Genomic DNA, 142,155 nt, shown 5'->3' with positions numbered 1-142,155 from the left:
TGTGGTGATTTTTATTCAAATTCACATAGCGCATGAGGGACCAGACACCGTAGCAATCCCAGCAGATGAGCTTTCTCTTGTCACTTAGGTGATTACCTAAAATCTCTTCAGCTTGAAGCTCCAAGCTTGGAGAGGTTAGTGCTGGGTATCACAAGAGCTGTTGACTCCTGGCATACCCAAAATATGCTCAATCTTTAATTATACTGCTCCTGAGTTTTAGCATCATCAAGAACCATTGGATGTATGCACTGAGCTGAAGGGTCTCTCTCTCCCTGTCCCTGAATTTGCTAGGGATGGGCACACTGGTTAAGAAAACCTGCTCACCCTGAAACACTTACCTATTTCTAGAGCTGAATCTAAACTGAACTTTTTAGCAATGTCCAGATACTGAGACTAGGAAGAGGAAGCATCAAAATACCACAGGAATACTTGCTCTCATGATGTTCCCAGATTAAAGGCCTGACCTAAAGCCTGTTAAAGTAAAAGGCAAGATTCTCCTTGACTTCAGTAGGCTTTGAATCAGGCCCTAATTCTGCCAGTGCTTTGAATAAGCTTTATTTTAACTACCCAAACTGTTGGGAAGGCCAGTGTGTGAATATAGCTCCCACTAGAGCTGGCAGGAGCTCTTGGTCATGTGAGCTGAGGGTGGCTAATACCCAAAAATAGCCTGAGCATGTAATATAGAATGCAGCATTACTCCCATGCAGTGGTACCAAGGATTTTAGGGTAATAGAAAACACAGCACTGGCTCAGTAAATGGTACCTGGTAATAGACAGGACAGCGCAGGAGGGCCTGTAGGGTAATAGAGAACACAGAGGTGGCTTTGGGCAGCAACCCCAAGAAATTCACAAGCTTAAATTCAGCGTGCAGATTCCCAAAAGGTCAGTGCACATTTTAAAATATTATCACCTTGCAAACCTGCGTCACTGCATCTTGAGAGGGTTACTTGTGGTTATGAATCAAAGCCAGGAAAGGCTTGTAAATTTCCTTATATGTCACCTCCTTGGAAAAAGGAAGGAAAACAAAGGTGATGCCTGTGTTATGCAACCCTTATGGCTGGGTGTGTGAGTGGGTTCTGGAGGAGGAGGGACAGAGATAGGGTTGACAGCGATGACGGATATTAATAATCCTTCTGCCTGGAGGCACTTGCCATTAAATTAAGTTGCTGCTCTTCTACGTGTAGATGAACGTTATTTCCTGAGTTCCTGCTTCTGTTGTGTTCTGCTACCTGCTCCAAGAGTCCATTGCTCTGAATTCCACACACAGAGGGAAGGAGGAGAGAGGATGTCAGGAGGAGAGGTGTGACGGCCCCTTGCCTCACAACCTCACTGCTACCCCGGGCTGGAAGCACAGAAAGGCTGTTCTGCGCACCACTCAGACAGGGGAAACTTCTTCATAAAGGAATACGTGAGAATAGTCAGTTCTGGAGGCTTTGCCAGCACTTTAACATTCCCCCAGGCACTTACAGCGCTGTCTGGGCCTCCGAACGGAACATGGTTCCAAACATCTCCTAAAGGGACAACAAGATGGGTTTGGTTAGAATGGTACCAATGACTTTCACATGTTGGTGTCCAACCGCATAGCCACTGCACTTGATCTCCATTTCTGTATCCAGCTTTACACCTTCTTCATTTCCTCTTGAGCTTTACACCGCAAGAGGGAAGGTTATTGGCATTGTGGCTACCTGGTTCATAGGGTTTCCTTTGCATTGTTCCTTAATAGGCTGAAAGGGTCAATTTTTCAATGACTGTCTTTCTCAGGCTAGGCCCTGAATGGATGCAAACAGTGCAGCCCCATAAAAGTCAATGGAGCTATGCTGATCTACACCAGCTGAGTACTTGGACCGAGATCTAGTGATAGGCCTCATGCTCCACACTCTCCAAACTTTGGAGGCCTTCAGGATCTGAACTTTGTACCACAGGCCCATCTCCAGTATGAACCCAGGAGTCCCTGTACTGGAATCGATCAACAGCCCATCTAACCGAGTATCCTGTGACACTGGCCAGTGCGCGATGTTTCAGAGGAAGACATAAACCATCCACCACAGTGTGTAATACCATACCATGCAGAGTGAGGGTTTCTTCCTGTCCTCCCCAGCCCTCAAGCTTCTGCATTTAAGCCTGAGGACTGATAGCCCACCAGCCTCCAGGCACACGACAGATAAAAAGCAGCAGATGCAGCAGCAAAAGTCAAATGAGTCTCTCTTCAGAGGAAGGACAGTCTTGTAGTTAAGCACTAGACTGGGAGTCAGGAGATCCGGGCTCAGTTCCTGCTGCTGCCACAGTCTGACCTCCCTGTGTGACCTTAGGCCTCTCACTTCATCATTCTGTGCCTCAGCCTCCCATCTGCAAACTGCATAACACCGCTCCCTCTCACCCACCCTTGGTCTGTCTCATCTATAGTGTTCTAAGCTCTATGGGGCAGGGGCTTATTATGTATATGTACAGCTCCCAGCATAATGGGGCATCAGTCTTAGTTGGGGCAGCTGGGTGCTACCACAATACAAAGTGATTCCTGGTCCTATTCCTCACCTCCTCCAAGTTCTTGAATTCTGCACTGCTTTCATCCACAGATTCATCATAGATGGAGAGCTCTGTCTGACTTGGTCTCTGCATGGGAAGAAGTCAAAATCAATGATTAGCAGGCACAGGACTGAAAAGGATAAAACTGTAGCTAACCCAAGAACAGCCTGTGAAGTTGCCCTGTACAATTTGGAAGCACGAATTGTTATTGGATATGGGTCTGGACCAAAACATCAGACCCAAAACCAGTAAAGTGGATATAGAAAATGATTGGGCAAGTGTATTGGTCCTGATTTGCATTTACACAAGGGCTGAACTACACCACTTTGGCATTACATTTACATTCACAGCCTCTTTGTGGCCCCTTTTGGCTGTGAAAGTGGTATAAAGAGGTATTAATGTAAATGAGAATCAGACCTATTGCCTTTTGGCTCTTCTTTAAAAAAAAACACCCACATTTGTTCCAGTGTGAAACTACCTCTTTAAAGTAAAGTACCTGGAATCTGGGGCCCAACTGTGTTAACCGGGACCCTGTAAGACACCCCCCTGCCCGCCCCGACATTTAGATTCAAAAAACAAAACTGAAAAAGAGTCAGTTGTTTCCTTGTCCTCAATCTCAGTGGGATCCAGGCGGTTTCACCTTCAGCAAATCTCTTAAAAAGCAAATAATTGCTGTGCAGCCGTGATAAGCGCTTGCCTAGTGTCAGCCCAAGGTTGGGGCTGCAGAAGTCTTATCAGGTGTAGCAATGCAAATAAGTGGGCAGGGAGCAGCCCAGGGCTGTGAGCAGCTAGTTACAGTGTAGGCAAGGGAGAGGTCAGACCCCAGTTCCCTTGTTCAGGGAACAGTGAACTGCAAGACTGGTGTTTGGAAGCGGTCACTTAAAGCTGTGTGCGCCACTCTGCCTGTGTGGTTCATACACAAGCATTCATCACTGTGGTGTCTGATGATTGCACAGCTCAGTGTCTATCCATGAGTGCGGCTGATGCCCTCACCAGCACCGCAGATGCTATACTTAAAATTCCAACTGCCCCGCGGTTCCCTGGGACATCGCTGAGTAGCCAGAAAAAAAGACACATTCCCTTCCTGCAAGCATCACGGGATGTCAGGGAGCAGAAATAGAGGAATAAAGTATGAGCCAGATCCTCAGCTGGTGTGAACTGGCATTGCTCAACTGACTTCAGTGCTAATTTACACCAGCTGAGGATTTGGCCCTTTCAATATGGCTATTGCTAACAGATATCGAGCACACTTTCCCCGATCAGACAGGCCTTGCACCTTTCCCCAGGCCAGTGCTCGGGTGACCATATTTCCCAAAGTAAAATGGGACACTGTGCAGGGCTGGCATCGCCCCTTCACCCCCCACATTCCTTCGCACCCCAGTTTGTTGACAAAGTGGGCCTTTGTCCTGTTTGCTCTTGCCAACGGATCAAGTCAGCAAGAGCAAACAGGACAAATTCCGCCTTTTGGAAAAGAAAGTCAGGACGACTGGGACAGGGCTTAAAAAAGGAACTGTCCCGGCCAAAACGGGATGTATGGTCACCCTAAAAGACTCTCCAGCACCCCGCCCCTCCCCGAACATACCCCATCCTATCGGTTGCTTTGCTTGCTACTTCCCTTGGGGTGTAAGGTGCACTTATTGTGCGCACCCACTGAATGCCTCATTACTGCACGATCCATGATTCAGTGGCGTACATTGTTTTAGGAAGGTTTTGCCCTTGTGCTGGGAGCTAAAAAAGCACATAATTTTTGTGTTTTTCAGGAGACAGCATAAGCTAGTGGATAGTGCACTAGACTGGGATTCAGGAGGCCTGAGTTCTCTTTCTGCCACTGTTGCCGTGCCCATAACACTTCATCTCTCTGTGCCTTTGTTTCCTCTCCAACCCCGTGTCTGACTGTCTATTTAGGTTGCTAACTCTTTGGGGGCAGGGACTGTCTTTTAGTATGTGCGTATACGGCACCTAGCACATTGGGGACCCGATTTCTAACAGCTACTGCAATGTAAATAATAACGTGGATGACCAGAAAGGGAGTCTGTGGTGACTGACAGTGAGGGGAAGAAGAGTTCCCAGGGTCATCATATTAATTCTTCTTCTTCCTTCCAGGCTCCCATGGAGTCCTGCAGTCCCTTTGCGGCTCTTTAGAATGCTGCCTCACCCACTCCCACCCAACCCTCGGGTGGCAGTAGAAATACACTGGGAGAAAGGACCCAAAGGGAAGCAGGGTTTCCAAAGGGGAATGTCTCTCGATAGCGTATTTCCCCTGGCTGAGCTGCTGTTTGCACACACGCATAGTGGCAAGTCTGGATGTTTTAACATGTTATCATGAGATAAACTCGGCAGCCTGGCCATTGTTTCCATTCGAGTTACTATGCAATAACCAGCTGGTATCTTACTAAATAACCTATGTCACCCCTGTATTTACAGCACGTGCCACACTGCTGCATGTCACTTTCCTTGTCCCTCCCACTGGTAGTCACTTCCTGGGGAGGTGGACATGTTCTGCCTCTAGTTTCTATGGGCTGATCTCTGCCCTTGTTTGAATCTATGCCTCCCCGTTGGTAATCAAATGTTGAGCAAAATCCTGCTCCCAGTTACACCTGTGCAATGCTTTTGACTTCAACAGGGTTGGACAGTGACCCCCATATGGGTGTCTGGTCTATACGCTTGGGTCTCTGCCACTTGAGCTAATGGAATAACGGTAGTAGGCTCTTATCCTCTCATGTGTATGCATGTGTGTAGCTGAGGGCAGAATGCAGCCCTGCGGTTCTGCAACCTGGTGGAAAACCCAAGGCGTACCTCTTCTAAACCAGGAGGACGGAAGACTCCTTTGGCATTTGCCAGCGCAAACAGAACAGCATCGTGGATGGTCAAGAAGATGTGACTTGGGTCCAGGCCCTCTTCTTCGAAGACTCCGCCTGTGCTAATGTCATGGTACACCTGGGCTGCAGAAGGAGAAAAGACGCTATGAGCAAAGAGAAATGGACTGAAGGAGGAGTTGTTTGAAAGTAAATGGGGCTGACGGAGAGTTCCTGAACCTGTAGCAATTCCGGTGGGCAGACGCCGACCAGATCAGAAAGGAAATGGTTGGGAATTCACCCCTACACAGAGCAGAGTGCCTGCCAAAGCCTGTGCATTACTGGCATCCCATTTAAAGCCGGAGGGCCCACTGCTGCTGATGCGCTTGCAGATGTGTAAATGAGGGCAGAATTTTGTGCTATGGTTGGTTTCTGAGGTTGTGACTGAAATAAGATGGTTTGCTGGGCTGAGCAGGAGGAAGGTGATTGTGCTGGCATCCCAGGGAGGGTTTTCAGTGGGTCATGGGGGCAGCAGTGGAGAAGGGTCTGACTTGGACAGGCAGTTTTCCATGATTTTGGGATGGGAGGATTCTGGCAGAATTTTTGTCCTGGGGTGAGGCAGGTCAGTAGTCCAATGGACAGGGTGGTTGGAAGAGAGCAAGGAAGGGAGAAGAGAGACAGATTTACTGCATATATATGTATTCTTAGGTGCAAACTATGGAGGTACGATGTCTATATCCAATCCCAGATAAAATGCCTACATTTATACACACCAAACGCAGACCTTTTCCAGTCTATATTCCCCCCCTTTTTTCTGTCCCATCTGTTCTGATTTGCTCTGACATGTCAATTACACATTATTACAGAGAACAATGAAGCCCAGGAAAGTCTAAGTATAATCCTGTCCTATTGTGGGACGATAAACTTGCATGTTTATAACCATTAGCCACAGCCATTAAGCTCCAAAGAGAACACAATGGGGCCTGAAATAAATGTTTCCAAGTGGAAAACATCCAAAAGCCTCAATCACAAAGAAAACCATCCCCTTTTTCATTTTGCCTTTGTGGAATGAAATAGCTCTGTAAACCCTTTCTTCTTGCTACACGCTTGCTTTATTCTCAACGGCCCTGAGCTACGAAATCCCGCTTCCTAAAATAATCAGTGTGGAGTGGCATGTGCCAGAAACCTCATCACTTAGGAGATTTCATAGTAGCACTGGGGAATATATTGTAGGGAAAAATCCTGTACTAGTCACAGGAGAGGACTAGATAACTGAAAACTTCTTTGGTTCTCTGCAGTTTCATCCCACCCTTTCCATTGATTCAATATAAAAACTATATCACCACTACGCCTGTGTCTGAGAAACTGGGGAAAGAGCACAAAGAAATGTGCTATGCTTGGATGCTTACCATGTACGTTTGCCAGGAAGACTTTAATCCCAATCTTCTGATAGCTGGAACACAGCTGGATGGGAAGAAGGAGAGAGAGGATAATAAGAAACAATAATATTTAGAGATGCTTTGGACTTATATAAGGCCTTTAATCTAAGGCTCTGCATCCACTTTGCAGATGCTAATTCATACACCCTCACAAGCTGTAAGTGAGGAAGATAATAATAAGTGAGGAAGATAATAATAAGTGAGGCCCTGTAACGGGAGGTTTTCAGTATGTGTGGTCTATATCTGTAGTCCACTGTATTCCTTCTCTCTGGCTCCGGGCACATGGTGCAAACACGGTAGGGTGACCACATGTCCCATTTTTAAAGGGACAGTCCCATTTTTTGGGACTTTTTCTTATATAGGTGCCTATTACGCTCCACCCTCTGTCCCATTTTTTCACAGTTGCTATCTGGTAACCCTAACACACATGAACCCACAATGGACTACAATACGGACCATCACTTGAAAAAGAAGCATCTTTATCCCCATTGCATGGCAGGGAAACAGAGTTGCAAAGAAGTGACTTGCCCAAGGATTCACATGCTGAATTAGTGGCAGAGAACTAACCTTCCCCAGAGCTTTTGTGCCCATCAGATCCACAAAGCACACTCCACTCATGTCCAAGATAACGGTGTGGAAGCTGACGTAGGGCGGTGCTGTGATCATCGGGTCGATGTTTGCAACTGGGCTGACGCTGCAAGTGCTGCCTCGATGGCTCGAGATGCTGCCCAGCTCACTTGAGGTATTGACCTGCCTGGCATTGTTTGTGGGGGGGTGGAATGGGATGTAGGAGATGCTGGTGCCATTGGCAGTCGTTTGGTTGTTGTTGGTGTCCGTCGGAGAGGTGCTTTCAAAATCTTTCTGGAGCTCTTGCACTGACAAGGTCTGCAGCCAAACAAAGGCAACCAGGTCAGGATGCGATTATCAGTGCTCTCAACCTACCTCCTGAGGCCAGCATCCAGCCCAAATTTTGCGTTTGAGCTACAGCATGTATTTTAGAAAGACGTCCATCAGGCTAGTTTCAGTGGAGTTACAGCAGGCGTGAGCTTCTTTTTGACTGCGCCCAAAGGATCAACCAGTTTGTCAAACATTGTCAATGTCTCAAACTGCAGGCTGCATTCCAGCCACCAAGCCACCCCCACTCCCACTTGGCCCATTCGTACCTAGCAGGCAACAGGACATTTGACAGCTTCCCTGACCATGAAAAGAGCAGCCATGGGGTGAGATGGAGAAAGCCCTCAGGATCCAGTCAGTAGAAGAACAATGTGGAGGCGCAGCCAGGGCTGATACAGCCTCTCCTTCCTGGATCCTCTAAGTTGTCATCCCAGGTACTAATTACCTCGACCAGCTGTGTTCAAACAGGGGAGGCCACTTCGGCAGCTTGCCAAATAATTCCTAAGGGCTATATCTACTTTGCATATATATTCACATACATTTTAATAATCAAGACTGGACACACTGTGCCCATATTCACCCCCTTCCATCATGGATGTCATTTTGGATTCACTAGCCACAACATGAAGAGGAGACCAGATCACTAACGGGTGATCTTTCCCTACAGTTACAAGCCATGGGCTCCCAGGCTGGTCATTCCCGATCTAGTCACTCTGGGCAAATTGAGCTGAATTCTGTTTCTACTGAACTCAGTGGGACTTTTGCCCCTAAGTTTGGTGTGAGCATGGTTTGGCCCTTTGTGTAGGTCACTGTAGCACGCGCTATAGGAAAGAGAGGGATGGGGGAAGTGCCCCGGAGAGATTGGACACAAGGACGTACATGAGGCCATACAGCAATCAAAGGAACCCAGAGTGAGTTACCTTCTTGTTCCTGAAGAACAATTTTTGCAGCTTCGTTGTTTTTTGTGATGCCGCCTTCTTCTCCTGGTGTTTCACGTATTTTTTTCTGGCTAAGTACACTTTGCCAGGGTCTACCCCAGTCTGTGGAGAAGGAGAGATAGTGAGTTGGGTTTGCTTATGTAGCTCATCTGTCAGTGTCGTGAGCTCAAGAGCCTTGTATCCATATATGAAAAACGGAAGGGGAAACTGACCACTGCCCATGCTAGCACATGGTCCAACAACACTTCCCTTCTCAGGAGCACAGAATATGAAGGCAGCAGGAATAGAGGGGCTGAAATGGAACCTATTGTGCCCCCAGCTTACACACTCTCTGTTTCAAGGTGAATCTCTGCCTCAGCTGCTATGTTCACACTGCTACTTTTAGCATGCTAGCTTGAGTCCTGCTAGTGTGAGTCTGTCCAGCTGGGCTGGAAGGCTGCAGTGTAGACATACCCATAGCGGCTAAAGTCCCAAGCTCTTATAGCAACCTGCACAAAACTTGGATGGAGGAGCACAGGTTGCAGGAGGAGGGAAGAGTTTGGAGGAGGCAGCGGGAAGTCAGTCTGTGTGCACAGGGCTAGAATGCTAGTGGCCATTGCAGCACCTCTGGAAATAGTTCTTTTAATAAAGAGCCGGTTTAGTTTCACAAGCATGGAACCGTCTCATGTTGTTACCCAGCATGTAGTATATGAGATGTGATAGTAACAGTGGAATTCCATTGCAGCTGGCACACACCAAAAGTCACATGACAGCAGCCAGGCGGGTGCATCAGAGGAGGGCTGTAGAGAGACTCACTGACCAGGGAAGAAAAGGACTATGCCCTGGAAGGGTAGAAGGGATTATTTATGAAACCCTGCTGATTGGGAAAGGAACTGCTGGTACCTGAGAGGGCAAATGAATTGCTTATGTTATGGAACCTGAAGGACTTAATAAAGCAGGCCCCTGCAGGGGAAACATTAATTAAAACTCCTGAGTGTTTGTGACATGACTGGACAGCTAAGCCAGGGAAATGGAGATCATGTTGCTATGCTGGGAGGTAGTCTGCTGTTGACCACACCCTGCAATGCTTCTTATCTGCAGAGGCCTCAGCTGAGCTCCCTTCCTAGCTGAGTGTCATGGTCTCTGCTCTCAGAAACTGAACACACAATCCCCCATGGGGCTCCCAGGCCGTGCTGGCTTTGGGCAGTCAGATCAGAGGCTGAAAGCCACATATTTTTGGAACCAATTAGTGCTTTCTATCATCTCTGCAAACAGAAGCTGGCTAGGGTTTTCTTACCTTCGCTATAACCTTCTCCCTGAATATCTCTGAGTTGGCAAAGTACAGTGGGGAGCAGTAGGTCACAATTTTAATCCCATCAAGTTCATGGACCTGCAACAGACATCAGAGTTCAGACTATGCACAACAACTCAAGCCTTTGCACGGGCTTGTTGGTTTTTGCAACAAGAGAAAATAGAGGTGCGGTGAATAGATCTGGCAAAGAAACCTCAGGTAACCTTCGATAAATGCTTATCTGTGGGGAACACAATTAGAGCTGGCTGAAAATTTTTGCCTGAGTCTTTTTTTGGTGATAAATCCAGATTTGGCGACACCAAAACATTTCACAAATCCATGTCCATTTCGCCAAATTGTTTTGGCTGGACAAAAACAAACAAATACTTAGAACAAAAAATTCAGAAAAAAAATCAAAACATTTCATGTTGACATTTTCAAAACAAAACCTTTCAATTTTTTTGACTCCAAATGACTTTTTGTTTCAAAATTTCTTTACGTTTTTATTAAAAATCAAAAATGCTTAAAAATGGACAAAATGGAAAGGAAACCTTTTGCTCGACCCAAAGCAATTATTTCCGGGAATTGCCAGTGAACTGAAAAATCAGTTATTTGCACAACTCTAGACACAACTGCCAGCCCCCTCTACTTTACCATGGAGTAATAATATAACCAAAGAACCAGCCCTGCAGGTGAGGCAGATGGGTGGCAAATATGGGGGCCTTCTGCTTAAAATGAGACAGGCAGGTAGTAAATGATCACAAAGGCCTCCACCAGAAAGAGCAGATCTACTGTTATGGCTCCTGAAAATAAGAAGCAAATAACCCCACTGAGCTGAATCAGGAGAGAGTGTAACAGAGCCTACAGCCCCTTTGAATCACTTATTCGTCGAGTGATGCAGGAATGAGAAACGGGGGGCGGGGGGGGGCTTGCATTTTTGGTTGGGGGATTTTAGCTTCCACACTTACCTTATTGTAGGTTTTGGGGTTCTTGTAAATGTCAGTGGAAGTTACCTGACCCAGGGCAGAGCCATTACGACTAGGGGAAAAAAATACAACAGATAGATTAAATTTAAGACGGGAAAGAAAAATGCTGCATCTCTTGCTGCCATGCAAGTGTGCAGCACGCTAGGATTATTGTTTATTTATATTATGGAAACAGCTAGAGGCTCATGCAAGACTGGGTGCCTCATTGTGTTCAGTACTGGTGAGAGCAAGGTTAATTCACAAGACTGCTCTGTTCTTTGGCTGAAATTCACTTCTGTGCGGAGGGTCAGCTGTAGGCCGATGCACAAGTTCAGGCCTATGCTGAGGGGAGTAAGTAGTGCATAGGCTTTGTGCCAGGCTCTGCACGGGGTGGATTTCACCCTTTATGAGCAGTGGATTCCTTAAGGAAGGGCACATGGAGCTGGTGTTTTTCTGGGCAGGGTAAATAGCAGCGGGTAAATACACCCGCTTTGGAGTAGGCACCTGAGTTACTGTGATCAGAAATAGAAACCAGGCAGTAATTAACAACTGACATTCCTGCTTGCACATTGAGATTTGGAGCCTGCATTTGGGGTTTGGAGCCTGCATTTTCCCAGGGCCCCCTCTCAGATCCTCCTTTGAAAATCTAGCTCGAGGGCCATTGATACAAAGAACCCCCAGGTTGTTTTGTAACTGGAAAATGTTCTGCAGTTGCACTGCCATATTGCAGCTTTTCACCGAGATGCTACTTACAACTGAGTGTGGAAAACCACCACCAGCACAGAAAATCCCACGCCGACAGCGAGTCCGAACGGCAGGCCCAAGAAGAAAGCTGACAGGAAACTCACCACCCAGACCAACTGTGAGAAGACGAGAATGGCAGGTCATTGCTCTGTGCCACAGGCAGTGGGCACTCTGATGAAGTGTTTGCAAGGACAGCTGGACCAGAACCAAAATACCTATGGCCTGGGGATTAAAAAACCTAAATCTAAATTTTGCAGCTTAGACCCTTTTCTAGTTATAAATTGCTGTTTGGTGCACGAGAAAAGTTTTCATGTGCAGTGTCTGTTCTTGGGACACTGAGGCACAAATGCCATAAACTCAAGTTCCTCAGCTTTAGAAAGGTGTCAGAACATTTGTACAGTACTTCAGATACCCCTCAATACCCAGACTAGCTCACTCAGTTTCACTCACTACCTTTCTGACTAGTCAAGACAGGACTTTTGCTGCTTAGGCCCTTTTCTAATGTATAACTTATTCACGCCTTTCTGAAAGCCCCTGCTGCTGATAGTCTTTTAGTAGAGATGTGAATCTACTTGAAAACATTTTTTCACAGCTGGTATAAAAGACCTAGATATGTAACTGATGCCGAAGCAATGTCCTTTGAGACGCATTTTAGAATCCTCATCCCACCCACAACAGGAATAATAGGCCTGATTCTGATTTCATTCACACCAGGGTAACGCCACTGAATTCAAATCCCAGATTTACTCTGGTATAAGAGAGAGAAGAAAGAAGCAGAACCCAAACCTTTCACTTTATCAGTGACTTCCCCTCCTCATAAGCCCTTTATAAACTATGTGATACCTGAACAGTGATCCATGTGGCCTGCTCTGAGGTGAAGCATGACAGCTATCTGGTATCACATAGCAACGTTGTGACAACAGTTTAGGACAGGAAGTGGAGAAGGTCACTGAAGCCAATTGAAATTCCAAGGAAAATTTAGGTCAGCAGAATGCAATTAACCTAACTGAAATTTGGCTAGGATACTGGGATCAACACTCCTTGTGTTACAAAAAAGAGGAGTGCAACCTTTCTTGACCACAGGAGACCAGAGCCCTGCTTTATTATCTGATCCAGAAGATATCACATCTTGGACCTATGTCAGTAAGATGGATCTGAACTCAAAAATTGGATCCAAGCCTCTTGAACTTTATGGAAGATCACAGATGGATCCAACCTTTGGGTCTGTATGGACTAAGGTGAAAACAGGTGTTTTAAAAACCGGGTTAGGTAATATGACTCGAATTTGTCTTGACTAGGAAAAATGGTCTGGTTTAAATTGAGTTTAGTGAACAGGTTGGCTAAGGCCAACCGAAACTCAAATACTTTTCATAGTCAAGACAAATCTTTGGGTTCTCCTCTAGGCTACAATAAAACTAGCTGGCACCATTTTAAAAGAGTTAAATTGTGTCTAAACTAGCTGCTAAAGTGGTGTTTCAAGTCAAGTGAGCTCACTCAATTTAGAAACGTACCTTTTTGACTAGTCAAGACAGAGAGTTTGGGCTTGCCTGTGCTTAAAGGTTTTGCTGTTTTAACTATGCCATAGTGTGGGTGCAATTATACCAGTATAAAAAAGTGCTTATACTGGTATAGCTTATTTCAGTTCAGGCATTTAAATAAGCTATACAGGTGTAAGTCACCTTTATGCCAATAGAACTGCATCCACACTAGAGCTTTTACTGGAATAACTATGAATATGTCTACCCTATAAGTGCCACAGCGGCACAGATGCACCATAGGGTAGACAGTTGCTACCATGATGGAAGGGGTTTTTCCATCACTGCAGTAAATCCACTCGACAGGTGGTAGCTATGTTGACAAAAGAATTAAAATTGTTATTAAAGTTAATGTTTAAAATCAAATTTACACAAGTTAAGAGGGAAGGTTCTGTACGTCTGGGGTCGGGCTTGGGTTACGGGGGATTGCAAGTATCAGCTACAAGGTTCACGAGGTACATACATACCACATAACCAGCATAGATCCAGATTGGGGTGTGGGAGTTTTAAAAGTGTCAGTGGATAAGTGGGCTCGGGTACGCCACCCATGGAATGTATGAAGAGTCCAAGTCAGGACTGGTGTAGAGAATGAGTACATTCTACAGCTGCATCTACATTGCACAAGGTGCAATGTGTTTCACAGGCCTGAGCCATGTGGTTCGGTCGAACCAACTTTTAGGCATAGACCAGGCCTTAGTATGCAAAACCAAATCACACTCCTAACCCAGAGGTCTTCTGGGACTGCTTTGAAATATAGATCAGCCCGTTGTAGCTCAGACACTTTGTTAATGCATTGTTATGTGGTGCATTCATGTAATGGATTGAACTATTCACACTGCTTTAAAAGGCCCTGCCTGGAATCATCACCCATCTCCTCTCCAGCACCTGTTTGAACAGTATTTTAGGAAAGCTGTCTGATGACTCAAGTCAGTCCTTTTGGATTCCTTGTTTCTCTGATAAAGCAGCTTCCTTGGGATTTGGCAGGCTATTTTGGCCCAGTTTGCACAGATACCACCCACCAGCATAAGTCCTGTTCAAACAAAATCTTTAATTGTCAGACATTTCCAAATTCCTTTCTGTCTCCCCCATGCTCTCAGATTGGGTTTATATGTCAACCAGTGCCTGGGATTCTTATCTTTCATGATGGCCTCTCCTTCCCCTGGAGGGCTATTGGCTGAGTTTTTAAGTCATGACTCGGAGATATTGAGTAGGGCCGGTTTGGCTTGTTCTTGACAAACAGGCTCTTAAGGTTGATTGGCATTTAACTAGAGCAGGTAATAGTTCATATCTCTGCATTACATGCGTCAAGTGCGACCATGCTTGACTAGACCAGACACATTCTACATTGCACCTTACTTGGGATCATCAAGCTAAATGCTGACTAGCACTGAGTTGGAGGCATTATTGTGCTTATAGGGTGAAACTCACCCTTCTGCATGGGGCCAGCGTGAGGCCTATGCGCTTCTTAAATCCTATTTAAGCCCTGCTTTGAGCGCTCAAGTGGTGGTGCCTATGTCTTGGGCTGCCCCCACCACGCGGGGGTGAGTTTCACCCCCATTGAAAAACGTAATCAGATTCTGCTCCTTCTCCCCCAGGTCTCTCGCAGTGGGGTACTCACACAGTCCAGCTTGCTTTTCTTCCACAGGTAGAAGGGGTCAGCCAGCTGCTTGAGGGAGTTTTTCAGGTTGACTGCTATCAGGGCTCCCAGCACAGCCTGCCAAGGAGACAGTATCCAAGACAGGACACATGAAAGTGTTATTGCTCAAGGGGAAACTGCTTGTTGCAAATATCTCCTGCTCTCAGGTCTGGCTGCCAGTTTCCGAGGGGGCAGGGATGAGGGTTTAGCAATCGGTGGTGAAGCTAACAAAGATCATGGTTGAATCTGGATCCAAAATAATTTATTTTATCCCCACCAGTTCCCTTTCTCCTGCTGAGAATCAGTGTGGATGTGGCGCCTTCACACTATGAAACTATGCTATGGGATGGCTCAGTTTACCTGGGCTTTATGCAGAGGACAGGGACCATCTTTTTGTTCTGTGTTTGTACAGCGCCGAGCACAGGGGAATCCCAGTACATGATTAGGGCTGGTAGGTGCTATTGTAGTACCAATAATCATAAATAATTAATACCAACAAAATGTCATTATTATTAGAGACAGTCCTGATCCAAATACCTTGTTCTGAACACACCCAACACTGGAGCAGCTTGGCTTCAGTCTAAATAAATGGACCAAACCAACACTCTGAATCCAAAACCCCAGAGGCCTGGGGAACTTTGGGCCAGATTTCACAGCCCATACTTAGTTACTAAATAATCACAATGTTACAATAGTAAATAATTTATTCATAGGGCATCCCCCATCTGGACATACATAACTGAAGTCAAAATGACAGGAAGAAAAAGGCAGCATTGTCTAATACTTCCCTGAACTCAGTGCTTAATTTGTAATGAAAGAGGTGCCAGGGCTCAAACAATTTTTTTACATTCATAACTAATGCAGCAAGCCCAGAGGTGCTGGGGCTATGAACTGCCCAGCCTAGAGGTGCCGGGGCTCAACCCTGGCAAGCTCTGGCACAAATTAAGCACTGTCCCAATCCCATCACTTTGCTCCCTCTGGGTTTCAAGTTTTAATAAACCTAATTTCTAAACTCCAAGTTCACTCCAAGCCTTTCACTCGTATTTGTGCTGAAACCAGGAATTAGCTCAGATTCTCTTGACACTTGATCCAGATTCACTCAGTGGACCTGATTTTGAGAAAACCCCAGATCAAGTGAGTTTCATGGGATGGGGAGGAGGAGTGGGGAGGGGAGTGTTGTTTATTAGAGCTACATGCAGCTTCATGTGACTGCTCTTTGATTTACAAACAGCAAGGAAGGCTGACCTGGTTTGACTGGACATAGATGACACAGGAAATGGAGCAGTCCAGAACAGAGGGGTGACCGATTCCCCAGTGTCCCTACTTACATGCCCCCCACCCTCCATGACCCTCCTGGTTGCTTGTGGTTTTACCTTTGGAAGGGGGTCGAGGTAGATTCCCAAAGCCAGCATGGTTATCATAACCACCAGTGCTACAAAGAAACTTGCCATCTGAGGAAACAAAAAGAATAATTACAGAGGTAACCTGGCATTTTAAACCTTATGTGATTCCTTAAACTGGGGACCAATTAAGTGGAGCAATTACAGATCTAATGGCTTGAGCAGCGGGATGGAGCTCAGGATTCTGGGGTATTATCTTAGTCCTGCCACTGATTCGCAGTGAGGGCTGGGGCATGATACCTAATCTCTCTGCCCCTCAGTTCACTTGAGCTCTATGCTTTTGCCCATGACTTGTCCCTGTGACAGGCCCCCATTAAAAGTTACTGTTGTTGGCGCCAGATGAAACAAAAACAGCTAAATAGTGAAACTGCTGGCATGGAGAAGAAGAGCTTTCAAACTGAATGCATTTAGTATGAGTGAAATCTCATGGATTAGCAGCACTGGAAACAAAGTGCTTCCCTTCTGCCCGATCCTGGGAGGTGCTGAGCACCCACAATGCCCAGTGCAGTCCCAGGGAGCTGCCTACACTGAACAACCTTCAAGATCAACAGGTGCTTGCTACACAGCATGGGCAGCAAAAGTGCCAGCACTAATGTGCCCCAACCCTGACCAGGAGGGACACCCCTCTGTGGGAGAGAGAGAAGTTCCGTCTCGGTGGCCCATGTGTCCTTGACCTCTCTGCTGAGTCTGTCATCACGGCAGCCAATCAGGAGTGTAGTTTTAGTGATGTAGACCCTTGCTCACTGGAAAATGGGTTGAGATTCACCAAACTCATCCCATACAGAGGCCATTGGAGACATCCATCAGATGGTAACAACTTCCCGTGAGGTAGAGACCCAGTCTGGATTCCAGCTGGCACTCTGGGGAGTAACAGCTCTATGATTATCATTAATCATGTGAGCCAGCTAGGCCCTCAGAAAAACAGCTGTCAGGTTCAAATTCTGCTCTCAGTGTCAATCTGGAGTGACTTTGCTAAAGTCAGTGGAATTACTCTGGATTAGCAACAGTGAAGTCTGAATCTCTGGCTCTGAATTTTAGCAGAGAATGGCTCCACCCAACACATTCAGGTGCCCCCTCTGTGGGGGTCTATAGGTTAATCGTGGAGGTGTCATCAGGGTTGATAGTGCGAAATTTGGCACCAGGAAGAAGAAAGTAATAACCTGAGATTTTCCTCCAGCCCCGTCCACAGCTAGGGTTACAGACAGAGCACAGCAGATCACATGGATTTTGAAAAAGGATCCAAAGAAGTTACTGCAGCCCAGGGCAAGCATTTCCTGTGGAGAGAAGAGGAAGGTGTTTGTCAGAGGAGGAAGGAAGCATCACTCTTGTGCCAGCTCCCTTAGTTTCTTCTAGCCACAATTAAAGGAAGGTGAGAGAAGTAGGTCACAGGGATTCTCCTCCTCTTAGCTCCGCCCTGCACACAGCTTCATTCCTGCCCCTCCTCCCCACCCACCATCCTCACCCAGAGGATTGCTCCTTCTCATCCCAGAGGCATCGCTGGATTCCCTAAGTTATGCCCATGATGACAAATCAACTCCAGCCAGTGCCTGGCAACAAGAGACCAGCTGGATTTCTCTTTAAAAACTATGTCTTTAGGAAGTTTTAACAAGTTGGCAAATCCTTGCCAAGCAAACATCAGAAACAAAACGATCATCATAGCCAGTAGCTTTTGTTGAAAGAGACATTATACAGGGATATAGTCATCAGATTTTTCTGTTTCACAGGGTATTACCATATTACAGAGTGAGCATCATTACAACACCTATAACATGTCGTCTCTAGCGATTTTATTAATACTCAAAAAACTGGACAGGTGCTAGTATTTTTTTGCAGGTGGATGTACTTTGAATATTGAATAAAAGGTAACCAAATATCTAAGTATCTATCGGTCCTCTGTCTATTTCCTACGTACGTAATTGAAGTGTTTCCATAACCACAACCTCCCATAGTTTTTGAACCATTCCTCTACGGTTCCAAGGCAGGCCTCAGCAGCCACGCAGCTATTAGCAGATGAGAGATTAATTCTTCATTTCCTCTCATTTAACCATTTGTGCTGGGAAGCCCTAGGAGAATTACCAAAGGTTCATTTGGTAACAGAGAGCCAGCTTGCATCCCAGTACTCTCTAACGACTGGACATGTGCACCGTATATATATAACATCTCCTCTTTCACTGAAGTTTCCCCAACATTTATCCCTGTTCAATCTATATGTATTTTTTAGCCTGATGGGTTTGAGGTACCACTAAAACAGTATCTTAAAGACATTTTCTTTTATTGTGCTACAGACTGAGGTTGCTGGTCCTCCTTTCCAGATCAAACCCCATTCCTCTGGTGTCATTGGTCTGCCTAGGTCCCTTTCCCAGCTGTTTCACCACTTCTGGATGATTCAGTCCTGCACTGAGGCTGATAGCTGGACCCAGTTCCCAAAGATCCTGCCTTAATTTGTGTCTCCGACCAGCTGCGGAGGCATTTTAAAAAGGAGGGAAAACGAGGAATAAAAAAAAGTTTGGAATCCCAAATGCCCTAAAATCTTTACAAGGGTGCCTTCTGCATGAGTCAGACAGGCATAATCTTCCCCTCCTTCGCACTCTGCCTGAAACGCACAGCTGGAACAGAGAGCCGTGTGCTGATCAGGGGTCTGCCTTCGGTAGCATGTGCAACTGTTTCCTTGCATGGGTCTCGAGCAGAGCAGGGAGCACAGATGTTAGAGTGCCTGGGAAAGGAGGCCTCCCAATGCGGTCAGTTGGGCAGAAGGAAAGAAAGAGGTGGGGCTGCTGTGGAGAGAAAGCAAAGCAGGGGATCACACCCAAAACTCCCCCCAGTCCTGTACAATCTCCCTCTAGCACACAGATAATCTACCGACAACAACAAACCAGGTCCCTGAGGTCCCTTCCAACCCTGATATTCTATGAAACCAGGATACTGAGCCCCAGACTCAAGTTGCAGTGGGGGAGGTTTAGATTGGATATTAGGAAAAACTTTTTCACTAAGAGGGTGGTGAAACACTGGAATGCGTTACCTAGGGAGGTGGTAGAATCTCCTTCCTTAGAGGTTTTTAAGGTCAGGCTTGACAAAGCCCTGGCTGGGATGATTTAACTGGGAATTGGTCCTGCTTTGAGCAGGGGGTTGGACTAGATGACCTTCTGGGGTCCCTTCCAACCCTGATATTCTATGATTCTATGATTCTATGAGCACCCCTACCACTAGGCAAGTTTGAGCGCAGGAGAGAAAGACACAAATTTCAAAGAAACAGAGTGTGTTTTAAAGCTCCCAACTTATTAAATAGGCTTCCACTTTCACATCCATTATACCCAGCAGCATCTTGACTATATCCTTTTAAATAAAGGTTACCTGGTTGGGGTCCACGTCATAGCCATGTTTGGTTCCCAGGGTCCGTCCCATGGCCAGGTTGATCACATAGCCCACAATGGCAAGTGAGAAAGCAGTGCCAATCATATCTTTCCACTTGCTCACCAGTGGGAGTGTGGGGACTGGGAAGCTGCAGCCAAAGAATAGAGGAGAAAGCTGTCAGGACACAGGTGTTTAGAGATGGAGCCTGTGGACCAGGATTTGGCTTTATATATACAGGATTCACTTCACCCACTACTAAAATGCAGCCACCTCTGGGAGGAACACAGCAGCTGTTTAATGGTGCACAGCAGCACTGCACAGCTGTTCAGGAAGACGAGTGAAGAATGACATATCCAAATGAAACTGCGGGGGAAATTTAGGTCAGTGGACTTCAGCATGGATTTGGTCAGGTTGCTGGGCTTTTGCAAAAAGTGCCAGAGGATTTTAAATGACCCCAAGTGGGAGGGATAGCTCAGTGGCTTGAACATTGGCCTGCTAAACCCTGGGTTGTGAGTTCAATCCTTGAGGGGGCCATTTAGAAATCTGGGGCAAAAATTGGGGATTGGTCCTGCTTTGAGCAGGGGGTTGGACTAGATGACCTCCTGAGGTCCCTTCCAACCCTGATATTCTATGACCACATCTTTTGCTCTATCTATAATCTGAAAAATTGCACCTCCAAGCCACACAGCCCCCTCTAGTGCCGAGCAGAGCCATTGGCTCAGAACCGACAGAGGGAGGAGTGCCAGGAACTGCATCACCAACACCAAAGAATTAGAGCTCATCAAAAATTTTCCAGTGGAAGAGTCAGAAAATTTGACTAAATCAAAACATTTCACAGAAATGAGGCAATTTCGATGAAATTTCATTTTGAAAAAAGATCAGAACGATTTGTTTTGATAAGGTTGAAACAATGTTTTGACTTTCGCATTTTGAAACAACTTTTCCATTTTTACTTTTATTTTATATGATATAGTACAATATGCAGTGTTGTTGTAGCTGTGTTGGTCCCAGGATATTAGAGAGACAAGGTGGGTGAGGTCATATTTTTTCTTGGTCCAACTTCTGTTGGAGAGAGAGAGACAAGCCTTTAAGGTTACACAGAGCTCTGTTTCAGGACGGAAGAAAAAGGAGCGGTGTGCCTCAAAAATTGTCTCTCTCACCAACAGAAGTTGGTCCAAGAAAAGATATTACCTCCCACCTTGTCTCTCTGATATAATAATTGAAACACAACATTTCAGTTGAACCTAAATGGCATATATGTCGACAAAGAACACTAGTGCCAGTGTGATCCCCAGGCTTACAGAATTTACTGTGCTTTGCACGTGCTGAATAATATCCTAGATACCATCCCGGCTCTAGCCTTGTTTATTATTTTGACACAGGATTGGTGCTGTGTGTCCCTTGTAATTATAAGATTGTGCAGCGCAGTATTTTATGCTTTACACAATTATAGCTTGGTAATTATATGCTGCTCTTTATAATCCACTTAAGCATTGACTCAGGTAAAGAAAGAAGGATTAGGAGACATTTTCCACTCCAACCTGCCCTAGATTCTGTTCTATTTTCGTTCTTATGCCTCACCCAGCACAATGGTATCTGAGTGCAGCGCTGCAGGACAATTGCTACAGCCTGGGGTTAGTCCTTATCCTAGGATATTGTAAGAGTATTGACAATTGCTCTGGCAAATTAGTGCCCTCTTTGGATACCAGTTGCTCCCTGCTGTCGTTGTTATGACTTGTTACAAGTAACTTTTATTATGGTAACGCCTAGTGGCCCCAGCAGAAGCTGTGTCTCCATTGTGTTGGGCGCTGTACAGACACAAAGTATCAGACGAACAAAGGAAGGGACGATTTTACATTTCACAGATGGGAAACCAAGGCCTGGAAAGATCAAATGATTTGCCCAAGCTCACTCAGGGAGGCTGGGTAGAGCTGGGAAGCGAACCCAAGTTTCGTGCGGTCACTGTACATACCCCACTGGAGACATTCAGCTCCTGCCTTGTGCAGAACCTGAGCCACAGTGGAACCCCTCTCTACCCTCTTGTAGTGCCCAGTGGTGCCCTTCTGCATGCGGCTGTTTGTTAGGGGCATAGGTTTTGCTGGGGACAAGGCAATCGCTCAGGGAGAGCTACGGAGGAACCTCAATAAACGGGGCGAGGGTCAGATTTGGGGAGAGGAAGAGATGAAGGCAGTAATAAAATGGTGTCCCTTTCACTGAGTTCTCCATTTCGGCAGTCAGTGTCCTTCATTATCCCTCACTCCTGTGGGGGTTGTTTCCCAGATTGCAGCATGGGTGGGTAGGGGACTATCACTGGTCCAGAGAGAATCAGCACTTGGAAATGGAATCAGGCCTGCACGCGCACTTACCCCATCTTAATCTTCCCAACGATTGGCATGTTGTATTTCTCAGGCATGTTCAAGCAGCCGGACACCGCAGTAGCTACTATGACCTGAAATCACAGAGAGTGAAGGAGCCGTAAGTGGAAGCAGCATTGTCAGACCCATACGCAGCGTTGCACTGACCTAGCTGTGCAGGATGGTGAGATAGTGGCTAATGCCTACTACAGCTGAGAACAAGTCCTGTAAAACCAAATTCAGCCCTGGATCAAGTGGGAGAAACGTCCATCTGCTTCAGTGGGAGTTATGTCCATTTATGTCACAGATCAGTTTCCACCCATAGACATTAAAAGGAATGCACTGACAGTCCAATATACGAGGAAGAAACAAAGGTTTGGGGGGTTCTCCTCCTCTTGAGGATATAAAAATACTTGGGCTTCCCTACCCCCTTTCATCACAGGTTATCCAAGCCCTTGATGCGTATTACTGGAGTCACACAGGACAAGGTTGATCAGTCACGTCATCCCCATTTTGGAGAACTGAGACAGAGCCCTGTAATAGCAGTGAGCTGGGATAGTGTGAGGAATAGAACCCAAGGTTCCTGACCCCTAGTTTCCTGTCCTAAAATCTCACTAACACTCGCTCCCTCATGGAAGCTTGTGGCCATTCTACACATGGTCTGTGGGGAGACTTAGCCCGTATATAGTTTAGAGAGAGCTCACAGCAGGAATACATCTGGCAAGGCCTCTGCAAATATGAACCTAGCCCGCTGTGGCTCTGTGTGGGCTGGGGAGATGTATAGTTTGTCATGGTTTCATTTAGAGGTGAACCACAACTGGATAACTAAATCCATCACACACACACCTGGGATTTGGGGGTCCCTGAGCCAAATGTTCTGTCTCAGGCCCAACCCTCATTCTGACATGAAATTCAGTGGGGTCAGCAGCTTCTCTCTGAGGTTTGGGAGCTGCTGCATTTCTGAAACTGAAGCCAAACCCAGGAGCCCTGATTTCCCGTTGCCCTTGAATTGTGCAGCTGGGCAAAGTGAGCGCAGGGTGGGTGTAAAATGCAGGCAAATCAGAAGTGTAGTGCTCTACACCCACTTTGTCCTGGTGTAAACGACCATGTGAAGCAGGCATTGGGCTCAGTGGTATGAGCCCCACCTGAACCAAAACCAAAAACTCTAATTAGAGTGACGCTGCCAGTGCCTCCTGCTTCCCCAAGCATCCAAGCCAGGCAGGTGTCCTGAGTCCGACATCATGCCTCACCAGGTGTCAAAGCAAGGGTGCTTTGGAATCTAGGCCCTTCCCCTGCCTGTCCTAAAGATGCACCTTCCTGCAAAGGCTGGGAAGAGATGAGGGGAAAAGGCTCTTTCAGGGAATGATTGTTTCCTCTCTAATGGACAGAGGACGACGGAACTCGGGTGTCACTTACTATGACGATCTCCATGGGGATGGGCACCCGGATCTTCTTCATGTATTTCATATTGAGCTCTTTCACAATAATCAGGAGCACAGTGCTGATCAGGGCGAAGATCAAGGAGGCCACATTGGTCTTGGGGAGATTTTTGCAAATATCAATAAATGTCTAGAGGGGGGAGAAGGGACAGCAGTCGGCAAAATGTTGAGAAGGGCTACTTGGAATTCCAGTGGGCAAAGCAGAGAACACCCCGCCCCCCCCAGCCCACTCTGGCCTCCCCATGGACATCTCTGAGCCACAGGTGCTGGAACTAGCGGTGCCGGGGGGATGCTGCTGCACCCTCTGGTTTGAAGTGGTTTCCATCATAGTTTGGTTCAATGGCTCTCTGGACCCACACTGTACAAATTGTTCCAGCACCCCTGCTCTGAGCATATGAAACAGGCACTGGGAAATGAAACAAGCACCAGAAATCCCAAGACAGCCTGCTTCTGTGTCTGGCTACTTCAGTTAAGCAGTCAAACTTCCAGGTGCATAGGACCCACTGAAGTCAATGGAAAGGACTATGGATCAGCTCCATAGAGGGGCAGGGCCATCTCCTCAGTTTGCGAAAAGAAGCACATCTCCACTGATTTCAATGCAGCTACCCCATTCATAGCCGTTGAGGATCTGGCCCTATATATTTAAAAACATTCAGTGCCCTTCCCTATACCCCTAATTACATCTTTGATTATTGAAACTCAAAGCAATCGAAAAAACGCTCATTTGTTTTTCATTGTTAGTGCCGATTGCATCCTTTTTTGTGTTGTTTTGCTCATCTGGGACAGCAAAAATAGGCTCACCAGGGCTGGATTCCCCTCTCTTAGCAGTCTTATGCCATTGTCACTCCATTGCCTTAATCAGAGGGAGATGAAATGTGGATCAAGCCCTATGGGTCTCTTTTTTTTTTTCTAGTCCCTAATTCTTATCCACTTCCTCAGTACTGCAGTGCCTGACTTGCAAAGAATGCTGGGAAATGTTTAAACCCAAACAGAATACCTGTCTTCATTGGAATACTAAAAATCAAGCAGCGTCTCTAGGGATTGCAGGTTTGGATTTTCCTGCATTGGCCCCAGGGACGCTCTGACATGCCCGACTCTCTGCTGACTAAGCTGATTCTGTGTTTCCAAACCTAAACAGGTTAAGGTCAATCCAGCAGTGTTGCCTTCAATGAACCGAACCTTGTCTCAGAAGAACTGCCAGACTGGACCAGACCAGGGGACCATCTAGTTCAGTGTCCGATCTCTGACAGTGGCCAATACCAGATAGATCAAAGGCACAAGAGGTCATATTTATGGGATAACCTGCACCCACAGGTAGTTTCCCCCTGACCTCTAACAGCTAGAGACTGGCTCATGCCCTGAAGCAGGAGGGCTAATATTCCTTCCAAAACTCCCTCAAGACCCATCAATGGTAATAATTAAAAACTATCAGGGCTCAGGTTTGATTGTGGCTTTATTTATTACAGTAGCGGCACAAGGCACCCTGGGTACAAGCTGAGAGTGCTGGAAATGGAGCAGACTGCCATGTGCTTACACTCTCTCAGCCCTCTGCTCATTTGATTTAGGATTCATTAAGTAATGTCCCCATGTATTTGCTGACGCAGTGTCTGCAGCATGCTAGCCCCTGGGCCAAGGTGTGGAGAGAAGGCCCCTACCCCAGCGAGCTCACTTACATAAACGATGGCCAAGGGCCCAGTGTAGGCTGTGATCGTCAAGCCAAAGACATATTTGAGCACCGAGATGAGGATCTGGAGCCCTGCTGCAGTCATGAAGCCCCGGATGAAGGATTCCGAGAGGTAGATGGCAACAAAGCCAAACTGCACAAATCCCAGACAGATCTAAGGATGGATGGACACACACATCACAGTGTAAACGTACTAGAAACAGCCTAGACCCCGTCTGCAGGGGCCATCACACAGATCATTAATGGAGAACTGCTGCACGTGCCAGGCTGGCCCCTTGGCAGGGCAGCCACTTGGCACGGGGCACTGGGGCGGTCTGGACACAGAGCCAGTCTAACTAGCCCAGGGAGAGTCATGCCAGGCTGGGAGCATTCTCTGGTGGCAAAGAGCCAACATAGAGGCTGGGGAAGTGTGGCTGGGATGCCATTGTGTTCCCTTGGGTCCGCTAGTGTCACCTAGCGAGTGCTCTAACCAGTGACTAGCTCTGCACACAGGATTGGGAGAGTGCACAGGGTGAGCTTTGCACCACGCTGGCAACTGCGTCCTCCCCCCAGCCCTGCACCATGAGCAAGACGCCCTCTCTGAACATAGGCAGTGGAAATACAGACCATGTGTCTAGCACACACCATGCCTCCTATGGGCATTGCCACGTGCTTAATTTTCTACTACCCCATGTGCTCCCATGAAAGTGTCTTTGGAGTAAAAACACACCTGCAATTGCTATGAGCTGCTGATCATGGAAAAAGAACAGAGACCTCAATGTGTCTCTTTCTTGTTCAGAAACTTTAATATAGGATGGGTCCATCTATCCAGATCCCTATTATAGTGTAGGAATCACTATAGTGTCTGAGGTCCAGTGTTTCTGAAGTGGGAGCCAGGACCACAGGACGCTTTCAAACCTTTTGTTTCCAGGTATCATCTACTTGGAAACAGTCCCAATTGTTGCACTTGCTGGCACTGCCATCCCCTTCCTTGAGGGTGTACAAATGACAAAATCCAACCTCATACAAGGGGGAGGGTTAGGCTTAGCTCAGACAGTGGACACTGCAGTGTTAGTGCCAAGATGTCCTTACTTGTATGATGGCTGTCAGACAAGCTAATGTGGCGGAAATCTCCAGTCTGGCTGCCTCCATGGCTGTGTTGTTGATGTTTATCTCATTGGTGGTATGGTTAAAGTATTCGAAATCGGACTCAGGAGCCAGATCATGGCAGACGCTCCCAACGATAATGCTGATGACAGCAAAGGTGCCTACAGGACAAAAGAGTAACAGGTGACTTACATGTATACAAGCATCCCATCCTGAAAAGCGTTAACGTAAATTGGGAATCACCCACCACTGCAATGCAGTCAGTTCTGTAGCAGAACACGGCAGTGGTTTATCAGCGCATGGCGCAATGCTATACAGCAGGCACCAGGGATCCAGGACATTGACTAATGCACCAGAGAGGAGGCTTGGTAAAACAGCGCCCTGTCAGGAGATATGGTACAGCTGGAGGATGTGCCCTTGGGCAATGAACGTAGTTGGAATGTACAGACATTCAAATTTCAGAACTAAAAAGGGGAACTTACCTGGGACCATCTGGTGGACGCCACCTAAGATGAAGTAGGGTATCAAAGGGAAGAAGGAGGAGTAGAGTCCATTGATGGGAGGCAGATTGGCAAGCAGTGCAAAGGCCATCCCTGAAAAATGCAAGTGAAATTGACTTCAGATCTTCCATCTCAGTTACAGCTGCGGGCCCTGGGAATTCCCCTCCTGGCACAGAACAGTGGCCCAGCTAGTTCGGCAGCCTGTCTTTGGCAATGTACTAAATGCTCCAGGGGAAGATGCAAGAAAACCCAGACGGGACATTTATGGAGTGGGCTACTGCACCAAGGCAGCAGGGTCTATGAGCCTTCATAGGGGTGCAGGACTCTTCGAGTAGCGACTCATCCTGTTAGCAGAAGCTAAAAATCTGCACAAAGCTGCTGTGTCAGTGCTGCGGGGTCTTTGTGGTAAATGCAGCGTGTTAACTCTCCCAGGATACGAGATGTGACCCTCTGGCGAGAGGCAACTAGGGGCAGAGCCAGGGGGGCTCTGCAGGGAAAACCAGGACGAGCCAGCTTTGAGGAGAAAGCTTTGGCTGAGGGTTTATGTTCTTTTGTTACTAATAAAGCCAAACCCCAGGAAGGGGATAAAATCAGCCATCGACAGCGTGTCCGAACTTTAATTGGAGCAAGGTGGGAATGTTCTCTCCTCCCAGCTGCTCATGGGGGGAAGTTACTTCCTAACCCCCACTGGAGAAAGGAAACCTGGTCTCACCTTGTGGCACTTGAATGGTCCCCGCACTGATTCCCCCAAGGACATCGGGCACAATGTAGTCTTTAATTTTATATTTAGGGAGCCAAACGAGTATTGGAAACAGACTGTAGATGATGACTTTGAACCTGGATGATGAACATCTAGAGAGGAAATGAACACAAGTAAGGAAGGAGGGTCCCGATAAGAAGCATTTCCCCTCACTACGAGGTTTCCTATGCTAAGGACAATGGTCCTGATTTTCATTGCCTCTTGCCTTGGGAAGCCATTTACACTAGTGTGGAGCAGATACAAAGCCAATCTGGGTGTGAGAAGCATCACCAGTCTGATGTGGCAACATTCTGTGTATGTTTCACACGAAAAGAAAAGGAGTACTTGTGACACCTTCGAGACCAACAAATTTATTTGAGCATAAGCTTTCGTGAGCTACAGCTCACTTCATTGGATGCATTCAGTGGACAACCATGCCACTGGTTATTAGCATAGGCTGAACATCACACATGTTGGAAAAGGGAAGTGGATCTCTAGGATCTGTATATTACCCTAGAATGCATGGTTGGACAGGGTTTCTACTTTAGAAAGAGCAGGTGAAGTTTCCAAAGCAATCACAGGGATTTAGACACATATCCGCTATTGAAATTAAAGTAAGATCTTATATCTACATCCCCTGAACTGTTCAGGGATCTCAGGCAGTATCTTTCTTCAGTGGTTAGAACATAGGACTTTCAGGGTTTCTCTACACAGGGTTTCTCTAGGTTCTGTTCTCCTTTCTGCCACTGACTCATTATAAGGCTTTAAGCATGTCAGTGAAGCTCAGCTTACCTATCAGTCCTATGGATCTAACAACACATGCACAGGCTTCCTCAGTTAATGTCTGCAAAGCCCTTTGAGATACTTGGGTGAAAGATGCTTTCTATATAAATGCAAAGCAAAAGCATTCTTCTGAGCACAGCCAGGCTGCCTTCATTTCTGACTGTAGACTGATTCATTTGAAGTGAAAACCATAAACTCCATTTACCTTTCAATTACAGTGCAAACCCAATCAAATATATATTCATTACTCAGCGCTGGTTATCTCAGATGTATTAATCTCCAGCGGCTGTGATTGCATTTTCTCCCTGGGGTGGTGCTGTTCTGTACTTCGGCGAAGTGAGAGAGAGAGAGAGCAGTTATTCCTGGGGCTTATTGAAAAGCTCTCTCCACTTAAAAAGCACCTGGATGCCACCCAAAACTAAAGTCAACATGGGAACAGCCACAGCCTCACAGGCATCAATGTGTCGAGTTTAACAAAGGCTCTCTAGCCTATGGCTTTGCCTATCCAAAGCCCAGAGAGCACCTCAAACAGCCGCCCATCTTGATTTCAGAGTACAGAAATCTTTCCACTCCAAATATCTGTGCTCAGTTAGCTATTAGCTTGCTGGGCCTGACTCTCAGTTAGTCCATTGCTGTCCTGGGGGCAGGGCCAGGACTCTATACATGTTGGAAGAGTGTTAAAGTGGCTTTAAGCCAATTTTGCACTCCCCATATTCTGAGGCAGGGCCCTGCACCCAATGTAAGTGAAAGCAGCCTTAAGGCTGGCCTACACTAGACCCCGGGAAGCAAGGACTAGCCATAATGCCTTGCACTCCAGCCTTGCTTCTGATTCACTCCCTATGCTGGGAGCTGATAACAGGGCGGGGCAGAGCCCTTACACTAGGTCTATGCCAGCTGAGGAGCCCCCATACACGTGGGGGTATTTTCAAGGGGCCATTTCTGATTATTTCCAGGTCCTTTTATGCAGCCAGAGCTGAATGATAGAGCCTTTGTGTGTGTGTGAATCAAACCTCCATAGTCGTGGGCTGCTTCAGGGGCAGCTGGTTGCCTACTGCCCTTCATGCTTTTGAAAAAAATCTCTCTACTAATTATGAAATTGACTAGAAAATTGCTAACAGCTTGTCATTGCTTCCCCCATGCTACAATGCCCGGGTTGTAAAATGCCACAGGAGACCATTTATTTGCTTAAAAACATGTTTCCCCTGGAATTTTTTTTAATGGAAATGTTGCATTGATCTCAGGGTTCGCATTCGCTCCTTCCCCTGTCTCCACCCCCTCAAACACCGCACTGCTGAGCCAAATCTGACCTGGCAACAGGCTCCGAAGGCGACTCAGTAGCATTCCACATTACCTGAAAAGGTTCTTGACTTTTTCCCCAAGTGGATAACTTCTCTTTTTCTTCTCAAACTCTTCATCGAAGAAGTTGACAGAATACGCAGCCCGGTCGACAACATAGCGAGGTCGGGCTTGGTTCATCTCGGTGTCCTTCAAATCCTTCCGAGATAAGACAAAGGAGAAGAAAGGAATCAGCGTGAGCAGATCTGGCCACCAAGTGAAGTTTTAGGAGAAGAAGAAGAGAGACTTGGTCTAGCCTCCTTCATCCAGACATTTAGGATTTCCTCTGAGTATTCTGTCTCCTAAATGTCTTCTTTCCACTTCACAAGCAGGCTTCTGCAGCAAGAGATTGTCTGTTTCCAGGCTGGGTCACCACCTCTTGGACTAAATGGATTTTTTGTCACCTGTTTTATAGTGAAACTCATAAGCGAGGCAATGTGATCTAAAGGAATGTGCACCGGATTGGGTGTCAGGAAGTACAGTTCTAATCTTGGCTCTGCCAATGACTTACTGTTTGGGCTTGGGAAAGTCACCTGATCTTTCCATGCCTCAGTTTCACCATGCATAAAATGGGGTTAGTGATACATCATAGCACTGCTGGGAGGATTAATTAGCATGTCTGTGAAGCATTGTGCAGTGGGAAATATTAACATTACCGGTACGGAGCAGCTTTCATCCAAGAGGTTCCAGCTACAGCGCCTCATTAATTCATCTACAAACATAACACCCTTGGTGTTTCATATTTGCATTTAGAGTTGCTATTCTGTCCTGCTCAGAGCTGTGGGGTAATACTTGATTCCTGCCAGAAGCTGGGAACAATTTTCTCTCACACAGAGATGTAACAGTTGTTGACCTATTTGTATGAAAATGATGCCGAACAGTCCTGTTTGACCAGCCCTATGCAATATCTAGGTGTCGCCCGGGGAAGATAATAAACTCCCCATGGCTCACTTTAGTGTAAACAAAGCCACCAGAGGAAAGGGGAGAACCATTATGAGCTGATGAGTCTGAGGGTGAGGAGGGGGAATGCATACATTTGAAACAAGGATGTGGATAATTATTTTTGTCTGACATTTATTTAAGAAAGTCATTGCCCATCACACACGTCGGGGATGGGAAAGCAACTGGGATTTCAGGGAATAGTTATCAAGAAATTAACTGCACATCGCTGAAAGGTGTGAATTCTGCAGAATCTCGGCTATAGCTCCATTGACGTCAATGTAGCCACGTAGATTTACACCCGGATCTTTGTTTCAAGAGATTGGGCACAAGAGGGTCAGGTTTTGATTGTGCAAAACCTTGACAGTGGATATTTTGGCCTTATGGAACCAAAACCAGAGTAGGTTTTTATCCAGATCCTGTTTTACCAGAACTCTAAATTTTAGAGGAAATCAAGTAGAAGGTTCTGGAGTTGACCCATCTGTGTATCAGCTAAATCCAAACTGGTTTTGGATAGTGCATTGGCTGCATTTTAGTTTAGAACCAAGTGCCATTTTACATCCAAAATTCTGGGAGTACTTGAATAACAAATTCTCCTTATGTCTGTCTCAAAATTGTTTTCTACTGGGCCCAGGAATATCCAGAGCTTCCAGTGTAAACTAGGATGAAGGCCTTGTTTGCATGGGGAAATTGAACAGAATATTAATAGCTGAAAAAACTATTCCAGACTAGCTCCCGATAAGAATACGCGGTTCCAGAATAAAAATCACTCAATTCCAGAATAGTGCAATGATAGAAATATCTCAGGGGTTCTCGTACGATGGGTCGTGACACCTCGGAGGGTCATGCAATTCAACGGATGCAGTTGCGACTATCCTGAGTGCGTGGAGGACACCATTTTGCTCTGCTCAGCATAACCTCACACGTGCAGTGTGTGCAAGGTCACGCTGCCTGGAGGATGCCATTTTTTGCTCCAAAGTGGCATCTTCCATGTTGTCTGGGGTGACAGGAAGCAAAACGTCTGAAAATAGGGCCATGCAGGCAATAAGGAACTGCTACAATAGCTCTTCCAGTCAATTTCCCTGTGTAGACAAAGGCCGACATGACATTGAGCCCATCCTCGGAGAAAGCCTGAGGGAAGGGGGTGGTCAGAGAGAAGGAATAAAGGTTTCCAGAGGAAAAGCTATGTGCTGGCTGCATTGAGTATATTGTCAGCACTGCAATCTGAGGCGTGATCGCAGCTTGGTTAGACATACCTGCTTGCCTCTCACAGTTTGTATGGCAACTTCCACCTTCTCTGTATGTATATATATATCTTCTTACTGTATGTTCCATTCTATGCATCCGATGAAGTGAGCTGTAGCCCACGAAAGCTCATGCTCTAATAAATTTGTTCATCTTTAAGGTGCCACAAGTCCTCCTGTTCTTTTTGTGGCTACAGACTAACACGGCTGCTGCTCTGAAACCTGACATACCTGCTCTAGCTTTCACTAAATTAGCAGTGGAGACATGGCAGCATGGGCTGTACAAATACACCGGGGAACTTGGGCACGTGATCGCCTTGCGAGCCTGCTCTGAATCTCATGCCGCCGCATCTACACTGCTAATTTTCAGCCACGCCAGCGCCGATACCGCTAGCCCCATCACAGCTTGAATTGCAGTGTAGACATACCCTCGGTCTGGGAGTGATGCAGTTAATGTTAAATGTTTTGGGCCCAATTCATCCCCGGGGTAGCCCACTGAAGTCAGTGGATGAATCTGGCTATTTGTACTTTCTGTGTATTTTCTGCATTGTAGCCCAGTCTGGGTTCAGAACAGAACTAGATTATCTCATGTGACTGCCAAAAGGGAGCAATCTGGGTGAATCAGGGTGGTAGGACTGGGATTGCTGTCTGATAGGCCAGGAGAAAAATCTTTCTGTCTGGGCATGTCTTGAGGTGGATTAAAACAATGTGATATCCGGGCCACAGATCTGGAGAGACACTGTTCCTAAAATACCTGAACACAAGGGCACATGGCCTGGGGCAAAAGCTAGTCAGGAAAAGGGAATCATTAGAGTCTGCGAGGTGCTTTAGAGGCTGTATATGAGGATTGCTACATGGACCACTGAAATGCAGGGCAGAAGATGGCAGCAGTTCAGCAGAGCACATCAGCACTACACACCAGTCTGGGATGGGAAGCGGAGGCTACTATATCCAGCTGAAGACATGGGGTGATTTTAGGGAGACAGAATGTTAATTACCACCCTCAAAATGTGGTCAGAGCACAACCAGCAACACCCCATCTCTTGTGAACAGCCCCAAGGGATCTTCAGGGACGAGGGCCTTGTCTACACTAGAAAGGGTTTGCTGGTACAGCTGTATCAGTATGGCTATCCTGTCAAAGCTTTCTAGTGTAGACGCAGTTTATACCAGAAAAAGAGCTCTTCTGCCTGTATAACTTATAACAGTTGTGCAAATGAAATCAGCTATACTGGCAAAAGGACTTTTTTCTGCCTGTCCAACTGCATCTACACCAGGGCGTTTGCTGGTAGCAGAATGTCATAAAAGAAATCATGCCCCATCTGCCATTACTACTAGCAAACGTGTCTAGCGTAGACCGGGCCTATGTGAGGCGAGGACTGTGGTCTTCCATTATTTGAAAGATGGAATCCCAGTGGTATAGCCCCATTCCCAGGCCCTGGCTCAGTTGTGACTCAGGGGAAAGAGTGGTTTCCCTTTAGTGCATGTCTACCCTGTAATCAGAGGCGAGGTTGCAGCATGTGGACACGTACCCAAGAAAGCTTTGATCTAGCTAGCTGGAATAACAATAGTAGTAAAGCCATGGCAACGTGGGAGTGAAGCCCTCCCAGTTTAGGCTAGGAGAGCCTGCATATGTGGTACCTAAACGAGCTGGATTAAAGCTAGCTGAGTGTACGACTCCACAGATCCAGAACCCAGGCCCTGTAGGACTACTAGGCACCCAGTAGCAGCTGTAACTAGCTTGCACACTGATGCTCATGACCTGCTGTGGACATAGCCCATGGAAAGTCCTGTGTCAAGGGGTCTGACAGGCAGGAGCCCCAAGGCTCATCACTGGCTCCCCACTCGATATAAACCCAAAGGTCATTTGTGGCTGCCATGACCATCCTTGCTCCCTGTGCAAATCCTGGCTTTGATCTTGGTTTGATTTTCATTTTGCCTTCTGACCTGCACCCTGACTTGGACTCTGATCCTTGGTATCTGCCCTAGCCTGGAACCTGACTACGCAAGTCCTCTGCTACTCCCAGCCTCGGGTTTGACCCTACTCTGACCCTTGGCCTGACTGCCCTTGTTGGGATCCTGACACTCAGGTATGTCTCCATGTGCTGCAATCGCATCTCTGATTGCAGCGTAGATATATCTTTAGAGGTCTCCAGGTCCAGCCCTGAGAGCTGATGAGATCTGAGCCCAAGGTCATATGGCTGCAGGCTCTAGCTTTGTACAGAGCAGTTACACACTCCTATGGGAGTTTGCTGTCCCAGCCTCCTAAACTGTGCTTTCCCTCCAGGCTTTCTCCAGAGACAAAGGTTCACGCTCATAAGAACAGAGCTGGAGGTGTAGATGGGACTAGACAATCTCAGTCAGACAGCATCTTCCAGGCAGCCCAGCTTTCTTTGAAATATTTCACCCCAGGCAGGACGATTATTGAGTACAGTTGGGGGTTTTTGCAATCATTTAACTTTTTCTTTCTCTGGACACTTCTGGCCCAACCTATACTGACTATTGTGGAACACGCATCTGATAAAACCAGGAGCCTAACAGATTGCCTGGAATGAGTATCGACCATGGCTTGCTCCCATCTATACTAGACCCCAAAGCATTTTCCATTCTGATAGAGAGGGACCAGTGACTAATGGAGACCAGTGACTGACACCACAGCAACAGGGCTAGTTTGTGCAGATGCGCCTTCTACATACCTGGCAATGGTGTCACCTGCCTAGTCAAACCCGAAAATATCATCCCAAGTGTGTTACACACCAGAGGACTAAGCCGGAGAGGTGCCAAACACGCTCAACTCCTATAGCCTTCGCCCCTCAGGCTCAGCACTGCTCAGGATCAGGTCCTAAACATACTGGGTGAAATCCTGGCCCTGTTGGAGCCAGGATTTCACCCATAAGTGTATGCCCAGAGGAATGATGTCACTGTTAGCTGAGAGGTAGCCACCTCTGGGGTGGAGTCTGGAAGATTTTAACAATGTGCAGTAACATAGCACAGAGGTCCGGGGCAGGAATCGAAGGATAATGCAGGCAGCTGAAATGGCTGTGGGAATATAGGTCAGCAGTATGATGGTGCGAATGGAAATTTTGCCAAGAACCTGAGGTTGACAACCCTCATATGGTGACATGTGCCACAAAAATTCTAATGATCACATGGAGCCAGACCTAGATTGCACCCATCATCCAAAATGCAGCACCTCCAACAGCGCTGGGCTCTCTAATACCAGGCTTGGCCGTGGGTCAGTGCTGACTCAGAAGAGTGTCACTTTCTGCATAACCAAGACCATTTCTCCCAGACACTAGGTAGGTCTCTATCCAAACTGACCCTGCCTGGCTTACATGACAGGGCAAGGAGTGGGGCTGCAGTGGTGTGACCACGTGCAAGGAGACCTTCCCTTCTGGTATCATTGGTCACTGGGTTCAGAACCCTGCAGGTGTCAGCACTTTGACTGGCATCCCCTTTCTTGTTTTTTCCATTATGAAGACAGGGTCATTTGAGACTTGGCTCAGGCTCACCCTAAACACAGCCCCAGACTGGACCCAAATTTCAAGTTCATTCCCTCCACGCTCATTCTAGATTTTTAATCCCTGCACCCTTGGACTTGCTCCAGATTCCCAGCTTCCTATAGCTCATTCTGGAAGCCCAGTCACTCCAGACTCACTCGAGATTCCCAGTCACTCCCTGCTGGGCTTGTTCCAGATTGCCAGCTCATCTAGGCTCACCCCAGAAGCCCTGTCCCTCCAGATTTCCAGTTCTCCCTCCCACCCCAGGTTCACTCCAAGTTCTCAGTCCCCTACAGCTTGTTCTGGATACAGAGTTACTCCTGGCTTGACTCCAGATTCTGTAAGTCACCCCCACCCGGGCTCACTCCAGATTCTCAATCCCCTATGCCTTATTAGAAAACCCAAATCAAGTTGCAGCAAAAGATCATAAACTCCAGTGACCCTGGCCTAAGTTTCAGGTATGTGAAACTTTATTTCTCAATCTGGTTGGTTTCTGAGCAGTGTGCCTGCCATGCCATCAGAGGGACCGAATCTGCTGACTATACCACAGCTCTTTAGTGAAGTCCTCCTGCTGAGCGAAAGTGCTGGCAAACGTGAAAAAAATAATATTCTCATGATTAAATTCATCTTGAACAAACAGGCCGATGATGTCAGCATCTCAGAGAGAGTCAAGTTCTTGAGTTGGCTTATCAATGGCCTTGCCCTAGATCAAACAACAGGCTAAACCTTTGAGATTTCAGAAGTAAAGAGCAGGAGTCACTTGATTGTGCAGTGAACGAAAGAGTAAGCCAGCTGTCGTGGTGGAGAAGGAGTAACACGGAGGTGGGCATGTGGAGACATACCCAAGATAGCGTTTTGCCTTCGTCACAGTGGCAAAACGCTGGCCAGAGACAATGCAAGTAATCTACAGGGATGGGATCCCAAAGCCAGTGAAATGCTGTGCTGCCAATGATCATTTTCTTAACTAGAGGCCAGATTCTCCAAAGAACTCCATTTCTGTTTAGGCACCAAAACAAGTGGCCAGTTTCTCAGGAGCCTCCGCATGGTGGAAACACCTTGAGTGCAGAGCTCTTTTGAGAAGCCAGGCCCATCAGTGTTTCAGAGGGCACTGCTGGGTGCTAAGTGCAGTGCAGTGGGAAATACGGCCTTGATTACTAGTGACGAGCACTTGGTAATCTGGGCCTACAGAGTGAAAAGTAAAGGCACGCTCCGAATCCTTAAGCCAGGGCATAGAATTCTGAGCACACACAGAATTGGGGCAGAACTGTTTCACAGCAAGGGCATGGAACAGGCAAAATAAATTGTTCCATAAGGTCAGACAAGCACAAAGTATCAGCTGAGTTGCAATGTTGCATGGTGCCCTGTGAGCTCCTGATTGGTTAACTCGTGTCCTGCCAGTTTCAAACCACTCCAGGTGTGCCAAGCACAAACTTTTCTCCTAGCGCCTGCCTCACTGCCAGGAATCCCAGCTCCTTATCTCTTGTCCCGGCACTGCTGATAGCTGTGTCTGGGGAGAGAAAGTCACATTGAAGTTTCCGCTCAGTGTGGATAGGATCCAACAGCACGAAACAACTGTTTGGTGCTGACAGAGTTGGAGCAAGAGGGAAACTTCAGATCCAGGGCGCATGAGTCAAAACTAGCAAAACTGGGTGGGAAATTCACTTTCTCTGAGAGCAGTTGGGTTGTATCTTGTTTAAAATCGGGCCAAATTCACTCCTGGAGTAAGTGAAGGGTCTTCAGTGGAACTCCACAAGGGAGGAATTTGGCCAGTTATGTTTAGGGAGAAAATGCAAATCATTTACAGATGACTTTTTTACACATGATGTGTCTCACTGCCTCCTCCCGTGGTTTTCTCCCTGATTCCTTAACATCTCAATAAGTTCAGGGTCTCCAAACCTTAGATTAAGCTTCATTAAAAATGTCTTTTGCCTCTGAGTCTACACTAGATGAGGAAGTTTTACAACAAACCATTGCATATTCAAGGCTGTTCAAGCAATGTCTGCAAAACCTCATGTACCCATAAATGCCCATCACAGGTGTAAAGCTTTGGGTGCAATACCCAAGATTAAGTCTATTGGTTTAGTCCACGTGAACCAGTGCTGTCTTCTAACCATGTTGGTTCCCAGTGCACATGGGAAACCACAAGCATTGCAACTGCACTAGCTCATTGGACCCTTCTCCATCCCACCTTGCAGTGCTGCCTGCAGCCGTTCTGGTCACTCCTATATAGATACCTTAAGAGGCCCAGCAAGCAATGCTACAAACGCAGCTGCAAGTGGAGTATGGAAGTGGATGAGCCTCAATGCCTCTGTCAGAGCCAGCAGCACTGTAGGGATGCCCTGGAGGCCACAAGGATGGACAAGGGAACCAAGCATGTCATGCAGTTGAGATCCCTGTGATGTTTTCTCAATGTGCTTTGGGAGTGACTCTGGAGAAGGGAATGTGACGGAGCTGAAGAAACTTTAAACAAACCAAACCTGCTAAAATCATGTCGGGTCACGTCCTGCTTTTCCCCTGTGGGAATTAAACAGAAACCATTGAAATGGCAGGGAATTTTTTGTGAAGACTAAGCGCCAGATCCTCAGCTGGTGTAAATTAGTGCAACTCCATGGAAGTCAACAGGGTTATGTAGGTTTACCCCAACTGAGAATCCAGTGCTAAGTGTATTTCTATGACACTCCCATAGTGGCAAGTTCTCTTTCCCAAATTAAACATAATCTCACCCCTCTTAACACCCAGCTGTTAGGTTCATGGCATGCACACAGAAAGTTAGATACTCTTTCTGAAAGGTTGCAACATAACATTATTTTATTTCTTAGAATTCAGAAATCTAACACACAAACAATCAAATGCAGAGACCAAGCAGACTGCTCCCTAAGGTAGAGAGGCACCTCTCACCCCACCTTGCTCTACACTGGCTTTTTTGCAGATTGGACTTTCTGCAGAAGGCCCAGACTGCACACTTCCCTACAGAGGTCCCTGAGCCTGCAACCAGGATCAGGAAACTCCTTACATTTAAAGGGATAGCTTGTTATTTAAACACAGTTTTCAACATACCACACTACTCATCCTTTATTTCCCCTTCACTTCATTTAGCCTCTCCTCTGGTGAGCCGATCACACAGGATCCAGGGGAAAGAGGAGTCTGTTCTAAACCAATGCAAGTTGTTTCAGAATGTTGTGTAATTCACTCACTCCAAGGAATGCTGATCAAACTCACTCCACCTTCCTGCTCCTGCTGGTATTCACTATTTGCATTCTAGTACCACCTAGAGGACTCAGTCAGGATGAGGGCCCCATGATGCTAGGGGCTGTACGTACATAGTAAAAAGTCCCTGCCTCAAAAAACTTAGTCTTTTTCTATTTCTACTGCACTCACCTTTGTATCCCAGTATCCCCTACCACGACCACTTCCCCAGCCTCTCCTAATCATGTCCTCCTGACCCCAATGAGTTTACCTAGGAAATTTTCTAAAATCCACAGGTTTGTTCACTTCCATCTCCAGTCCTTTTGAAACCCAGAGATTTCAGTGCTTAGGCACTTAAAAGTTTTGCTGCTTTTATTATGCCAGCGTAGTCAAAGCAGAACCTCAACCCCCATCTCCACCCCCCGAGTGCAGACATAGTTTTACCTGTATAAAAGTGCTTTTAACAGTAGAGTTGATTTTTATTTGGTCATGCCAAATCAATCATACCAATACACAGCACCTTATACTGGTAAAACTGTGCCTATGCTCGGACTTTTACTGGAATAGCTGTACAGGTAAAAATCCACCCCCCAACTAACATAATTCTGCTGGGAAAACGTCTTACATTTAGACCAGAACGGAGACATGAGTGGCCACATTTTAAAGTGCCCAGTGGGAGTGATTGGGAGCTGTTAGACATCCTGGAATTAGGGGCTTTGTCTCATGGGATACTATTAGCCCTACACACATACACACACACACACTCATCTCCCTGTCCTGATTTTTCACACTTGCTATCTGGTCACCCTAGGGGCTGCGCACTTTGAAAAACTGGCCATATAATAAGTGCCATAAGGAGGAGTGAAGATAGATCAGCTACAGATAAAAAGCTTGATCCCAAGCAGTGGTTTGACCCCAAAAAAGGAAGAGGTGCCAAACACTCCCTGAAGTCCCTGGGTTTCATTTTCTGTAGGAGGTGCTCAGATACCACGGTGGTGGGTACAAAACCCTACAGGGTTAGGTCACAGTGGCAGAGGTGGAACATCTATATGCCCTGCTCCACACCTCAACCCTCAATAGCCCGTATTTTCTCACATGTTCACTCTCAGTCCCTACAGCCCAAAGGAAGGAGTCCAGTGGCCATCGTCTGGCCCCTTTGCTACACAGCAGCTAGGTTTTGAAACAATGGTTTCTTTTGGTTTAAATATTTGGGCGTGTTAATTGATGATTTCCATAGGCAGATGGTCCTTCGGAGCGGGGGTGGGGGGGCGGGGGGTGGAGGGAACAAACCCGAGCAAGCACTGGGCAGGAGCTCAGGCTCAGCACTCTCGCTGCTACCCTTGGGCCAGTGCCAATATTTGTTGCACCACTTCACAGGCGTTTCAAACCACACTAGCTGTGCACTTGGTAACCATGATAATGAGAGCTGCAGACATCTGCCAGTTACTGCAGGTGAAGCCAAAGCATTTGGTTGACAAGGGGGGTTATGAAAGAAAATGCTTTCACTTCCTTGGCCACATTCTGGTCTCTGGTGTAAATCCGGAGTAACTCCTTTCGAGTCCTTGGAGTTACTCTGGATTGACTATCTTACAAATGAGACCAGAATTTAGCCGAGTCTTTCTCTGATTTGTTTAAATAACCCACTTGCTCTCAGCCCTGCCCCAACTTTTCAGCTGCTTCTCGTCCGAGTTTAATTATGGGAAGAAGGGGAAGCTGGTAGGCATGTTAGGAAGGAACAGCTTTGGGGTGCAAGGAATAAAAAATGAGCAGCTCTGCCGGCTCCAATGCAGCGCTGCTCCAGTGCAGAAGAACAATACACTTATTGCGTCAGAACAATTCAGTGCAGGTGCCAGGGTGCCAGCACTGGAGACTGACACCCTCTGTCCGTGGCCACCACACAGATACAGCAGAGTGCTGCTTTCCCCATCCCACGGGGCCTCCGTCCTGACCCCCCAGGAGGCATCTCTAGGGCTTGGAGAGGAGTGGAGTCTCCAGGTCCTCTACGATCCTTAGCCTCTCTGCTGAGACAGCCAGCTAGGGGGCCAGTAACAGTGGTGAGGCTGATACGTCTCCAGTGGGAAGCCCATGCACTCATTCCCCCAGACCACCAAAAATAACATCTCCACCACCAGCATCAGCCTGGCTTCCAAGGGCCAGGCCAGCCCCTTGACTTAGTGCAGTCAGAGCTGATCTGGAGCAAGGTCAGCAGCCCCTCAGCAGGCTACAGGGTTGAAATGCTATAAGAACCCCTGGGGGCCTCTCTTTTCTCAAGAGCTGTCAGGTGGGTGGCTGCTAGATTCTACAAAATCACCCAGTTTAGGAACGCTTTTAGGGGCAAATCCCGATGTGGCTGGAGTCAATGGGAGTCTTGCCACTGATCTCAACAACATCAGCGTTTGGCCCTTGGAAAGTTTTCCATCACAGCTCCCCATCCCCGTATGGAGGCAGCATCTCCATAGCTCTGCGGGAAAGGACTGAGAAATGACTTGAAAAGAATAGAGAGGTAAGGGGGAAAGTCTGCTCCCCAATAGCCCCCTCTGGCTATATGTTCCCAGAGCACCGAGACTACTATTGTCCTTTGAAGAGCACACGGGCAAAGGAAAGTCTCAGGAATTAGGAAGTTTGCAGACTGCAGCATTCCTGCAGCACCTGAGAACACTCTTATCCAAGTTGCCTGCTTAGCGCTCTCTCATGTACACAGACACATTCCCTCCCCCCGGGAATCTGATATGAGAGAAGGGAAAACACCTTATGGGTCACCTAGTCCATCGTTCCCAACAGTAAGGGCAGAGGAGGGCATTTCTCTCCATCCAGGGTTTGAACCTAGGCAAAAATCCATCTCCGCCCATACCAGCAAGCTCTTGAAAGCACTTTCTGCTGACCAGTAAATAACAGTGGAGGTAAGAGCCTCTTCAGGGACCATGCCAGGGGAGAACCTGTCCCAAGGTTCTCAGCCGATGCACAAGTCAGAAGTGGATGGATTTTAGCGGCACACAGAGGCAGAATCAGCACAAGAGTTCCACTGATCAGAGTATTGAGAATTGGTACCGCAATTAGGGCCCATGCAGGGCAGGACTATTGCTTATCACACAGATCCTAAGGCTTGGTCCAGTCTAGATTTAAAACTCCCAAGCCATGGAAATCCCACTGCTTCCATTTGGACACTATCCCTCAATCTAACACATCTCTGGTAGGAAGCACCTTCAGATTTCTAGCCTAAAATTTCTTCTTAATTTCATCCCACCTTAAATAATTGCCCCTTCCTCCTTGGTATATTAGGCCGGGACAGACTTTTATATGCCCTCTCCCACATGCTCCTGCTATTTATTCCTTAGCCAAGCTATGCAAACTCCACCTTACAAACTGAGGGGGCGGCGGGAGGGGGGCATCACAAAGTATGATTTAGGTTGCAAACTCCTTGGGGCAGGGACTTGCCTGCAAAGCACCATAGACTGAATGGGTGCAACACAAACACCAGTAACAGACCAGACCCACAGGCTCTGTAGTTACTAGTAACTCTCCATGCTCAGGCAAATTGCCACCGATCTCAGCAGGAGTTCGTCTGAGTAAGGACTGCAGGGTTTGATCTCATAATAATTAATTCCCAGATTTGGCTCTTGTAGCCTTTCTTCATAACTCAAGCCCCTTGATCTTTGCTGTTGCTAATTCCTTGGCATATCTGCTGTGGTAAATACCTTTGGGGGGGAAAAAATCATTCAACAACCAGGTCTCCAAATATTGAAATTCACACCCCGTGGCTGTGCAACCACAGTGCGAATCCCCCACGCCCACCCAGACAAAGAGCGCTATTGTTGGGAGCAGGGACTTACCTTCACCTTTGCTGGAGGGAAGAAAGGGCTAATTCTGCTAGGTGAGCTGCAAATGTGTCAAGAAAGCCCCGGCAGAGAGTTGCTCCCCAGGTAGAGGTGTGCAGAGGACTGTGCTCAAATATAAACCAGTGAGTCATTTATAACTCACCTCAGTCAAGGGGACTGAGGGCTGTGCTTGGCTTCTGATTGGCTTGCTGGGCTTGTTACGAAGTGACTGCAAGCAAGTACACCCAGGCTAAGCCCAGGAGATAGCAAGGGAGATAAGGAGAGATCTGAAGAAGGACAGCTTTTTTAGCCTCCCCAGTTCAGAATTAGGCTGTTTGATCCCATTGTACAATTCCCTCAATACACCTGGGCCCTCGGAGACAATAGAACATATTGAGTGTCCCCCCGGGTCCCCCCAGCATTCAGACTCCCATTGTGGGGAGAAGATGCTTTTGTTGACCGAGGCTACAGTTTCCTGGCGCACTGGACAGTGACTCCAGCCTGTCTTTGTGTTCTGGCTGCCTCTCAGCATCGGACAAGGACAATGGAGTACATTGTGCCAGGTCCTGGACTCCCAGAGGTTGGGCTTTGAACTAAGGATTGGCAGGGGAAAGCGGTTGCTTTCTTATTTCCATGTTCAAAGGGATGAGAGGGGTGGAGAGGACAGAGTAAGCTGCGGCTGGTCTGTTAGGCGGTGAGCACTGAGCTTCCCCACACTGTTGGGGCTCTGCCTGGAGAAGAGATTGAGAGACTGTCGTGTGAGTAAGAATCACATCGGAGTGATGTTATTGTGACAGTAAAGCTGTCCAGGGTCATCAATCCTCATTGCTTCAGGGCATGATCACCATGGAGGGTCAGGAGGGAATGTTCATCCACTCTCCCATTGTACAGAACTGCACACGCAAGTGCAAAAGGAGAGTTTTACAACATCCTCAAGTGCACCCACCATGGGATACTGATGGAGAGTGGCGATCAAGCTGTAATCCATTGGTCTGTTTCCATATGGTCCAGAGGTTGGGTCCAATCTTGTAAGGTGCTAAGCTCCCATGTCTCTTTGAAGGTGACCAGCACCTCAGAGGATCCAACCCTTAAGATTTTAAAAATATTTATAAAAATTATTTATTACTTATTTATATTATTGTAGCCCAGGAGCCCATTGTGCTAGCCGCTGTAGAAACACCGAACAGCCTGCCTCCAGGAACATAAAATCTAAGTATCAGACAACAGGCAACACACGGACATCGTCAGGTGGGGGAGCACCAGGAAACAACAGTCAGCATGAGAGGCAGCAGTCACTGTACACCTGCAGCCGAGCTGTTGTCAAGTTTGAAAAGCCAGAAGAAAGATACCAGTGTGGAGAGTGTGTTGGTGGGGAGGACTCCAGCTGGGATTGGGGCATGTTCATGGAGTTCTCTTCTCCAGAGGAGAAACGTGGTTGCAATTCCCTTGCCTTCCAGCCTCTGCACTCCCTCAGGATGGGTTGTGGGATGAGTGGATGAGGAGCATTATTATTTCTTTGTATTATGGTAGCCCCTAGCAACACCCAGTCCAGGCTCCGGGCCCCATTGTGTGAGGCACTGTCCAGACAAGTACCAGATCCTCCCCCAGCAGCAAGGGGAGCGGAGATTGTGCTGGCCCCAGCCCTGCTCGGCCTAAGGGATACCAGCCTCTGCAGATCAAGGGAGCAACAGGAGGTGCCTTTGTGGGGACATCTCAGTGTCTCTGAGGCTAAAGGAATCGATATACTTGTTCCAGTGGAGATGGGGTGATGTGCACCCTACTCTTGATGGCAAATGGAGATTCTCCAGGGCTGAGGGGAGGGAGGAGCAATAGTGGTTGTTGGCATAGAAATGAGGCCAGGTAGGCTCAGGCATTTGGGCATTGAGAGGAGAGACATTCCCTCCCCTGCCCTTTCGTGGATTATTTATTCAAAATGAACATCTGAGACACGGCTGCTGGTGGGGGGCGTCACAGGGAAGTGTTTGGTGGTAAAACGAATGAGGGACATCAGAAGGAAAAGCAGCCCCTTCTCCCTTTGTGAATGAAAAGCTGGGACAGTCCACAGTCCACAGGTCAGGGTGGGAGGATGTTTAAAATCCAGACAGGATGTTTTTCTAAATACTCTGCTCTAGAAATTATTGTGGGGCAGGTCTCTGCCCTGTGCTACACAGGAGGTTGGGCTAGATGATCACAATGGTCCCTTCTGGCACTGGAATCTATGAAGATAGTGCCTGCCTCACGGGGCTGGCAGTCCAGGTGCCAGGCAGGACGTGACAGGTGGACGAAAGAGACAGATGGGCTGGGGAGGGTTGGAGGGTGAGGTAACCAAACGAACAGAATTAAGCAGGAAAATAGACGTTCTGGCTGGCCAGCTGCCTCACCAATGCCCACGGCCTGTAGGCATCATGGCTGAGGAAGGTTTCAAAGTGGAGTTCAGCCTTACGAGTGTTCTTAAAGCCCACTCTCAGGATGAGAGCTTGAGAGGCTTTTCAAGAAATGACTCTGGCGCAGTCAATGCCCAGCTCTTTGGTGCTCGGCCACACCCAGCCCTCTGCAAGCGTGACCCACAGAGCCTGGACGCTCGGTGCCGGGAGATAAGGAGGGACCCAACATGGATGGCCATTCTGATATGTGCTGCCCACCTGTGAGCTCAATAGCGTGCAAGACTCATGTTTCCCCAGGTGCACGCAGAGAACGGGTAAGAGGACAAACTGAGTGAGATGAAAGAAAGGGAGGTGCAGGGGGCAAGGAGGATGGGGAGGGATGGAGAGAGCCGGGCTGGGGTGACAGAGAGCAGAGAGAGGGATGAGGATGAGGACCGGTAGAAAGGGAAGAGATATGACACTTTATGCCAAGTTCCCAGCAATTAACTTGCCCTGAGATTCCCTGGGGAAAGAATTCTGATGCCTTGTTTATTCCAAATCACAGGCCCCATAGACAACATCAGTTTCTCACCATTAGCCATCATTAATTCAGGAAGCTAATCACAGTGTCCAAAGTGAGCTAAAGAAACATCCTGCCAGTCCAGCCGATAAGTGGAAGCCAGGGGTGATTCATTGCCTTCTGAGAGACAGAGGCAATCATTGCCCAATTGTTCTGTAAATATCATTAATTACCTCTATCACTTTCTTTTAAAAGGGCAGCTTGATATTAATGAGCATAGGGAGCCCTCAGAAACAGGAACCCCGTGGGGGCCGTGGGCAAAACCATTCCAGGCTCAACAGCTCAATGTGGTTCTAGCCCTGCTCCCTTCAGCAGCAGGGATGATGATTTGCCCCCTGAAATCCATGAGTAGTATCATTTGCGTGATGGTGGCACCTAAAGATCTCCACCAAGATCCTGCTCGCCATCTAGACAGACAAAAGAGTGGGAGGAGAACCGGAGGCTCAGAGGGGGGCGATGACTTGCCCAAGGTCAGTGGCCAAGTCGGAAATAGGACCCAGGAGTCCTGGCCATCCCATGCCTCCCTTCTAATCATGATCCCACTCGATTTGTAAACCTTTTGGGCCCAGTGTTCGCAGAGTAGGTCTATTAGAGGTGTGACTGCAGCATGTGGAGACCTACCCAAGCAAGCTTTGATCTAGCCAGCTCCCAGAAGAATGGCGGTGAAGCCACCCACAGCAGCAGGGGCCAGCCACTCAGGTGTATACCCCAGGCAGGTCTGCACAACCCCTGCTGCTGTGCTGCTGGGACTTCATTGCGATTGTCACTGGAGTAGCGCGCTTGGCGCGCGCTCAGATACATCAACATGTGACGCAGTGCAGATGCCATTAATCTTTAATTCTGGCACCGTAGAGACGAACCAATTTATCTGAGCATAAGCTTTCGTGAGCTACAGCTCACTTCATGAGATGCATCTGATGAAAGCTTATGCTCAGATAAATTGGTTCGTCTCTAAGGGGCCACAAGTCCTCCTGTTCTTTTTGCGAATACAGACTAACACGGCTGCTACTCTGAAACCTGTCTTTAATTCTGGAGACTCCCGGACAATCCTGGAGGGTTGGCAACCCTGATGCATCCAGTGTTGCCAACTGTTGGTATGCCGACATGTGATGCAATGGAGGCATACCAACAGTTGGCAAAACTGGATGCATTAGGCTTGCCAACCCTCCAGGATTGTCCGGGAGTCTCCAGAATTAAAGATTAATCTTTAATTAAAGAGTATGTCATGGGCTGACACCTCCAGGGATACATCCAACCAAAGCTGGCAATCCTAGGATGCTCTCTCTGCCCTGTAAAGCCCCTGCTTTACAGGGAATGGAGCGCCATGGATCCTCCTGAATGCACTGAGCGGAGTATAGGCGGCATGCGTGGGGCCAACCCGGACACTGAGGAGGAGCCCCTGCGCTGGGTTTAGACGTGGCAAAAAATCCAGCTGGTTTGCAACGTACCCAGAAAGTGGAACCCGATAGCCAGGGTTGGCTCATTGCAAAGTGGAGGGCACCACTGCACCACTAAAGCAATGGCAGCAGCACGTGAAGCCTAATCGATTCCAGCCAAGGAACCTGCCATCGTTTCTGCCCCTTTGCACGGTGCGCTTTTTGTGTCAGGCCATGCTGCTGTGTGAGCTCGTACGGGCTCCCGGCGGGCATAGCAGGAAGTGGACGGCGGGCCCAGAGGCCTCTTTGCTGAGCTTTGGCAGATGGAATAAGACTTTTTAAAGATTAATTATATTCAGATTCAAAATCTGAACAGTTTTAGTGACCCGGCAGCAAAGCTAGCGGGCTCTGAGCAATTGGCACATGTGCCAATCCAACCAAGGGCCCCTCCAGCCGCCTGTTATCCTGCCTCCAACGATGACCAGTCCTACGTACCTTGGAGAAAGATGTAAGGAACCTTGTAGCAGACAAGTATGGAATAACCTGCCCTAGGGGAAGTTTTCCAGTGGCACCCTCAGCCCTTTTCTACCTGTGTAACTTCCTAGAGACCCACTAGTTCAGGGGTCATATATGCACAGAGCCACAATCCGCTCGGCCTTGTTCTGGGTATGGAACAATCTGAATGAGGACAGCACACAGGATACAGGAAGCAAAACCCTGTAAAACCTACCCATGGCTGCTCTTGGTGCTAGGTGCTTTGCAGGACATCTGCTTTGAGGGCAATCTCAGATGTGCTCTGTAGATGGAACATTTGCTTCTTCCAAGATCTCCCCAGCAGGGTGTGCAATAGAGCAGCCTTTCTAAACAGAAACAAGTCACTGGTCTTTGTGGCATGAGGGTGGTGGTGTCAAGGACAAAACCCAGGTTATTGAGAGCATCAGTAGAAAGCTGCAAACTGGGGCTTAGTCTCCACAGAAAGAACCCAGGAAGCAATAGCTAGTGGAGATCCAAACTCAAAGGGAGGAAGCAACAGGCAGAGGCAATCCTCCAAGCGATTGGAACTTCTGTTCCGGAAGTATGGCTGTTTCCCCCTGCACGAGGCATTACATCGAAGTCCTGGTGGGCGTGATCCTGTGAGGTGCTCAGTCCCCTACAGGATCAGGCCCCATATGGCTACTGAAGATCTTTTGCCACTTCTTGCAAGAGTAGGTGCCACACTGCCGACCTCTGGCTCAAGTAGCTATGATTCTGCCTTCAGTTCCCCCTCTCCCCAGCCCCAGCTGGATACTGCTTTTGCCTGTACTTCCTGTCCTACACTGCAGTGCTGTGAAACAGCTGCCAGATTCCACTCCATTCAGAGCTGGCTGGGATGGAGAGAGAGAGAGAGAGAGTGTGCACACGTTCACGTGTGTGTGCATATGAGAGACAGAGAGAGCAATCCGTGTGCAGGAAGCTTTGCAAGATGTCAGTGAACACTGAAAAGATGGGAAAGAGGAAATGGGGCTGCTCTGGCTTGAACCTCACGACCCTGATTGTGCATGTTTTGCAGCTCTTTATCACCTGCCGTGATAACAACACCAAGCAGGGGCTATGTGGGTTTGTTTACAAGTGATTAATATTAGTGGATGGATTGCACTCTTTGTGGTAATAATTCAGTACTAATTTATTGCTAAGAACCATGGGAAACCTGCCCTGGAGTTCATGGCTATGACTTACAGAAGGGAGGGAGAACGGCTGCCTTGGGATGGAGGGGACAGGAGCACATGGGGATGCATGGTGGGCTTATTCGTATGGAGTTGCTGATCCTGGCAGGTGTCCTGCAGCCTCCAGGGATCCTAGATGCTTCCCCTTTCTGCAGCTCTAGTTTTGCTTCTGGGGTTTCATTTTGGTTTGTTGTGCAGAGATGATTCCTCCAGGCAAAATGAACATCTGGATTCCAAACATGCCAAAGCTCATGAGCGTTGACATTTGGGTGTGGGTTAGACCCATTACAAACCAAAATTCGATCCATGCCTGGAGGGAGTTGTTGACACCCCAAATAGCAAGGGTGCTCTGATCAAAAGTTATAATAATCCATTCCATTATAAAGAGAAGGGGGCAAAATGAGTTCCATACTGGGTTTCTGAAACTTGCATGGCGAGGGGTCTGATCCTGGGGATCAGTTCAGACCCAATTCTTGTCCTGTATTATAAGAAGAGGTTCTGCGCTTCTAGAGGTCTCTGCCCTCATCATCCTCCAGCAGGACATTAAGGGACCAGTCAATAAATTAGGAGCATCCTCAGGACAAGCTGTCATAGGCTCATCATTGATTGTGACTGGAAGCTAATTAGCTTCTCCTAGCCACTGCCCACCTAATGTTCGGAGCCACCCTGCAGTGATCCACCTGCTTACCGTAGTCTCCTTTTAGCCCAAGAATTATACTTCTTGGACAGGAACCAGGAAAGCAAAGTGACCCAAAGTGTTTGTGAAAACTCCTTTTCTTTCTTAGCAGAGCTGCTCCCTTTCAAAGTATCTGCTATTATCTCATTCATGCAGCAGGGGCTCTGGGATCTGACACGCTATGCACAAACACACAGAGGCATTTTGATGCTTCAGCATTAACATTTGTAAGTCTGAAGATGGGGTGATTTAATGCCGGTGATTAGGAGACATTCCAGTCAGAGCCCCACACCCTGGACATTGATGGGTTGGAGAGGAGGGGGTAAATTTGAGCATTGGTTGTATACACTGCCGCAGATGTAACTGGGTGGGTGAATTTTCAGCTCCTGGTCACATTGCATGTGCCCGTGCAGACCTTTGCAGAGAAAAGAAAAGAGGGATGAACCTGCCAATGAAGACCTTTGTGAAACAGGACTCAACACATTGGGCCAGAACCTCAGCATCACTCCGTAGGCTTCAGTGGAACTCCGCTGTTGACACCGGCTGAGGATGTTGCCCATTTAGGCCTTGCGTCCAGTTGCAAACAAACCACATTTGACCCTCCTGTAGCTACATTTGTTGCTGACGCCCGTGGACAATTTGTATATTCCATCTTCTAGTGCAGAGAAGAGTTAAGCAGCTAGCACTATATTCTCCCTCCCCACACAGACTTCCTGCAGGGCAGGGGTATGTGGCCATACTCTGCCTCCTGTAAAACGACTGGCCTGTCTGTGACTTGGTTACATGAGACTTCCCAAGAGCGTGGCTGAAGGTTCCAGCTCTCCACAGAAGACCCATTGTTTCAGGGAAAGTCCTTCCTTATCCTTTTATTTCATCTAATCTTTCATGATGCTCTAGCCATTTCCTGCTTTGATCATCTCAGTTTGAAAAACAACAGCCAAATACCCCTACCCACCATGCCACATCCCTCACCTTGGGACCCATCCTGCACCTTTGCATGTAATTGCCAGGGCAACAAGATGGCAAGGTTGGCTGCTGTATTGCTGCCATTCTGATCTGGTAGCTTTGATGTGCATTGGCCATTCACTTCGCAGTGGGGTAAATGATGGCACAATGATGGAGGGAACTGGAGAATCAAACCCCTTCTCTCTTCCCCAGCAGACAAAGAACCCCAAATCTTTAAGCTGAAGGTGTCCTAGATAACCTTGTTTTCACTGCAGTGCCGCGTGGTCTGATCTCGCAAGCTGGCACAAGGGTCAAAAGCTTTACCCGTGTAGGAATGAGGAACAGAAAGTCCTGGGAGAAAACAGTTGGATTATTTACAGCACCAGAATAAAAGACAGCATGCAAAGAGAACAGGAGGACTTGTGGCACGTTAGAGACTAACAAATTTATTTGAGCATAAGCTTTCGTGGGCTACAGCTCACTTCATCGGATGCATAGAATGAAACATATAGTAAGAAGATATATTTATCTTTGCAAAGCATGCAAAGAGGCTCCCAGCTCTCCAGTTTCATGCAGCTCCAGCAGGACGCTTGAAGCAAATTATTTAAGGGACTGGATTTTAGTGCTGGTGAAAGGCATTCACTTGACAGTCCTTGTACAGGGAGCCCTCTGTTTATCTACAGGGCAGGTTTCCCAGTTCCCACACACACACTGTCAGCAGGGCTCAGCCCTGATCCATAGGGGCACTTCCTCTGTTGTTGACAAGGGCAGTTCCTGGCCTGTCCACTGAGTCTGTCAATTAATGCAAAGCGTGGTGGTGAGACCTATCAAACTCATCTCATCAGTGCCACCAAACATTTAGTAGATGGGAACAACTTTTAAGCCCTAGTGAGCTAGGCTGGATTCATACAGGTGCGAGGGTCTGCTGCTCCTTAACAATGTCCCGAGGCATCTAGCTTTACCAGTGATACCCTTTTGAGAATGAGCCTTGCTTTCTGGAAAGGTATGTTTATTAAATCAAGCTCTGACCTCTTTGGAGCTTACAGGCAGGGTCTGCCACTCTCTGCACACACAGGCAAAATTTCCCACACTTCTCCTTCAGACAAACCCTATAATTACTGGTGCTCCACCCTATTCTTTAAAGGGACAACTCCCCAAAATAAAACACTAAAAATACAACAGACTGCTATGAACACATCCTCCACATGTGACTCCAAATATGTTTTGCAATATAAAATAATTTCATCCATTATAGCAGGGTGGTCACATTATCCTATGTATACATCTCTCACATGGGTCAGCAGCAGCATTTGAATGCAGGGCTTTGGTCCCGGAGGATAGTCCTCATCTACTTCAGCTCGGGGGGCAATTGGTGGGAATGCACACCATTATGCTCCATGAGGGTCGATCCATACAGGGAGACAGGACACCCAGGCTTCCAGTGTCTTACACAACTATTTGAAAACTCACACTAGCATTCTGGGGCTCAAGGTTCCTGGGTTCTTTTTCTGGGTCTGGGAGCAGAGAGTGGGTTTGCAGTTAGAGACACCATTGCCAAATACAGTTTGATCCTTGTGGGGAATGTCTGCAGGGAGAGGACGTGGGATGTCTGGATCTAAAACCATCCATCTCTATGGCTATGTCTACACTACAGCCTATGTCGGCAAAACTTATGTCGCTCGGGGGCGTGAATATTCCACCTCCCTGAGCAACATAAATGACACCGACATAAGGGTTCGTGTGCTCAGCGCTATGTCGGCAGGAGAAGCTGATGCTGATTATGCTTACGCTGCTCGCGGAGGTAGGTTTTTTATGCCAAGGAGAGAGCTCTCTCCCATCCGCATAGATAGTCTTCACCAGACACGCCGCAGTGGCGCAACTGGATTGGTACAGCTGCGGTACATAGAGACATGGTCTAACACTTCAGCTAAAGGACCATGCCCATTATTACAGGATTCAACCCTGTCGCAGGGTCCCAGAGCTCGGGCTGCAGCCCAAGCCCAAATGTCTCCACAGTTTACAGCCCCGCAGCCCAAGCCTCGTGAGCCTGAGCCAGCTGACCCCTACCAGCCCCGGCTGTTTAACTGCAGTATGGACGTCCTCAAAGATCCTCACCGTATTAGCATGTGTTATACAAGTGCAAAATTTGGGCTGTCTGTTCCAAAGTGGACGCGACTTGAATTTGTTGTATTCGTGATCAATGCTCTATTCCCAGCTGCACCTGAATTGACCTTGTGCATTCTCTCAGTTATCTTATACGTAAGATAGGTGCATGATAATTGCCTCCCCTAAGGTAGCAGTGTGCGAATGCTGAATAAGGTTTGTGAAGGGCACAGAAATATTAACAGCACTAAGCAGAAGAGGTGGGATTAGAAGTCATGCGAGCCAGGCTTGTAGCTTAGTACCTGGTCCTTGAGGGGGCTAGGTTACAGTGTGGGGTAAGGCTGCTGTCTCTCTCAAAGAAAATGCATTACGTTTAATAAGTTCGTCGGCAGGAATGATAGCTCAGAAGAATAGATGAGTGTCACGTGGCCGGTCTGGAGGTTGCAGCGGTTTGGGAAAAGGGGCTTACCTGGAATCTTTGCTTTGCAGCTGAGCCCATTTCAGATTTTCCTTGATTTTCCTGAAGTTTCACCATTGTTCATTTCTCTTCCCTTGGAGATCTCTTTCCATCCCTTTCCCCTCCTACTTTCCTAACTGCGAAAGGCTGACAGGCCTAAGAACTCTGGACCTGAAAATACCCTCACCTGACAGTGACCATAAACAGAGAGACGATCACTGAAGCCAACAGAGGTGGAACTTTCAGTGAACCAACACACATTGCATTGCTGTGGACGTTGGGCAAGAAACACTGAGAGAATCTCAGCAGCTCGCTAAGCTCAGTCTAGTCCTGTCAATGGGTCTGAGCCATAGCATAGCCTGACATACTTGAATGTGGGGGAGAGAGAAAGAGAGAAGGCTTTGGAATAAGGAAAGAAGAACTTGCAGCCTGGGTAGACCAATAACTGAGTGTGGCTATAGCAGCGCAGCATGAGTCTGGCTTTTTGTATTCTACTCCTGACGACTGCCCTGCTGCTTGGGGAGCTCATTAAAGCCAAAATGTTCAAACCTGAGTGACTGATGTTAGTCACCTAACTAAACGGTCTGAGCTCTCTCCACGCCAGACGTATCCTGGAGCAACCGAGAGCGGAATCCAGCCCACTATCACTCACAAATAAAGAACTGAGAGCCTGATTCTCTTCTCACTTATGCCAGTTTTATGCAGGCTCTGATTCCATTGTAGTGAATGGCGTTACTTCTCATTTACACCAATGTAAGCATGAGCAGAATCAGGCCTTGAGTATATGTCATTGTGAGCTGTAGCTCACGAAAGCTCATGCTCAAATAAATTGGTTAGTCTCTAAGGTGCCACAAGTACTCTTTTTCTTTTCACCCGAGAAAGAGTTTTCAGGCAACATGAATTTAGAGCTCAGTAAAGCCCACGAGACAAACACAGGATATTTTCTAGCTGAAATCTGGCCCTATTGTCACTCTAGCGCTTACAGATCTTGAACGGCTGCACTCCTGTGCCTCATCTGCAGCTCTAAAGAAAATATTGGCGAGTTTAGGGCTTGCCCTATGCACAATTTTGGTACCAATATAACTATATCAGTTTAGTTAAATTGGTGTAACCCACTACTCTAGTGTGGACACAGCTACACTGATATAAAGCTGTAAGTAAAGTTACACTGGCATGAACACTTTTATATGGGTGTAAATGCATGGACATCAGGTGATATAATTATGGGTACAAAGACGTGTGTAGATCAACCCTTAAAAGGCCTGTTGGCACTTAACACAGAAGTTAAGAGAGGGATTTTCATACCTATTTTTCAGCAACGGTGCAGCTGACCTGGTACTGCCAACAGGCTATGAGACATTAGACTTTAACTTTGTGATCGTTTTATCTGTAGAAAAGCTGTCCCTGGTGCAGGACTGAATCTTGTCTGTCCTGAGCCAAAGGCAGGAGAATCTGGGGGAGTAAAAGTCTACATTTTGAAAATAATTCTGCATTTGAAAGTCGATACACTCCCATGGCTAGGAGAAGCTGCTCATAGGGTTGGAATGTCAGAATAAGATCCACAGGAGGTGGGTTGGTGGGTAGAGGGCGGGTGAATTGGTTAAAAGTGCACAATAAATTCATTCATAATACAGCACGGCAGCTTATCACATGGTTCTGCAACTGATCGCATGGCTCTCACCTCCACATCTACATATATAGGCATATACATGAGTTGTGTTATGTGTATATACGTGTATCTGTGTGCATATCTAAGCAGGCCCAGATAACTTGCATCCAAAATTTTAAAAGAGCTGGCTAAGGAGCTCACTGGACCATTAATGTTGATTTTCAATAAGTCTTAGAACACAGAGGACGTTCCAGAAGACTGGAACAAATCTAATAGTGGGCCAATTTTTAAAAAAGATAAAGGGACGACCCAAGTAGTTATAGGCCAGTCAGCCAGACATCGATCCCAGGCAAGAGAATGAAGTGGCTGATATCAGACTCGATCAATAAAGAATTAAAGGAGTGTAAAGGAATTAATGCAAATCAGCATGGCTTAATGGAAAATACATCCTGCCACACAAACTCGATATTTTTTTTTGATGAGATTACAAATTTGGTTGGTAAAGGTAATTGTGTTGATATAATATGCTTAGACTTCTGTAAAGCATTTGACTGGATATGCATGCCATTTTGATTAAAAAAATTAGAACAATATAAAATTAACATGGCACACATTAAATGGATTAAAAACTTGCTAACTGATAGGTCTCCAAATGTAACTGTAAATGGGCAGGTGTTTCCAGTGGGGTCCCGCAGGGATTGGTTCTTGGCCCTAGCACTATTTTTATCAATGACCTGGAAGAGAATACAGAAACATCACTGAATAAGTTTGCAGATGACACAAAAATTGGGGAGTAGTAAATAATGAAGAAAACAGGTCACTGATACAGAGGCACCTGGATTCCTTGGCAAGATGGGCGCGACCAAACTATATGCGTTTTAATATTGCTAAATATAAAGATCAAAGAACGTAGGCCATACTTATAGGATGTGGGAATCTATTATGGGAACCAGTGACTGAAAAAGATTTGGGGGTTGTGGTGGATAATCACCTGAACATGAGCTCCCACTATTATGCTGTGGCCAAAAGAGCTAATGTGATTCTGGGATGCATAAACGGGGGAATCTAGAGTAAGAGAAGTGCAGTTATTTTACCTCACTATTTGCACTGGTGCAACTGCTGCTGGAAGACTGTGTCCAGTTCTGGTGCCCACAATTCAAGAGGGTGATTGATAAATTGGAGAGGGTTCAAAAAAGAGCTATGAGCATGTTAAAGGATTAGATAACATGCCTTATAGTAATAGACTTAAAGGGATCAATCTATTTAGTTTACCAATGAGAGGGTTTCAGAGGTGACTGGATTACAGCCTGTAAGTGTCTATATGGGGAATAAATATTTGACAATGGGCTCTTCAATCTAGCAGAGAAAGATAGAACATAATCCTATGGCTGGAAGTTGAAGCTAGCCAAATTCAGACTGGAAATGAGGCGCAAATGTTTAACAGTGGTGAGAATGATTAACCATTGGAACACTTTACCGAAGCTCATGGTGAATTTTCCATCATTGACTATTTTAAAGTCAAAATTGGATATTTTCCGAACAGTTCTGCACTAGGAATTACTGTGAGGAAGTTCTATAGCCTGGGTTCTACAGGAGGTCGGACTAGATGATCCCTTCTGGCCTTGAAATCTATGAATCTATTTCATCCACTACTGAAATGCAACCATCTGGGGTGCTAACTCTCAGTATGGATGCTTGTTTGATTCAGTTGGTAACATACGGTAACAGGATTGTTGGAGTTATAATATTTGAGTTGCACATTTTAGACTCTGAATTTAAAGTATTCTCTCCAGGAAGTGAGTGCAACTGGTGAGGGGGTTAGTGAGGTGGTGGGCGTGGAGGTGGAGGTGGGGGGGCTTAGTCCTAACACTGAAGTGTGAACTTACTAGAGGACAGGTTTCAGAGTAACAGCCGTGTTAGTCTGTATTCGCAAAAAGAAAAGGAGTACTTGTGGCACCTTAGAGACTAACCAATTTATTTGAACATAAGCTTTTGTGTAGCTCACGAAAGCTTATGCTCAAATAAATTGGTTAGTCTCTAAGGTGCCACAAGTACTCCTTTTCTTTTTACTAGAGGACAGTTCTCAGGGCTTTCGTTCACAATTATTTGTAGCAGAGTTCGTGAAGTGAGTTTCTCTGGTTTATTTTGGTCCTAGGATATTTAATGATATAATTATATAGCACAGGAGATATTTTATGATGTCATTTTTACAAGCTATTGCTAGCTACCTTTTTTGTAGGGTGTAGATTAAAATGCACTCAAGATAAGATAAGGATTATTTGAATGAAAACAGACCCGATACTGCAGAGGTGACAAAGTCTCCTGATACTGGGTAGTGGAGCAGGTAGTTGCAGAAATCCTTTTCTCACACATGGCTATTATATTACAGGATAAAACCTTTCTTACATATGGCCCAGTACCAAAAGACAGGCCCGGAGAAAGAATGCAACAGTGAGGTTCAAATGCAATAATAATTGGGGAACTGAAGTCCTTTCTGAGGCAAAGCTCCGTGGGTGAAATTCCCCTCTGTGCCAAGGACCAGCATAATTTGAGTGTGCAACACGTCCCCATCTGTGACTGATCCAGCCCGTGCCAGTTACAGCCACATCTAGGGAGCTACAGTGTGGTAGCAGCTCATGCTTTTAACTCTGGACGACCCTGTTCAATCCCTGGTGGGTTGACGAAGCTGGCAACCATCACATATGCACAAGGGTGAATTTCACCCTAGCTGAAGCTAGTCCTGCCTCTGTTCTGCCTTGGGGCTTGTCTGCACAGAGCAGCAAAGCATGCCGAAGGGGTATTGATGTATCCTTAGGACGAAGCTAACACAAACTAGGTACCTTTTAGAGTGGGCCAGCAGGGTCTACACAGGACACTTAGAGCACAACACATTAGAGTGCCGTACAAATCACACGCCTCTAGTGCACTTTGCCAGTGCTGTGCGGACGAGCCCCCAGACTGCCTGGATATGTCTATGCAGCATTAAAAACCCGTGGCTGGCCCCTTGCCAGCTGACTCAGGCTCGTGGGGCTCGGGCTCAGGGGCTGTTTAACTGCAGTATAGACATTCAGTACTCAGGCTAGAGCCCGGGCTATAGGACCCTGCAAGGTGGGAGGGTCCCAGAGATAGATGGAGGTGTATGTTCAGCCTGAGCCCGAATGTCTACACTGCAATTAAACAGCCCTGTAGCCCAAGCCCCGCAAGCCCCAGTCATCTGGCACAGGCCAGCTGCGGGCATCTAATTGCAATGTAGACCTATCCACTGAGCACTCCTATGACTCAGCCTGAGTTCTGAGTTCAAAACACTCCAGGATTCAGCCCTACAATAGTACTTAGCATTTAGATAGGCTTTGCAAATGGGAGTTGACTAGAGAAGGGTAGACGACACTCACACCCACACATGTAGGGCTGCAAGGGGGAGCAGAGACACTGCCCAATTCATCTTGTGCAGAAGACTCTGTCTGACCACAACCTGGTTCCAGGAGAGCAGGTAGGCAACTAGCTGAAGAGAGCACTTTGCTGCTTCTCTGAGCAGTAGGGAAGGGTGCCTGAGGCTAGCACTTACTGCTGACTTCAGCATATACTTTAGCTGGCTAGGGGGACTGCCCACAGCCCCTAATCCTCAATACGTGCTGGCTTGCAGATGTGGTGTGCAAAGTGCTGTGTAAGCGCAGTCCAGCTTTTTGTACTTTCCTTGGCTACAGAGAGGTCAAGCCCTATTGCTTGGGTAGAGAGAGGAAGAGCCCTCTGCCCTCTTGTCTCTCAGCGCACCACCCGAGCAAAGCTGTGCACAGATATCTCCTTTCTCCCACCTCCACAGGGGAGAGGGCTCTGTCTGCTCAACGTGCCAGGGGATTGAGCGCATTGTTGAAAGGAACAGTCAGGCTACAGGTGCTTCCTACTCAAACAGCTGTAGTATCTTCACTCCACCAAAGGGAAAAAGAAAACCCCACGAAATAAACAGATAAGCCAACAGGCATGTAGGCAAGTGCCCTTTGGGGAACATAGTTAAGCCAAAATGATTTAGGTTTCTCCTGGAGGAGGGGGGACACATCTCCAGCCCTTGAAGTTTGGCAAACAGTCTGAGTAATTTTTTAGCCCATCTTTTCCTGCGCATGAATTATCTACCTGTTTGGGTCAGGAACTACCCTTGCTGTGTGTTTGGGCAAGGCCAAGCACAACCAAGTGGTTCCCAGATCTGAGCTGACACCTCGAGCTGGTCAGGAATTTTCCAACTCAACGTTTTTTCTTGGGAAAATGCTGATTTGTCGAAACCAAACCTGTTTGAGGGAATGGGTCAGTTCTGACAAATCTCCTGATTTGGGGGGGAACCTGTGAAAAAAGAAGTTTGGGGATTGTCAAACTGTCCTATTTCAACATCCTCTAAATGAAAACTTTCATTTTTCAGTTCAAAATGAATTCTTGTTTTAAAAGTTTTAATTTATACTAAAAAAGGTCAAACCCATTAAAAAGATCAAAATCAAATCAAAATGTCTCAAAGTTACCAAACCCAAAACAAAAAAATGGTTTGATTGACCCAATCCAAAATTGTTTTCAGATGATCAGGTCCCCCAGATTTTCAAGATTTCAACTTTTCATCACAATTTGAGATTGGAACATTTTTTGGAAGTCTCAAAAATTCTCCTGGGACAGGAAAACTATTTCCTACCCAGCTCTCTGCTAGGTACCACGACTACGGTACTGATACCAATGCTAATTCAATTACTAATACTAAACTGTAGTATTCTTAAATATATTTGTTATCACAATTATTTGTGCATTTCAATATGACGTAGAGCCAGCACTGGGAGAAATATCTATCCTTCCATCCATCCCCTATTCATCCATCCCGTACTCATCTATTCCCATACACCTCTATCTGCTTCTCTAGGGCATCCATCATCATAGAGTCTGAGTTGCCACACAGGGGGTCTGATCCTCCTCTCATTCACACTGTGGTAAATCCAGAGCGATTCCTTTAAAATGAATGATTTGAAAGGCAAGTCAGGCCCATTGTTTTTGCATAGGCCCTCTAGGTAAACATTGCCATCCCTGTTTTAAAAGAAAACCAGAAGCCATCCCGTTTCACCATGACTCTCAAATACAGACCCTAATGCTGAGACCTTTGTGCTCGCCCCATCTCTTTGTTGTAGCCACCTCTTGGCTCTCATCATCATATATAATTGTCAGCAATCTGGGGACAGGACTGTCCTTTCATTGACTGTGTATCACACCGAGGACAATGAAACCCAATCCCTGACTGGGGCCTCTAGGACAGTGCTACTCAAAGTGGTGGTCCGCGGACCAGTGCCAGTCCGCGAGCCATCAGCTGCCGGTCTGCACGCACATTGGAAAAAAAAATTGCCAGTCCCCCACTTCAGATAGCTTGAGAAGCACTGGCCTAGGGGACGTAATAATAATAATAATAATAATAAAATAATTAATAGAATTCCTGAGGCTTCCCACAAAAACACAACCCTCTCAGAAGCCAAGATGGATTTTCTGGTGCGGTGAAAGGTAAGACATGCCTCTGAAATATTTTCTCTTCATGCTTAGCTCCCTCTGCTTATTCAAAATCAATGACCTGCTGGGCCCTGGTAATTTACAGTACATGGGCTGTAACCCATTCATTCTCCATTAATCTTCCAGGTGGTGAGATCATTACCCTCAAGCTAAGGACAAGCCAGGCCTAATAAGGCAGGATAGTTGTCATGTCAGCTGAGTGCTCAGATAGAAAATAATATAAAAGTCATTGCGGTGAATGGTGAAGAGGGAACATAAATAGTTACTGTAAATAGGAGGACAATAAAGTCGAGGACCCGTGTGTAGACTTGGCTGTGCTCTCAATTGTATTCCAAAGAAAGGCTAATTCTGTGTATCTCCAGACAGTCTCTAGGGAGGATGTTGGACTGGAGTGACACAAACTCCCATTAATGTCCTGGGCAACCAACTTTATTGATGGCCAGTTGGGGTGGAATAATAGAGCAGTGGCTGAGTAAAGAACAGTAACACAAACAATAATACCAACAATCCTGACTGTGACACTCCATCTGGTGAAGCGGGAGCACCTGTTTGGAGATGCAGATAAGCAGCAGGACCCCCTCTGAAACTCATCCTCCTTCTGCTCAGACACTTCACAGCCAAATCAAACAGCCCTAATTAAAGACCTCATTGTGTCCATGCCCTACACAATTGTGTTTCTATTGTGGCTCCCTGATACTGCCCAGAAGCATCTGTTTGAGTGTGTTTGCTGTGTATATTGTAATGATGCCATCCCTGAATTGGGCAAAAGGATGAACTAATCTCTCTATAAATATCACTTTTATCTAATCTGGGAGCTATGGACACTCAAATGCTTAACTCCTAATTTTATGGCTATTGCTTGGTGTCACTAGAGGGCAGAGTTGAAGTGGTTTGGGGGCCACAGCTGTATATTTCCATATCTGAACAGGTTTGGATTTCTTCAAAGTTTAAACTTAATGTTGAATTCCCTGGGTTTAGACTGTTTGTTTTCAGGTTAATGGCAACATTTGTTTAATGTTTTATACCATGGATAAACTGATATGTGCTCTCAACCCTAAATTCAGATTAACACAGCTGCCCTGGAATATAAATCATGAAAATGGGTTTTTTTTTAAACCTATACCTTGGGTTTAGGCTACCAGATGGGGTTCCTTTACCTTATCATATGTAAGTTAATTTAGTGCCAGTAGTACAATGTATATTAAATCAAACCTAAAACCCTACCAAGACAAGAGACTTCACTGCAGACACGTCTCTCCCTGAGGAGAGGACAAAAGACCAAACAACACATGACAGATATTAATCATATTGCTTAATGGAAAGACAAGGTTGGGGATGGAATATCTTTTATTGGACCAAAAAGAAAAGGAGGACTTGTGGCACCTTAGAGACTAACCAATTTATTTGAGCATGAGCTTTCGTGAGCTACAGCTCAATTGGTTAGTCTCCAAGGTGCCACAAGTCCTCCTTTTCTTTTTGCGAATACAGACTAACACGGCTGCTACTCTGAAACCTTTTATTGGACCAACTTCTGTTGGTGAGAGAGACGAGCTTTCGAGTTTGCACACAGCCCTGCTTCAGGTCATGAACAGAAGTTGGTCCAAAATAAAAGATATTATCTCACCCATCTTGTCTCTCTAATATCCTGGGACCAGCATGACTATAACAACACTGCATATTCCTTAATGGACTGCTGGAAGGCGCTCAGATACTCCGGTGATAAGTACCCTGAGTGCCAGGTTTGAATGACATTCCCATGGCTGTACATTAAACTCCTAAAGGATTCTTGGGATTGTTTGAAGGACGTGTTTACAGCCAAACAATTAAAGATAAACCACAATCTGTGTGACATTCAAAAAGGCAATTTGCAATGCAAAGCAGTGGCACCATCTAGACTGATAAACCTGGAACTGGTCAAATCTGAACCAGTCCAGTAAGATGGGTGCATCTTTGTGAGATAAGCTTGATGCACTTTGCATGAGAGTGCTTTGAGTTATGAGAGGGAAAGAGGGGTGTTAAGGAATTAAGACTCAGGTGCATTGGAAGAAGATTGCAGCAGTGAGTTAATTTTTTTCTTTTCAGTGTCAGGATTACAGACATTAAACAGCATGTCTAGAGTTGGCCCTGAGCCACAAATTTTGGCCATGAATCTACATTTAGGCCTGAACATCCCCAATTATTATCATAATATGGTAGAACACAGAGGCCCCAAATGAGACCCCATGGGGCTAGATGCTGTACACACGCGTAACAGGAAACACTCCCTGCCCCAAAATGCTTACAGTCTGTACTGAGAGGGTGACTATCCCAAGGTCACACAGCAAGGCGGTCTCCTGATCGCCACTCTAGTGCCCCAGTGATCTGCCGAACCCAACGGCTTCCCAGGCTCACCCAACATTCTCAGGTGTTTGTTCAGGGTCCATTGCTAAAAGACTCCTGTCCCAAATGGCCTCTATTTCTGCAAGTACCGGAGGGTGTATTTAAGAGGTCTTGCTAGTTTCAGCAATGTAGCAAGGAACAAACTAATATTTCCTGGGACTTTATTTCACCTAAACTGCTAAACCAAGATCCAAGAAAGAAAGAAAGAAACTCTCCTAATATTGATTGAAATGTTTTCACGGACTTGGTGTTATGTGGTGTTCAGGTAATGTGTTTGTTTGTTTGTTTTTTGTAACTTTAATTCATATGATTTTGTATTTAGATGTAAACATCCCCCTGCCATTTTTGCAGCCCAAACAATGCAGCAGGCATTAGCTAGTGAACAACAACCTGGTGTTGATCTGATCAGGCTAATTCCACTGTCCAAGCTGAAGGCAAAGAAGTAACATCACTGGAAAGCACGTTAGAATTTTAAAACATAACAATCTCGGGGGATAACACAGGGAGTGGATTGTTTATTTTGTTCTTAAATATCTAGATGGGACAGATCTTCAGCCATGTGAAGCAGCATAGATCCACTGATTTCAAGGGAGCGGCACTGATTTACACCCGCTGAGCAACTTTCCATGATTTTCAACCCACGAGTATCCTTTCAATGGATGGAACCTACAGCTGCCTGTGTTACTCTTATCTGCAGTGATGCTGTAGCTGTGGATATTAGAGAAACAAGGTGTGTGATGTTACCTCACCCACTCGTCACTCTTGTTAATCTTGGGCATTTCAAGACTCTTGCCTTGTCCTCTAGTACATTTCAGTTTAGGACCCTCTTGGCCTGATATGCCAGCATCCTACCTGGCACACCGTCTGCCTAGCTTAGAGTCCGTGTCTTCTTGGAGAGACCCTTTCCTGGGGTGATTGTGGCTGACACATAGCATTGACCAAGCCAGAACAGAGTTACTAAACCACACAGACGTTTGTTTTTTGTTTGAAAATACATGAATAAGGCCAAGAAGAAAGGAAAAAAAATGTCAGAGATGGTCTGAGTATCCAAAGCAGGAGCTGGAGGAGTGAGGGAGTGTGGATATCTAGAGAGAGACCTGGGCACCGGCCTAGCAATGTTACCAGCAAACATACATTCCAGTGTGCAATATAGTAGGGCCAGATCCCCAGCTGGTGTAAACCACTGCAGCACCATTGACTTCAGTTAGCCCACGTGGTGGAAGCTTGTGTTTTGAGAGCAGTGGGCTGCTGTGTGAGACTGGTTGAGTTGAGCTGGAGACTGGAGCAATGCAGGCCAATGTTAGTGTTCGAGTGAACCCTTGCTGTAAAGAACCAAATGAGAGGAAGAGTGTGCCTGCCCCTGGACAGAGGCACAGGAGACAGAGGTGTGGCACAGGAGACAGAGGTGTGGGGAAAGACTATAGTGGTGAGGAAGACTTGGTCTGCCCAGCTGCAGCTGAAGACTCAGTTGTCTTACGTATTTCTGTTGGGCTTTGACAAAGGACTCTATGGTTCTGGAAGGGGCGGGGCTCTGCATATTGGTCTGGCTGAAGGGCCAGGACACTCTCAGGGCCACAGCTAGCCAGGCATGGGGTGGTACGGGGGGTGCTGAGGCAGCAACTTTGCCATACCGTGGTTTCACATGAAACCCACAGCACATGGGGACAAGCCAGTCGGGGAATGTGTACTGTGTCCCACACAGATATTCGTCTGGGCCTGGTGCATAGACTAAAGCTGCTTTAATGCTAATTCTGCATTGCCCTGCACCAGGCCTAGTCACTTACTCCAGGGAAAAGTGGGTATAAAACACTCCCGTTCTGCTCTGGCAGCGTTTTACACGTGCTTTGCGTAAGGGCTGGTGCAATGGAGAGTCTGATCCATTGGGCCTGACTCTCATTCACACTAGCCCCACTTTATACCAGCGCTGTGGCAGCATAAACGAGCCTTGAAGGGGACATAAACACTCCAAGGCCTGTTACACTGCTGAAGTGATTTAAAATGGTCTTGCTCTAAAAGAGTATCAGGCCCGTTGTTTATTAATTGAAGGCTCCCACTTAGGTAGGACACAATAGTGTGAACTCGTGGAAAGCCGTGCTTTTCACTGTGCTTTGCCACTTAACAGTGCACATAGCTACAGCAGCGTACTTGGGCCTGGAGCCCCTTCATGAAATTCGTAGTGCACTTGAAAAGAACGGAGTTTCATATGGACAAACACTCTCAGAGAGTCCTGTTAACAACAGCTCACCTAGCTGGGCAAATAGTGCCACAGCTCAGAGCGGTCGCGAAGCTCTGGCTCAACAAATTCTGCCACACAGTCCAATACTTCTCTTTAAGATCTGCTTTGCTGGCCAAACAGTGACTAAGCAAGTTTATGATAAACATCTTCAGCTATTGGAAGGGAAAAGTAAGCAGCAAGGAAGGTGGTCCAAGGGGATGGAACTAGGGGTGATGGGATGAAATTAAAGAAAGGGGAATCCGGGCTGAATAGCAGGGAAGTGTGTATGAAGGGGAAGAGCAGTTAGACGAGGGCATAGTTTTCCAAGGGAAGAGGTAGAAGGCCTGTCACTTGAGTCATTTGAAATTGGACTGGACAGAACTCTGCAGAATTAACATAGGAACACGGGACATGTCAGGTTGGATCATGGCGGGGGTGCATTTATTCCTGGCTCCAGTGGTGAAACTGGCTGGGGAATGGACTAGATTTGACTCTGCAGATCACCTTTGACTCTAATGTCATGATTCTGTATTCGGCCATCCTGAATTGTTTGGAGTTATTTTGTGTTTACTCCCCTCCCACACACACACTGGCCTCCAATATCTTTCTGCAGATCAAGCACCAGGTCACTAAAAGCCAATTCCTGCTCCTGTCAAACTAATTCAGGCATTTGCCCATTGTGGGACCAGAAGTTGGCCCTGGGACTCTCTGTGGGCCAGATCCTCATTTGGCGTTAGTTGGCCTAGCTTCACTCAAGCCAATGGACCTGCCCCAGGTTACTCTAGCTGCGGATCTGCCCCATTGTCATTTCATTTAACAGCAGCAACAGCAAAGCATTGCTTCTGTCTGCCTGTCGCCCTGCGTCAGCGATTTGTTTGCAGCAGTTTTTCCCTCCTTCTAGGTGCATGACTCTAGAGGAGATCCCTCCAGGGCATGGGTGAGGCACTCTGGCAGGATGGGGCAGTGTGGAGGAAAATCTTGCCCGTGCCATATCCATCGTGTACAGAAACAGAGGACTTCAGTCTCCAGGGGCGTTAGGCTGGTGCCTACCACCAGAATGAAATTCACATGGAATAAAGCAAAGGAAGAACAACACCAAAGAAACAACTAACCCAGGTCCTCTCCTTCTTGGGAAATCCAGAGTTCCTCTCCTCATTCCCATCTCCTGCTCCTCTGGGGCTCAGGAGCCCGGCTGGGATGAGGGCAGGGAGGGAGAAGAATTTTAAACACAAAACAAAGAACATCAGGGAGACAGCTAGAAAGCCTCTGTGGATTTAAATGAGAAAATGGTCATTCAGAACCTCCTCCCAAAAACCAAGGTGGGCTCAAGTCCAACCCCCCACTGGAAGATTTGCCATGGAAAAGCTGGTGTGATCTGCCCAGCCCTAGTGTTAACGTGATAAGATGCTACTTATATTTCTCCAGTCTGAGAACTTACTAGGAGAGTCAGATTCATCCCTGGCATAAACCCATTGATTTAAAAGGACCTACATCATGGATGGATTTGGACCATTATGTGTACACTAGCCTTTGCGTCTCACAGGAACTGGAGATCAGAGGTCAGTCTAGTACAGTATCCTCTCTGCCAGTGGCCAGCACTAACTGCTTCAGAGGAAGGGCAAGAAATCCTACATTTATAGAATTTTTTTCTTTCTTTCTTTCTTTCTTTCTTTCTTTCTTTCTTTCTTTCTTTCTTTCTTTCTTTCTTTCTTTCTTTCTTTCTTTCTTCCTGAGTCAGTTACTAATTGGCAACAAATGCATTCTGCACACACAGATTAGTCCTTATCAGCACACAGGGGCTCAAGATTCTATATGCTCTGTTCTGTTTTGATTCTGGCTGCTTCAGTCAGTCTGGCTGAGAAAGCAGCAACTGCTGAGGGCCATCAGGTGACATGACACGTTCCTCAGAATGCCCGTTGGGGAAGGATTGATCCAGATTCTGAGCCAGAGCCAAGTTTACAACTCGGGCTGGTCTCTGATCATGGCATCTAATCGGGGTTTGTTCTCTTGTGAGATCTGGGTGTGGGCCAGCTGGTTTCTCTGAAGCACAAAAGGAAGCAAGGAGTGGCCATTTCATTCATTTGATTTGGTACGACTTTTAGTGTCCAGATGACAGCTAGTCATCACAAACCAGACTGGGCTCCCATCCACTGCCTGCATTAGGAGCAGCCAGCGCAGTGGTTTAGTTAGACACAATATTGACACTCGCAGCAGCACTTAACCTCCATATTGTAAACTTGCCAACCCTAATGCACTGGCGTGATATCTTTAGAAACACTGTGACGTGGCTGTATCATGCCATGCAGGCTATCGCAGGGCTATTATAAGGAGGAGATAACTGGCCCAGGTGCAAGTTGCAATGAACTAAGGGAGAGATTGCAGCCTCTGGCCCCATTACGTGAAGCCCTGCCTCCCGTTAGCCATGCAGGGCTGCGATGACACACACGCTGCTTGGAAATAGCTGGACAGGTGCCACTGTCCCTGTGGTTTGAGGACAGAGGGAAAAGGTAAAATCAGAGCTCAGAGGAGAAATATTAGCCAAAATGGGCTTCCCCTCTCATCTGCCTGCGCTGCATGTGAAAGGACAACTCCTCTCGCTGGCTCAGCCCCCTTGTAAATAGGCTGAGTTCAAGCACAGTTGGGAATCCTCCCCACACAAGCCAGGATGTGACAGCTGCTATGTCCCTCTATAGAACCATGGACACACTGTCCACACTCACCCCCACACTCCTGCTGCCTAGGGGTCAGTATGCACTTAGCCCACTGCTTGTATTACACCTTGTATCCCACCTGATCTCAGGGTACCCAGCAGCCCTGGGGGCAGAATCCCCAAGATGATCTGCAGGAAGCAAGTCCCTGCCCCCTTCGCTATTCTGGGGGAAGCTCCAGGCCCCCCTGTGAGTTCTCCCATAGTAGAAGGCAATTCCCACCCTCCGTCGATTTGGCTTGTAAGCTGAGCACATAAAATCTGCCGTTGTCACAGCGAGAGGCCAACCATGGATCCCACCAGGGAATTTTTGCAGAGTTGTGACTGTCACTGCCCTATAAGCCAGAGCTCTGGCAACACCAGAGCATTTCTGAGCATTTCTCAGCCAGGGTAACAATACGAAAGTGCTAGTGGACACTGCCAGGCAGCATACCATTGCCTGGGGGAAATTGCTTGGAAGCGATGCCTCCGGGGGAACTGTCTGAGAAGCCATGAGGCCGAAAAAGCCATGTTGTAGGCAGCCACACCAAAGCTGGAATTTGTTAATTAACCCTGTGTCAGAGTGAGATGTTATATGTCAGAATATTCAGACACAATGGAGCATAAAATGGGGTAATAATCAAGTCCTAGAGAGCAGGAGAGACCATTCAGAGCTGCACTGCAGCGGGCAGAATGCATCTGTGACTGCACAGTTTGTTTGCAAGACAAGGCTGATAATAGAAAAACGGAGGGGCTGAAGCCTTCAGGGACATTAAACCTGAAAGCTAAGAATTTAGTTCAGGCCTAGAAGAGCTGAAAGAAGAATTTAACCTCTGTGTAGAACAGCTATGGCAGATAAAGAGGATGCTGTGAAAATAAACCTCCTTTGTTACCTGATTGGAGAAAGGAGGAGAGAGATAAATGAGACCCTGTGCGCAGAAATTCCCCAAGCTCAATGCACTTTAGAAGCAATAATGGGCTGTTTGGATGCTCACTGTAAACCCAGGAAGAAAGAAATGGTGGAACGATATCATTTCTTTACTTGAGATCAAGCAGCCGGGGAGGATGTAGATGAGTATGGCACTGATTTAAAAGTGCTACCAGCCAGTTGCAATTTTGGAAATATTAAAGATTCATTGATAAAAGACCGCATAGCGTGTGGGATATGAGACTCGCAAGTGGGAGCAGTTGCTGAAGGAAGCTGACTTAACTTTGGGGAAAAGCTTGGTGATATTGAGGGCTTCGGAGCTACCCAAATGGAGGATCAGACCCCTGGCAGGGCAGTCAGCAGACTGTAAGAAAGCGAAATAAAAACCAGATACAACATCAGTAGATGGTTCAGACACATGCAAGTACTGTGGGAGAAAACATGTAAGTCAGAAAGAAAAGTGTCTGGCTTATGGAAAAAATTCCAGATCTGTGACAAATGTAATCATTTTGCAGCCAAGTGTTTGTCCAGAGAGAAGAAAAACAAATCCAAGGTACACACAGTAACTGAAGAGAGGAACAGTGGGTAGAAGGACTTTATACAAGTGACCAAACAGGTGGTAAACCCAGCGCAAGGAGACCCTAGTAAGCACTAGAAACAGTTGTGTGCAGCCATATTACTTGGGAAGAAAGTGGTATGATTTCAATTAGATGGTGGCACAAGTTGTAACATTATCTCAGTCAGCCTGTGAACCCTGACGTATTGTTGGAAGAGACCAATGTGAAGCCAGTTAAACTGCCAAAAAGAAAAGTACCAGTTGCATTCATACAGCCATAGGCGCCAACACAGGAAAAAGGTGGCAGGTGCTTAGCACTCACTGGCAGCCAGCTCCCCGCCACCCACCCAGCGCCTCCAGCCTGCCGGCGGCCACCTCCCGCCCACTGCGGTCAACTCCTCCCCGGAAGGAGGAAGTAGGGACAAGGTGCTCTTGTGGGAGGGGGTGGAACTAGGCGGGAAGAGGCGGGGTGGGGTGGAGTGGGGGTGTGAAGAAGCGAGGTGGGGGCAGGGCCTGGGGCAGAGCGGGGGGCTGAGCACCCCTGGGGCCCGGAGGAAGCCAGCGCCTGTGACTACAGCCACTGAAAGGTGAACTACAGAATCATGGAATTATACAACCTGTAGAGAAGAGCACAGCCTGAATGAACCATCTTGTGGGAGTAAAAAAGCTGTCCGGAAACTGAGACTATGCATAGACTCAAAGCCTTTAGACAAAGCTTTGAAATGGAACCATTTCCCTCTGCCTACAATTGAGGACATATTACCAGATCTGTCTAAAGCAAGAATTTTTGCAGTGTGCAATGTAAAGTATTAATTCTGGCTTGTCGGATTGGATGAAGATTCCAGTTACTTGACAACCATCTTGTCTCCACTTGGGAGATACTGATGGTTAAGGATGCAGTGGGAATCAGTCTGGCATCAGAGGTATTCCAGAGGCGATTGACCAAGCATTGGAGGGCCTGACGGGAATGCGGACAATAGCAGATGATGTGCTGATAGTGTGAGAGAGTGATAAAACAGAACAAGCACAACAAGATTGTGTCTACAAATTACTACATTTTTTTCAGAGATGCAGACAGAAGAATATTAAATTGAACTTAGACACGCTTAGACCTCCCAAGGACTGAAAGTAGATCCAGAGAAAGTGAGGACAGAGAAATGCCAAGACCCAGTGACGTTAAAGGAGTCCAGATATTCATGGGAATGGTTAATTATTTAGCAAGGTGTTGCAACTATCTGTCTGAGAAATGAGAGATCCTGAGACAGCTGATACATCGAGACATCTTATGGGCGTGGAAGGACCAACATGAGCAAGCATTCAGGAAAGTGAAAGAGATGACTGGGAGGGCTCCAATTTTGAAAGACTGCAACACAGAGGAGCTCCTAATACTGCAGTATGATATAGCTGATTAGGGTCTGGGGGCTACCATGTTGCAAGGGGGATAACCTGTTTCATCTGCAAGCAAAGCATTGTCCGTGACAGAGAAGGGCCATGTTCAAACTGAAAAGAGGTAATGAGCAATACTCTTTGGAATGGAAAAAAATTCACCAGTCCAGCTATGGTTGCATCATGGACATACAATCTGACCCTAAACCTCTCAAAGGCATTTTGAGAAAGCCATTACTCAGTGCATCAAAGCACTTACAGCAGATGATGATCTGACTGCAGAGGTACACCGTATAGATCAAGTATTGCCCAGGCAAAGATTAGGTGTTGGTGGACACCTTGAGCCGTGCATACCTGCCAGAACCCAACAAAGAAGGACCAGAGGTGGAGACAATAAATATGGTACAGGACTTACCTATCTCAGAAGAAAGGCTGCGAGAAATATAGAGAGGTACAGAGCAAGACAGAATGCTGTCAACATTGAAACTCAGAATCCTACAACAATGGCCAGCAACAAAAGACCAATTACCTAAAGAGATAACACCATTCTTTCAGAAAAGAGACAGTTTGTGTATGCAGAATGGCACTATATTTCAGGGAGAAAGAGCAGTTATTCTGGCAGGTTTTAGGAATGAGATTATGCACAGAGTTCCTTTGTCACAATTCTGGGAATTGAAGGTTTCTTAAGGTGAGCCAAAGAGACTATGTATTGGGTAGGAATGAATTTGCAATTACAGATGTTCCTGAAAAAGGTATAAGGTATGAAAATCCTAGGAAGTTGTGGAATCTCTGTCATTAGAAGTTTTTAAGAATAGGTTACACAAACACATCTGGGACAGTCTAGAGAATACCTAGTCCTGCCTCAATGCAGGACACTGGGCTAGATGACCTATCGAGGTCCCTTCCAGTCCTACATTTCTGTGATTCTACGAAGCTGGTATGGAGGCTATACAACAGACATTTTCTTCACACTGTACTGACGACCTCCTGTGCCCAAAGGCAGAATGACAGGCCCATATACAGATCTTTCATTCATTTTAAGACTTCAAGCTATAGAGATTCCATCATTTACTCCAGTTCAAACTAGCAAGTGACCCATGCCCCAGGCTGTAGATGATGGGGCAGGGGGGGAGGGGAGAAGGGGAACCCTGGATCTCTGGTTGCCAATCTGACCTGAGGGAAAATTCCTTTCCCCCCTCACTAATATGGCGATCAGTTAGACCCTTACAGCCATTCCACACTCCTTCCATCCCCATTTCTTGTTGTTGTTGTTGTCTGTGCTTTGCAAAACTGGTGTTTGGTCAAAGAAATTTCTGCTGGGGAAACAGTAATGGTCCTGGAGAACAACCCTGGAATTTCTTGGGAATGTCATTGTGATCTGCAGGAAAGGCTTGGAACTCATTTAGATCATAAGCTTTCTGGTGCAGGGACTCTGTTAGATGTTTGTACAGCACCTGGCGCAGTGCCTTCTGGGACCTAGTCTCTAGGGGCAGCTGGAATACAAATAATAATAACAACAGGATTGTGTGTCAGGGTGGCCTGAGATAGCCTGAGACTGGACTCCAGGATCTAGGAGGTTCTTCCAGTCCTATGGCTTATGTGACTGCCGGCTCAGAGAGAGAGAGGCAGGAGCTAGACATGCTTGAAATGTGAAATCAAAAGAAGTCCTGCAGCAAAGATTGAGGGGCTTCAGAAACAGACCCATGCAGCTCCTTGGGGAGGGATGTGTGTGTAAGAAGGGGATTCCCCACACCTCCATCAGGATCTACTTCTCCACCAACACTGACACGTCAGAGCTGGACTAAACGCTCCAAGGAAGTGCCAGTCCAGTTTGCCTTATTCCCTGCACAGGACCACTGTGGAATTTGCTTCTCCCAGGGAATCCCCGACCCAGGGCATCCTCTCATTTAGAGCCACACAAAAAGAAGATACACATGCCCAGCATTTCAGAGTAAACTTTTTACTTTTGTTGGGAATGATTTTAAATTAATAGGAGTTTTGTGGTCATCTCTGAACCTAGACACATTTCTCTAAGGTAGCTTTGAGCACACTGGGCCAAAGACCTTCAGCAGCACAACCCAAGTCAGGGTGTTTGCAAAGGGATCGCAGCCCATGTCAGGGTGTATGCGAAGGGATCCTGGCCCATGGCTCAGCCCATGTAGGGGTGTATGTGAAGAGATCACGGCCCACGGCAGGGTGTAGGTGAAGGGGTCCACCACTCCTCTGGGCTTCATGGCTGGATGAGATTTCCACAGTCAAAGCCAAACTGCATGGAAACAGCACTGATATACAGCAGTGCCCTCTGGCCCCAGCCTGCGGCTTGGCTTCTGGTGAACCTCACTGCTGTGTTAAACCAGGTTTCACCAATTGCACAAGCATTGGCCAAGTTCCACATGGCAGTTGCTTCTGCTGCTCACAGCCACCAACTGAAAGTGCCATGAACCACCCTCAAGAGGTAGGAATGTGCTGCTTTCCCTCCCGTGGCTCCTGGGATCACTGAAAATCTTAAATTCATGTGTCAGCTTCACATTATGGGCACAGCTTAGTCCAGCCCTTGTATCTTTAACACCCAAAGATGAATCCGAACCCCACTGGGCAATAAAAGCAGAAAATTGGGCATCATTCCCAGGCTGGGATAGAAATCCAGGCACTTGAGCAGGGAGACCCTTCAGGACAGTCACAGATCTGCACAGATCCCATATGTTGTCTTTCCTTCACGTTCCCTTTTCGAGTTCTGCTCAATCCCCTTGCTTGTTGTGTCAAAATCTGATCCATGCCTCCCCTTTTTCAGTGATTGATAAAATAGTAATCATGCCTAGCTCTTATCTAGTGCTTTTCATCATTATCCCCATTTTACAGATGGGGATACTGAGACCGAGGGAAGTGAAGTGACTTACCCAAGGTCACCCAGCAGATGAGCTGGGAATAGGACCCAGGTCTCCTGTGACCCAGTCTAGTGCTCTAGCCGCTAGGCCCCACTGCCTCCCTTTAAAAGTATTCCTTTAAAAAAAAATCCTGCCCATAAAACTACACAGCACAGCTCATTATCAAAGTGCTTTACAAACAACCTCATCTCTGGGTGAGAGAGCACGCCCCCCTACCTTTTACAGACGGGGACAAACTGAGGCACAGAAAGGTTATGCGTAGGCCAATGTGTGTCAGTGCTGGGATTAGTAGTAGAAGCTTCTGTGCTTTGACCACTAGACCATCCACCTTTCCCTCCCTCGGGGATGAATAGCTTATGCCTCTTTAATACCAAGTGCAGGCTGTGGAGGGGTGTTAGTTCAAAGACTGGGTATCTGGCGAACAAATGTCTCTGTTTTGAGTTCAAACAGCAGGGACTGAGATTATATTCTCCACGGAGGCACAGCCTGCAGGGCACTGACAACACAGCCCTGCCTTGCCTTAGCACTGTCAATTCAGGCGTGTGTTGGGAATGCCTGGTCAGGGGCCAGAGGGTGAGCCACCAATCCACTGTGACCTGCCTGAGTGTCAACAGGTGTAACCAGAGCAGAGAGATAGCAGGCGAGTGAGGTCACTGAGCCAGCCACAGCCCTGGGAAGGTAGCTGGACCACCTGGACTCAGCACTGACTGCACAGAGCCAGGTTTAGAAGGCTGATGCAAGGCTTTGAAATGGGTGGTTAGAAGGTTAATGAAGCAATAAGGGTCCCGATGCATAGGAGCAGCCAGGTGCGGTCTGGCTGGGTTAGTCCAATCTAGGCACGTAGAGAAAAGGCCGGTCTCGTCTCTGCACTCGGTAAATGTCATGAGATTTGTCAGCTTGGCTGTGCAATGCGGAACTGGATCGCCGTGGTTGTCTCCCATGGCTGAACACAAAACCGGAAGTGAATGGGGTCGGTTCATCGATTTCAGTGCCGAGCAAAGACTCAGAGACATGATGTCAGGTGTCTCCAAATGTCTCATTCAGCAGCATTTCTTCTTGGGCTGGTCATCAGGAGTGAGCTTGATGGAATCTGTTAAATAGTTCTCGAGAATCTCTTGGTACTGGAAAAAAGACAAGAGGAAATAAAAGTGGCTTGGGTGTGCTTTTAAAAAAGGACTTGCTTTACTACAGTCCCTGAATCCTAAACTTCCCCATGGGAAATCACCTGATTTCAGATTTCTTACCAACCCAAGTTTCCCTGAGGTTCACAGACTTTTTAAAGAGCTGAGGATAAATCTCCAGGAACCTGGGCCTGAGTTTTCAGCTGAAATTTGAGTGATCTCAGACTGATTTACGATCTGGGATGAAAATTAGGCAAAAAGAAAGAACCACACACAACAGATGCTAATCAGGCTGCTTAATGCTTTCAGACACCACAGTGATGGGCACGGTAAATGACTCCGAACAGAACAGAATTGCAGAAAGCCTGGAAGCTTCATCTGAGATTCATTCTGAGTTACAATATTGGTTCACTAAGAACATGGGACCAAAATCACAAAAACATCTGCACGACCCCATGTGGCATGAAAACACTCTCATTCACATCACTCTGCTGAACCTTCTGCGCAGATGGGACAGTGATCCTTGTGGTTAGAGAGAGCAATATGTTCTACCCATCGTAGTATTGTACATATATCAACAGGCAACAGACACCACACCTTTCCAGTGGAGATAACTTAGCAACATTTCACTCCAAATGTTGTAGGTTTAAGTTAGCTCCATTTTAAGCCTGTAGAGTTTAGTTTGATACAAGTCCTCTCTTCTGAGCAGACCATTTACTTTAATTGTGACTCCTCCCCTTATTTAAATACTAATTCCAACCTGGGAAAAGGGCCATATTTTGAAAGGGCCCATCACATTTTTTGCCAGCAGTTTTGTACAGTTGCATAAATTCAGGCACAATGTGTGCCATTTTCATGTCTATCTGTTTGATTTCTGGGCACAGTCTGGGTACTCTGGTTAAACATGTAACTGACCTCAGCAGTACCAGCAAATACTTGCAGATGCAAAATTGCTGTCTTAAAATGGAGGACAGCTTCTAAATGCCTGGCCTTCAAGTCCAATGCTTTCCCTCATCTTGCCATTTCATTGAGACGACCAGTAGAGGGCACTGTTCACACAGCTATACTAGACACACTTTCTGGACTCCCTTATGATTGGTCAAAAAATTAAAACAAAAGTTTGGCGAAGAATTTTCAAAACAGCAAAATATTTCTTGTTTCATTAGCTTTTAGAATTATTTTTATCAACATTATTTATGAAAACATTTCTCTCCTTGTTTATTGCCCAACGTTTTTTACAAGAGACATATTCAACACTGAATTTTTTCATCAGGGTGGTTACAAGATGGATTTTTAAAACATTATTTAAAACTAAAATTAAGTGCTGAAAATAATTAAAATTAAATGCTGAAAATATTTCAGAAATAAATGATGAATGACAAATTTGCATTTTTGACTAAAATTAATGGAAAAGATAAAAAAAACATGAGAACTGGTCAATGTCCAGTCTGAATCCTCACTTAGGTATAAGGTGAAGTTTAGGATTTAAATCCAGGGGCAAATTCAGGCCAGCGTTTGGGTTTTAGCTTAAATTGCACCAGATTCTCACCAGCTGTTTCCATGAGATTTCTGGCCCAAATGATGAAAATAATAATAATCATTCTAGCTCCTAAATGGTACTTTTCATCAGTGGATCTCAAAGCGCTTTACAAAGCAAGCCAGTATCATTATCCTCATTTTACGGGGGGGAGGGGGGGACGGGGACACTGAGGCACGGGGATATGACTTGCTCAAGGTCACCCAGCAGACTAGCAGGAGAGCCAGGAACAGAACTCAGGTCTCTCAAGTCCCATATCAGGGCTCTAGAGTTCACAAGGGCACAGGACCAGCACTGCTACTCACTCTCGACAGGGCCTGCCTTGCGAGCGTTTCAAAGGCCTGCACTACGTTGACATCGTTCTTGGCACTGACTTCGAAATACGGGATGTCCTTTTCTTTGCACCAGAATGAAGCTGTCTCCTTGGACACCTGGGAGAGGGGAAGGGGATGGGGTCATGTTATTCACGTGCAGCCCTTAAGGAGGTGACCCAATCCAGTGCGTGGGGTATTCACCAGTCCTGATGGTAGCCATATGCTCAGAGACCCTTGGGCTTCTCCTTGGGCTTTTCACTCTACAGCCACTGGGAGCAAATGTTGGGATGGTGCGGGGAGCCCTCAATGCCCATTGAAGGCAACGGGAGCCTCCAGTATGGTTTCAGAATGAGGCCCTCAGTGCATGCTGCCAGCTCCGCTTGGTCTCTTGACAACAGGGCCAAGTGCTGGGAGGTGCGGGGCATTGTACCGTCAGTCACACAGTGCTCGGTAGCAGAACATTTGGCTCATCGCTCTTCGAGGACACTGATTTTCTTAAAGAGCCTGGGCTGGAGCACGTCCCCCCTGGGAGGGTGCATTGTTCACAGGCAGGGGCTGGGCACAGTGAGGGGCTCAGCGCAGCTTGGGTGCCTGGCTTTGCAGCTGATGGGGATGTCCACCTAACAGCAATAGCACAAAGCCAGGCCAGTGCTGTTGTGACCTTCAGCAAGGTCACAGGAGGGCTTGGTGGGGCGTTAAGTGAAGGAGATTTCTCGGGAGGGAGTCATCTGGAATCTAACTGTTGAGCTACCGCTGAGGAGGGGTTTTATTAATTATTAATAATGATTTCCCTTCCCTCACTTCCTGACAGGAATTTCTGGTTTGTTGAATTGTAAACCCAGCCTGTGCCAGACTAAATACTCCAGCTACATTAAGTAAACCCTATAGCTTCTGACAGGAACTACTTGTTCCAGGTGCCTTAATTTTGGGGAGCCCAACTGGAGACACACAGAAGGGGCCTGATTTTCAGAGGGCGGGAACTCAGCCCTTTTTGGAGATCAGACCCCTTTAAGGCATCTCCAGTTGGGCACCCAACATCATTAGCCATTTCTGGGAATTTAGGCTTCAAGTGGGGCATGCGGTGGGTTATTAATTTTTAATTGAATTTGGTGCTGGTGAAAGGTGTGTGATTGACAGCCCTGGAGGCTGGAGTCCTGTGTCATTCATAGTAGCTGGACAGGCAGAAGGAGGGCGAGTTTCCCCAGGATGCTCCAACCCTGACCTGGAGGCACCACCAGAACGCTATGAAATTTAGTCAAAGAAATCAAGCCCTACCCCTCCCACTCTCCATGGCCGATTCTTCTGAGCCCTTAACTGGGACCAAGCTCCCTCCTTACCTGCCGTTCATTTAAATCGATTTTATTTCCCAGCACCACCATGGGAAAGCCCTGTTCTGTGGGGATTATCTTCTCCAGGAAGTCCTCTCTCCAGTCATCCAAGGACTCGAAGGACTCCAGGTCCGTGACGTCAAAGGCCAGCATACAGCCGTCCGAGCCCTTATAGAACGTCGACACCATGGACCGGAACCGCTCCTGACCCCCAGTGTCCCAGATCTAATGGGGGAAAAGGGCAGAAACGCACAACATTCATGACTGTTATGGGGTGACTGGCCCTTTAAAGGGGGATGGGCTTCAGCCCCACCTGTAACACAGCCACCTTGCTTCCCCAGGTGGGGGAAATGAAACCGGTCATGATGTGACCCAATCAGGCTTCTACCTTATTTACCTCAGAGGCCTGAGGGGAAAGGGGAAGTGTTGATGTCAGATGGCTGCAGAAAGGCTGCGAGGAGCTGGAGCATAAGGTAGGCAGAGGCCTGGGAAGACTCTGGGCTGGAAGGACTGGGGGGTGCCTGTCTGGGGAAGAGCAGCATGGGGGAGAGATGGAAAGGAGCCTGGAAAGGGCTGAAAGGGGGTGGGCAGAAGCATGAGAGGCGAAAACACCAATCCCGGTTTGAGACTAGGGCAAAGATTTTGTGTTTTGTTTGTTCTGAAGTTCTGTTTCCCCAGAAGGGGTGGGCTTTTGTGAAGGACTTAGCCAAAGGACCAAGGCACTGCACCGCCCAAACCAGGCTGTGGCGTTTACTGAGGAGTCCTGAGAAGGGGAAACTGAGGCAGGGCTGCTGCAGAGCCCCTGTGCTATCAGGAGGTGCTCTGGAGGCAGTGACCGGCTGACTGTGACTTTAGACCAGGGGTTCTCAAGCTGCGGGTCAGGACCCCTCAGGGGGCTTGCAAGGTTATTACATGGGAGGTCGTGAGCTGACAGCTTCCACCCCAAACCCCACTTTGCCTCCAGTATTTATAACGGTGTTAAATATAGAAAAAAGTGTTTTTAATTTATAAGGGGGGGGTCACACTCAGAGGCTTGTTATGTGAAAGGGGTCACCAGTAAAAAAGTTTGAGGACCACTGCCTGAGACTGTCTGCTGCCCTGTACTCCATTTAGCTATCAAGGGCCTGGTTTCCATTGGTGCTGCGCACCTGCAGCTCCTCTTGACTTCAGCAGAATCCATGGGTGCTCAGGCCACTGAACATCAGGCTCAAGCCTGCAACAGTTAAAATGTTACCGTTGATTTCGAAGGAGCAGGAGCAGGTCCTGAATGATCCTGTATCTGTGCACCGACCTTTGTTAAATGTATGTCGCCGGGCGCTTTGCACACATGCCAGGTCAAAAGACCTGCTCCTTCTGAGTGGATTGATGCCAGAGACCAAACAGAGAGGTGCCTCACCTGCAGTTTTAGGGGGGTGTTGTCCACCATGATGTGCTTAGATAGGATACTGGCTCCCAGAGTAGTCCGATAATCTTCATGGAATGTCTTGTGCACAAACTGGTGCAGGAGGGAGGTTTTCCCCACGCTGGGACAAAGGAAGAGGCACACAAAGGGACAAGCATTAACCTCAGGACTTCTGAGTTGCACTATAGAATCAGGGGCAGGGAATAAGACTGGAGAGTCACAAATTTCCACACCCTGTTATTAATGGGATAATGACTCCATGACGGGAACCAAACTCCAACCACTCCACCTTGCCATTTTCATCTCCGCTAGTATGCTCCAAAGTTAGCCTTGGTCTTGGATGTATCTTAGATGTGTGAGACCTGTATGTAGCCAGGCTTCAAACTGGTCTATGAACTAGTTTGGTTTGGGGGTGGGTGCCATACTGTAAGTACAGGAAGATTGGAGTTTGAACCTCTACATTAAAGGGCTTAATGTTTTAATGGATTATTTTTAATGCTGTTAATTTCCCCTGTGTTCCACAGCAGCTTAAAGATGATTATAAATACATGAAAAATAAATCAGAGAACCGTAGACACTGAAGATAAAGTCTCTCTTCCTCATTTACATTAAGGCCAACTTACATCATTCTAGCAGTGTAAAGGGGGCTTAGAGTGGGATGCATTTAGCCTTCATGAGAACAAACCCTCAGGACTGTGGGGCTCCAGCAGGAAGGATTTTCTTACCCCAGTGCTCCTATGATAATTATCTTCAAATCCACTTTCTTGCTGGAATTCATGAAGGGGGCCTAGAGGATGGAATGAGAGACCATGACTAGACTTCACGTCCCAGCTACCACGAGACACATGCAGAGGGGGGAAATTCACCACCAGCCCTAGGCGCCACTTAATCCAAGGGACCGGTAACCAGCCCTATAGCTGCGTGTGACTGTGAGTGCTGTGGTTACAGAGCCGCCTCCAGGATGGAAATTTTCGAAAGAGCTCAGCACCCACAGTGGGGGCCAGAGTCTTATCTGTGACTATCTGGCCTTTATTTAGATGCCTGAATGGGAAGTGATGTATTTTTGGACATCACATCTGGCAGCCTGTTATGCACACCATGTGTTTGAAGGCAGGCAGAGCAGGTGCTCCGAGTGCTGGACTGCTCAGGCTCCAGCTCTCGGCAGGGCCCTGTAGCACTCGTACACCTTGAATAACAGCACATTCCTTTCCCAGGGCTGCTTAATGGTGCAAATACCCTCTGCACAATGACTTTAACAATTACAATAAAAGATCAAACCAGCAATTCCTGACTTAGCTCCTTGGGGCCAGTTCAGGGCAGGGGTACTGCATCCCATGGGACTCCTCGTGCCAGGGATACTCCACCCACCCCTCTCCCAGTGGTCAGGAACCCTGTCCTGCAGACTGCCCCCAGCCTGAACCCTTTTGTCTATGATCTCAGTGGGGCACTGCCCTTCTCCTGTCACATGTCACCGGCTGTGCGGTATCCGGCTACTGACCAGCATCCAGCAAATAGGCTGGCTCCCCACCTGCCCTTAGCTTGCCAGCCCCAGCTCTTAGGCTGCCTGCTGCCCGACCTTCCCCTGCAGCCAGCTGCCAGCTCCCTGATGAGCCAGATCCTCTCTGCCCTCAGCATGTCACTTCATTTTTCTGTGCTCTGGGCACTCTGGCTCGATACTGACCGGGGAATGACAGTGCCCTCCATTGGCTGAATCCTTTCCTGCCGGCACATCCAGGATGGTGGGAAGGTACCCCATAATGTTGTGCATAGGCATGATTTGGGTGGGCAGCGCCAGTCAGGCCAACAGGGCGCAAAGTTGAATTTTGCTCATAGGGAAATCTCCCCATTACCATCCCTCCCTGCGCCAGAGTCAGCCTCTCCTCAGAGGCTGCCTGGCGCGTTGGGAGAGCTCGGAATGGGGCTTTGCTCTTGTTATGGGTGCTCAGGAACCTTAGAGCTTTAACCATCACTGTTTGTAGCGTGGTTAAATGAGCTCCATTTCTAGGTCCCTGAAATGCTGAGCATCTGCATTTGTCTCTTGTCCGGCTCGCTAGCAACCCCCCCCCACCCCCCCGCGTGCTGTGCTTTCCACTGCCACAAAAGGAGGCAGGCAGCGCACAAGCCCTCACAGACTGACAGTGCCTGCCACAAGGAGCCTATTGTGAGTGGACCCGGCATCCAACAAACCTGTCAGTGTTTGCGCTGTGCGCAGGAGCCAGCATTACTCAGCCGCTGCCTCCCCCACTGACTTTACCACTGCCTCTGTCCAAACGGCGCTTCTGTTTCCACATCCCAAACGGGTGTTTCCTGGAGCTCTGGGCGCTATTTTACCCTTACGGCGCTGGTGATGTCAGGTGCAATTTAGAGTGAGCCTTTAAAGAGAGGCCTCTGGGGCCAAGGCTGAGGGACTATTTTTCACCTGATGTCACAGCCTGGAGACTGACACTACTGAGACCACTGCAACTACACCCTGTCTTTGCGGCTACCTTGCCACCTCGCTCTCTTCTGACCGCTACCCATTCCCATTTGTCTACTCATTCTCCTGCTGAATAGTCTCTAATGCTAGACCGTGAGCTGTCTAGGGCTGGGACTGTCTTACTGTTGTTTGCTTGTACAGCACCTAGCGTAATGAGGCCCTGCTCCCCGTTTGAGGTTCTTAGGTGCTACTCCAATAGTAGTTTCATCATCATCATCATCATCATAAAATAGCTGTAAGAAACTTGAATGAAACTTCCCTGACTTTGGGTTTCATTACCACCCTGAAACCTGGGTCCCTCCCACACAGCTGAGCCAAACCTCAGAGGAGGCGGGCCACAAAGTATTTGTTAAAAGGGCGCGTATCACTGCTGGCTAATCTTTCCTGGCTGACTTTCAACTGTGACTGCATGAAGCACTGACTTGGGAGACCAACCTTAAATTCCATTCGAGACTCCTGAGAGCAAGTCAGAGGTAGAGAACCCAGTCCACAGACCTAACCATGTGGTGATTCATCATTCTTCCATTCCAGGGTGACTCATTCTTTTCTGGGCCAGCAGAAGGGTTCACCATTACACAGTGCAGGGAAAGGCATCAGGGAGGAGTACTGAAGCTGAGAAAATCATTATTTGAGAAACATCTCTGTTCACACTTCTGTTAGCAGAGCTAGATACCAAAATATTACTGCCATGCAGACCTGGGCTCTGGTTCAGCTTTCACCTTCTCCAAAGCACAAGAGTTCTCAGACACAAGATTCAGCCTGTTTCAGAGAGAGTCTCAGTCCCCTAGAAGAAACGTTTGCTCTGGTTCTGCACTAGACTTGCCAGTTTTGGTTGGATGTATTCCTGGAGGTTTCATAACATGACAATCTTTCATTAAAGATTAATCTTTAATTCCTGTAGACTCCAGGACAATCATGCAGGGTTGGCAACCCTATTCTGTACTGCTCTGCAATAGCCTGGGACAATAAACAAACCAAGAAGCTTGGAGAAGAAAAGACAGGATTGTGAGTGAAGTTATGCCCACGAAAGCTTATGCCCAAATAAATTTGTTAATTTCTAAGGTGCCACAAGTACTCCTCGGTTTTTTTTGCTAATACAGACTAACACGGCTGCCACTCTGAAACTTATGCAGAGGAGAGTTAGTGCTTGAGCCAAGTATAAGAACGGCATATGTAGATACACGTGACTGATCATACTGGGACACAGCAATGGTCTAGCATCCTGTGGTATAGCTGGCACTAGGTTTTTTGCCTTCCCATTGAAGACTAATCCCAGCCCCCACCCCCTTTGCCCCCTTTTATGCACCTGGTCAACTGTGCAATACCAGAAAATGGGGGAGGGGAAATTTTCTCCTAGACAGCTGAAAATTGGCTTTGGGCCATGAGGTGTGAGAGTAAGGCAGAGATCAATTCCTGGATAACAGGCATCTGGGAAAGGATTGGGGAGAGAGACAGCTGAGCTGGCTTGGATAAAAATAAGACCTGATGGAAATCACTGCCCAGCAGCCTGGACTAACCCTTATTAGGAAGTGTGGTGGATGCGTCTAAAACTTTTGAACTGCAGATCTCACTACCCCAAAGGAGTCTGCCGTCACCAGTACAAACCCAGTCCCAGTGCAATACACTCGGCCATCCCAGTGTGAGAAAGTGAAATCACTCAGTCTTGCTGCTAGCATCCCTATCAAGTTCTGGCCATCAGGGACAGAGTCCCCGTGGGTAGGTTACAGCTTTCAGACAGCATGGTTCTGGCATCTGCAAATAACCTGTGTTTTTGATGAGATGTCTTCTTGCACTAGCATGGTTTTATTTGGCTTTGACTCTAAATGCACCCGCTAAACTAACAACTCTCTGAACGTGTTGTGTGGGGGATCGAGGGGTGATGAGAGTAGAGTGCGTGTAAAATGAACGGGTAGATCACATCAGGTATCTTCTGGTTGCGGCATGTTTCTAGCTGGCATGTCTACCTGCCATAATGGCACCATCAAAGATTTAGGGATTCTTGAAAGTTATCTTGGATTTAATTTGGTGTTTTCTGGTAAACTGCCTTGCATTCACACACCAGGTTGTTTTTTTTTGTTTGTTTTGTGGTTTTTTTGCCAAATTATCTGGCATCTCATTCTGCATTAATTAATTAGCTTTGGAAGTGGACCAGCTCAAATGCAGAATGAGATATTTTACAATAAGGTAAGTGTGGATGCATCCCCAGACTCCCCTCCTCTGCAGCTAAAGGTTGGGCAATCCGCCCCTCGGGTTTCACCTTAGTGTGATGTCGCTGTTCCACTCCAGCCTTCCAAAGAGTCCTCCAGCAAAAAACAGGGACCTGATAGTAACTAATATCATGAAAATCTAATCAGAAAAAATAACTTTTTGGAGAAAGTGTAAATACACATGATGTTGGCCTTGTGCATACCAAAGTAGCAGGAATGAACACTACGCATTTCTCCCCCTCTCATTGGCAGTTTCCCTTTGGAGTTTAATGTACCTGGCCTTCTTGGTTCAGATTTTCAAGAATGCTCAGGACCCAGAAGTGAGAAGGCAGCTGCTGGGCGCTGAGCATTTTGGATAATCGTGTGTGTGTGTGGCAGGGTGTGCCTATGTGTGTGTGGCAGGGGGTTTGTGTGTAAAACACATTGGTGCACACTCTGCAGCACTAATCCCCCAATGTTGTCACTTCCACATGCAGGTGATCAGGTTTCCTGTTGGGCTGATGGGTGTCTGTGCAGAACTGCCGGGGCACAAATTGAGGCCATGCTTGGTAAAGGAGGCCCTTTATGTTTCTCAGGGAGTGGCTCAGGCCAGTGGCGCTGGAACAGTTTTTGGAGTGGGGTTCCTGAGCTGCCCCTCCCTTGCCCCTGTCCGCCCCCCTCACCACCCCCTAGAGCTGGGGCCAGAAGCTGGGCCCCCACGTGAGGGCCCAGTGGCTGGGACCCTGGGCCCGGTTGCCAGCCAGGATCCCACAGCGGGGGCCAGCAGCTGAGCGCCTGGCACCAGCAGCCGAGCGGGATCCAGGGCCGACAGCAGAGCCCCCAGGCAGCAGCAGGCATGGCGGCCAGGACTCCGGGCAGCGGGGGCACGGGGCCGGCGTCTGGAGTGCCAGGAATAAAACCTGGGGGTGCTGCAGCACCCCCATACCCCTGCTTCCAGCACCTATGGCTCAGGCTGGATGGGGAATGCCTGGGCTCAGAAACTGTCACAGAGCTGCACTAGTCTGGATGCTCTAGGCAGCACCACAAATAAGTCTGAGATGAGTAACGTTCAGTCCATGGCATCTGCATTTACACCAGGGAGCAGCAGGATTCATGCAGCACAGCTGCAATATGAATGAGTCTTTCAGAAATCAAGGTCTCCATTAACCCTTCAGATGGCTACAAGCCCAGACTGCAGAGGTCTCCTATCTGATCCTGGGTTCACCTCTGTGTAACACCAGTGACCTCATTGGAGTTACTCCTGCTTTGCACCTGCTGGACTGAGAGCCGAATCCAGTCCCCTGCTTTAACTGGGATTAACTAGGATTGCTCTGACCCCGGTCCAGACATGTCAATCCCTCCTCCTGTCTCCAGCCCGCCCTACCCCTACACCTGCAAACTGCTGTAGTGATCTTACTCATGTTGAGCTCAGATCACAGTCCAGGGTGGGGCAAGCTACTCCCAAGGAAGCTTTCGCCCCTCTCTCTAGTCTGAGATAGGTCAAAGATGGAGCTAGCCTTCTACCCCTGTCCCTAGGACCCATCTCAATGTATTAGCTCAACTGAGTTAGTCTAACAGGCCTGAAGAGATGCAAGCCAGTGAGCTGGCCATGCTGTAGCCTATGGGAAAACTAGGTTCCAACATGGCCAACTAATATGGCTAGGAATATACTACTCCCTTTTTGCCCATTGAGACAGGGCTCTAGTGAGGGAGCCTCGTCCAGGACTGCCTTCCTTAGGCGATGCCTGAGGTAATTAGGAGCATGCCCAACTTCCATGCTGTGAGGCAGCCACCATCTGTTGCTCCGCACGAGGGTTCGGATACATTGTGAAAGAACCTGCAGCACCAAGAACCTGCCACCAATGAAAGTCTGTCTGAGCTATCCTGAGTCTGCTGTTCCTCTTCAGTGACTCTTTTCCTTTGCCCAGGTCGCTTCCCATCTCTCCACGCTTCCTCCCCTTGGCTTCCCCTCTAGTCTCCTCATTCCTTGCTTGAGCGAGCCTCTGTCCTAGCCAGCTGGCAGTCCACCCTCTGGACTGTGGATTCCTTCTGACTGGCCGGCCTCTTCTTGCAGCCACACTCCTCCCACAGTCTGGGTGCTGCCCTGAAAGGCAGTGCCTAATTAGGTGGCCACCTCTGTGGCTGATGCCAAGAATCACCCCTGGATCAGCCAAGTCCATTTCTCAGTATGGGACTAACTAGTTGCCCAGAGGCATTAAGCACTGCACAGCCTGAGAAGCAGATGGTTATGTTTAGTGACAGTGTCCAACCCATACATTTTTTCATGGTGCGTTGTCTAAAGCTGCCTGACTTTACAGACCTCTGAAAAAGGCAGAGGTTTGACTCTGCCCAGACGCCTCCATACAGTGTAACATGACCTCTGTGCAGGGACCTATATACTACTGAGCCTTCTGTCGAGACAGCCCCCCTCTCCCTCCTCTCTCTCATCATTCAGGGAGCACCCACCCATCACTGCAGTCTCTCGGTGCTGGCCCGTGTCTAGAAATCCAAAAGTCACCAGTTGTTTTGCCATATCTGGAAACCTTTGTCTATTAACACAAAATGAAGTTTGCAAAACCTGATTTGCCTGCTCACAAGAGCAGGCTGTTACTTTTCATATCCCACCGGCTTTCCTTCAGGCTCATCCAAACCATCACCTGTGGGAATTTCACATCAGCAAACAAAGGGGGCAAACAAAAGACACTTACTGACTATGGCATTCATCCTGTGATCTCCTCCTCCAGCTGCAGGGATTCTAGTGGCAACCTGAGGCCATCTGCTCTAGCCCTCAGTACTTGCTGCAGCTCTTGCTTTCTTCCCTTTACTTTGCTTCCTGAAGAGGAAAGAGTCAAGTGAGAGGAGTTTCCAAGAACTCTCAGAGTCTCTGAGCGTACATTTATCTTTCCCTTTCTCTCTCTCCTGCTTTTTTTTGCCAGCAGTCTGAATCAGGGGGGAAGGTTGCTAAAGAGGCAGTCCAGAAATGACATCAGCAAAAAGGGGTTGAGATAATCAGATTTTGTGCCCTGGAGGAATTTCCTACGTGCAGAGATTTGAACAGGGTACGTCTGCGTGAAGGAGGAACTAAAGTTTAAAGTAAGTTGACTGGGCACTGAATGAGGTAGGAAGCAATAAACTACCTAGCACTTTCCAGCCCTGGATCAATGCCTGCTACCGTATCTGCAGACAAACCTCCCATTCTAGCCCCACTTTGATGGGTACTTCATTTTTAAAAGCTTGCTGTCTTTGTGGACGCAAACCCTCTCCCCATTGCCACCAGGGCATGGTGCCCTGAACACTGGGAGTTTGATGGAGGAAATAAGGTTGGACTTTTCCTAATTGTTTTCTAACTCCTCCTGCTGCTGAGGGCACCCAGTGCACCTTCTCTGCCGCCCTTGCCTTGCCAGGTTGGGTGTGAGATTGTTCAGGGCTCAAAACAAAACAAAACATCAGATTACGTTGCCATTGTTGCCTGAACCCTGCAGAGTGAACTCCCTGGACTTTGCTCCGCCTGTACCGATAAGGCCAAGTGGGCCAGCCCAGGTCGGTAAGAGGTTTTTTTTACCATCTGATGGCTTTTGGGGGAGTCTGAGGGCTGTGTCTACATTAGGAGCATTTTGCTGGTGTAGCTGTACTGATCTATTACACCAGGAAAGCACTCCTTGTGTTGATGCAGCTCATACCAGCAAAACTGCACTGTTGCTGGTATAACCGCATCTTTAGTAGTGACCCTTGTTGGCACAGCTATGTCGGTCAGAGGTCACACTCCTGAGTGACATAGCTATGCTGGCAGAAGCTTGTAGTGTGGACCTGGCCTCAGTCCATTTCCTGGTGCACCGCTGTCTAAATCACCCTTTCCACCAGCTCTGGTGGCAACCGCAACAGAGACGCCAAGGGCTGAACAGGCTCAGAGACTACACTGCTCTTCAGAGCAGGTTTTGAGGCATGTTGATAGGTCAAGGTGTAGGGTTGTCTGTGCTGTGCTGCCCCGGCTTTCTGGATTTCAAAGAGCTCTGCACGATCTCCTTTTTGCAGATGGGGAAGTTGAGGCATGGAGAAGGGAAGTGACACAGCAGCAGCTCTCCAGACTCCAAATCCAGTACTCCATCCACTAGAAATCCTGCCTCCAGTAGAGGAGTCGGTCACTAGGGATGTCAAGCTATTTACATTGGCACAAACAGTTTAAAAGGAGAGAATTCAGCCTCTGACTGTTTGATACTCCCAGTAACCTGAACTATAGCCATGTCCGGAGGAAAATGTGTGTATCGCATCGGCATGACTTCTGATGTTGGCAAACAGGAGCCATTATGGTGGAACAGACCAATGATCTATCTAGTTTGGTATCTCACGGCTAAAGCATGATGCTTCCCAGAGACGCAAGTCCCTTCCCTCTTGGTTCACCGAACTGTGCAACCCTATGCCACACTGCTGCATGGGCAGAATCTCTCCCTGAGCCCAGCTACAATCTGAGACTGCACAAGGATGGACAGTGATTCTGACCTGAACTAGAAGTGGCTGCTCCTGGAGAACACCTTGCTGGGCGGGCTCTTCAGTATGATCTGTACACTAGAGAACTTGTTCAGGGCAAGTCTGATCCAATCTGAGAGCAAACACTCAGGCGGCCAACCTAGATAGCAGGCTCCACCAAGAGATGGGTGCTTCCTGGAGGAGGGAGTGCCCTGCTGTCCAAGGCATGTAGCACTAAAGGTGTTTGTTCTTTATCATTCTGCATGCTGGGGTAAGCCTGTGGCATTTGCCAGGTGTGTCAGGCAGGGTACGGGGCTATGGGGAGTACTGCTGTCTGAGCAACTACCCATCCCAATCTCCCACATCCAGGAAGATGAACCTAGGGAAACCACTCTCCCCAGGTCTCTGTGACAAGCTCCCCTATGCCCTACCAGGTGGGCAATCGATCGCTTATGTCCCTTAAGGACCAGCATTTCCCTACATGGGCTCGCATTGCTATTGAGGTCTGCCTAGGGGCCCTCCCAACTGAATTCATGCAGGGCCCCTGTAACCTAGAGCCACTTCCATACATTCTGCCTTTTTCTATTTCTGCTGACTCCTGACACGTCCTTGTTGAACTCAGTGTTTGGATTTGGTTTTCTAGCTGTCTTGTGTTATGTGGGCGGGTGTGGGAGTTGTCTCCTGGCTATAGCAGCAGCACAATGAGTCATGCACAGGCCCTGTACTCTTTGTTAAATTTGGGGAAAGCACAGGGGTGTGGCAGAACAAGTTCACTGCTTGCAAGTGACTCTTGCAGATACTTTGGGCATTGCCAGACTGGATCGGGCCTGTGGCCCATCTAGTCCAGTACTGTGCCTCTGACAGTGGATTGAGCAACCTGCATGGAACTTGTAACACTTCCCTCCTAGGAAGCCAGTCTGTGTGTACATGGCTGGAATGCTCGCTGTAGTTGCACCACCTCTGTAACTCGTTCTCTTAACGAAGAGCCAGTTTAGTTTTAGAAACCTGGATTGCTCTCATGTTAGTACTCAGCATGTGGCCAGCACCTGATGCGTCAAAGGAAGAGACAAAAATCCCTGTTCCTCATTCTAGGAGGAATCCCCTTAAAGGGCCTGATCCAAAGCCACTGATGTCAATGAAAGACTTTCCATTGATGCCAATGGGCTTTCGATCAGGCTCCTCGTGAAGGGTTTTTCCTCCTCAAAAAGCATAGTTTTGAGGCCTGTCTAACCAGAGATCCTTCTCTTCGTCCTGAGGAATGGAGTCATGGTGGGGGCAGACAGCACAGCGATCAAATACCTGGTCTTGCCTGGTCTACCGCTCCCAGAGGTGGGGAATTACAGGTCTAGTTTTTCCGAGCGTAGCGTTGGCCTAACCATGCTACAAACCAAACTGAAAGTCTTTTACAGGCACTGACTCTTCCGAAAGGCATATGCTCTGCTTTTTTTTACACCTACAGATCAGAGTTCCCCATAAAGGGGTACTACTACATGGCCCAAGAAGTTCAGCAATTTCACAGCCTGCGTGACTGTCGTATGACTCAACAGAAAAAAAGAAACAAGGGGCAACTTACCTGGAGTTTACCCCTTGTTCATACAGCTCAAAGGCATGTCCTTGCTCCTTGTTACTCTGTCATGCTATGCTGTATAGGAATAGGGTAGCAACTCCTTAAATCATTTGTGAGCTGTCTATTAGAGCTCACTGTGTTCTAGTGTTTAGAAGCTAACAGAAACCAATCGGAAAGGCAATATGCCTATAGCTAGGCCTGGCACGCTTGTGTGTGGTGATGTGGGACCTAACTGTGCCCCTGTGGGCTTGTCACATTGCTCTTGTTCTGTAAACAGCAAAGGACACAACGCATGCTTTTAAAACGATGCCAGTCCAGAGCATGGCATGTGCAAGCAGCAGATGATGCAGCATTTTATGGGCACATGGCACCTGAGGCAGGATTTAGCTGGCACCCTTCTGTACTCTGGAGAACTCTTCCCTGGCAGGTGGTATTATTCTCACTCAACTGCTCCCAAAGTTGCCCTGGCCTTAGGTTGTGCCCCAAAGTCCTGATCCAAAACCCGTCACTGCCAATAGAAAGACTAAGGTCTTTGGGTTAAGTCCTAAATCCCTACAGTTGCCTTGCCAGGCTCTAGCATTTCACCACATCCTTTCCCAAAGCTCTGGAGTCCTTCTTTCCAAAGTCTACCTTTTCCATGCTGACCCTCCTCCTCCTCCTCCTTCTCCTCCTCCTCCTCAGGCCTTGCTCAAAGGATCACTCTCTGACCATCCCCATTTCTCCAGCAAAAGCCTGGCAGTTAGATATTCTAGTAGCAATATATCCCCAAGCCTGACCTGGCCAGGCCCTCTTTGACCCTTTCTGTGGCTACTTCTGGCCTCTTTGCAGTTCACATACTCAGCCACACTGAACTGAATGGACATGTTTTGCCTAGAGTCAGCTGATCGATCCATTTCCATCCCAGGCTCTGAGGGCAAGTGCTGAAACATGCCTCGTGGCTGGGATTGCTTCACAGCCTAGGAGCCAGTAGCAATTCACCATCCAGTTACTTCTCCTTTCAAATGTTGGGATGTTCTCTGTGTACTAATCTGAAGTGACTCAGGGAGCACTGAACAGTTGTGGCTCCAGCTCTCACTTCTGCTTCTCAACATCCTCCTGCCTGGTCTAACTCCTACCAGTGGTATCCTACCGGACTCTGCTGCCTTCCCCATACTTTTGCTGAGTATCCTGCAATGTGACTCATTTGAAGGACCTCTTCAGCTGATTATGATAGTCTTTGTGGGTGTGCTTACTAACTAAGTTAGTCACGGGACAGTGGAGAACAACATCTCTAAACTATGACAGGCATTTCTAGGGAGCTAGTGAGGAAGGCTGGTTCAGTGGTTAGGGTGTAAGGCTACAACTCAGGGGATCCAACGTCTGCTTTCTACTCAGCCACAGACTCCCTGTGTGAGCTTGGCGTGACACAGGCCCAGATCAACAAAGATATTTAGGCTCCTAACTTCTATTGTTTTCCATCTGTACAATGGGGATAATAGCACTGCCCTACTTCACAAGGGGTGTTGTGAGAATAAACACAGGAAAGCTTGTGAGATGCTGAGATACAGTGGGGGCCACAGAAGTCCCAAAGAGAGATTTTTTCCACGAGACACCTAACACCATTAGGTTGTCCTCTTAGTGTACACGCAACGTGCCTCAAGTGGCACAAGGCCAGGATTCATCACTGAATTTGGTCCACTGGTTGCATCATTAGCTTCCCCAGCTTGGGCTGGGTACTGATGAGGAGTGTGAAGTGAATGCTGATCCATGCCCACCACCATCAGGTGAGCTCTCACCCAAGGGCTATCTCCATTCTAGTCTGTTCTTAAAATTTTCCACCACTGCCACTCTGCCAGTGGTAGCAATCACGGTAGCTCCTGTGTACATGGGTAGATGGTGTTTTAACCACCATGGGGTGGGAATGTCTCAAGTACTCGTTGACCTAGTTCTGCTTCCATTGAAATCAATGGAAGCTTCACCACTGAGTTAAATGGGACCAAAATTAGGCCAACAGTCAGTGCTTTGGAGAAGGTATGGGGTGGTAGGACATCTGACCCTGCTCAGAGCAGGTCTAGGAGACACAACGGTTGAAAAGTTGGCAGCTGCCTGAGCTCTGTCTACCATACAGTTCCCATCAGTAGAACTACAATGGTGCGAAACCTTATGAAGAAAAGGCATAGAGAGGAAGGGAAGAAATTATTTAGTGTAGTGGGGATAGGTCAACAAGGGATAAGAAAAGGAACTTTTTTTTAATTTTATTTTTTTGCTGAGTATCGGGGAAAGTTTCCTGACCGTGATTTGTCCCAAGTGCTGCAACAACTTCTCAATGGAGCTGGTGGAATAAAAGAAACACTTCCTCATGGAGAACTGCACGAGAAAAAGGTCTAAAATCACCATTCATATTTTTCACAATAATTCAATCAGCAGGGGAAAAGGTAGAAGCTCCACTGCTTGGAATGGCCAAAGCTTACTCGGGCAAAACACTGAGAACTTAGCTATGGAGAACAATCTTGCATTACTGGGTAAGAGGGACTGGATAGGACCACATGGGTCTCCTCCTCTGTGTTTCTAGGGCACCCAGGGCCATAGCAGCATTAAATTCTATATTTCTGTGAACCTTTCAGAGGAAAAATAGGGATGCCTATGAGAATTTCTCTCTCTCTCTCTCCCCTACTGGAATAGGAGACAAACCTCAATGCTCCAAAAGGTTCTAATTAATGGGTTTAGGGCATCCCATCTCTTGGTTCTTGCTGGATGCTTGTCTGGCTAGTGCTTCTTCACCCACAGTACTGGGTGGGTAAGTACGGTATGGGGAAATCAATCCCACTGTACACTATAGAGGTTGAGAGCTTAAATACGAAGCAACTTTCAGCTGCTGCCTCTTGCCATTTGTGGTGGAGTTATGCCTGGTAACTCTTGTTTGGGAGGGAAACAAATATCTCTGTATGCTAATCAGGATTCGTAGCTGGCAATGTTAGAAGACAGGTTTGCATGCCATTTTATGGTACCTTATTTAGCAATGTGCTGAGACAAAGTGGAGTGAGTGCAGGAATGAATTGTGGTTGACACAGTGACAAATGAGTTTGATAGCAACACAATCACTTTATTTGAACGAGATAGGCACACCCTTCCAGTTTGGTTTTAGTCAGTTCATGTACACGAGCAGTGAGCCCAAGCTGCATGGTTCAGACCCAAACTCTCCCCACGCTTTGGAGTGTTAGGTTTAGCACATTTTGAAGAGTGGAATCAGCTGCAAAGTTTAGCCCCAGATAGAAATGTCTCTGAAGTTCACAGGCTTTCTGGATCTAGGGGGTTAGTTCAGGCTCATGGCTAATATCCACCATGTCTAATTCTGCTCTTGGATATCCTCCATCTTTGGGATATGCTGACATAGGGTCTATTTGCTGTATGAGTTTGTGCTGGCTATTAGTTAAGTGGGGTTGATTCCACACAAGTATGAATATCTCAGAAAAGACACATGGCTAACAATAACCCTCCCCTCTCTTCCCTTTTCTGCTGACTTACGTGCATTTCTCAAGACACATCATGTGTGAGCTGTGGGTGCTAAATTCACTCACATGTATTCTTTAAGCCCTATGCTCACCATTAATAAGTCACATGCTCCGGACACCATTGTGAGCAGCAGGCTGACCCCTAACACACACAGATTTTGAAAACAGTTGCCTTTTTTTGCAGAGCGCTGCCCATTTTAGGACCCATCTTTCCAGCTGTGCCAAGCGCAGTGCTGTCTGTTTGAGGAGATTGGCCCAAAGTTTTCTTTACCCGCACTCACTCTGCAAGCGCATGTACCCTATCTACATCTCGGGAAATAACCCAGACGCTCCGAGCAAAACTCACTGGAAAGCAGCTTGCAAAGCATAAACACCCCAGGCTCACTTCAGGCTTGTTCCACATTTTGCCCAGGTTTCACCAACCTCAGCAAAACTGGCTGAAGTATCAGGTTTTCGTGCAGAACTTTCCATCTAGCGCTGCTCTGCCCCTGACCACAGCATGTGACCTTTAAGAGCTTTCAAAAGCACCTCAGAGAGGTAGAAACCCAACTCCGACTGATTTTCAGTAGAACTCATGCTCCTAAGTCTCTTGGGCTCATTTGAAAATTGCAGGCTAAAGACAATCAGACCATATAACAAAAAGACTTCCTCTTTGGTCACCATATCCTCCACCTGCACAGTCAAGGTTCTTCCCAATCCGATGAAGATGCTGCTAATACAGAGGACACCCATGAGGTATTATTTCAGGCATATCCAAAGCTTTTAATTCATGGGGGTGAAGGGTGATGCCACCATGCACAATTCAGCCTACCAAAGCCAGCGATGTTTTCTGCAGTAGCTTCCAAATCTAATTCAGTTTGATTGTTGCATCTTTAGATGTGAAACGAGAATTAAAATTCTCTTTTGATTTGATGAAAATCTCCATTGATTCAAGGGTAAAATTAAAATCTATAAACTGGCTTTAACAAAGTTACCAAAGACATTTTTGTATTGGTCACACAAATGCCCTCTGATAGACTTTGTATTTCTGTAGTGCTTTTCAGCCAAGGATCCCAAGGCATTTTACAAAGAGGTCAGTATGATTATCCCTGTTTTTACAGGTGGGGAAATTTGAGGCACAAAGACACATGATGTTACTTGCCCAAAGTCACACAGTGGCAGAGCCAGGGATAGAACCAAGCTCTACACTGACTCCCACTGCCTTTCTCTGACCATTTGGGAACACTGCCTTAAGGGACAACTGGTGCCAGCCCAATTCTGTTATTTCCACGGTCAAAGACAGAGTAAAACTGGCCAATGAAAACATCACCCAGAATCCAGAGCGGCCCAGCTGGTGGTTGCATGTTCAGCCCCTGGAAGCCGCTGGTGCAGAATGCCATGCCGTCACTATTATCCTAGGGGGAAGAGGAATTGTGAATATGAGAACAATTCCCACCTTTCTAGAAAGGCCAGGAAGAAAATGCAGGACTCCTAACTACCAGCCCAGTACTCAAACCACACACCCCTCTGAGAGCTGATTCTAAGACTCCTGCCTCCCAATCGCTTTGCTATTACCACTCGACCCCCCACCAGCTCAATGCCGGGAATAGATTCTGGGACATACAGTGCCCACTCCAATGCTCCAACCCTCCTCCCAAAGCTGGAAACAGAACCCAGGAGTCCTGACTCCCACCACCCTGCTCTAACCATTAGACCACACTCCCTATCGCTCTTTTCATAGTCTGAACTGTTACAGAATGATCTTGTGAACATTAAACAGAGGCTGGAGGCTCTCTTGTGCTTCCCAACTTCCTGCCTGAGCTAAAAATGGGACTTCACTGAGCACAGCCTGCATCTCAAGGCTGGATTGCACATAAGCCTACAACAGAAACCGGACACACATGCTGTCATGCCAGTTTCAGAATGAGGAAGAAGTTTATACCATGAGGGTGTAGGCCTGGGGACTGAGCGTGTAGGGGATCCCATTGATGGTGAAGGTAACATCAGGCATCATGTTCAGGTTGTTGCATTCCACGGTGTACTGCAAAGTGACAGACATGACACAGATTGGCCAAGCCCAGGCTGCAGGGACAGCTTACCTGGCGTGCTGACCCCAAAGGCCAGGAAGCCTAGTAAATAGAGCACTCCCCTTCCCAAGCAGATGACCCTGGGAGCTAGTCCTTTGACTTGTTACTGGCAGGTGTATGGGTTAGGGGTAGGCATGAAGCTCAGAGATGCGATTTCAGCTCATGTAGTCGTGCCCAAGCCAGCTTTCCTCTAGCTATCAGTGATGCTATCTGTATGTCGATTATACCCTCAATGGAGGAGGACGTCACGGGTTAGGGGCCTTGTATCAAAAGGAGCCTTCTGAAAAAAACAACAACCCCAAACCCTGGGAAAAAACATACAGTGCTGATTTCATGTAAAATGTACTAAGTTGTTGCTGGATGGTGGTAAATGTACAACAGGGAATAACTCTGCATTGGATGGGAAGCTGTTACAACACTCAATGCCCCTTACAGATGAGACCCAGAGAGGGTAAGGGACGTGCCCAGCAAAGGAGCCTCAAGATAGAACTACGTTACTTGGTACTCAACCCAGGACTCTGTTCTCTAAGCCCTGCTGTCTCCTGTATAAGCCCATGGCCTTGTAGGCACTTTATTGTTAATCTCTAAGTGCTGCAGTCCTGCAACATTAATAATTGTCTTACACAAAAGGGAATAGGCCAGCATGAGTATTTGTAGCTTTTATGGGGACAGGGAAGGATATCTACATCTAGATTTTAATTGAAATTTGGCAGCAGTGTTTATATACAGAGACCCTGGCTGACCTATAGGAAAAGCTGTGTGTCTCTGAGGCCTTAGGACTTGCAGCAAGGATATGACCACGTGATATTCAGTGGCATAATGGTAAAGGCAGGGTTTCAATAGCTAGTGCCTTTATCTCTTTACCAGGGCTGTCTGCTGACACATTGTGTGGGTCTGATCAGGCCTTTTGAAACCTAGAGCCTTTATTGTCTCCAGCAGAGATGCCAAACTTCAAATATTCCTGTAATATTTTGTTTGAGGAGTTATATCCTGGTTGGAAATCTAGCATGGGGAGACAAGAATTTCTGCATCCAGGAAATGTGGTATCCGCTCATCTCACATTGGCTTACCTCGCCATCCATGGGCACCGCACCAATATAATTTTGCATTTCTTTTATTTCTTTGGAAGGACCGGTGATTAGAGAGGTCCCGGTGTCTACTATCGCCTGGCATCCTTCTGCACAGAAGGCAACTGTCCCACCCACCTGTATGCTGGGGAAGAAGAAAATGGAACAAGCATTGGAGAAAGGGTCTATGGGCAATGCATTCCTCTCCCCTCCGACCCAGCACATGGCTGAGCACACATCAGAACTGTGACCATTCCAGATTCAGTGGGATAGTCTGATAAGATAGTGCATGTGGTTAGACAGTAAGTACTGAGGCTTTGCTTGATAGTTACTCTGGTGTCTGCGAGGCACTCAGATACAAGAGCACAATTAACTGATTAGCAGAATTGCTTTCCGTGTATATAAAACAAAAACTGGTCATCACCAGGAGCTGAACTCAGGACCTGCAGCATCAAACCATAGGCCTCTATTACTTCAGCCAAAGGAATAATTTCCTTCGTTGATAGAAGTTAGTAGCCTGCTATTTCTCTGTTTGGCCCCGCCACTAGGTGGGGACAAATTACCCTTTGCAAGTGTGTTACATGTATGCCTTGCAGGTTATATTAAAGTTGGATTCTTGTGGCTGCTGACCAGTGATGGAGATTTCAGCTACTTTAAATCATGTACATAAAATATAAGTGAGGCTTGTCCTTAAATATTTTACATTCTCTTTAGTTTACGTCTCTGGACAAACCCTAAGACATTACATTGCTTCTAGGCAGAGATGAAGAATCAACAAGGTACATATATTGGGCTATTTAAGTCTATTTTTTGAGAGAACATTTCTGTTTTCATTCCCCCAATGTGGGCCAGTTTTTTGCAAGAGCCTGCATGTTGGGTGCAGAGCGCTATTGAAAATCTGCCCACCAGTGTCACCCTGGGGGCTGCTGGAGGCTGCATGCTGTGGAAATCTGGTCCTGAGCATTTTTTAAAAACGGACCCTAGACGGGGGGGGAACCTAGTTTAATACAAAAAGAAAAGGAGTACTTGTGGCACCTTAGAGACTAACCAATTTATTTGAGCATGAGCTTTCGTGAGCTACAGCTCACTTCATCAGATGTTTACCGTGGACATCTGATGAAGTGAGCTGTAGCTCACGAAAGCTCATGCTCAAATAAATTGGTTAGTCTCTAAGGTGCCACAAGTACTCCTTTTCTTTTTGCGAATACAGACTAACACGGCTGTTCCTCTGAAACCTAGTTTAATACAGACATGGTTTTCAAAACATAAGATGCAATTCTGTCTGTTACATGCTCATGTGACACCACTCCCCTGCCCCAGTCTCTGTAGTATCTGGGCACCTCAAACACCCCTGGGAAGCAGGGAAGGACTATTACCTTCACTTTATATATGGGGACCTGGGGCATGGAAGACAATATGATTTGCTCAAGGTCACACAGGGAGTGTGTGACCGAGCTGGGAACTGGCTCTTCCACATCCCAGGCTAGTGTCCAAAGCACAGGACCATCCTTCGTCTCTGTTCAAGAGCCAGAGAAGGCAGGAGGTTTGGGAGCATCCTTTTTCCGAAGTGAATCCCTTTGTTCACTGATTGATCATGGCATTGAGCTCCTGGGTGAGTGCTTGTAGCTTAGAGGATGAATGGCTTTGGATTGCTGCTGTTCTGAATTGACAGGGTTTAATGGTTACACAGTTTACCTCTAATCTGTGCCTACCCAGTGCCACCCCCACCCCAGCCACCATCGTGGGGAACCCCCACACAGACACTTACTTGTCTAATTGGATTTGCCAGTATCCCTGTTTAGTGACTGGCACCCAGTTCAGAGTCCCGCTGAAATGAGAAGGATCAAAGCCACCAAATAATAGCTCTCCCCCAACAGAGGAATCCGGCTTCCTGGAGAAAAGAGGATTTGGATACATCCAGGTTTTTCATTAGCAGAAGCATTTCACATTATATAATCCTATTACTGTGCACATAGCTCTTTAAACTCCTGAAATCCATTAGTTTTCTCCCCAAAATACTTAATGTTGTTGTTTATTTTTTGTATTGCGGTAGTTTCTGGGAGCCCCAGTCATGGGCCAGGACCCCATTGTGCCAGGTGTACAAACAGAACAAAAAGGCGGTCTCTGCCCCAGAAATCTTACAATCTAAGTAAAAAACCCATTCCCCTCTTGGGGCCCAGCCTGTTCCCAATTCCCTTGTGTACAAGGCCTGACCCTCAGGCAGTGGCCCATTTTGTACAGAATTGTGTTCACACCTGTTCATGTAGACTGAGAATATTGGCAGATCCACCAGATTTTGTGCCATCATGTTATCAAACACTGGGGTAACCCCATCCACTGCCAGTGATGGATAGGCCAGCCCAAGAATCCCATCAAACTCAGAATCCAGAAAAGTGTTTCCTGGCTCGCTGACGCTCTCTGCAAACTGCTGGTTGCTGACAGTGATGCCTTCAACCTAGAGGGGAAAGAAAAGCTACTTATTGTTTCTGACCTTTCATCAGAAGGCTCAGCAGCAGGCCACGTATTGTGCCACGGCAGGAAAGAATAGGAAGAATTTGGTCTTCTGGAGGCCAGGTCATGGTGTCATAACAGGAGAGAACAGGAAAGGAAGACTTTCAGGGTGTAGGATCTTGTTGTGAAGTGCAGAGCTATTATGCTGACTCATCTTGGTAATTAGACCAGGTGTGTCTCATTGGCTCCAAGCAAGAACATAAAAGTTCAAAGTTTACTCTGCAGCAAACTAAAGAGAAGGGCAGGAGTTCCTGCAGGTATAAATTTTAATCAGCCCACTCAAAAAGAAGTTAGGGTCTAATGCTCATGTTTGTAAGTGGAGTCCTGCCTTAGGTCTCTGTTATTTTCATGAAGAATGAAGGCACACTTGGGGAGAGTGTGGTTGAGTGAGATGAGTGGGGTTTAGTTGTATCAGTTGTAAATGTGTGTGTGCTGTCAGGAGTGGGGTGAGGAATCCACTCATTTACAACAGGCATGCTCCGAGGACCCAGTCCTGCAATGTTCTGAGCCCCTCCCTCGAAGTGCAGATTGCCCTCCATTCCCACTGACTTGCTTGGGAGTTGAGCCAGGAAAGGTTCTGGAGTCATGGTGCCCTACCAGGAAAGAACAATGGGAGATGGGCTCACATGCCCCTGGTGACAAAATAATGCCCTGCAGTCACAGTGCCATGGACAGGAGAGAAAAGGGGAGAAGAACCTTTTTAAGTTTTCTAAAGAAAACCAGACTCTGCTCACAGTGACTTGATCTGATCCGATGATTCCCGACAAACTACCAGTCCCATATTGAATCGAGAAAGGAGTCCCAACTTTACTGTAGGTGCTGGAATCTGATGGGTGAAATCTGGAATGCGCAGCTGTAGTAAAACAAGATGCCACCTTTATTACTATTTGTTGCTTGTATTACTGTAGCACTGAGGACAGGGGTGGGCAAACTTTTTGGCCCGAGGGCCACATCGGGGTGCAAAACAGTATGGAGGGCCAGGTAGGGAAGGCTGTGCCTCCCCAAACAGCCTGGCCCCTGCCCCCTATCCACCCCCTCTCACTTCCTGCCCCCCCGCCCAGCTCCTTGTTCCCTGACCCCCCCCAGGACCCCCTGCCCCTAACCGCCCCCCCCCGGGAACCCACCCTCTATCCAACCCCCCTGCTCCCTGACTGCCCCCCAGGACCCCCAGCCCCTTATCAAAACCCCCGGTCCTAGCCCCCTTAGCATGCCGCTCAGAGAAGCAAGTCTGGGAGCTGCGCCGGAGCCAGACACGCTGCCCTGCAGGAGCGCGCAGCCCCGTTGCCCAGAGCACTGCCCACATGGCGGCGTGGCTGCGGAGGAGGGGGGACAATGGGGGAGGAGCCGGGGGCTAGCCTCCAGGCCAGGAGCTCAGAGGCTGGGCAGGATGGTCCTGCGGGCCGTAGTTTACCCACCTCTGACCTAGGAGCTCTAGCTGTGAACTAGGACCCCCTTGTGCTAGGTGCTGTCCAAACACAGAACAAAAAAACAAGGCAATTGAAATTACTCATGCAATGGCACGGTCAGGTTAACTTGTAAATGAGAGCTCCAGCAAAATGTGAGCATTTAGAGTTGTATTTTCTGTATTACAAAGAATAATAATTCTTAGCACGGTCATGTGTCCAGTTACGGTTTGTCTTAAAGAGGAGAGGTTTATTAAAGAAAACAGCTGCAACTTGTAGACCTAAGGAAACAGGTTTCCACAGAACTTGAGTTCCAGCATTGTGTTCTGTGTTTACCAAGCACCACTACCCATCTGGAACTCTATGCTAGATATGGAGTCATCTAATGGCTGGAAAAGTGCTGCAAATAAACATATTATTGCAAGAACTTGATAGCACTTTAAGTTTTCAAATCACTTTGTGCAATAGACAACTAATTTATCCTCACAACACTCCTGTGAGATAGGGAAGTCAGTATTATTATCCCATTTTACAGCTGGGGAAATTGAGACACAAAGAGAGGGAAAGTGACTAACCTACTTAAATCCTAGGCCTGATTCTCTCTTCCACTCTGAGATCATAAAGAAATAGTAGAAAGAGGGTAGAAGCAGGCCAGGGTGAATACCCCCAGGTAGTGGTGTATTGCTACCAGAACAGCACTGAGCCAGCTCCTCTTCCTGTCCCACCCCCAGTGTGGGAAGCTTAGACAGAGAATAGCTGCACTCCTTGGGTATTCTTGGCTTCCCTTAGCCCTCAGGTGGGAGGGAGCTTTTGGAAGCAGAGTATAGATTACAGCAGCCCTTCGGCTGCTCTAATTTATATCATGGGCCACAATGAGTACAAAGGTGGCATAAAGTCACCTATTCCTCCTCCCTCCCTAACTCCTTCCTGCGCTAAGCACTGGATTGGAGTAAAAGGGAATCCTGGTCTCCACATAGTCCAGTAAGTGATTTCTCCACACAATTCTCAGTTCTTTATAAATATATTTTCAATGTTTCATGTTGCACAGAGTTGTCATGACTAGGGCCAACACTATGAAAAGTGTTCATTGATTTGGGGTCCCTCCATTTTTGGGTGTCCAGCCTGACACCCCCTTATGGCTGGACACTCAGAATCAGAGTGGCCACTTGCGCAAGATCAGTTGTGAATATCCCAGGCCCACCAGAGAGTCTTAACCGGGAGTGGAGCCAACGTCTATAATTAGACAAAATGGACAGACACCCCCCCAACACACACACAACGACACAACCCTTTGAGGCTCCTTTGACCTGTCCCTGGCTGCTAAGGAATTATACATTAACTAATCCATGTCCCAATAATCTATCGCCCCCTCATCCGGCTTCCGGCAAGGACAGAAATTCTGAGGCACAATACACACGTGTTGTGCAATGATCTGACTCCTTAGGAGCCTGCCTACTGATCAACCCACTCCTCAAAGCTGCAGCACCACTGGCCCAGATCCTTCACCCCAGCCTGTTACACGGAAAACATCACTGCTCTAGCTGCCCAGAACCAGCACCACGTGTACTATTAAGCTGAATTCCTGGGACTGCTGCCCAGAACTAAGGCTGCAGTCTCGATTACCCTGTAGTTTCCAGTACTGCTGCCTGGTACCGCTGCTATTATATGCAATGGCCTTGTAACAAAACAGATTTTTTTTTTTTTTAGGACCTAACACACAGTGTGCATGACAAAGGGTTTCCGTTTTTGTTACATCCCTTTTTCCTATTGGTTGATTTCAGTGCAGATGGTCTGGGTTCCATGCTGGTGCATTCACTTTGTGCTCTTTTGGAGCATATTTAATTTTGCCTGCATTTGGAAAGCAGTGGTTCAGCGAAGCTAGTAAGGTGACCATGAAGAGGGGGATTTCTCTAAGCACCTCCAAGGCTGATTGCCCTCTCCTCTTCCCCCCCCCCCCCCGCCTCATTTACACTGTTTTAACTCCATGGATTTTACTTGATTTTTCTCTTGATTTACTTTGAGTGGAGAATCAGGCCCAGCCTCTCTACTCTGCACCAGCCAATGTCCAGGAGCAACATGCAGCTGAGGAATCGCTACTTACCACAGGCTTTGCTGACACAATAGATTGATGGAACCCAGAGATTGGAGGAGCCAGTATCGAATAACACTGTGAAATTCTGAGGAGGGGTCCCAATAGAAATCTGTCCAAAATACTCCATCTAGCCAAACAGCAAAGCAACAGCCATTATTAGGCATAGGCACCCTGGGAAACCACAAGAGAGCCAAGCTCTAGGGGAATAACTATGGGATGGATGTTTGCAATGGGCTGAGTTTGTTTCTGGAATGGCTGACACCATGTGGAGGTTGCTGCAGCATGATGCTAGGGGGAAAGTGGGAGCCAGATACAGCTAGAGCCTGGAAAAATGTTAACAAATCCAGAATGAAAATGCACAATGATTGTGGACTCCGTCCTGCTCCAGTCAATCTCGGTGGCCCAGCTCCCACGGGCATCAGTAGGAGCAGGAACAGGCTTAAGCAGAATCCCCATAAAGATCCAAACATGCCCTGAACTTTGGGAATGCTTTGAACCAAATGTCACAACCACTGACACTATAACAGGCCAGACAAAGACCTCAGGTCTGGGAAAACCCCCAACTACTGGGAAAGTTGGTCTCTGGGTCTAAACCTTCTGGCTTGGGCCCTGCTCTGCTTGTGTGATTGTATTTTAGTTTTGGAGGGGATTTTGGTTCTTGGCTCTAGGCTACTGTCCCTAGCTTCATGTCCACAAGAGTAGGAGAAAAGTGGGATTTGTGTGTGTGTGTGTGATATACACTGAATGGAGCCCTTTGTATGGGATCAACATTACATTCACAAATCACATACCCACAGGACAAAAGACCAGTAAAAAGTCGGGCAGACAGATAACTATGGCACATTATTGTTGGCTTTGCTCACACTCTGTTTAACAGGAGCTGAGCTCAAGGGTCAGGATGTAGGGCATTCAAGGCTGTTCATGTAAAATAATGCACTCTCTCTGCTTCCTGCATGACTTTTCTGTGATTTCTGCAAAGCAGTGCCCCTATGCTGCCTCACCCCCCCTCCCCACCCCTTGCTGCATAACTTACATCCAGGTAGTTGATGAGTGGCTCATTAGTTTCTGGGACGGCGGAGCAGTCCTCCCTGTACTGGATCATGTCCAGCTTCTGGGCCTTCCAGAATTTGGACAGCTGCCCATGCTCCCTCAGGATTTTCCGCAGGGATTTGTGTCTCCTCAGGGGCACCCTGGGGAAAGAAAGCATTCACCCAGTAACCATGGTCCTGAGCAACAGGAACTAGGGAACCCGAATTAAAAGAAGGCTTGCAGAAGTACACTGTGGATTGGCTCATCTACCCAGTGCATGGCATTTGATAGAAGGCACACATGTACTGGTGTGTGGTATTTACTTTGATTGTAAGCCTAGGGGGAAGGGACCTTTTTTTTGTTTTTTGTTCTGCACCCAGTACAGTGGGGTCCTGGTCTATGACATTACATAAGAATGGCCATACTGTGTCACACCAATGGTCCATGTAGCCCAGTATCCTGTCTTCCAATAGTGGAGGGTGCCAGATGTTTCAGAGGGAATGAATAGACCAGGGCAATTATCAAGTGGTCCATGTACTGTCATCCAGTCCCAGCTTCTGGCAGTCAGCGGCTTATGGACACCCAGAGCATGGGGTTGCATCCCTGACCATTCTGGCTAATAGCCACTGATGGACCTATCCTCTGTGAACTTACCTAATTCTTTTTTAAACCCAGTTATACTTTTGGCCTTCACAATATCCCCTGGCAACGAGTTCCTGTGCATTGTATGAACAAATGCTTCCTTATGTTTGTTTTAAACGTGCTGCCTATTAACTTCATTGGGTGACTCCTGGTTTATGTGTTATGTGAACGGGTAAATAACACTCCCCTATTTACTTTCTCTATCCCAGACATGACTTTACAGATCTCTATCAGTTCCCCTCCTCGTCATCTCTTTTCTCAGCTCAATAGTCGCAGTCTTTCTAATTTCTCCTCGTTTGGAAGCTGTTTCATACTCTAATAATTTCTGTTGCCCTTCTCTGTATTTTTTCCAGTTCTAATATATCTTTTTTTGATATGGGGGCAACTTGAACTCCACGCAGTATTAAAGGTGCAGGTGTGCCATGGATTTATATAGTGGCATTACGACATTTTCTATCTTCTTATCTATCCCTTTCCTAATGATCCCCAATGTTCTGGTAGCTTTTTTGACTGCTGCTGCACATCGAGCAGCTGTTTTGAGAGCACTGAGGCTCCTAAGTGTGATCACAATACAAATAGTAAATTAGTCCTTTGCTCGGAGGGTTTCAGTGGCACCAAGGTTTGTCCCTTTGACTCCAGTGAGTTTGCATGGGGAGTAGATAAGCACAGAGATTGGCTGTTAGTGTTGAGAAATCCAGATCCATTTTGCCCACTGACGCTAACGGCTGCGACCTAATAATGATTCTTTTCACTTCCCGGGCAGTGCTCAGTTGAGAACCCCAAAGTGTGTTTTAAAATGCTCATCAGTATAAACTCTCAACCCTGCCCTTCCAGGAGGTGGTGTTATCTCGGCTTTATATCAGAGATACAAGGGGGTGAACGGACTTGCCCCGGGGGCGATTCACAGGTAGAGCCAGCAATAGACCCCAGCAGTCCGGAATCTTAGAACCAAGCGTGGAGGTGAGTTGTAATTTAGGCAGAGGTAAGTGAGGGTGAAGGAGTCTAAATTGTTATCGCTTCCAAGCTGAGGAGTTGGAAGCAGGTAAGTCAATGTTAAAACACTGTAGTAGAGTTTATGCCTGGTTCCTGCTCCTTCTTTGCTGGCCCCTTCAGGAGTGAATTACATCCATTTAGACTCTCTTACACCCATTTACCAACAGGTAATTCATATTAACCCACCATCTCCTCTGAGTCAGGTCCCCAGCCTCTGTCTCCATCCACTGGAGTCATCTCACCAGCCATTGAGGAGATATTCTGACCGGAATGGAAACCCTGCTTGGTCCCTACAAAGCTGGGTCTGACTGGTGCTCTCCCCCTCAGTTTCATGAGCATCATGTTACCCCAGCCTGCCTACCACTCCCCACCCAGCAGTGTGGTGTCGGGTGCTGTTTAAAGCCTGGGCACACGGTTCTGGCTGCTGTTTGTTTTAACGTTCACCGTTGCCAAAATTCACAAGTCCTCGGGAATGAGCCTCACTGCAAGCCCTGACCCTAGAGCTGCCGTCGCCTGGGTGCCCAGAAAAGTGAGGAAAGGCCAAGGAAGCCTGCTTACCTTTGCAACCCATTGGCCAGCCAAAGGCAAAGCATCCAAAGGATCAGCCGATTCATACCGGAGGCTCTGCTCTCACACTCACTCAGCCACTCTCTCTAACTTGTGAAAACTGAACAAAAGTTTTGCCCTTATAGCAGCTGGAACAACCCAACCCCAAAGGATAAGAGCCCTGCGATAAGGCTCATCTGAACGTCAACACAGAACCTTTGCGAGAGAAATGAATCACTATGCACACACTCAGTTCTGGCGACAAGAACTGAAACACACAGAGCCAGATTGTTCTCTGAGATGGGAGAGTTTTGCCCGCGAGCAGGGGAATCTCCCCCAGCCTGGACTTATGGGGTTTCCCTGGAACCCTTCCATCAGTGTCGGAAAGGTAGCACAGTCCTGTGGTAGGACAGAAGATGTTGCTCTGAATCTCTCTGTGCTTCAGTCCCCTCATCTGTAAAATGGGGATAGTAATCCTTCCTTTCCCAGCCTTTGTCTATTCAACTGTTAGATATTCAAGGCAGGGGTCGTTTCTCACTATATGTATATACAGCACTGAGCGCACTGGGCCCTGAGCTCAGCTGGAGTCTCGAGGTGCTCTGTCAGACAAACAATGACAGTGGGATTTGCTCCCATACTGGCCATAAATTGCTTGCTGGGGGTTCCACTCCTTAACCCCACACCCCCCCTGAGGTTAAGTGCAGGCCCCCAGTGCACCCTCCAGCTGTTGTTTTCTTCATTTGCCTGTTTTCTCCCCACTTTCCCTTCTCCATCACCACCCACAGATGTCTCTGCCAGCTCCGACGAGGCAGTGTCTGAGGCAGGGAATTAAATGACCTGGTGGAAACTCCCCTCCCTGCTCTAGATTTTCACTCATACATTTCTGGCAGTAGAGAAGATGTCTGTCTCAATTTTCCCAGAAGGGAAACCATCCCCCTTCTTATCCTTGATGAGAGCTTGTCTCACACCGAACCATCCCCCTTTCCTGTAGATCTGCAGTCATCTGGCCTGAAATGCTGATGGGGATTCCTCACAGAGTCAGTTACTTCCACCCTTCCCCACTTCAGGGTGAGCTGTAGCTCACGAAAGCTCATGCTCAAATAAATTGGTTAGTCTCTAAGGTGCCACAAGTACTCCTTTTCTTTCTGTGAATACAGACTAACACAGCTGTTACTCTGAAACCTGTCAGTATACAAAGTACAGCAATAGGACAGGCCTGCCACCTTCAGAGCAGATGGGGAAATTACTTGCCAAGAAATACTGATTATTTTTTGTGAAAAAAGTTTCCCCTCCCCTCAAAAGAAAAATGTTCTCTTTTTTCATCCTCTCGGAACCCTTTCCTCTCCCCTTCCCCCCCTTTCCTTTTCCCATGCCCCCTTCTCCAGTGGCAAAATGGAAAAAAACAAAACTGGAAAATATTTGTTTGTTTTTTGTCAAAATACCAGAACATTTCAGCAGAAAATAATTTTGTCCCATGAGAATTTTTTTAAATAAAAAAGCCATTTTTGGGGAAAAGTGTTTTACTTTTTTTTTGGTTGGTTGGTTGACCAGCTCTGTCACCGACATTTCCTGTGCTTTGTGTTCTGGTGCTTTATGTCCTGACCTGTGAGCTGTAGCTTGGGAGGTGAGGGTCATGAAACTGAAGAAGTGGCTGTCTGGCAGTCATTTATCACCTACTGTCCTGTAGCATTGAACTCAAAGCCCCTTGTGATGCAGTTTGCATGCAGGCCACTATGCAAAGTAAAGCTGTGGTCTGCTGGGCTGTATTGCATCCCATATGGCTTTGATTGTTTTGCTCAGCAAACTTCAGTGACACCAGTGGTGTCCTATACCCATGCTCAGGCTTGTGTATGTAAAAGTGTTGCTCAAGAGCGCTGGGACAGTTTTCAGAGTAGCAGCCGTGTTAGTCTGTACTCACAAAAAGAAAAGGAGGACTTGTGGCACCTTAGAGACTAACCAATTTATTTGAGCATAAGCTTTCGTGAGCTGCAGCTCACTTCATTGGATGCATAAAGTGGAAAATACAGTGAGGAGATTTATATACACACAGACCAGCACCAATGTATTATGTCCCATTGGCTAGCTATGCCTGGCAATTAACCCACAGAGGGGAGAGAATGCCTTTCCTTATTCTCAAAGGCACTGGTGCATTGCTGGAGGAAATTAATGTACCTGTATAGTCTATTGGGAGACAATCCTCTGAGCACAGCCGTTTTTGTTTGTTTCAGTGTCCTCTGAAGGCGAGTGGAAAGGGGGAGGGAAAATCGATGGTCAGATGAAACGTGCTAGAAATCAGACCCAGTTACACTGGCTGCCAACAGACCCAAGTGCCCCAGAATCACGAGGGTACAGGGGAATGCTGCCACATTCTCTTTTCCCCAGACATGGCCCCTAACCTGGCTGCAGGAACAACACAGACGGTGGCCCAACAGCCTCCCCGGTGGTTCTATGCCCCCAAGGGCTCTCCTGCGCAGGGGTGATCTTCCCAGGCCGGGTAAGCAGGCATCAGAGGCACTTTGCACAGTGGAGCGGCACCAGCCCTAAAGTCCATTTTATGCGGCAGGAGGCTGAGGTGTGGAAAAGCTGGAGCCAGGTTTCTGGCGTGGGAAGGAGGGGCAGTCAAGTGTGTGGTCCAGTAACAGCCGTACGCCATAGCATAGGAACGCCGGGCAGAGGCGGGACGGCACCCTGGATTGCCCTGGGGGGAACAGAGAAAGCATTGCTGTAATTACACCCAACTTGAGGGTGATCTGACTGTCCTGGAGAAAGGGACCACGGCACTGTATTGAACTAGCTGATGACTCATCCATACTGAATAGAAAGGGGGGAACATCCGAACGCAGGAATAAATGATTTGCACAAGCCACTTGACTCTCCCAGAAATTATCGCTACAGAATAAACAACTTTATTTTTCTGAAATTGGCTTGATTTAGTAACCGAGCCCCTACAGTTCAGCAGTTGCTCTGTGATCAACTTAACTCTACACTGTACTTGTTTTGGAGGAAAAGATTTAGTCTCTCTCCATTATGCGCAGTCCAGCCCCGTCACTCTGAAGTTCTGGGACATACTTACTAGTGGCTGGGTTTCCCTCCTGCCTGGATTCTATGATGCATCGACTAGGGTTCTTTATTCAATTGCAAGCGAGACAGTGAGGTCTGATGGTAGTAGCAAGGGACTGGTTGGAGCAAGGAACAGTTACGATACCTGGGTTCTTAGGTAATAAATCATCTTGTAGGTGAATTTGTTTCCATCTAGTAGCCAACTCTAATTGCCTGTAATTTGCTCACAGCGAACAGGTGCTCTTTTAGCTTCAAGTCAAAGAGCCTTTGCTTTTGGTGCTGAAGGTCCCAGTCCTTGCTGGCGACCACGTCTCATTGTATCTGCAACTTTTCAGTTCCCCGTTACGTTCAGGCTCCTCATCCTCCCCACTGTGTCACTACAAGGCTCTCCCCTTGCGTACATCTCAGACCTCTACCCCTTCTTTCTGCACTCATCCCCTCTCCCAAGTGATCCCTTCCCACTCTCCACTTTGTGCTGCCTCCCAGGAAGTGGGAATTTGTGCCAAGCCTGTGATGTGTCCTGGGAAGAGGTATAGATTTATAGATTCATAGAGTTCAAGGCCCAAAGGCGCCATTGGGATCATCATGCCTGACCCACCCTGTGTAACACAGACCACTGGACTTCCTTGAATTAGGCTGATAGTTGGAGAAAAACAGTCTACGGAGGGGAACAAAGCAGCTTTTGGCTCCTGTTGCTTTTCATCTCTCCTGGTGTTGATTGATATGTAGTCTAGATGCTTTTGCTGTGTGATCACCGCCTGGGGACAGGGAGAAATTCTCCTCCCACACCGTTTATTGCATTGCACCATATTATGAGGATTTACAGCTCCCTCTGATGCAACTGGCACTGGTGGGCATGGGATAGTGGACTATATGGATAAGTGGTCTAGTTTGACCAGGCCTAGGTGCTTCTCCGGAGGCCATGGAAAGTAAAGAACCGTTGTGAGTCATTCTGTACTAGTGATTGTGAAACTCAGTAGGACAACATATTAACATTAGGAAAATTTTCCAGTGGAGTCTGATGGCACACCAGGGATTGCACCGGGGCTAAAGGCATGAGCTGCTACCATTCGAAGGTAGCTAGATGCTGTAACAACTGATATTCTCTGTATGTCGGCACAGGGGTAGACGTGTAAATGTAAAAGTGAACATGGATGTTAGCCTAAACCCTGATTTGAACTCTGAGCCTGTGGATATGTCTACACCGTACACTCCTTATGGTGGCGTGTAGCATACATACACTGCACGCCCCCTAGCACGGGTATAAATAGCAGGTGGTGAGGCACTGCTTAGGTGAGTGGAGTAAACACATACCTGTACCTTTTTGGTACATGGCTCTCTACACGTCCAAGAAGTGCCTTCCATGTCCACAAGCTATTTTTAGCAGGATAGTGCCCCTCTGCCTCCCTGCTGCCTGGGCCTTTCCCTGCCACAGGGAAGGACTCCAGCAGCTCCAGAGCCTTTCCCCACTGCCTCTCCCATGCCAGAGCCTTTCACTGACTTGTGTAGCTACACACCTCAGTGTGGACGCAACCCACTTTTGACTGTGGCTTGTAGCTACACATACCCTACATGCCGCTGCCCAATGGTGTGCTGTGTAGACATAACCCGTGTGTGAATTTCACAGCTGTCTTTGTAATGCAGCCAAACCCAAACCCTGGATCTAGACACCTCAATATTTTGGGTGTATTTGCAATCTGGGTCCACATTGCATAGCTTGTGCCTGTCTCCAGGAGATAACAAGCCCACACCTAATTAGTAGTTTATATTACAGAAACTTGCAGGAAGCCCGATCAAGCATCAGGGTCCCACTGTACTAGGTTGTTGTGCAGACAAGTGACAAAAAAGACAGCCCGTCTCCCAGAGAGCTCTCAAAATACATGTCAGACAGGATGCGACAGGTGGACGAAAGAGCTTTCTTTCCAGCTGCTGCTCCCTTCGGGGGTACTGCAGACGGAGCCCCTTCCCATTGCTGCTTTCAAACGGCAGTTTCAGCTTGTGCTTGTGCCTCCCCGGAGCCCGAATGCAGAGGAAGCGTGGAGGCTCTGCAGGAAAAGGGGGCATGAGAAAGAGCTGTGGAGATAACAAACAGCCCGAGTGAGAGTCTTCTGCACGAATATGGTTTGCATGACCTTTCCGATGTCAATGGATTCCCCTGCAATGCTGCGGCTGCTACTGCTGGCTCTGGGGTCAGGTAAACATGATGCATTCTTTACACAGAAAAAAATGCCCAGTTCTCTGTGGAGAAGCCATCCACGCCAGTGGGTGTAAACTGCTACCATTCTGATGTGGTGGCATCTTACCCCGCACTTTGCACAGGTACTGGTGTAAATGACTATGGTGTAAAAGACACAGAGCAGTGGGAGCTCTGTCCCTGTCAGAACTGCAGGCTTAGACTAACTAATGGGGAATTGATGCAAAGGGAACGGCGACAAGGAAAAATATTTTCAGTATTTTACAGTCTCTAAACAGATTAAAAAAGTGAATGTGCAATTAGCATAGATACACTGTATGAAAATCTACAGCGTTCATTTTAAAATACCAGTCAGTGTAATTAAAGCCTGTTCTTTGAGAATAAGCCGCTTTGCAGGAGCGACAGTTCTGTGCTCCCATGGTGGAGCTGATGAACTCTTCCAAAACAACGGATGCTTCTTTAGCATAGAATAGCCATCTCGTTAAGCAGCAGTGAGTGCAGTATAAAAACGGCAATGATCAAATAAGCCTCCACATGTGATTGAAGTAGTTTTTTTTCTTGATGCCAAGATCATTCCAATTAAATTACTAAAGCAGTTTAATTATTATCCTTTACCTGGTTTATAGCTTGTTTTCCAGATACCTATATTGTAGCATGGCAATAACTGATGAGGAATGCCACAAAGCTGGGTGCATTTCTCCAGTGCCCAATAGGGTAGAGGGATTTAGGGATAGTTTATTTTTTAAATGTATCTAAAGGCTTGCACCTTTGACATTTTACTTGTCAATTTTTGGTCTATTTTGTTTTTCCATCTTGGCTAATTAGACAGGAAGCTCTTTGGGGAAGAGACTGGCTTGTATTCTGTTTATGCGCAGTGCCTAGCAAAATGGGGTCCTTATGCTGATTGGGTCGCTTATATGCTACCATAATAGTACATATTTACATAGTTAGTCTCCTCTTATTATTGTCTCCTTTTATGACATGCATCGCTCCTACATTAGAATTAATAGGAGTACTTGTGGCACCTTAGAGACTAACCAATTTATTTGAGCATAAGTGAGCTGTAGCTCACGAAAGCTTATGCTCAAATAAATTGGTTAGTCTCTAAGGTGCCACAAGTACTCCTTTTCTTTTTGCAAATACAGACTAACATGGCTGCTACTCTGAAACCTGTCATTAGAATTAATGTAAGTGAGTTGCATTCTGTTCAGATCCCCCACAGTAAACATGGCAGAATTTACTTCATAGGTTTGTTCTGCACTCCCTGTATTTGAGCTGTAAAGCACAGTGAGCTCCACAGATGAAAAACTCCAAAGAAGTACAAAATATTATGATAAATATAGTTGTTTTCAGCACACGCCGGACCACATATCCAAGACATGCCCTCTATTTCTGCATGTGCAGACCTGTGATTGCAAATGTTTGTATCCTATCACTTTTGCACAAAAATGGTCAAGTCCCATGGGCACATGAAGATCAAGTTCAAATGGATTTTGTGCACATAAATTCAGTCATTTGCATTCACAAATTCACAAAAATAATTATATGTGCAAATTTATGTGCGGAGAAATGGAACCTAGACTGAGGCATGTTTTGAAATTTGACCTATAATCTGCAAGTTTCCCACACCAGGCACTGATATTCAAAAAAGGGCCAACAGATCAGATCTAAAACAACTGAACAACATTATTTCAGTAAATGCCAGAGCAGCTGAAAAATCAGTGTGGCCAAAACATAATAGCCACAACTACAAATGTTGCGAGCATAAATTTATAAACTGAAAATCCTACAAGAAAAATCTATTCTGATGGGATCTGATTCTGATCTCATGCTAGTTTTATACCAACATAAGTCTGATTTCCACTGAGCTATTCCTGATTTACCCCAGTGGAAATGTGAGCAGATTCAGGGGATTTAATTCAAATTTTATTCAAGTTGCACTTGGCAAGCCTGATTTTGATGACTCTCTAAAATGTAAAACAACACAAAACCCTTCATATCAATCTCAAAACTTATGGGTTAAATTGGGTGCTGAGGTAGAATTTTTCCTGAAAAATTTAGAGTGAACCAAACAAGGGGATCTTGAATGATGACATCCTGAAATTAAAGCTCTTAAACACAGTTATCAAATTCTTCTAATTTTTGTTTTGGCCCTTTGTAGCCAAGAAACAGAAACGGGGGGGAGGGGAGAGGAGAGAGAGAACTTACTTTACCATATTCCTCTTGATGGAGAAGTGCAGCTTTAATTTTGTATTTCCTGGCCTGCTAACATTTGGAGATTTTGTTTAACTCTTAAACTCTAGAACACTCTCAAACTGCTGTTAAGTGCCAACAAATGCAATTTCACCTTAATTTTTAGGCAGGAATTTTATTAGCTTCAGCTCTTTAGGCGGAACTGCTATTACTCCAACATCCACTTTTCAATGCTTCGGTCTGGATATATGTGGCTTTGATTCAGCAAAGCACATAAGCACACACTTAACTTTAAATATGTGCCTAAATCCCATTGACTTCAATGGGAATTAAGGGTGGGATTTTTTAAAAGATCCAGAAAGATATTTAGGTGCCTAGCTCTCATTGAAATAAGTGGGAATTAGGACCGTAAATACTTTTGAGGATCTGGGCCTATGCGATTTAAGAACATAAGTTCCCAAATCCAACCCCAAGTGCTTAAATGCTTTACTGAATAGGGATGAACGTGTGTGCTTAGAGCTGAGGGCTTTGTTGAACTAGGACCTAAATGCATTACTGAATCAGACCACAGATGCTCGCCATTGACCAGTGATGCCTTAAGAAACCTGGCCTGAATAATTCTGAATCCAAAATGCTCTGATGACCTTATCAAACCATTCATAATTAATTGATGTGGACATATTTGTCTGGCTTATATTTTTGTTGATCTTTTATCACTAGGTTAAAAAACAAAAGATAACTTAAGTTTGGTCAGCATGTCACACAAATGATCGGGAGACGCACTGTGGATTGCTGAGCTTTCGGAGGTAGCAAGGGAATAAACGAACAGAATATAAAATGAATCCAAATATTCCATCACTTTGTTCATTTATACGACAACCACAGGAAAATTTGAGTTACTTATGATGCCTCTCAGTATAAATATGCAATATTGGGAATTAATGAATCTTATCAGGGAGAGCTGATGGCTACTCTGATTTATCGATTAGTTCTATTGTTTTTCATAAATAATGGATTCACTGAATAGTGTTGACCCAACAATGAAAATGGTTAGGTACTACAATTTTAGCTGAAAAACTTATTAGATTATAACCAGCATTATTTGGTGAATCTGATAAATAATATTCAAAAAGCTCTAGAGTTCTACCAACAGCGTGGTGTGGCTAAATCTTTACTGAGTAGTAGGGTTGGATCACTGAATACTGGGTGACACTTACTGTGTTTGCAGGTTAGGGAAGTGTGAATTAGGAAGCCTCCTCCCATACTTATGACTCAAATATTTGGTAAATGTTCATGGAATTATTTGAAACTAGTGTGTAGCATCAACAGTGTTTATGAGGATTAAGAGTAGCAGCCATGTTAGTCTGTATCTGCAAAAAGAACAGGAGGACTTGTTGCACTTTAGAGACTAACCAATTTATTTGAGCATAAGCTTTTGTGAGCTACAGCTCACTTCATCAGATGCATTCAGTGGACATCTGATGAAGTGAGCTGTAGCTCACGAAAGCTTATGGTCAAATAAATTTGTTAGTCTCTAAGGGACCACAAGTCCTCCTTTTCTTTTTTTTATGAGGATTAAGTGACTAATGTTTCTAAAAGTGCTTTGAGATCCTTTGATGAAACTGAGTGAGGACTTCAGGAGCTGGCATGGATCATTGGGGCAGGAGAAGTTGATGACTTCAGCTGTTTAAGCGTGTTTCCTTACAGATTTCTTTAAAATTATGGGGTGAAATCCTGGTCCCACTGAACTCAATGATTGCTTCACCATTGACTTCAATGTAGCCAGCCCTGTTTTTTAGTTGAAGTCATGAGTTAAATGCCTTGCACACTAGTTTGGCAGTGTCAGTCCTGAATGGAACAAACATATACGGAGAATATATTTTTGTCGACATATATGTAATAGGGTGTGTTTCAAATTTCAACATTTTGATGAAAATTTTTACCAAAATGTTGAATTCTGATAAAATAAATGTGGGGGAAATAATTTCACCTTTTCTGTCTTTGACCAATCCTAATATATATTTTCAACTGTCACTTGTTCTCTAAAACGTATAGCACAAACAGATACTGTATGTGCAATATTGTGAGTATACTGCAGTTATCAGAGGGATGACCCATGAAAAAATTATATGTGATATGGTATCACGATACATCAGTGGATGAAATCTGTTGCCTGTGCGAGGCAGAAGGTCAGACTAAATGTTCATAATGGTCCCTGCTGGATTTACAATCTATGGCCCCAATCCTGCAAACATTTATGCATGTACTTATCTTTACTAACGTGAATAATCCCATTAAAGACAACAGGACGCTCATCATAGTAATGCTAGACATATGTACTAGTATTTTCAGAATTGGCACTTATGAATCTGTGTTGCTAATAAGGTAGGCAAAGAAGTTAGGTGCCCAAATCCTGTTGAATTTCAATGGGATATGGGTGCCTAACTGGTTTGAAAATCTCAGCCTATGTAAATAATATACAAATTATATATTTATTGTCCTATATTAACCTGATGTAAACCATATATATGAATATATTTTAGTTTATTCCGTTTTATATAAGAAATGCCTTGTGTGTCGATTTAAATATGTATTATACAGATGAAATACACATGTAATCCACGTTGGGTCTGTGTATTTTATTTTATTCATTTTCAGTAACCTTTTTTCTTGATAAAAATGTCGGTACTCTTTCTTTGACTTAGCATCCTATAGTTTAAGATCTCGCAACGTGGCGACTATTAACCCTGTCTCTGAGAGTTTTCATGTACTGACTGATTCAGATTGTGTCTGGCTGGAATTTGCTGAAGAGGGTTTTTTCTTTACTTTTCAGACATCATTTTCATTTGCTAAACTGCTTACAAATCATGAAGCATTCGGAAGACTGGAGACCTTACGGCTGCGGAGCCTTTTCAAAAAAATGTGTTCTTCATTAATGTCGGGACAGTTGTGCAGTTACATTTTCACTTATGGAGGCACCAATTGTAGCTCCTTTGTGTTCTGATTTTCATTTAAAGCAGGACTAAAACACCTTCTGTTAAATAATTTAAATACTGTTATTTTCACAGCAAGTTGGGGTCAATTCCTCTTCAGAGGCTAGTTGAATTTTTCAAGTAATTTTCTTGATTAAGTACTCATTTTTATATATAAAATTCTTAAAAATTCCCAAATTTAGCATTGGTGTCCAAATGACTCTTTTGTGTTGAAAAAGCTCAATTAATAGAAGTCATACACTGTTGAAATTTGGCACAGTAATTTAGGCTAAATTGACTGCAGAGGCCATTTCCCACCCCCCCCCCAGATAAATCAGTTTTCATACATTTAAAGTGTAGCTTCATTTGGAGATGTGACTGTGCAATAAAAGACACCTTTGTACTCCAGCATTCTGCTTCTCACGAGTGTATTCAGTCCATATCGGCTGATCTTAGTGCATCAAAAAATAAGAGCCGGATCCTCCACTACTGTTAATGGACTCTAATGGAGCTAGGCCAATTAACTTCTGTGGGAGTGGAGGGAATCTGACCCTACGTTTTTACTGCTTTAAGGCCTGAAATCAGTGGGACTCTTTCCATCGAATGAGTTTTTGTTGTGCCCTTTTACTCCTGTTCGCTGTGCAGAACCAACGCAGCTCCAGGACAATGAGCTGTGAGTTCAGTTCCATCTTGCTCACAGTCATCGGGTCTGTTCACTCACAGACCGTCTGCATCAGGGATTTGACCTGGTTACAGCCATGGGTGTAGGCAGGTAAAGCTGCTGTAAATTGCAATTTGTATTGATGCAGCATATCCCGTTTTCAAGTAGAGGAGAGCTGCATGAGTACAAATCATGGGTTGAGGTGTCTACTCTGCCTACACTAGAAGTTTGCGCTTGGCACACCTATGCAAGTGGCTAGACTCCCCAATGCAGACATAGCCTGAGTTCCAATCAGTTACACATGTGCAAGAACATTGAACAGGCTCATGTACGTTTCCCGGAGGGTTGCATTTGGGGAGCAGAATGTTGATTTCTGGTGATGATGTGTGAAATGGAAAGAGCCCAGCTCAACTCTCACAGCCTGAAAGTCTGCAGGGGCGGGCAGTTCCGAAAGCAAGTCTTTTTTTCTTTTTGCTTACTGAGCACATTTCATAGAGAACGTATGATGCCTTTTACTGTCACATTCCAGAGCAGAATCACACTTTAAGAAGTACATAGTTTCAAAAAGCGTCCAGCAAATTGCTGGAATGTATCCAACAAATATATCATTATAAAATGAGATCACTGTGTAGTTAGCAAACACCTAGTATTAACAACAAGAAAAGGTATTGAGCTTGAGAGTTTGAATGGATTAGACAGATTTTCAAAAGAGTTTGGAATCAGATTTTCAAGTGCTTAGCACCCACAACTGGGGCCGGATTTCCAAAAGACCTCAGCACCCAAAAGGCTGAGTTGTTTTGAAAATCTGGCTCTCAGTTAGGTACCTAAATGAGTGCTGAGCTCATATGAAAATCTAGTCCATTGTCCGTTATGCGCATATTTCTGAGGAAGACAGCGATAGCTCTATGTAAATGGTTGTATGAGTTTTCTTTCTTTTTCTTTTACTTTTTTTTAGTAAGGGTAAGTTCCCTGGACTAAGTATGTTCCATTCTGAAGCTAAGTTCCATTCTGCTCCAAGTAAACTCTAGATTCAAAGGGCCAGATTCTGACGTTAGCTACTCCTGCACAAATCTCGAGTAATTCTACTGACTTGAGTGGTTTCTCTAAATTTATACCATATACTGGAGAGTGGAATCTGGTCCCAAACAGCTTGTTTGAAATAATTACAGAGCGTGTCTGTAATGGGGAGCATGTGTCATTTTTGGAAGAAGCAATATTTCGTGGAATAATTTCCAAGCTGTTTGGTTACAGAACCCATTCAAATCACTGTTCTGTGTTCTGAATGTGACACACAGGCACTGTAAGCAACTTGCTTAACCTCTTAAGGAACCTTGTGGCAGTACTGAATCCAGCTGCTGAAATGAAAGGGAATTTGGGTCGGAGAAAAGGAGATAGAGAAAACACCATCCTTCATCTGGAAATCTGCATGCTGAAATGATTAGACAGAATGGGGAGCATTGACTCAGAATATATTTGCTTTTCAGGGCTTATATGCAGTCATTCCCATGTGTTATATGGAATAGGGGGAGGCCTCTAAGTCTTAAGGATCAACTTTGTTTATCTCCTTGACTTAAAATGGAAATGTCTTAGAGTCCCCCTTGAGGGTCGACATTTGTTTAAAAAAAAGAGTCCTTGCCCCAGAGAGCTTGGCAATCTAGTCTCTTATCACACCAGAGGTGAACAGGGTTCCAAAAAGACTGAAGGGGAGGGAGGCAGGTTACTAGCCCTGTGACTTGAACTCAGATCCCACACTAGTGCCAGGCCAGCAAATCTTTGCTGCCATTAATGAATTTTCTAGGTATTTAAGGATATTAATTAACGTTATTATTTGCAAAGAAGTACATGGTTTTTTGAAACAGGATTGAACAGCATGGTGGCACAAAGTCAGTTGTTTTGTAAATTCATTAATTAAATAGAGGGATTAAACATCCTTGATGCCCTAATGAACTGTAATTAGTGGAGACAAAGCTAGTCTTTGAGCAGCTGTAGTTTCCTTCCTTATACACAAGCAAAGGATGATTCAGATACTACCATCATGAGCACGATATAGCTTGAGTAGATGGGAAGAGAAGCTAATGGAGAAGACTAGAAGTCAGGATATCTGGGTTCTTTCTGGCCTCCATACACTGTCCAAGTGACTCAGGGCCTGATCTTGCCAAGTGCTGCATGCCCCTCACAAGCTGCTGAGCAGCTATAGGAGCCGAAGGAACTCACCTTTCAGGATATGGCCCTTCACCTCTCTGTGCCTCTGTTTCTGCATCTGTAAAATGGGTATAATACTACTGCCCTGCCTCACAGGGCGTTGTGGGACTTACTGAATGCTTTAAAGTGCTTTGAGAACCTGCAATGGAGGGCTACAGATACACTCAGGATGATTATGAACTTTGTTATTTAAAAGCCAGCAGGTTTCTGTAGGCTGGCAGGAGCCCAGGAGCCGAGTGGAGAAGTGAGACAATTGGTCACAATGCGGTGTCCCTATGACCCCGAGCACAATGCAGTGGAGAAGCTGTGGTGGAGACATGAAGTAATACAGTGTCTCAACCTCATGGGCTGTCAGGGGAATACCAGCAATGAGCACCAGGGCTGAACAGCCATTCGAGAAAGCAGGGAAAATAGAACATTTCCTGTAATGATGATGGGACACCTAGAGAATGCCACAGAGTTGTATGGGCGTAGGGGCAGTGTCATGATATTAAATGTCTTAAACCATGATTTGAGGACTTCAATAGCTCAGACATAGGTGAGAGGTTTATCGCAGGAGTGGGTGGGTGAGATTCTGTGGCCTGCGTTGTGCAGGAGGTCAGACTAGATGATCATAATGATCCCTTCTGACCTTAATATCTATGCATCTGTGAGTCATGATAACTATCTCCAGTGGTAAGATTGTTCAGCTGACAGCTAAATAATGGCTATACCTTCAATCCAGTCTACAACAGGACAAAGAGCTGATCAGCCTGTCTGTTTAGGGTCTCATACCAGTCTCATCACCATAGTCTCTTCATTGCTATTTCTGCCCATCAGGAGGAAGCATTTTAGGAGAAATTTGCAACCTGTGGGGCCTGATTCTCTGTTGCCCTGCACCTTGGGCCTGATTCTTGTTGCATTAAGGACCCTTAACAAGGTTCTGCCAGTGTAAAAGGGCTTTAAAGAGCTCAGTTCTCTCCCTGGTGGCATTATTCACAGCGTATGTCTCTCCTGAGATCACGAAGTATGATTGCAGCTTGCCCAAGCTAGCTTTAATCCTGCTAGCTTCTCTCTCTCTCTCTCTCACCAACAGAAGTTGGTGCAATAAAAGATATTACCTCGCCCACCTTGTCCCTAGGTAATTACTCAGTGGCTAGCCTGCGCTGAAGCCCATGACTGTAGTACAAATACGCCCACGAATGCTTTATCTGGCATGTGGTGCCATTGAGAGCAAGGCTGGGTGTTTGCTCCCAGAGGTGGATGCTACTGAGCTGGACAGGCTTACCCCCACGCTGGTAGGAGTCGGTGTGTATGGAAAGCTCACCCTGCTGCGGCTCACATGGTCCCAGACTCGGGGCTAAAGAAAGGACTCCAGCCTCCAGAACTGTCGGTCTGCCATCTCCAACACCAAACGCAGTGGTTCAAACAGTCTTTAATAGACAATAACCCTGGCACTGACCAGACATTTGTGTTCTTGGAAAATCAGCTGATACAACCAATGCCTCCGCTCTGAAAGTGCTCCAGAAAAAGACTGCAAAGGACCAGAGGGGATCGAACAGGTCTCCTCCTGCTTGAATGTTTGCTTCCCCGATGTACCAAATTAGGGCAGTTTATCACTCCCTGCCTGGCTCGCTTCCTGCCTGTTCAATCAGATAGGCTGAGTGAGCCCTACCACGGCTTCTCCGGGGTGGTTGACCTACAGAGTAATCTTAGCTGAGTGCGTTGGAGCCCAGGCACACTGAGGTGTGTGGGCCTTGTTTTTACCTCTTTTCCTCTCTCAGGGAGATGCTCCTGAGTCATCCCAGCTTGTCTAGTGGTGCAACATCCAACCCCGACAGCAGGTACGAAGCTGCTTCAGACCCCGCCAGTATTCTGGGACACGAGTCAGTGGTTTTAGAACTGTAAGCAGAGTCTGATTGGGATCCCCTCCCCTTCATGAGCTCCCAAATGCATCCCTGTTGTTTTGTATTTGAAAGGCCTAGCCAGGACATAGGATCGGATTGACTCCATGACCTTGCTCCTTGCGTTCACATGAGCGCAAAGCAGGTGCCAGACACCACAGGCACCAACGCCGGGGGTGCTCCAGGGCTGGAGCACCCACAGGGGAAAATGGTGGGTGCTGAGCACTCCTCAGCAGCCCCCCTATCAGCATCTCCCCCTTCCCCCAGCACCTCCTGCCCACCAGTGGGCCCTGCCAATCAACGCCTCCCCCTCCCTCCCACCTGCTGCAATCAGCTATTTTGCGGTGTGCAGGAGGTTGGGGCGGGAGGGGGAAGGAACGAGGACGCGGCGTGCTCTGGGGAGGGGGGGAACGGGCGGGAAGAGGGGGGGCGGGTGGGGGTGTGGCCTTGGGGGAAGGGGTGGAGTGGGGGTGGGGCTGGGGGCAGAGCTGGGGGGTCGAGCACAGTGGAAAGTTAGTGCCTGCGGCAGGCACTGCCGTTCTGATCTCGTAGCAAGTAGCACCTGCTCTGTGCAGGCATAAGTGACCACACAAGGAGCCCGGCGGGGGGAGAATCAGACCCAGAGTGTCTTATGTTTTAATAATAATCTGTGTTTATACAGGGCCTTTCACTCTGAAGGATCTCCCAGCACTTGTAGGGCACGAGCAAAATTCCCTGTTGCTGACACAACTCCACTGATGTTAATGGGGTTGCACCAGTGTAGCTGAGAGCAGAGCATGGTCCTGTATTCTCAGAACTAACTTCCCCCATGCCCAAGTGCAGCCAGGTCCGGTGTGAAACACTGCAGCTGTTTAACAGCACACAGCAACACTACCGCCACTTAGTACATGGAGGGAGGAGGAATACTGTATTCAGTGGAAACTGCCAGGGAAATTTAGCTTGGCAAACTGTTCCCAAACTGGAATTTGGCTCATGGATTATTGTGAGTGAATTTGAAGGCTGAAGGAAAGCCCTACGTGTTGGACAAGTTGGTGAATGTTTTTCACCAGAGGTATAGCAAATTTTCACAGGCGTTCTGGGCCGCTCCCGTAGCCGTAGGGCCTCAGTGGTGTCAATGGGAGATTTGCTTGAATAAGGACTAAGGAAAGATGGCGTGTTAGGACCTCAAAATATGGCCTGTTATGTTTTGGATACAAACAATTTAAAAGTCCCCATCTCCAAAAACACCTAAGCATGTACATTTTTTGTAAATATGAACTAATGTAATTTATGGACATGTTCTTTCTCTCTCTGTCACACACCTGCCCACACAACATTCCACCTCCCACTCTGTGGAGCCCCGCTATGCAGAACTGCTGGGAAGAGGTCATCACTGTGGAAATTAACCCCCTTTCTTTGCATCTTCTCAGCCCTGTTATATTTGCCATGGCCATTTCCATATCCACAGCAGTTCTGGTTCTGATCCTGTGTTCTGGTACAGCTGTGGAAGAAGAAAAGGGATGAAGGTAAGTTACTTGCTGTGCCTGTCATGGTGGGTTTCAAAATGACCAGCCACAGAGATCTGTCCTTTGGCTATCCAGTAGGTTTACTTTGCAGTCTTTCTACCCTACACCCCTCCAAGTTGGTGTCAAGACCTAATTGCATGCGCAGAACTTCCACAATTCAACAAGCTAAGAGGTGTTTGAACACACAGATGAGCACTTGGGAGATACAGGGAGTTTGCTCATCCAAACCAGTGCACACACAAGGTTTGGCTGGCACAACTGAGGGACCCTTTGGAAATTTGTCCCAGTGACTAATCCAGCTTCCATCTTGTGATTCACTTCTCCAGACTGGGTTTATGTTTCACTGGGGTCTGTTTACATGAGCTAAGGGTCATGGACTTTGGATAGGCCAAGACAGGGTCCTTTATTTTATTTTCTTTGATTCCGAATAGCGACCCTAGTGGTTACAGGAGACAGCCCTGCAGTCACTGTGCTTCAAGCACCAAATGTCCCGTCCCACATCCTTTTCCCTCACTGAAGGAGTGACCTGTGTAGAACCTCAAAGAAGGACTCAATAAAGAGTCCTTTACAGTCCATTGACATTTACCATTCCAACAGCATCAAGCTGTCCCTCTTTGTCCAGGTTTCAGAGTAACAGCCGTGTTAGTCTGTATTCGCAAAAAGAAAAGGAGGACTTGTGGCACCTTAGAGACTAACCAATTTATTAGAGCATAAGCTTTCGTGAGCTACAGCGTCTTGGTACTGTCCCAAAGCTGCCTAGAAATCAATCAGACGCATCACAGATTCACACAATGTAACACTGCCTCCTGTTCCAATAGGGCACTTGCTCCCACTTGGGCAGATCCTCTAATGGTGTAAACAGGTGCAGTTCCACTCAAGTATCCAATTATAACTCCACAATTACGGTAAGGGGTAAATAGCTGGCTATAGAAAAATAATTAAAGTGTTTCTCCAACACCCCCCCCACCCACACACACACACACTTCATTTTTATTCTTAATTATCAAGGCACAAAGGAATAACTCACATGGAATATATTCAGACATGAGAAAATATGCCCTGCTGCACTCAGGATAGAGGATGATTTTGCCACATATATGAATCATCCCAACACCCAAGAACATCACCCGTTGTGTGCAGCCCTCACCTGACAAAGAGGAACAGCACCCACCTAGCAGGGAATGATGATCTTGGAGTAAAACCACAGGCGTGGGAGTTGAGAGATCCCAACTGTACTCGCAGCTCAGTCACGGACACACTGTATGACCGTGGGCGAGACATTTCACCCCCTCTGTGCCTCAGTTCCTCTACCTCACAGAGGAGCCAAGCTCTACAATGTTTGTGAAGTGTTTTAAGATCCTCACACTGGTGATGGCAAAGTATCATTAGTAGTGATTGTGTTTAGATGACATGCAATAAATACCAGGAACAGAGATCTCTGAAAACTATGATACTCAGCTATCCTAGTGATGAAGGCTCAATCGGAATTTACATAGACTACAATGGCATGATCACCATTAACCTGTAGCAGGTTCAGACTGATCCTTTGTGGTGCCTGACTTTGCTGTTGTGTAAATAATTATTTCCAGCTGCTTCTCTGGGTTGGCTGTGGGCCAAGACTCAGCTAGTGTAAATCAGCATCACACCATTTAAAGCAATAGAGTTCTGCTGATGAACTCCAGCTGGAGATTTGACCCTATATCTACAGATCCTTAGCAATCCAAGCTTTGCCATGGCACATGTCAAGATGCCAGCTGCAAGGGAGAGCCTAGAAGGAATCACAGCCACACTGACAGGGACTGTAATTTACCTTATGTTTCTTCTTGTATTGAAAATTAGGAAAAATAGGAATATCTGTATTTGGATAGTTATTTTTCCTTTCACCAGTTGAATCTATTGTACATTTTTAAATGCTCTGATGCAACTTCTTGGAATAAAAGTGTATTTGTGTTGTCTCTCAGGTGTGCTAATGTGCAGAGTCTGGTACAATTTTCTGTTGTTGTGAACACTTTGTCATTGTGAGACTGAGTGGGACAGATCCTTAGCTGGCGTGAATTGACATGATTCTGTTAACTTCAAGGGAGCTGCATTGATTGATTGATACTGGCTGAGGAGAATTTGCTGGGGAGAGGTGCCAGATTAACAGCAGCCCTAGAGAAAGAAATCCTCTCCCTCTCCACAGAACACATGCAGCGTGGGCAACCTTCCCCATATTGCCCTGCCAAGATGCCTCAATCCTGCCTTGCAGACACCTTCTCTAGGACCTAGCCAGTTTTTGGCCTCCCTGCTGAGACTGCCAATAAAGGTGCCAGCTATGGTGGCGAATATTTAATGTATCCACTCAGCTGGACTGAGGCCTCTAACTCTCCTCCCAATGGCTCCTCAACAGGCCGGGGGGAAGGGGAAATCTATACCCAACTCTGCCACTGACAGTGGATGAATCACTTCCCCACTCTGTGCCTGTTTCCCCTCACACCTTTCATCTGTTTTGTCTATGCACATGGTAAGCTTTTTCAGGCTGCAGCGCATAACAGGGCTCCAATTTTGATTGAGGCTCCTGGGGGCTACTGGAAGACAGCTAATAATAAATAAAAGGCTGATTTGCACTAGCTGAACATCTCTGTGTGTAGAAATACAGCTGGCGGATTTCCGCCCATAAAACGGTCATTCATTTCCCAGAGCAAGAAAGATGGACACACAGCATAGGCTTGAAATCAACAAGAGATGTCGGTCCATTGCATTTAACTGTACAGCTACCCCTCCACCAACCCCAAACCAAACTGCCTCGAGCTCTTCTCTGTGAGCTTCAGAAGATGGCAGTGAGACAAGGAGAAGCAGGGGGTGCAGGGTCCCACAAGGGCTGTTTATTCTATTAGGCAACATGTATAAAGCCAGCAGCCCTGTGGAGATGTCTGATCAGCAGCCACTTCCTGTTACCGTTACACACTGTTACAGTATTTTTTTTAATCAGTGGTCTGATCTTCAGCTGCATGAATTCCCCTCTCACACCTCCAGGGGAAAGGGATTGCTTCACAGGGCCAATAGACTAAAGCACAAACCAGTGCAATTTATGTAAGTGGATTTGAAGCTGACACCCTTGGATTCTGCCACCTGGTTATCGACAGGACAAGCAGAGTGATAGGCAACGGAGAGCTGGTCTTCTAATCTGGGGAGTTCAGGGCTCATCAATCCTTGGCCTTTTTAGCCAGCCAATCTGCCATTTACTGCAGTGGTTTTGTGTTATGATCTGGCTGAGATTCACAAAACTCATTTCATATGGGTCATTAAACAGTCAGCAACTAGCAATAGCTCTAGAGCTGGTTGAAAAGTTTAAACTGAATTTTTTCTTAGGAAAATGTGGCTTTGATCAAAATTCTCGGTGGGAAAGTATCAATTATTGATTCTATTTTTTCATTTTCTGTCCAGAAAAATCTGAATGAAAATGTTCATTTTGAATTGATATCAAGTCCAAATGTCGACTCAAAATGTTTTTGTTTTGCATCGACTGTGCAAGACAAAAAAAATTAGCTTTGAATGTCACAAGGGTTTTGTTCATTCAAAAATATCAAAACATTTCTGAAATGAATTTGTTTGAATTTTTCGTTTTGTGAAATGTTTGAAATGTGGATTTTTTTCCCTATCCTCATTCAGGATGAAAATCAATGCTGGACTATCAGAAATTCCTGTAGGATGGAAAACCTGTTTTCCTACCAGTTCTACTACCAACCCAGGGCTGGATTTGAACCCCTTATCTGCCCAATCGAGATATCTGACTAGGTCATTGCACCATGCTCGTCAGACAGGAGGGATGTTTTACAGAGATAGGGTGGTCTTGTGGTTAAGGTACCAGACTGGGATTTAAGAGATTTGGAGCCCATCCATGGCTCTGCCACTGACTCCCGGTGAGACATTGGACAAATCATTTAATTTCTCCTTGGGCTCAGTTCCCCATCTGCAAAATAATCCTTCCTTTCTCCGCCTCTTTGTCTGTCTTGTCTCTTTATACTGTTAAGTTTTTCAGAGCAGGGACTGTTCCTTAGTATGTGTATGTACGGCACCTAACACAATGGGGCCCTGATCTTAGCTGGGGCGTTTAGGGGATACTGGAATATGAGTAGTAATAATTAATGCTCTTCATTATAGCCTCTGACCTGGCAATGGAGTATGGGACTTTCCATTGCTAATGTTCTGCCAGCCCCTAATTTTGGTTTGAATTCAGCATCTATAAATACTATAGATAAATGCATAGTGAGGTTTATTTAATCCTATGCAGCCTTTCAATTAAGCAGATTCACTGCCACTGACCCTTCCCCCTCTCCTGCCTTCCATTCTACAGAGGCAAACCTGTTCTTTTACGCTGCTTCTGAAATTCCTCTCACGCACCCTGTGCTCTCCGCCCCTTTTCTCTTCCCTGACATCTCCCATCTTGTCTGCCACCCCCTCCAAACCACCTGTCCCAGAAGGATGGGGACCTGTGCAGTATTGAAATGAAGGTGACTCAGCCCACATGAGTGGGCAGCCTCCGGCTGAACAGACACTGGGTCATTTGACAATTGTGACAAAGCCAGCAGGACCAGGCAAATGCGGGGAAACCAGATTGGGGGAAGCCAGACAAACTGAGCCAGTAGAAGGGATGGTCTCAACTCTAAATTAGAGCAAATAAATAAATAAAATACATACTGAAGGGCATGTTTCATCCCCATGTAACTCAGAGCCCCCTCACACAGCTAGGTCCAGTGTTTAAAGGGAATCTGCATAGGAGAAGGAACATAACTGAGTTTGTGCCTTTTTGTTCCTTCTTCGTAATGGGTTAGGAAAAGTCCTGAGAATTTTTTAATTTTAATAATGTATCTTTTACTCTAGAAATGCCAAGAAGGTCCAGTCTTGTGTTTCCTGATTTCTATTAGCACTTTCCTTGGAGGCAGAGCCGCCCGGGGGGGAGGGGAGGGGGGAAATGGGGCAATTTGCCTCAGACCCCGGTGCAATATACTATACTATAGTATTGCAACTTTTTTTATGGAAGGGGCCACCGAAATTGCTCTGCCCGAGGCCCCCTGAATCCTCTGAGCCGCACTGCTTGGAGGACCCCAGGAATGAGAATCCCTAGACACAGGGCCAGCACTAGGTATGTGTACCGCTTCCGCCTTTCACAGCCCCAGGGGCTCCACCATCTTAACGCATGTTAATTATAATTAATAATACATAGCTCCTATGTAGCCCTCTTCATCAGTAGATCTCAAAGCGGTTTACAAAGGGAGGTGAGACTCTTTATCGCCATTAAAGTCTACACTGCCCTTTCTAGACTAGGCTTTTAGACTGCATTGGTTAGCACCTCTTAGTTAGCTACTATGTTCTTAACAGCATCCCTTGAAATCCCAGTCTAGACAAAGCTCAGATGGGAGGTACATGGTGCATGGCCCTCTCAGCTCTGATTGGAAGGTGCAGGAATGGTGAACCTTTAACAAAAGAGCTTTTCTTCCTATGGTTTATTCAAGCCTTTGAATTAATTAGATATTAACAACAATCCAAGAAGCTTTAAACAGTCTGAATAATGATTCCTCCTCCACTCAGTTAATTAAGGTCACTTGCTTGGTGTGTGTGGCCTTGTCTAGACCAGAATAAAAGGGGTGTTGTTGGAACAGGTTGATTCACAAGTTCTAAATGATGTGCTTTAAAAGTCTAGTGTGGATAAGGCACGTTGCCTTTAATGTGCAATACACTGGAGAAAGAGAGCCTGTGCTTCAACTCAGCCAGGTTAGCACACTGTGAAGCCTACACTGTCTTGTCTATGCCGGACCTCTAAACTGTGTTAGAATGGGTTAACATCACCCCCTTCAAATCCTAATCTAGACGAGGCTTGGACATCCTCCTAGCTCAGGAGTGCTGAAGGAAAATGAACATAATCAAGGCCTGAATCTCTAATGTAAAACACAAGCAGGTTTGCTTGCACCACTCCGTTGGCTTCAAGCCTCTAGAGCAGCTGGCAAGATTTGGCTCTAGCTGTACATATAAGTTCCAGTTCAGCAAAGCACTGAAATGCATGCTTCACTCTAAGCATATGCTTAAGCACTCTGCTGAATTGAGGCCATAATGCCTGATCCGAAGCTTATTGACATCAATCTAGTCTTTCCTGTGATTCCAGTGGGCTTTGGATCAGGCACATATCCCTTGATTGCTACATTCAGTAGACATTAGTAGTACAAGTTCCTCGCAAATCCTTGATTTCAATTGGGCATCTTCCTTGAGCCAGAGCTCCTAACAGGAATAAAGGCTTCACAAAATTTGCAGTGTTAATATGCTGGGAAGAGGGCGGAGGGCGGGCGGGGGGGGGAGGGACAACAACAGAAAGAACATAATGAGCAAAGCAAGCGCAGCTGCAGTCAATATCTCATTAGGTTTTATCTTTAAAATATATATTTAAATACATTTTTAAAATAATCTCTTCTATCTAACTATAACCATGTAAGCAAAGAAGACGCCTGCTAGTGAATTTTGGATTTGTGTCTTTCTTTGTAATTTCCTTTACACCGACTCACTTTTCAGATTGCTATCTGCTTCAGCATCATCTCCTGTACCGCAATAGGAAATGAACCATTTAAGAATGACAGCCATCTAAGAAGGATACTTCAGGGGATGCATCAGTTCAATAGGGGAGGTGAAAAAAAGCAAGAAATGGACTTCTAGTCTGGTAGTTGCCTAACTCTTTGGGTAAGTAGAATTATATCCAAGATGGATTCAGAGGGACGTTGAATGGGATTCTCGAGAAATGTTTGGTTGAGCAACTCTTGGAAATTCTGTTCTGGGATCAAAATAGAAAATCATTTTCTGATCCGCAGTGCAGACGGAGCCTCTCGTTTCTAAGTCTCCTGTCCTCATAGTCTCTAAAACCTATCTCTGTATAGGAGACATTTGTTGTTAGTAATTATACAAAAGCATTTATTTCATTTTAGTTATTCGATCATTTTAAAGCATTTATCTAAAACTGAACATGCCCTTACAAAATTGAAAACACACAATGCAAATTAAATCTGGCTTGTCAACCTTAGTTATAAAGTTGAATTCTCTCAGATGTTATGGCCAAAAGTTTCAAGCTGAGGGCCCCAGTGCAGCAGAGCAGATGTTTAACTTCATCTGTGTGCTTAAGTCCCACTAACTTGAATGGGATGTAAGCACTAACTTCATGTTAAGCACATGTTTAAGTCTGGGATGTTCAAAGGAGTATAAGGGAATTGGGTGCCCAATTCCCATTAATTTGTAATGGGATTTGGGCACCTAATTAGCTTCGGCTGGGATTTTCAAAAGTGCCTAAGGGCTTTGTTGAATCAGGACCTCGAGTGCCAGATCCTCAAAGTATTTTGGTATTTAGGTATTTAGGTGCCCAGCCCGCACTGAAATCAATGAGAGTTCAGTGCCTAAATACCTTTGAGGGTCTGCGTCTTAGTACATAACGTTAGGCTGTTAAGTCCACGTTTCGGCTTTAAATAAAAGAGGTGTGATTTTTTTTCCCCAGAGGTACCAAGTACCCAGGAATCCCATTGGGAGCTGATGGAACTCAGCACATTGAAAATCCAACCTCCTTTATTTAGATGCCTGAAGATTGGTTCAGGAGCCTAACTTTAAACATTTATGGTCTGTAGCTTTTATTTGTTACTTAATCTTTTTTTAAATTGTATTTATCAAATGCTTTTTTGGGCATTTAAAAAAAAGGATAAAATTATGAAAAACAAATTTTAGGTTTATTATTATTTATTTATAATTGTGGTGAGTTAGTGGATTGCAGTAGTGCTCAGAAGTTCCAGTCAAGGATGAGGGCCCCATTGAGAAGGGCATTGGACACACATGCACACGTGCACCCCTCCCCCCCACAGAGTCATGTCTCTACCCCACATAGTAATGACTATTTTAACTCTGAAAGCATGGCCAGTGAGGTTTAGGCAGAGTGTAATAATTACGGTTCCCAGTTGTAGGTTAAAGTCCATAAAACTCCACCCAAGCAAACCTTGTAGAACAGGCCTTTGTAGCATATACACTGGAAAGACCCCACAAAATGTTCCTGTTTTTCAGTGTTGGGAATGGTTATCAGAGGTGGCTGAGACACCCTAATGATTTCTCGCACCCTCTGGGAGCTCATGCCCAAGATCACAGAACTCTGGAGGGTGTTGTCGTCTTTTGGTAAAACTCATGGAAAACAGTCAGTTATATCGTGGCCCAAAGGCCCCAGTTCGGAGAAGCATCCCTCTTCAGGGAGCACTGATTGGAGGCAAAGTGTTTTCCTGATCTGGGGCCTCCCAGCCTGGGTGGACAGATTTAGGTTAGTGGGGCTCAGGCTAGCATGCTAAAAATAACTGTATAAACAGTGCTTTGAAGTTGTGGCTCAAGCTCTAAAGCCTGGGGTGGGGTGGGTTGGGCGTCAGAGCCCAAGCTCCAACCTGAGCGGCATCTTCAAAGTACTGTCTACATAGCTATTTTTAGAACGCTGGCATGAAACCCCCCCTAGCTCGGAGCTGTTCACCCAAGCTGGGAGGCTCGCTGTTGGAGATGGTACAGACATACCCAAAGAATGCCTCAGTGGCGCACAGCATTGGATCAATGCAGGAGCATTCTATGGAAGTCCCAACCCCCGGCAAAGAAAGCCAAATACGCCATTTTTTTAAAAAAACAAAATTTGCATAATACTCTGCAAATTCTCTCATGCCTCATCCGGAGAGAAGCTCACTTGGTTTGTTATCACATCATGCAGCTGAAAATTAGCAACTGAATATTTGCTCTCTCTCATTAGCAATGGCTAATTATGGGCCTTAGTCACATAACTGACCCACCAAAGTCAGTGGGGCTGCTTATGTGAGTACAGACTACGCATGTGAGTAGAGGATGCTGAATGGAGCTCTGGGTTTGCAAGTAACAGTCTGAATGTTTGAGGCTACAGTAGCCTTACCTTGAGATCTTTGGATGCAAAGCAGTATATAAGAGTTAGGTATTATTTTTCGTTACTGAATAACTTTGAGCCCGACTTGCACCATTTGGACCAAGCACTGATAGATGCTGAATCCCGATAGCGCAATTTTATTCCCACTAACTACAGTAGAAATTGTCACTGCTCTGCACCTTTCAGGACCCATAGAGAAACGTACTCTTCAGAATGACACTGATGTTCTTTGCCATCAGAAGTACCGCTGAAGTGAGAAGAGTCTGTCATGCGACAGGGCCACAGTTTGCAGTCAGCCGAGCTTTGCATTGACAATGTGTCATCTAGCCAAACGTTAAAATTGGATAAGAAGTAGGTTTCTCATTGGTGTCAAGTCCTTTTCAGGAACCTCTCTTTATATACTATGTAGAGAATCCCTTATAGAAACCTGCTCTTGTGTCAGCTGTCCTGGGGAGAATGTGAGATAGTGGCTGTCTAATGGAGGTAGACACTGGGGGACAGGGGAATTACATTAGTATTTACAGTTCTGTATTATCTGTGACTATGATGAGTTTTTATTAAGCACCTGTCACTGCAGGCCTGTCTGATAAAGTAACACTTTGTTTTTCCCTCTAAAACATTTTTATTATGGTGATACCTAAAAAATAAATTGGGGTAAGGCAAAGCATATGGGAAATAACTACATGTACAAACAACAGGAGGGGCCATTACAATGCAAAACAGGCACAATGCATATCTGGATTCTTATCATGCCTACAACTAGATTCCCCTCCCAGGTCTTGCTCCAACTCCCACTGAAGTCAATGGAAAACCTCCCCTACAAGCCAAAGGGAGTTGTATTCTCCCCTTGGATATCCCATGGCAACCTGGTGAGTTTCAATGAGTTTGTCACATAATGGAGAATGCGTTAGATAGGCCTAGGAACAACGCTTCATAAAAGATAGACCATGAATTAGAAAGAAGAGGAAGGCCCTTTAGTTGTTTATTTTCCTACAACTAATTTTTGCAGCTTTGGAAAAGTCCCACCAGGCTGATTCCCCTGTAGAAACCTAATGGGCCAGATCCTTGGTTGGTGGAAATTGGCATTAAAGTCAATGGAGCTGGCTGGGGTCTGGCCTAACGACAATAAAGTCTCCTCCTAACCCGACTTTTTCCCTCATTTTCAGCCCTCTGTCCATTCCACTGCTATTTTTTTTTTATCCCCTTGCCACTCTGTTTGTGTTAGTGCAGCATCAATTTCTTTTCTTTGTTGCATCACTCTGCTGAGACGATTGCATTTTTTCTCCATCAGTTCTGTCCCCTTATTGCAGCTGACTGTGAAGCATCACCCACTCAAGTCCACATGAGGTTCAGTGGATGGTCAGAAAGACGTATGGGAACTGCTATTTGCCCAGTACAGCCCGGTGCCATAGTTAGCATGAATTGATCCCCTTAGAATATCATAGAATATCAAGGTTGGAAGGGACCTCAAGAGGTCATCTAGTCCAACCCCCTGCTCAAAGCAGGACCAATCCCCAATTTTTGCCCCAGATCCCTAAATGGCCCCCTCAGGGATTGAACTCACAACGCTGGGTTTAGCAGGCCAATGCTCAAACCACTGAGCTATCCCTCCCCCCCTTATTGGTAGCTGATTTATGGGGGCAGGAGGTAGGGCGTCCTGTGAGGTATTACATGGTTTTAACCTCTGTGGCTCAGGGCAGCTCCAGGGGAATGAAAGCCAAGAGGAGTGCAACAGACAGCCCAAGATGCACAGGAGGGAGCTTTGTCTAGTGGTCAGAGCATAGGACTGGGAGTCAGGCATTCTGGGTTCCATTCCTGGCTCAGTTACTGAGCCCTTGTGTCGCTCTGGGCAAATTGCTCAGCCTTCCTGTTCCTGAGTTTCCCCCCCGTTCTGCAATACAGACGTGCACAGTATTATTATTGTTTTATCGGCACCTGAGGGACCCAGCCATGTTCCTCTGTGCGTTCATCTGGCCCCAGAGACACTGGTGCCTCTTTGCTATCAGGTCCCTGGATATCCCTGCCCTGTCTCCTTCTCTCTCCTTAGAAACCCTCAGCAACTCATTCAGCAGTTGTCGTGCCTGTGAAGACTCTCTGCTGGGAGGATGTCTTGTCCTAGGTAAGCTCTGCGGTGCTCCCAACCGCAGTATGGAGCAGTGGCCATTAGTGCTGCTTATTAGAGGGAGAAACCTGCTATGAAAGGGAGTTGATGATCGATTCCCCATGGAGTTGGGTGGTTGATCTTCTCCCCTGTAGCCCGATCTGTAGAATTAGAAATGGGCTCCAGATTTTGAAGACATCAAAATTCAAGGGTTGTTCAGTTCCAAGGGGTTTGGACCCCTCTCTGCTTATTTTTAAAATCTCCATTTGGCTATCCCTGGGGCAACTATGTATTCTTGCTGGACACCCAGGTCTGATAGTCAGTTAGGCCAATATTTTCAAAAGTGACTAGTGGTTTTAGGATGTCTCCATTTTTAGGAGCCCAATTTCTATCCTATTCTATATAGATTCTTATGCCATGCTCATCACTGTCTTATTTGTGTGCTTTTCAACTTGAGATTTCTTAAAGGGGCCTGGTTTTTTTCAGAAAGGGCAGAGCACCCAAAATCAGATTTAGTTTGTCTCGAATTGGACACCCAAAAGCTTGGCAACCTCAAACCACTGGTCACTGTTGAAAATCTTTGCCAAAGTCTTTGGGAAATCACCTTAAAAACGACGTCCTATCTGAAACCATGTCAGCCCACCAGCACTTGAAAGATCTAACATAACCTGATTGTTTTCTCTCCCTTAGCCTATGTGATTATTGGTGGATAAACATTCTCAGCTCAGGTGTGACCTCTATTGTCTATGTTCTTCTCCTAGTAGTGCTTTACATCAAGCTCAGCAGGAAAATAGGTAATTTCATCTCTTATTGGTTTCATTTATAATGTGCCCCTTTCATCCCTGGTGTGAATCCATTTAAGTGAACAGGACGAATTTGGCCCAAGAGCCAACAAAGAGTAACTCTTTGGTTTGCTAAGGGTCACAAACTGCTGAATTGTGACGGCTAGTCCTGGTTCATGAAATGCCAAGCACTCCAAGAGATGGGGGAGGAGAATGAATGGGGGTCCTTTTTAAACAAGTTCCAATGTGATTTGAAAAACAGATGGATCAGTCCCTTAGCAGGTGTAAATCGTAGTGCCATTGAAGTCATGCATTGAAGCCAAAGGAGTTGCTTTGATTTACACTAGCTGAGGTTCTGGCCCGGTGTGTGCGGAATGCAGGATGAGCGGAGGCCACACAAGTCATGTATTTTGGGGGTAAAAAGCAAGGAGTGGCAGGGGTTAAAGAATCAGCATTTGGGTGGTTTTGCTACAGCACCACCACATGACAACAGGACACTGTGCGTATGTCTACATGGCAGTGGGGGAGGTGTGATTTCCAACTTGGTAGACGTCTTGCTTGAGCTCTGCTTGAGCTAGTGCCTAAAACAGCAGCTGTGGCAGCACTGAGTCAGCCTGGACGGCAAGTACCGTCCCGCCCGACTGCCCGGCGGCTAGCTTGAGTCGCCACCAGCGCTGCTGAGGCCGCTCTGCTAGTTTTAGGCCTGTCTACACGGCGAAGTTGTCGACAAAACTTCTGTCTTTCACGGGTACTTAAAAAAAGCACCTCCCCCCCCCGCCCCGTGAAAGACACAAGTTTTGCCGACGCACGGGGCAGTGTGCACGCGGCTTTGCTCCTGCCGACAAAGCTAATGCCGCTCGCGGGGCTGGAAGTATTTTGTCGGCAAAAGTGCTGACGAAGTGCTGAAAAAGAGCGTTTACGCAAGCTGACTTTTAGCAACAAGGCCTTGTCGCTAAAAGCTGCTTGGTGTAGACAAGCCCTTAGGTACTAGCACAAGCAGAGGTACTGAGTGTATGGCTACCCGAGCTGAGAATTCTTCCTCCCAGCTGCTATGTCGAGGTACCCTGTGCCGTCATCACATACATACCAAGTAAGCTGAAATCCTGCCAGCCTTACTCACATGAGTAGACCCACTGAGGTCAACGGGGCAACTTGCATGAGTGAGACAAGCAGAATTTGGCCCGTATTGTCAGATGTCTGACAGGACATGTTACACATGAAATAGTCTATACTAGTCTATATTACAGCTGTTTGAAAAATTGTCCTATCACAGGAAATGTCAACGCTTCAAAATTATTTTCTGCTCCCGGTCAGAATGAGAAGTCAAAAATATTTTTACAAAAATTGTGAAATGAAAAACTCCAAAAAGTTTTGAATCAGAAATGTTGAAATGGAAAATTCTGACACTTTCGATCAAAATGAAACAAGTCAATAGACTGATGTTTTATTGTTTTGTTTCAAAACAATTTTTTTTCTTTTGAATAGACTTTTAAAACAAAAAATTCCACTGCATTTCAAAAAGTTGATTTGAAACATTTTTTGTTTCAATTCTCCCTGTTGGAATGTGGGAAATTTTCATCAAAATCAACATTTGATTTTGATTAAACCACATTTTCCAGTGAGAAACATATTTGTCCAAGCACTGTATATAGTACATGTTCCAATCAGCCCTGTTGCTTAATTCAATCTCGTATTTGTATAGATGGAGGTTCAGAAGCACAGTGAACCTTTCACCACAAGACATCTGAGCCCAAATCTGCTTTAGATCACAGTTTGATAGTTTCAGTAATTTCTCACTCGTTTGTTCACCTCAAAAATAAAATAGCCCACTCTGACTCTTATGTTATATTCTGCTCAGGAGAGGCCCTCACAGGATTGACATGAGATGTTCTAGGACTGGGTTCTAGTGCAGTGGTGGATCCGTGTGTGAAAGTCCCAGGAGTGGAATAATCGCGGCTGCTGGGATGTGGCTTGAGGGGCACTAACAGATCTGGATGTGGGGAGAGCAGGACTGGAATAGCTGGTGTAAATGCATGTGTGTGTGTGTGTGTGTGTGTGGAACTTTCTCGAGCCAATACTCTCATTTTTTCATATTTGTAAGCACTGGGCACTTCTAGGAGGTACCAATTTTGCTTGTCGTTCAGTGCACCATCTCCTATAATGCCCTGTACTGTGTGCTCCCGTGGGAGGCACAGAAATGACAACAAACCACAAATGACCAAGCCCCTTGTGCACCATTATACTATAGCAGGAGGGATTTTTTTATTGTCCCTGCCTAGTGATCAGCTCATGCCCTGAAGTGACAGCCCTTGTCATGTTTTCCCTACAGTAGCAGGAGTAACGAGCAAATCTGACTTTCCATTTCAGACAATCATTCCTGTAGCAATCAGGCGAGCAGCAGCCCTTCTACAAAACCAGAACAACCCAACGCTTCCCAGGCAGCACAGGAGGTTTTGAAAAGGCCGCGCATCCAGGGTAAGATTGCATCTTTGGGGCCAAACAATCAAGTCTCAGCTCAGTGGGTGCAGCCTGCAATCTTCAAATCTGTGCTTGCATCAGCTCCTCAGCTGTTGCAAATTGGCATAGCTTCATTGACTTCAGTGGCCCAATGCCAGTTGAAACTGGATGAATATCTGACCTCGGGTACTTGTTCCTGCAGACAGGTATTTGGAAACATAGGGCCAGATTCACCACTGCGTTTCACCTTAAGTTGACACTTACACCCATGCTAAGGGAGTCTAACATGCTATGGTAGTGTGTTACACACGTTTTGCACTCGTTTTGCAAATGATGAGTGACATAAGGTGTGGGTCCTGCATTCGTATTTCAGTGTTTGAGAAAGGGGGGAGAGCAGTTTATTCGTTACAATAATTTATTCGTTACACAACAGTTTATTCGTTATACAATAACTTCTTCTTTAACTCGCGAAGAAAATACTTCGCTATCAGCCTGATTCATTGCAAGGGATGAGCCTTTCTTTGTATGTTAGCAGTAGAACTGGGCAGCAGCAAACACAACCTAGCTTTAGGACGGGGAATGAAGGACCTGTACAAGTGAGCTATATGCATTAGCAATTCACATCACCTCCTCCCTCCCCATTCCATTTGCCAGATGAGTTCTTCTCCATTCAGTCCTCCAGGCAGGCAGATAAGGGTCTCTGATGCCAGCACTCTTCATATTTTACATTTTCATACTAGAGAATGTGATCATCGGGAGCCAATAATGCAATGAACCTTTGAATTCCCTGATCAATATTGCTGATGTACAGTAATGCCTCTTGTCAGGCAGCAGGGGGGAGTGGAGTTTCACTGCACATATTGGGAGGGGGGCATTAAAAAAATCAGCATGAAAAGCAAAATTTCAAATTTCCAATTTAAAATCAACCATAATGCTGCAGAGTTGGAATATATTAAGGGCCTGGTTCTCATTTCTGTTTAGGGTTTGTCTATGCATGGAGTTATTCAGGGACGTCCTTAAACCATATGACAGGTTTCAGAGTAGCAGCTGTGTTAGTCTGTATTTGCAAAAAGAAAAGGAGGACTTGTGGCACCTTAGAGACTAACAAATTTATTTGAGCATAAGCTTTCGTGAGCTACAGCTCATTTCATCGGATGGCTATGCTCAAATAAATTTGTTAGTCTCTAAGGTGCCACAAGTCCTCCTTTTCTTTAAACCATATGGTTAATTTAAACAGGAACAAGACACCCACACACGGAGTTAATCAGGAATAGCTCCATGTATAGTCAAGCCTGAAGGCCCCTTTATACCACATCTGGCAGCATAAGGATGGGGGACTCTATCGTGGGAAGCAGTGACTGTGAAAATCATTTGGGGGTTGTGGTAGATAGTCAGCAGAACATGAACTCCCATTCAGATGCTGCAGTCAAAAGAGCTAATGTGATCCTGGGATGCATAAACTGAGAAATCTTGAGAGTGAATAGAGAGGTTATTTTATGGCTGTATTTGGTGTGACCACTGCAGGGATACTGTATCCCGTTCTGGTGCCCACAAGTCAAGAAGGATGTTGATAAATTGAAAAGGGTTCAGAGAAGAGCCATGAGAATGATTAAAGGTTTGGAAAATATGCCTTCTAGTGATAGACTCCAAGTGCACAATCTATTTAGCATCACAAAGAGAAGCTTAAGGTGTGGTTTGATCACAGTCTATAAGTATCTCCATGGAGAACAAATATTTTTAATAATGGGCTCTTTCATCCAGCAGAGAAAGACATAACATGATCCAGTAGCTGGAAGCCGAAGCTGGCCAAGTTCAAACTGGAAATGAGATGTAAATGTTTACTGGTCAGAGAGATTAACTCTTGGGACAATTTACCAGGGGTCGTGGTGGATTCTCCATCCCTGACAATTGCTAAATCAGGATTGGATGTTTTTCTAAAATACATGTTTAGGAATTACTTTGAGAAAGTTCAATGGCCTGTGTTATGCAGGCAGTCCCTTCTGGCCTTAGAATCTATGAAGCTATATAAAGAGGCCATATGCTCATTTTAAGGCCCCTTTACAGTGCCAGGGTGGTGTAAAGAGGCATTAATGTAAATGAGAATCACATCCAAACAATTAAAGGGCCCAACCCTGTCGTGCCTCCCCCCTCGCCGGATGTTAATGGGAGCTTTGCCAAGAAATTAAGATAGCAGGATTGGGCCCCATTTTGGACTCGTGACTGGAACCCCCAAGAGACAAGAAAATGGAATTGTGCATTATTGTTTGAGAAATAGTGTCATGTGCATAGATCCACACCATATGAGAGAGAGAGCGAAATCCTCTGTCGACTGCTAACCCACTTTCTCATTCATCTCTTCTCCCTGCCCATTCTCTAGCTTATAGTTATTATAGGTGCAAATGTTTACACTTTTTTTTTAAGGTGACAGTGGCTCTTCCTCAGACAGCTCTGAGAGCTCAGACAGCAGCCCTTCCACTAGGCAGGTAATGGAATTGCACCAGTCTCATTCTTATTTATTTATTCATATTATTTATTCTTTTCATGTAGACATAATGTAGACCCTGAACCAGGTCTAGGCCCCGTTTTATTAGACGCTGCTGTCCAGACACTTGACTAGATTTCCCAAGAGCTCAGCGGCACCCAGTATGATGAGCTCCCCTGAAAACCTCCCCACTTATTTGGTGCACAAATAGGAGCTGAACTCTCATGGAAATCTGGCCTATAGTAAGAGACAATCCCTGCCCCACAGGACTTCAGCCTAACTCCCAGCTTCAGCACCATTCAGCAGACTGCCAAGGGACAGGTGTGGGCATCAGGACTTAAAGAGAAGAGAGACAAAATGGGAGTGAGAATATTGCAGAGGATACAGCTGGCCAGATTAGATGACAAACATGCAATTTTTCCTGGTCCTACTGATTGATGACATCCTCCCCAGGTTTACACTTTAGAACATTGGCTCTCAGATGATGGTGCTTGGGCCATCAGTGATCTGCAGAGTACTTCCCGGTCAAGGGGAGGAAACATGAGAAACAAGCAGGGGAGGACTGAGGTTCAGGGATGGGGAGGGAGCCAGTAAGAGTATACATACTACCTGAATTTTAGGGCTACTCAGATCCAGGACTGTGTGTGTGTGTAAAACACTGAAAAGCAACACGGAGAACGTTTGTGATCTCCATGCCATCTGCGGTATTGCCACGTGTTGCTGCTGATCCAAAATCAAACTGCTGACATGGCAGCAAAATCCCAAGCAAACTCACTTCAGTATCTTACTAAACCAGTGAGTGAAATCACTAAGATTTGAACGGCAGTTGTTCTCTGTGGTATGCAAATGTGAGACAGGTGAGATCTGTGCAGTGAGCTTAGAGATCGTATGACCCCCTAAAGTGTCACTATGGTTGCACCAGAACAGATAATGCCTGTGAAGACTAGACTGAATTCTGGTCTGGTTTCTATTTGTCATACGCTAGTGTCCTCGGTCAGAAGAAGGGGTCAATTACACGTCCCTGGTCTTCCAAGTTACCGGTCGCAGCGCAAGCACTGCAGAGGACTATGAGAACATGAAGATGGGAGAAGACTATGTCAATGTGGATCCCAAAAAAAGGAAGGTGGATTTCTGGACCTGCTCGAGCCCTGTATCTTCCAAACCCGTGGAATATACTGAAGTGAAACTGTGATTTCTTGGGATGCTATTAACTAAGTTTTCCTTAGGAACATCAGAATTGCCACAGCAGGTCAAATCAATGATCCATTCTTAGTCAGTATCCTGTATCCTTCTCTGCACATTTCACATGGGTCACTGACAACCTGTTCATATAGGTATGTTCCTCCTAATCCTCATCAGTTAGTGACTGTCATGTCCTGAAGCATGAAGCTTTATATTCCTTACAACATTTTATTCTGCCTAATGTAACTGTGCATGTTCTTGTTATCCATACAAAGGTCTCTTCCCTTCTGGATCCCACAAAGCTCTTGGCTGTGTTGATACAATGTGGCACTGGTTATTCACAGCTAGTGTAAAAAGAGCATTTCCGTTTCGCAGCGATAATTGTGCCCTTCCATTTCATTGGCTTCCCCTTGTTCTCCCATTAGAGGAGAGAGTAATTAAGAATACCCAATAAATATAATACAGGGCCAAATCCTCAGGTAGTGTAAAACCTAATTCAACTTCAATGGAGCTACACCAACTGGGCTGGCCCTTTGATTTGACTTGTTTTTTATTTGCTTGATATCAATTAATTAAAAAACCCCAAACTTCTAAATGCTTAAATATATTTCCTGGGCCTCCTTTGTCTTTTCCCTTGACCAACGCTGACTTTTCTTTTTTTCCCCTCCTTTCCTCTTTTAATTTTTTTAAAACTCTTCGTAGCGTTCGAGTGACAGGTCCCTGGGCACTTCTGCAGGCAGTCAGGGCAGGGGCTCTCTCTTCTGAAGATGATTTGCCTGCGACGTTCTTTGGCTGAGGACAGTCATGTTCGTCAGGGGTACCCAGGGTTGTGAGGCACCTCTGCACCGCCGGTCCGGGGTGTGAGGGCTTCTTTCCTGTGCCTGCTGTGGAGTAGCTCCCTGCAACGACCAGCTTGCAGTATTACAAGCGCTCCCTTCCAGGCCTCCACAGGCCGCAAAGTCTCTGTACAGGTAGTGATAGGCTCACCCCGGCCCCTGCGTCCTCGGAGCGTCCCTGCAGAGTCCAGCCCCTCCCCACTGAAGGCTCACAGAGTGAGAAGGCTGCTGTTCCAAAAGGAACAGCACACACCAGCTTGTCACACTGGTGATTCTCAGTTAACACCAGAGCCCGAAGGTATTGTGGTGGTGAAAACAAGAATAAGTTGATGATCAAAGAGCAGAGATTCAAATGACCGTGCGTCAGACTGCTGGAAACAAATGGTTATGTATAAAACAAAATCATAACGCACTTCCTGGACACTGAACTTAACGAACAACTATCCTCCTAGTAATATCTCGAATTTCCTCACCCACCTTGTCTTTCTAATATCCTGGGGCCGACATAGCTACAATAACACTGCATGCAAATTATTCTCCAGTCTAAAGAAGCGGATCTAACCCAACATTCTCTGCCAAGCCTGGGAGACCCCTCTTTCATGCAGCAAACTTGCTATCCAATTACTTCTTTGTCTCCCCCTGCCCCGCTGTAGTACAGCAAACCTTAAGATGTGCATCTTGAGAAGGTTCTCCTTTCACCCCCAACTCCCTTATTTGGTTCTTGCTGTTAAGTTTTTCCGATCCTTCATTAACAGTCAGTTCAGACTGGTGAGAAGAGAACCCTTGTGAACTATACAATACGTAATTTGCATGTAAACAACAAGCTAGATCAGGGGTGGGGAACCTACGGCCCACGGGCCGGATCTGGCCCGCTGCTTCATTTCATCCAGCCCATGGCAAGTCTCTGCAATGCAGGCTGGAAGCCTCAGGCCTCCCTCCTGACCTCTGCAGGGCTGGAGTCGCGAGCACCGGCTTGCCTCACTGTGGGGGAAAGCTGGGGTTGACAAGCAGTTAAAAGTCTGGTCGGCTCCACGCAGCTCCTGGAAGAGACTGACATATCCCTGTGGCCCCTAGGAGCAGAGATGATCAGGGAAGCACCGTGCGCTGCCCCCAGCACCTGCTCCGCAGCTCCCATTGGCCGGGGACAGCAGCCAATGGGAGCTGCGGGGGCAGCACCTGCAGGAGTAGGCAGCGTGCACCACGCAGAGCTCCCTGACCCCTCCGCCTAGGCGACGGACATGGCAGCTGCTTCTGGGAGCCGTGCGGAGCCAGGGCAGGCAGGGAGCCTGCCTTAGCCCCACTGCACTGACAACCAGGAGCCACCAGAGGTAAGCACTGGCTGACCAGAGCCCGCACCCTGAACTCCCTTCCCCAGGTCACAACCCCCTCCTGCACCCCAACCCGTGCCCCAGCCCTGAGCCCCCTCCTATACCCAAACTCCTTCCCAGAGCCTGCACCCCAAACCTCCTCCCGCACCCCAACTCTCTGCCCCAGCCCTAAGCCTGCTCCTGCACTCCAAACCCCTTGGCCCCAGCCCAGAGCCCCCTCCCACACCCTGAACTCCTCATTTCTGGCCCCACCCTGGAGTCTAGGGGAAGCTCCGAGACTCCACATGCCCCATCACGGGGCTGGAGCTGCGAGCATTGGTTCACCCTGCTGCAGGGGGAAGCCCTGAGCCTCAAGGCCTCCTCCCTCGGCGTGGGGCTGTGCGTGGCCTGCAACTGATTTTTACTGTGGGTCAGTGGCCCCCCCCCCCGATTGAAAAAAGTTTCCCCCATCCCTGAGCTGCATAAACGTTTCTTGTCTAGTAGGAAACCTCTTTCTTCACTTTTGCTTGTGACCAGTCCCTAGGCACAGACCTCAGAGTCGCCAGGGTGCATGGCTCACTCTTTTATTTCAGACCTCACATGACAGTCTGTGGTGGACAAGAATGTACATCCCACACGCAGGAGATTGCTGAAACCATGAGGACCTGCTCTGTGCCCCTTGCTAGTGGGCACTAAGAGATTCCTGGGTTAGAAGG

The 142,155-nt window shown here is 46.7% G+C and overlaps 4 protein-coding genes across 7 annotated transcripts in view; 1 reads left to right on the top strand and 3 right to left on the bottom strand.

Annotated features, from left to right (window-relative positions):
* The window catches only part of SLC26A9 (solute carrier family 26 member 9), a 44,019-nt gene extending 1,817 nt beyond the window's left edge, over nucleotides 1-42,202 (bottom strand). Inside the window, exons 1-21 of the mRNA XM_073319870.1 lie at nucleotides 42,107-42,202; nucleotides 29,427-29,569; nucleotides 27,266-27,405; nucleotides 26,536-26,646; nucleotides 26,039-26,214; nucleotides 24,957-25,121; nucleotides 23,261-23,413; nucleotides 21,857-21,939; nucleotides 19,491-19,638; nucleotides 17,300-17,413; nucleotides 16,113-16,190; nucleotides 14,722-14,817; nucleotides 11,578-11,684; nucleotides 10,828-10,897; nucleotides 9,866-9,958; nucleotides 8,572-8,691; nucleotides 7,325-7,642; nucleotides 6,728-6,782; nucleotides 5,320-5,465; nucleotides 2,533-2,610; nucleotides 1-1,511 (exon numbers count right to left, since the gene is read on the bottom strand). The exon at nucleotides 1-1,511 is cut by the window's left edge and continues 1,817 nt beyond it. Coding sequence (XP_073175971.1) covers nucleotides 1,464-1,511; nucleotides 2,533-2,610; nucleotides 5,320-5,465; nucleotides 6,728-6,782; nucleotides 7,325-7,642; nucleotides 8,572-8,691; nucleotides 9,866-9,958; nucleotides 10,828-10,897; nucleotides 11,578-11,684; nucleotides 14,722-14,817; nucleotides 16,113-16,190; nucleotides 17,300-17,413; nucleotides 19,491-19,638; nucleotides 21,857-21,939; nucleotides 23,261-23,413; nucleotides 24,957-25,121; nucleotides 26,039-26,214; nucleotides 26,536-26,646; nucleotides 27,266-27,405; nucleotides 29,427-29,551 — 2,424 coding nt within the window. The 5' untranslated portion in view covers nucleotides 29,552-29,569; nucleotides 42,107-42,202 and the 3' untranslated portion in view covers nucleotides 1-1,463. The remainder of the gene's footprint in view (nucleotides 1,512-2,532; nucleotides 2,611-5,319; nucleotides 5,466-6,727; nucleotides 6,783-7,324; nucleotides 7,643-8,571; nucleotides 8,692-9,865; nucleotides 9,959-10,827; nucleotides 10,898-11,577; nucleotides 11,685-14,721; nucleotides 14,818-16,112; nucleotides 16,191-17,299; nucleotides 17,414-19,490; nucleotides 19,639-21,856; nucleotides 21,940-23,260; nucleotides 23,414-24,956; nucleotides 25,122-26,038; nucleotides 26,215-26,535; nucleotides 26,647-27,265; nucleotides 27,406-29,426; nucleotides 29,570-42,106) is intronic.
* A 29,318-nt stretch (nucleotides 42,203-71,520) lies between these two features.
* Nucleotides 71,521-85,770, bottom strand: RAB7B (RAB7B, member RAS oncogene family). 4 transcript variants are annotated; one of them, XM_073319799.1, is made up of 8 exons: nucleotides 85,534-85,770; nucleotides 82,897-82,969; nucleotides 81,075-81,251; nucleotides 78,889-78,950; nucleotides 78,158-78,284; nucleotides 76,771-76,986; nucleotides 75,425-75,550; nucleotides 71,521-73,582 (listed from the first exon to the last, which is right to left on the bottom strand). In XM_073319799.1, the coding sequence occupies exons 3-8, from the start codon at nucleotides 81,084-81,086 to the stop codon at nucleotides 73,502-73,504; spliced, it is 624 nt and encodes a 207-aa protein (XP_073175900.1). In that variant the 5' UTR covers nucleotides 81,087-81,251; nucleotides 82,897-82,969; nucleotides 85,534-85,770; the 3' UTR covers nucleotides 71,521-73,501. The 4 variants fall into 4 exon arrangements, with proteins under 4 accessions (XP_073175900.1, XP_073175899.1, XP_073175902.1 ...); XM_073319798.1 differs by lacking the exon at nucleotides 82,897-82,969; XM_073319801.1 differs by lacking the exons at nucleotides 75,425-75,550; nucleotides 82,897-82,969.
* Nucleotides 85,771-93,323: 7,553 nt separating this feature from the next.
* CTSE (cathepsin E) lies at nucleotides 93,324-102,615 on the bottom strand. The gene is made up of 8 exons (XM_073319588.1): nucleotides 102,520-102,615; nucleotides 101,496-101,613; nucleotides 98,726-98,844; nucleotides 97,736-97,935; nucleotides 97,249-97,371; nucleotides 95,484-95,625; nucleotides 94,269-94,367; nucleotides 93,324-93,741 (listed from the first exon to the last, which is right to left on the bottom strand). Exons 1-8 carry the CDS (start codon nucleotides 102,586-102,588, stop codon nucleotides 93,577-93,579), a joined length of 1,035 nt encoding a protein of 344 aa, XP_073175689.1. The 5' UTR covers nucleotides 102,589-102,615; the 3' UTR covers nucleotides 93,324-93,576.
* A 6,904-nt stretch (nucleotides 102,616-109,519) lies between these two features.
* On the top strand, nucleotides 109,520-139,889 carry RHEX (regulator of hemoglobinization and erythroid cell expansion). Its single transcript, XM_073319911.1, has 11 exons — nucleotides 109,520-109,950; nucleotides 114,977-119,861; nucleotides 121,271-121,366; nucleotides 125,018-125,268; nucleotides 127,910-128,074; nucleotides 128,877-128,995; nucleotides 132,340-132,411; nucleotides 133,155-133,187; nucleotides 135,543-135,650; nucleotides 138,054-138,115; nucleotides 139,100-139,889. Exons 6-11 carry the CDS (start codon nucleotides 128,953-128,955, stop codon nucleotides 139,304-139,306), a joined length of 525 nt encoding a protein of 174 aa, XP_073176012.1. The 5' UTR covers nucleotides 109,520-109,950; nucleotides 114,977-119,861; nucleotides 121,271-121,366; nucleotides 125,018-125,268; nucleotides 127,910-128,074; nucleotides 128,877-128,952; the 3' UTR covers nucleotides 139,307-139,889.
* The last annotated feature ends 2,266 nt before the right edge of the window (nucleotides 139,890-142,155 follow it).

The sequence above is a fragment of the Lepidochelys kempii genome, chromosome 21 (assembly GCF_965140265.1).
Source record: "Lepidochelys kempii isolate rLepKem1 chromosome 21, rLepKem1.hap2, whole genome shotgun sequence".
In the NCBI taxonomy this organism is placed as follows: domain Eukaryota; kingdom Metazoa; phylum Chordata; order Testudines; family Cheloniidae; genus Lepidochelys; species Lepidochelys kempii.
Note: the sequence above shows the minus strand (reverse complement) of the source record. Positions and strands in the feature narration are given on the sequence as shown.

What these genes read in the sequence shown, in the direction of transcription:
- CTSE (XM_073319588.1), bottom strand. Translation starts at nt 102,588, where the DNA reads ATGATCCAGTACAGGGAGGACTGCTCCGCCGTCCCAGAAACTAATGAG. An exon ending in CACTCATCAACTACCTGGAT is followed by an intron (nt 101,614 to 102,519) that starts GTAAGTTATGCA and finishes CTGTTTGGCTAG; the next exon opens with ATGGAGTATTTTGGACAGAT. An exon ending in TCGGATCAGATCAAGTCACT is followed by an intron (nt 97,936 to 98,725) that starts GTGAGCAGAGTC and finishes TTTCCCCTCTAG; the next exon opens with GTTGAAGGCATCACTGTCAG.
- RAB7B (XM_073319799.1), bottom strand. An exon ending in ATTATCATAGGAGCACTGGG is followed by an intron (nt 78,285 to 78,888) that starts GTAAGAAAATCC and finishes CCTTTGTCCCAG; the next exon opens with CGTGGGGAAAACCTCCCTCC. An exon ending in TCGATTTAAATGAACGGCAG is followed by an intron (nt 75,551 to 76,770) that starts GTAAGGAGGGAG and finishes CCCCTCTCCCAG; the next exon opens with GTGTCCAAGGAGACAGCTTC.
- RHEX (XM_073319911.1), top strand. Translation starts at nt 128,953, where the DNA reads ATGCCTGAAGATTGGTTCAGGAGCCTAACTTTAAACATTTATG. An exon ending in CCTAACTTTAAACATTTATG is followed by an intron (nt 128,996 to 132,339) that starts GTCTGTAGCTTT and finishes CTCTCTCCTTAG; the next exon opens with AAACCCTCAGCAACTCATTC. An exon ending in CAAGCTCAGCAGGAAAATAG is followed by an intron (nt 133,188 to 135,542) that starts GTAATTTCATCT and finishes TTTCCATTTCAG; the next exon opens with ACAATCATTCCTGTAGCAAT.